This window comes from Coregonus clupeaformis, chromosome 20 (genome assembly GCF_020615455.1).
Source record: "Coregonus clupeaformis isolate EN_2021a chromosome 20, ASM2061545v1, whole genome shotgun sequence".
Classification (NCBI taxonomy): domain Eukaryota; kingdom Metazoa; phylum Chordata; class Actinopteri; order Salmoniformes; family Salmonidae; genus Coregonus; species Coregonus clupeaformis.
The window spans coordinates 7,983,782-8,105,677 of record NC_059211.1 but is presented as its reverse complement, the minus strand read 5'-3'; the positions used below and the strand labels follow the sequence as shown (position 1 = coordinate 8,105,677).

At 43.3% G+C, this 121,896-nt stretch overlaps 2 protein-coding genes across 3 annotated transcripts; one reads left to right on the top strand and one right to left on the bottom strand.

Moving 5' to 3' along the window:
* Nucleotides 1-258: 258 nt before the first annotated feature.
* On the top strand, nt 259-82,181 carry LOC121533772 (E3 ubiquitin-protein ligase RNF13). The gene is made up of 10 exons (XM_041840006.1): nt 259-442; nt 14,873-15,077; nt 15,301-15,381; nt 36,349-36,474; nt 59,015-59,102; nt 60,407-60,497; nt 61,288-61,393; nt 63,733-63,826; nt 75,877-75,957; nt 80,558-82,181. Exons 2-10 carry the CDS (start codon nt 14,964-14,966, stop codon nt 80,920-80,922), a joined length of 1,146 nt encoding a protein of 381 aa, XP_041695940.1. The 5' UTR covers nt 259-442; nt 14,873-14,963; the 3' UTR covers nt 80,923-82,181.
* Nucleotides 82,182-90,565: 8,384 nt separating this feature from the next.
* Nucleotides 90,566-95,892, bottom strand: LOC121533773 (profilin-2). 2 transcript variants are annotated; one of them, XM_041840007.2, is made up of 3 exons: nt 95,574-95,885; nt 93,113-93,305; nt 90,566-90,944 (listed from the first exon to the last, which is right to left on the bottom strand). In XM_041840007.2, exons 1-3 carry the CDS (start codon nt 95,700-95,702, stop codon nt 90,847-90,849), a joined length of 420 nt encoding a protein of 139 aa, XP_041695941.1. In that variant the 5' UTR covers nt 95,703-95,885; the 3' UTR covers nt 90,566-90,846. The 2 variants fall into 2 exon arrangements, with proteins under 2 accessions (XP_041695941.1, XP_041695942.1); XM_041840008.2 differs by lacking the exon at nt 90,566-90,944 and adding an exon at nt 90,965-91,334 and having other exon boundaries at nt 95,574-95,892.
* Nucleotides 95,893-121,896: the final 26,004 nt, after the last annotated feature.

The window sequence follows — 121,896 nt, the reverse complement described above, 5'->3', positions numbered from 1 at the left end:
GTAAGTATGTTGTAGAAAGGGAAGGATGAAGTGTAGGGTCATTGAGGTTGGGGGGTTGGTAGGGATTTTGGGAATGGAGAGGGTATATTAGAAGTTAGTATGGCTCTTTTTTATCTTCTCTGAAGTAATGAGTTAGGTAGGAGGATTTAGAAATATTGTAAACCGTCATTGACCACACACTCCAGCACAGTTGGTGGCGGCATGCACCTTTAACGTTTGTTTGCGTACCGCCATTATATCATAGAAGAAGAAGAAGAATAAGAAGAAGAAACAGAAACTAGCTAGGGATTATTGTTGACATTCTGTCGTACTGACATGTCTAACTAACGGAATTAAGTTCTTGGAAATTATTGCGATTCTATTGATAGATAGCAAATAATTGTAATGTCCATATTAGACGCATCTTTTTTCAAAGCAGATGAAACTTCGGTCTGATTTAAAGGTAAGGATCCAAGATCTAGCTAACTAACTGTTATAGCATTTGTAGCTAGCGTTGATTGCTAGCTAACGTTAGCTAGCTGTTAGCAACATAAACTATGCTGGTGGCTAGACTCAAGTCATATAATGTAGCCAGAATAGATTCCGATCCGTACTCTTGTTTACAGCTGCATTGGGGTCGGACAGATTTACTGTTTAGATTAAGACACCACGGAGCCGGCACGAGATATGGCTCGGAAAACGTACCTTGAGAAATGGCCTTCTCATCCCTGGATTAAAACTAACAGTCGTTCAATCTTCTCGGTGTAACAGTTGGGATAATTGGACAATTCTGAGTACAACGCAATTTCTCATCCCTGGATTGTGGTACGTTTTCTGAGCCATATCTCGTGCCAGCTCCGCAGTGTCTTAAACTAAACAGGAAATATGTTCGACCCCAGTGCAACTTTAAGCAAGTGTAGGGTCAGAATATTTTCCGACTTCAAGTTTGACAGTTGCCTAACTGTATTTTAGCTTGCTAATAATTGCAGCTTGCTTCATTGGGTATATTTAGAATACTTGCAATAGCTTGCGAAACAGGGTTGGACCAGATTTTCCACTTCGCAGCTGTGCTTATGTTCGCTAGATAGAGTACTTGTGACAAGCGTAACATTAGCTCGCAAGTTCTCACTTGCCAAATGAAGATCACCAAAGGCAAATGATAGCTTGGCTTACTAAATAGGTTGTCATCCAAGTAGGCCATGTGCAGTGTTGTGATTAAAGCGTTTTAGTAATAATATAACTGAGTTATTGTTCCAATTTGAGTAATAACACTGATCACATTTTTTTTGTTACTTTTATAATTCCCTTCCTATTACAGTTATTGATCCCCAAAAATATTTGTGATTATTATTCCCTCTCCGTTGGCGCAATATTAAAAAATCCCCTCGCCCCAGATTCTAATTGTTTTTGTCCTCACCAAGTTCCTGATTATGCAGGCACGCACTACTAGTGAGGGAGATGAAAAATGGCAGAAGCACCTAAAACATTTACTTTCTCAGCGTGGAAGTACTCCCATTACTTTGATTTGGTAGGACAAAGTGACAAGAAATAGCTGTAAACTGTGCCCAGGCGAGAAATAGCTCTCCACTGCTAGAAACACGACTTCCAATCTCTTGAAGCACCTGCAAAGGTAACATGCCAACACAAAACTCATAGCGAAAGACCCCAGAGACCTGACAACTGCTGCTGAAGATGACTGTAGGCCTACCACATCCAAGTCCAGTCAAGGCTTGATTTTAATCATTCAGGAGGAAAGACTGTAACCCAGGGAGAGCTGAACAAGCTTGTAACTGGGTATTTACATTTACATTTACATCATTTAGCAGACGCTCTTATCCAGAGCGACTTACAAATTATGTAGTAGAGGAAATGATGCCCTTATCCTTGGTAATTTAAGCTACTTGTGTTGGTGTATAGGCCTACGTAATGTTGACATTGTTTAAATTGAGTGAGGACACGCAACGTTTTGGGGTGTAACGCAAAAGTTATATAACGAGTAGTGTAACAAATTACTTTTTCCATGGAGTAATAAGTTAAGCAATTCATTAGTGTTGAAAGAAGTAACGAGTAAAGGTATTATAAACTGGGTGGTTCGAGCCCTGAATGCTGATTGGCTGACAGCCGTGGTATACCACGGGTATGACAAAACATTTATTTTTACTGCTCTAATTACGTTGGTAACCAGTTTATAATAGCAATAAGGCACCTCAGGGGTTTGTGATATATGGCAAATATACCATAGCTAAGGGCTGGGTCCAGGCACTCCTTGTTGCGTCGTTCATAAGAACAGCCCTTAGCCATGGTATATTGGCCATATACCACACCTCCTCAGGCCTTATTGCTTAAATATATTTAAAAAAAATTGAGTGCACATGATAGCATATTTCATGGGCATTAATTACTATTTCTTGCACGACTGCTATTTTCATGCTAGCAGTCCTGCATGTCACAGTCACACAGTAGCAACATAACTTGATAAACTACAACAAGATTAAATGAACCTGAGCATAAATATGATTAAAAAAAATAATAATAATAATTTAAGTTGATTAAAACACACAAACTACACTTATATTATGCATCTAGCCATTTACCAAGATTAGAAACAAATATACAGTTAGAAACCTCTGTACTCTCTCCAAGACGGTTGGAGTGGACAGGCAGTTGTTGATGCAGAGAGAGTAGAATAAGATCATGGTGAGGGATATCAGGGATAGAAAGACCTACAAGTGGGGACAGAAATGCAAACAAATGAGGGACAAGAAGATGACTATTGGGTGACTACTCACTTTCAGATGGGGGCATTGTCATATTGTTGTCCTTCATTCAGCCAGGTAATTCGTTTTTTTGGTCCACCACCTGTACCTTTGTAATACAACAGTAGAGAGGGAGATTTGTTGAAGTAATTAACAAAAATAGCAAATGTGAATCAGCTTTCAGATAATTCATTGAAATTGTGTGTGTTATGGTGTTTGTGCATGGCGTCTTATCCACAGAGAGCCGGTGTTGGTGCAGGTTTTTGTTCTAACCAAGCAATAACACCTGATTCAACTAATCATGTCTTGATTAAAGTCTATGATTAGTTGAATCTGGTTGGCAAGAACAAAAGCCTAGGTCCACATTGATCTATGTGGATATGATTGGACACCCCCTTGTTAAAAGTGCTACTTTCATGATGAATAGCAATGATCTGTTTATTTTAATAACTTTTAGGGGAGATTATTATAATCTAATTTTAAATAAGAAATGTCAGTTTATAAATGTTAACATTTTGGAAATTAATTTAAATGGATTATTTAAGAGGTGGACTTATTTGTAACACCCATGGGATAACAAGGAAAGACAAAGTACGAAAGGCAGGGCCTAAAGTTATTCATAAGACATCATACTAAATGTTTTCTCAAGACTCTTTTGTTGAAGATGTTAAACATTTATCTTGGTCTGATGTGTATAAGGAGGAGAATCCAGATGCATGGAGTATTTGTAAAACGATTCTTGCCAATTGTTGACAAACATGAACCTGTTAAGAAACGAATTGTGAGAACTGTTAGAGAGCCCCCTGGATTGATGAATTGAAAAATGGTATGGTTCAAAGAAACAATGCTAAAAATGTGGCAAACCAGTCAGGCTGCTCAGCTGATTGGTTGAAATACTGTCAATTGAGAAATGTTGTGAAAGAATAAATAAAACATATATATTACATTTTAGTCATTTAGCAGACGCTCTTATCCAGAGCGACTTACAGTTAGTGAGTGCATACATTATTATTATTTTTATACTGGCCCCCCGTGGGAATCGAACCCACAACCCTGGCGTTGCAAATGCCATGCTCTACCAACTGAGCTACATCCCTGCCGGCCATTCCCTCCCCTCAACTTGTACTGCACTGGCTCAGATTACTGATGATTGGCTAAAATAAATGGTTAATAAGATGATACTGGTTACTCAGAAGGGAAAGGGGAAGTCAGATGTGTGGAAGACATTTGAAATGGTTATGGAAACTACTGGGGATCAAGAAAAAGGAGGGTATAGGAGCAAGTGCTGCGTGAGTATTGTGTGCCAAACAGGTGCTGTTAGATTACAATATAACTTTTTTCGGACCATTTGGAACAGTGCAAACAACACTAAATAAATGATAAGTGTACCAGAGAGTCTGTTCTAATGAAAAAAAGTATAATATATAAATCCTTTATAACAGCAAAGACTTAAAAAAAGTTCCATGCATTTGTGAATTGCAGTTTATTTATTGTTTAGGCTAATTATCCAAAGCTCCCTTTGTTATTTCATTTTAAAACTAAAATGCTGGATTGCATTTCAAAGCATGAATGACTTGTTTGCTGTGTGATGACATGAACGAATGATTAATTGATTGATACAGTAGCCTATATATTGAAATCTAGACTTAAGTAAGTTATGGTATTAAGACTAAACAGGACACGCTCTTTGGCCTACAGCTTGATGGTGGTTATACAAGGCTACTACTATAATAGTTATATAGTTGCCATGGCCCCCTAGTAGCAGCCTAAGCACAGAGCTCCTGTAAATGTTTGTTTTTTAATCAGCTCTTTTGCTTTTGATAACATTGAGGTTTTTATTGCATTTATCTGGCGTTTTTGAGCCATGGATTTTAACCGACATGTTAACACTTTTTGGCTTGTCTAGCTAGCTTTTGTTTGAAAAATGCATCTGGACAAAGTACAATCTTTTTTTTGTTTCACTTGGCTGCCAATTCCTGATCCTTTGAGAATATCATTTGAGGAGTCGCCTGACGTGTGAGGGGAATGGGAGATGGAGGAATACAGCAATGCAGAGGCAGAAGGCTTGTAGAAAGGAAGACTGGTTACCATTCTGAACTTTGTGTGGTGAGCTTTCTGGTGCCCAGAACTGCTGAGGCATCACCCAAGTGGGTGCTACACAGAGTGGAAGAGGAGAAGTCCAGTGGCTATAAGACGGGCTGGTTCCCAGACTTGCCCTCTACAAGATCATCAGCAGACTCCATTAACGTCATCTACCATCCTATGTCCAGCTCCCTTCGCTCAAGCCATGAACTGACCCTCTCCATCTTCAGAGGATGCAGCTTTCAAAATACTTGGCCTCTTGGTTGATATATTACTTGTTTGTTTTTTTGCTCTTGAAATGCTTTGAGATTCTACGAAAAGCGCAATAGAAATGTAATTTATTATTAATATTTTAAGAAGCCTACTAATGATAACGACATTACTTATTATTATAATGATGATCATAGTAATAATTGTAATAATAACAATAAGAAGGAGATCAAGAAAAAGGAGGTTATAGGAGCGAGAGCTGCGTGCATATTGTGTGACAAACAGGTGCTGTTAGATTACAATATAATTTTTCTGCCTGTTTTGAACATTGTAAACAACACTAAATAAATTATAAGTAATACCAGTCTGTTCTAACGAAAACAAATTGTAAAGCCTTTATTACAGCAGCGCAAAGATTAAAAACAGCTGAATTTGTGAAATTGCTTTATCCAACATTTTGCGGTTGCAACAGAAGTAGGATCTGTCTTATTTCTGTAGTATATATGGATGATTCTATAAAGCTAGGCACGTTTAACAGTTAGGCTATTGATTATAGACCTAATTAAGTTGAGGTTTGCTCTCTCGTCAATTTTCTTAGACAATTAAGGCAAGGGCTGTTTTCTCTATTCCTCACTCCGCTGCTGCCTCCGCCGCATTGTTCTCAACACCAATATGCTGGTTAACTTCGCTATTATGCACATAGCAACATATAGGGAAAAGTGCAAATTCAACGGTGGAAAGTGACCGCTATCCATCGCGGGAGAAAGCACATTTGTTATAAAATACTATAATATTTACAGTGAGGGAAAAAAGTATTTGATCCCCTGCTGATTTTGTACGTTTGCCCACTGACAAAGACATGATCAGTCTATAATTTGAACGGTAGGTTTATTTGAACAGTGAGAGACAGAATAACAACAAAAAAATCCAGAAAAACGCATGTCAAAAATGTTATAAATTGATTTGCATTTTAATGAGGCGGGGGCAGTGACTTGAGGGGGAGACCGAACCAGTGGAGACAGCAACAGGCAGGTTTCAGGTAGAGGGGGGCCAGGTGCAATCGGCCCTGGCACGTCCAGGTGTATTAGTGTTGCACCATTATTCTTACATAGTATAACCATTTACAATTTCAGTAGCACTTAGTCTTAGAGCAGGGATGGGCAACTGGGGCCCGCTTTTTTAGGGACTCAGTTGGGGTCTCAACTTACTGTCGAGCTTTAGAATAATATACTGAACAAAAATATAAACGCAACATGCAACAATTTCAAAGATTTTACTGAGTTACAGTTCATATAAAGAAATCAGTCAATTTAAATACATTTTCCTCATGCAGCGTGACACATCTCCTTCGCATAGAGTTGATTGCTTCTTGATATGCCATACCTGTCAGGTGGATGGATTATCTTTGCAAATGAGAAATGCTCACTAACAGGGACGTAAACAAAATTGTGCTGAGAATTAAGCTTTTTGTGCGTATGAAAAATGTCTGGGATCTTTTATTTCAGGTCATGAAACATGGGACCAACACTTTACATGTTGCGTTTCTTTTTTTGTTCAGTGTAGAATTCACAAAATAGGGCAGTATATGTTATAAATGTCTACACTTAGATTTTGGTGGATTTAGTAATCCTTCCAATTGTTACATGACTGTTCAGAATTTGCAGAATATAAAGATCCACCAGGCTGAATTAAGAAAGGTGTCGTTAAATGATTTTCTCCATCACACAAAAGTACACACACAAACAGAATAAAGAGTGTTTTTCAAACAGTAATTAATTGATAGAAAAAGTCAAACCAACTACATTAATGTGAGACACTCTGCCAGTGCAGTATTCATGGCCAGCAGGCTCCGACAATATCCATAATGACTATAGAAAGTACGAACACTTCAAGACCCTATGGTCAGATGTCTTTTCATAAAGGCGGCATGGTAAGTAATGGCATTGACGTTTCTGGGTGTGTGGGGAGTGGAGTGGGGTGGGGTGACTTGAGGGGGAGACAGAACCAGTGGAGACAGCAACAGGCAGGTTTCAGGTAGAGGGGGGCCAGGTGCGATCGGGCCTGGCACGTCCAGGTGTCAGGCCAGGGTGTCCTCAGTCGCGGTCCTAGAGCCTCAGGCCCACCGGAAGAGGAGACACAGAATGAGAAAAGGTTAGTAAGAGTACTTCTGAGTCAGTTCAGGTAGCATTCAATGTCCTGCATTTGTGTTAACCATGGCAGCCAGCATTGCAAATGAAGAGATTCGTAGAAAATAAATCAGCCTCTGTCTGTGGATCCTTACCCCTTAATGTAATTTTCATGTCAGCCAGGCCAATCTTTTAATATAAACACAATTTATTTCAAGCTTTAGTTGAGCAAAATAAGTAGTGTTGCTCGGTTGACAAGATAATTCAAAGAATTGAGTCATGCAGAAATATCTCAATGCTTTATCCTCTAAAGTGACAACAAGTTGTTGTTTCCCTGACTGCTACCTATGGCTGCTACTCAGAAATAATATAGCCTAACAGTAAATTAATAGATGACATTCACTGCAATTATAAACCTGTCTCCAGTATAAAGCTACATACACAGACCCACTGTGGATCTTTGTCAAATAAATCTGTGTGAAAATGCGTCCCAGGACCTGTTTTGTCAATGAGCACAATTTATTCCAAACACTGGTGGTAACTAGATAATCCTAAGAATTCAGGTAATACACCACATTAGTCACTGGCTTCATCAATAAGTGCATCGATGACGTCGTCCCCACAGTGACTGTTGTACATACCCCAACCAGAGGCCATGGATTACAGGCTACATCCGCACTGAGCTAAAGGGTAGAGCTGCCGCTTTCAAGGAGCGGGACTCAAACCCGGAAGCTTATAAGAAATCCCGCTATGCCTTCCGACGAACCATCAAACAGGCAAGCGTCAATACAGGACTAAGATCTAATCTTACTACACCGGCTCCGACACTCGTTAGGTGTGGCAGGGCTTGCAAACTATTACAGACTACAAAGGGAAGCACAGCCGCGAGATACCCAGTGACACGAGCCTACCAGACGAGCTAAATTACTTCTATGCTCGCTTCGAAGCAAGTAACACTGAAACGTGCATGAGAGCATCAGCTGATCACGCTCTCCGTAGCCGATGTGAGTAAGACGGATTACCAGGATGTGTACTCCGAGCATGCGCTGACCAACTGGCAAGTGTCTTCACTGACATTTTCAACCTCTCCCAGTCTGTAATACCAACATGTTTCAAGCAGACCACCATAGTCCCTGTGCCCAAGAACACTAAGGTAACCTGCCTAAATGACTACCGACCCGTAGCACTCACGTCTGTAGCCATGAAGTGCTTTGAAAGGCTGGTCATGGCTCACATCATCACCATTATCCCAGAAATCCTAGACCTATGGCAGTCTCTATGGGGGTGCCACAGGGTTCAATTCTTGGGCCGACTCTTTTCTCTGTGTATATCAATGACGTCGCTCTTGCTGCTGGTGACTCTCAGATCCACCTCTACGCAGACGACACCATTTTGTATACATCTGGCCCTTCATTGGACACTGTGTTAACAAACCTCCAAACGAGCTTCAATGCCATACAACACTCCTTCAGTAGCCTCCAACTGCTCTTAAACACTAGTAAAACTAAATGCATGCTCTTCAACCGAACGCTGCTTGCACCCGCCCACCCGACTAGAATCACTACTCTCGACGGGTCTGACCTAGAGTATGTGGACAACTACAAATACCTAGGTGTCTGGTTAGACTGTAAACTATCCTTCCAGACTCACATTAAGCATCTCCAATCCAAAGTTAAATCTAGAATCAGCTTCCTATTTCGCAACAAAGCCTCCTTCACTCATGCTGCCAAACATGCCCTCGTAAAACTGACTATCCTACCGATCCTTGACTTCGGCGATGTCATTTACAAAATAGCCTCCAACACTCTACTCAGCAAATTGGATGTAGTCTGTCACAGTGCCATCCGTTTTGTCTTCAAAGCCCCATATACTACCCACCACTGTGACCTGTACGCTCTTGTTGGCTGGTCCTCACTACATATTCGTCGCCAAACCCACTGGCTCCAGGCCATCTATAAATCACTGCTAGGCAAATCCCCGCCTTATCTTAGCTCATTGGTCACCATAGCAACACCCACCCGTAGTATGCGCTCCAGCAGGTATATCTCACTGGTCATCCCCAAAGCCAACACCTCCTTTGGCCGCCATTCCTTCCAGTTCTCTGCTGCCAATGACTGGAACAAATTGCAAAAATCTCTGAAGCTGGAGACACTTATCTCCCTCACTAACTTTAAGCATCAGTTGTCAGAGCACCTTACCGATCACTGCACCTGTACACAGCCCATCTGAAATTAGCCCGCCCAACTACCTCATCCCTATATTGTTATTTATTTTGCTCATTTGTACCCCAGTATCTCTATTTGCACATCATCTCTTGCACATCTATCATTCCAGTGTTAATACTAATTGTAATTATTTTGCACTATAGCCTATTTATTGCCTTACCTCCATAACTTGCTACATTTGCACACACTGTAAATATATTTATTTCTGTTGTATTTTTGACTTTGTTTTGTGTTACCCCATATGTAACTCTGTGTTGTTGTTTTTATCGCACTGCTTTGCTTTATCTTGGCCAGGTCGCAGTTGAAAATGAGAACTTGTTCTCAACTGGCTTACCTGGTTAAATAAAAAATAAAATAAAAAAAATGCTGTTTAATCAGCTTCTTGATATGCCACACCTGTCAGGTGGATGGATTATCTTGGCAAAGGAGAAATGCTCACTAACAGGGATGTAAACAAATTTGTGCACAAAATTTGAGAGTGCATATGTAACATTTCGGGGATCTTTTTATTTCAGCTCATGAAACGTGGAACCAACACTTTACATGTTGCGTTTTATATTTTTGCTCAGTATAGCTCTTCTAGCCGTTGAGGAACTAGAGCAAACACACTTGTTTTGTTTGGAACAAAACCCTGCATCCAAGTCTATTGTTGTTGTTTACACTATCCAAAAACAGTCCATTTTATAAATCACAATCTGGGTCAGGTGGGCATAATTTGAAAGCCTCTTCTATTGCCAACATGACTAGCTAAGTTATAAAATACGATATTACAGTGTTAGGCTTTCACAATGCAATTCAAGGAAACAGATCATAATTTTGGTACGCATAGAAAGGAGTCATTAGTTCATTCAGGTGTGTGTGCCCATAGCGAATTTCCTTCACAAAAGTCAAACAGGCTCATTCTGTTGAGAACAACCCAGGGTATGACGTCATGTCATCTTTTAACTGTACATCAAACAGTGATCATAAACATTGACATTGACATTGTCATAAACAGCGCATTCGGAAAGTATTCAGACCCTTTCGTAAAATATTTGAAAAGTCTGGATTGGACTTGGGTACCGAATGTACCCTTTCGTTTATTAACATTTTACATTTTAGTCATTTAGCAGATCCCCATTTGCTACTGCATGTGCAACAGCTACTCTTCCTGGGGTACAAATACATGACAAAGTACAGAACAGTTATAGACAAGGACATTCAATTAAAAATATATAATAATAGTAATAAGTTATACAGTGCATTCGGAAAGTATTCAGACCCCTTGACTTTTTCCACATTTTGTTACTTCTTTGCAAATGTATTTAAAATAAAAAACTATCACATTTACATAAGTATTCAGACCCTTTACTCAGTACTTTGTTGAAGCACCTTGGCAGCGATTACAGCCTCGAGTCTTCTCATGGTCTGAGAGTCCTTTAGGTGCCTTTTGGCAAACTCCAAGTGGGCTGTCATGTGCTTTTTACTGTTTGGCCACTCTACCATAAAGGCCTGATTGGTGGAGTGCTGCAGAGATGGTTGTCCTTCTGGAAGGTTCTCCCATCTCCATAGAGGAAATCAGGAGCTCTGTCAGAATCACCATCAGGTTCTTGGTCACCTTCCTGACCAAGGCCCTTCTCCCCCGGTTGCTCATTTTGGCCGGGCGGCCTGCTCTAGGAAGAGTCTTGGTGGTTCCAAACTTCTTCCATTTAAGAATGATGGAGGCCAGTGTGTTCTTGGGAACCTTCAATGCTGCAGAATGTTTTTGGTACCCTTTCCCCAGACCTGTGCCTCGACACAATCCCGTCTCGGAGCTCTACGGTCAATTCCTTCGACCTCACGGCTTGGTTTTTGCTCTGACATGCACTGTCAACTGTGGGACCTTATATAGACAGGTGTGTGCCTTTCCAAATCATGTCCAATCAAATGCATTTACCACAGGTGGACTCCAATCAAGTTGTAGAAACATCTCAAGGATGATCACTGGAAACAGGATGCACCTGAGCTCAATTTCGAGTCTCATAGCAAAGGGTCTGAATACTTAAGTAAATAAGGTATTTCTGTATTTTTTATAAATTTGCAAACATTTCTAAAAACTTGTTTTCGCTTTGTCATTATGGGGTATTGTGTGTAGATTTATGAGGAAAACATTTTATTTAATCAATTTTATAATGCGTAACAAAATGGGGAAAAAGGGAAGGGGTCTGAATACTTTCCGAATGCACTGTATATGACATGAGTTTTAGGATATTGAAATGTGAAGTGCACATTTGGACTCACGGGTGTTTGGCTTGCTTATATGACATCAATGCGGAATTTATTATAATCTTAAACGTCTTATCTTTCAAAATACATAGTCTTCTTAATGTACAGCATTTCCCTCTCTCAGACAACAAAACAAATGCAAAAGTTGCCAATTAGCGGGAGGGATGGAGGCAACTTCTTGTTGCGCAAGGTGCTCAAGGTCAGAATGGCTGTCAATCAAAACACATACAGCGCTGTGAAGCGCAGAGCCAGAGCTCTGACATCATGTATATCATGATACTGTACAGCCACTGTATTCCAATTTAGGCGTTTATCAGTGCCCAAATCTGCCATTTTCAACCCGTATACAGGTACGAGTGTATAGGGCTACTTCTAAAAGGAAAAATTCAACTATAATGCAAGAGCGCCTGCCTCTCCCATATGGACACATTTAGTGATATACCTTGAGCAATTGGCGGCTAAAGCACTGCAGCAGGTAACTTCCATTGTCAACTAGGTTAAAGAAATTGCCTACATAAAGCAGACATATATATCCTTTATGCACATTTTCTACGCTTGGCGGGTGGTTCAGTTTCTTTCAATCACTTTCACCTCTCTTCTCCGCAGGTCTGTCTTGAGACTTTGCTAGTGAACTTGCAACATTGTTTCAACTGGGCCCTCCCAATGAGCTTGGGACAGACATAGCTGTATTTGTGCAAGGGAGAAGTGTCTAACGCCCAACTAGGGCCGTGTCTAGACTTGACAGTTCATGCAGCTTTAGTATTCTGATCATAGAGTTCTGATCATGGAATTCCGAACACATTTACATTTACATTTTAGTCATTTAGCAGACGCTCTTATCCAGAGCGACTTACAGTTAGTGAGTGCATACGTCATGCGTCTACACCGACATTCAAATGTGTCTACCGTGTCCGGATTCCCTTTCCTGCGCTATATTCAAATGCCAGTATGCATTTTACAAACGGTGGAATAGGAAAAATATGATAGCTACTGCCATCAGTTGTTGTTAACTACTGTAGCTAACTAGCAAGCTAACCTCTGTAGCTAGCCAGCAAGTAACGCTAAAGGGATTGCAAACGGGTTAGCATAACTCTAGCCAAACAAAAAATAGTTTTTCAAAATATTAGCTAGCTGGCTAGCATTTATGAGGCCAGTAAACACGTTCCTCACACGCTACGGACGTATTTCCCCCAATGTTAGAATGAAAAGGTTCCTCTCTGTCCCAAAACAGAGACTTGTGAGAGGAGTGCTGATGACATCGCCCACTGTATGCGCTTTCGGATCGGAACACAATCAGACCACAAAGCGACTTTTGTGCGTCTAGACCTGTCTTTTTAATACGATCTTCGTATTCTGATAGCAGAAGTCTCATGTAAGTGTCAAGTGTAGACACAACCTAGGAGAGGAGAGGTAGGCTATAAACCTAGGAGAGGAGAGGTAGGCTATAGGATACTGAACTTGAAGCAGCAAGAATGATGAGAGAGCGGATACTTGCACTTTCTCTTGAGTTACATTTTGCCTACCTTTTAGGAGTGGGACGATTTGCAGGCAGAGACAATATTTATTTCCAGAAAATGTAGTAGGCCTACAGTATAGCCTAATTTCCTTGGAAAGATAACTGCACTGTGCTTCTCCGCCCATCCATATATATTTAATTGAGACCACTAGGGTTGTAAAGGGAAGGAATATTACTGAAAACTTTGGAAGTTTGCCAGTACACTACCAGATTTTTTATAAAATTCCCACCAAAACATGAAAGTTATCAGATGACATCTAGTGGCCTTTTTGGGTACTTCAGATTATCACAGGTATCTGTAATTATCCCTGACCCTCTGTGTGGCCTTATCACATGTAAAATATATAAAATAATCAAATAATGACGACAAAGCTGTAAAACATCCTAAATATAAACTATCAACTTGGTGAATACCATTGGTGTTTAATATGAGGGTTTCAGCATGAGATATCCCTTTTTTTTTCACACTTTTATTTATTTTACTACATCAATTTGTCTTTTTTGTAAGCGTTTTGGGGCTAAACTGGTGGCAGTTGTGAAAAAAGTAAATAGTTGGAAGTGTTGCAGAGATCATTGAAAATGATTCCATTGTTTATTAGAAAATGTTTCATTAATTAGGCTATTTTTTCTTAAACCACATGGTCTATCCACTAGAAACGAATGGACAATATGGGCACAGATATAAAAAATGAATACTAACTTTTAAAAAAGTTATTAAAGTATAAATTACCAAAGTTACCATAGATTGACATAAATTACCTGTTAATCACAAAATGACTGAAGATTCCAGTAACTTTGGTAAATTACTGGTAGCTTTGCAACCCTAGAGACCACACATATAGGCGCAATTTTATTTCGTACGCCCAACTAGGAGAGGAGAGGTATAGGCTACTGAACTTGAAGCAGCGATTGATGAGAGTATGTGAATAGTGCGACAAAGAGGTGATTTTAATACAATAGATAGGCTAACACATACAAAACAGAAAGATGACTGTTTCCAAATAATGTGCGGGACAAAATATTTTCATCCAAAAGTCTGACCGCCCGCTCTCTAATTCAAGCTCCGTAATATCCTAGCTAGTACTCTTAGCTACTTTAATCTTGTCGAAGGTACGAGTGTGCTAGGCACGAATCAATGACAAATTCACTACTGTCTTATTCCAGAACAGAGGAGGGTCACACCAGGCTACATGTACTGTAGTGACATATACTCACCGTTTTTCCAGTGGAACTGGTGTGTGTGTGTGTGTGTGTGTGTGTGTGTAGTGCAGACCTGGGTATTTGAGTATCTGGTATTGAAAATACTTTTCCTGTGTATTTGAGTATTTTCAAATACACAGTCCAAAACTTAGTAGTACTTTTATTTGAGTATTTGAATGGTTATTTGTAAAAACCAGATAGTCTGCCTAAATGATTTGACAGTATTTTCAAATACTATTTTCAAATACCTGGGTTAATGCATGGGAGTGTATTTGAGTCAGTGTATTTGAGTATTTTCACGTACTTTCCAAATGTATTTCCAATTACATAAAAATATTCAACTACTTGTCTATTCAAATAAAATGTATCTGAATACCTACTTCGAATTAATGTGAAAGTAATTGAGGTATTTTAAATAGTATTTGAACCCAGGTGTGGTGTGTTTATGTTTTCTGTTCTGTGGGAGGCTGGGAGCAGGTGTAGGCCTACAGACAGTGACAACCCTGTGTTTGTCTGTGTGTGTGTACACTGCAGGTGTGAGAGCCGCCAGCGTTGGGACAGTCCATCCGTGTGTCTGTGTCTGCGCAGGTGTGTGTCAGTCGACTGGCACAGCTCGGAATGCAAGATGCTGTTCTCCCTGGGGATGCTGATGCTGTCCGCCACACAGATCTACACCATCTTCACTGTGCAGCTCTTCGCCTTCCTCAACCTGCTGCCCGTTGAGGCTGACATTTCTGCCGTGAGTCCCGTAGACTGAGAGACAGACGGGCGGGTGGGTGGGTGGGTGGGCAGGCATGCAGGCAGATAGACAGACAGATACACAGACAGACATGCGGTCTACAGACATTCAGACTGACTGACTGGCTTACAGAAAACCTATTTTGGCTCAGTGCTGGGAACTTCTAGTTACTAACACCACCATGTAGTTCATGATGCGATTTGTATTCTTATTTCTCTTTCAGTACACATTTGACAACAAAACGGGAAACTTTGATGACCTGCCTGCACGGTTTGGGTACCGGTTGCCCAGCGATGGACTCAAGGTGGGTACAACAATGGTCCATACGTCGACTGTTTACACACGGTGTCATTTCACTGCCATTGACACAAGTTAAAGTATAACCATCGTCAGAACATGAACGATAATGCATGGAATCCGATTTTCGATTGCATTTTTTCTTGAGAGAGAATGCCCATCTCAGAAAAACTAATGTAAAACTAAAAATGTGTAAGAGAGTGAATTGATTTTCAAAAATTATCACTAATGCATATACACTGAGTGTACAAAACATTAGGAACTCCTTCCTAATATTGAGTTTAGGGCTGACCCTAATTAGTCGACTGGTCGATTGTTTGGTTGTTAGGCTGTTTGGTCTACCGAGATTGTTTTAGTCGAGCAGTAACAAATATATACAGTACCAGTCAATAGTTTGGACACACCTACTCATTCCAGGGTTTTTCTTTATTTTTACTGTTTTCTACATTGTAGAATAATAGCGAAGACATCAAAACTATGAAATAACACATATGGAATCATGTAGTAAACAAAAAAGTGTTAAACAAATCAAAATATATTTGAGATTCTTCAAAGTAGCCACCCTTTGCCTTGATGACAGCTTTGTACACTCTTGGCATTCTCTCAACCAGCTTCATGAGGAATGCTTTTCCAACAGTCTTGAAGGAGTTCCCACATATGCTGAGCACTTGTTGGCTGCTTTTCCTTAACTCTGCTGTCCAACTCATCCCAAACCATCTCAGTTGGGTTGACGTCGGGTGATTGTGGAGGCCAGGTCATCTGACGCAGCACTACATCACTCTCCTTCTTGGTCAAATAGCCCTTACACAGCCTGGAGGTGTGTTTTGGGTCAATGTCCCGTTGAAAAACGATATGATAGTTCCACTAAGCGCAAACCAGATGGATGGCGTATCGCTGCAGAATTCTGTGGTAGCCATGCTGGTTAAGTGTTCCTTGAATTCTAAATAAATCACAGACAGTGTCACCAGCAAAGCACCATCACATCTTTTTCACCCTCTGAATGGCAGATATTCCATGTCTCAATTGTCTCAAGGCTTAAAAATCCTTCTTTAACCTGTATCATCCCTTTCATCTATGCTGATTGAAGTGAATTTAACAGGTGACATCAATAAGGGATCATAGCTTTCACCTGGATTTACCTGGTCAGTCTATGTCATGGAAAGAGCAGGTGTTCCTAATGTTTTGTACACTCAGTGACGACACATATAATAAACACATGCTACACTTACTTATTATAGGCCCTGCTTATCTATTATTTGGAAGCATTTTATCTAATTTGATTTAATCACAGTGAACTCTAAGGAGGCGTCCCAAATGGCACCCTGTTCCCTATAAAGTTCACTACTTTTGAATAGAGCCCTATGGGCCCTGGTCAAAAGTAGTGCACTATAGTGAATAGGGTGCATTTTGGTACACACACTAGTAGTGGGCCCAGCTGTGACCTAGGACCAGTGGCCAAACTGGAACTACAGTGAAGAGCACTGTGTTGCGCAGGAGCATGATCACCATGGCTGTCAAATGAGAATGAGGTCATGTGTTGACCCACACAGCTGGCAACAGGGATGATTCATGTCTGTGCTTCTGAGCTAGGCCATTGTGTTTCCCCCCAGTGAAGAGCTTGTTGTTGTCCATTGCTAGGCTTTCCATTCTCTAACTAACCTCTCTGTCTGAAATGTCCATGATCAATCATTCATTTCAGTTTTTAACCCCCCCCCCAAAAAAAATTGTTTTATTTTCAGTCTGGGAACTACCCTGTTCCTAAAGTAACTGAATAAACCTAACATAGTGGTACGCTGTATGCTCCTATCAGTCTTGGTGATGAAGGCTCTTTAGCTGAAATATTGGGAATAAACAGCGAGGAGAGATGAGTCGTGGTCAAAAGTTTTGAGAATGACACATATTAATTTTCACCAAGTCTGCTGCCTCAGCTTTTATGATGGCAATTTGCATATACTCCAGAATGTTATGAGTGATCAGATGAATTGCAATTAATTGCAAAGTCCCTCTTTGCCATGAAAATGAACTTAATCCCAAAAAAACTTTTCCACTGCATTTCAGCCCTGCCACAAAAGGACCAGCTGACATCATGTTAGTGATTCTCTCGTTAACACAGGTGAGAGTGTTGACGAGGACAAGGCTGGAGATCACTCTGTCATGCTGATTGAGTTAGAATAACAGACTGGAAGCTTTAAAAGGAGGGTGGTGCTTGAAATCATTGTTCTTCCTCTGTTAACCATGGTTACCTGCAAGGAAACACGTGCCGTCATCATTGCTTTGCACAAAAAGGGCTTCACAGGCAAGGATATTGCTGCTAGTAAGATTGTACCTAAATCAACCATTTATCGGATCATCAAGAACTTCAAGGAGAGAGGTTCAATTGTTGTGAAGAAGGCTTCAGGGCGCCCAAGAAAGTTCAGCAAGCGCCAGGACCGTCTCCTAAAGTTGATTCAGCTGCAGGATCGGGGCACCACCAGTGCAGAACTTGCTCAGGAATGACAGCAGGCAGGTGTGAGTGCATCTGCACGCACAGTGAGGCGAAGACTTTTGGAGGATGGCCTGGTGTCAAGGAGGGCAGCAAGGAAGCCACTTCTCTCCAGGAAAAACATCAGGGACAGACTGATATTCTGCAAAAGGTACAGGGATTGGACTGCTGAGGAATGGGGTAAAGTAATTTTTTCTGATGAATCCCCTTTCCAATTGTTTGGGGCATCCGGAAAAAAGCTTGTCCGGAGAAGACAAGGTGAGCGCTACCATCAGTCCTGTGTCATGCCAACAGTAAAGCATCCTGAGACCATTCATGTGTGGGGTTGCTTCTCAGCCAAGGGAGTGGGCTCACTCACAATTTTGCCTAAGAACACAGCCATGTAAGTAAAGCCAATAAAGCCAATAAAGAATGGTACCAACACATCCTCCGAGAGCAACTTCTCCCAACCATCCAAGAACAGTTTGGTGACGAACAATGCCTTTTCCAGCATGATGGAGCACCTTGCCATGAGGCAAAAGTGATAACTAAGTGGCTCGGGGAACAAAACATCGACATTTTGGGTCCATGGCCAGGAAACTCCCCAGACCTTAATCCCATTGAGAACTTGTGGTCAATCCTCAAGAGGCGGGTGGACAAACAAAAACCCACAAATTCTGACAAACTCCAAGCATTGATTATGCAAGAATGGGCTGCCATCAGTCAGGATGTGGCCCAGAAGTTAATTGACAGCATGCCAGGGTGGATTGCAGAGGTCTTATGTATGCACTCACTAACTGTAAGTCGCTCTCGATAAGAGCGTCTGCTAAATGACTAAAATGTAAATGTAAAAATGTCTTGAAAAAGAAGGGTCAACACTGCAAATATTGACTCTTTGCATAAACTTAATGTAATTGTCAATAAAAGCCTTTGACACTTATGGAATGCTTGTAATTATGCTTCAGTATACCATAGTAACATCTGACAAAAATATCTAAAAACACTGAAGCAGCAAACTTTGAAGACCAATACTTGTGTCATTCTCAAAACTTTTGACCACGACTGTACTGTATGGCTGCAATCCAAACAAGTAAAAGTCCTCTCCCCTCAGCCCTCAAATTAAGTAGACTTCTGATGACGAATCATGAAGTATGTTGAGTTGACACTTGCAGGAACAGGGGCGAGGGGAAGAATGAATTAATTTTAAATCGACCGCGCTTGCCGAGAAATGTGTCACTCATTTGTCCCACGGTTGTGTTTTCAGTCATCATGGAACCAACGGTAGCGGTTGAGTGTGCTTTATATGCGATACAGTAAATTATGATTGCATTTTATATCTTGGCTAGAAGACAACGCATCCGCAGACATCGAATGCTAGCCAACCGACGATATCAGGTAAATTGAAAATTACAGTGTATAGGTGTGATGTCAGGGAAAGTTGTATGCACTAGCTAACGTTTCCAAAAGCTAACCAAACAAAAACATTAGTACTTTTACGATATGTGTTTATTTACATTTGTTTTTACTAACACTTGTATGTTAACTTCTCCATATTGATGTTGGTTTTAAGTTTTGGCTGACTTTTCTTAGCGGATGTACAATCATCGCAAATTGAATAATGTGGCGTTTCAGGCCTCGGAGTGAACAAAATTGTACACTCGCAAACTCAATCACAAACGAGGGCTGAGGGGCTTATGTTGCCAACTTCCCTTGCTTGGCTAATTGTTTGGATGGCCGCGGGGATTCCCCCAAGGGCATAAGGCGAGGGTAAGTGGAGGAGGGTGTGTCTTTTATGTGTTTGAAATGCAGCCTCTGACTTCATTTTTCAATTGTATAGGCTTAGTTTATTCTCTGTTAGTCAGCACCTCACCCAAGGGTGTGCATTGTTTGTTTCTTTATAACTCGAAAGTAGTAATGTTATCAGTTAATAAAAGTTGTTTGAAGGGGATCAGCATTGAAACAATAACAAAGCGTCTCCCTGTGTTTCCCACTGATGTTCTGAGAACGTTACGTGATGGTCCCAAGGGAACGTTCTCTGGGGGACCTTTGTCTAGTTCTCTGTACGTTCCCAGGACATCACTGAGGACCATGTCTGGACCGTTTTCAGACATTCTCAGGACTTTCATTTTACTAGTCCTTAGGACGTTGCATGATGGTCCCAAAGAAACGTTCTCTGGGGGACCTTTTTATAGTTCCCTGTTTGTCCCAGGACGTTTTTAGGAAGTTCTTGGGACGTTGTGTCATGGTCCCCTGGAGATTTTGTCTAGTTCGCGGTTTGTCCCGAGGACGTTTTTAGGAAGTTTTTTGGATGTTGTGTCATGGTCCCCTGAACGTTCTTTGGATTTTGTGTCATGGTCCCCTGGAAATTTTTGTCACGTGATGGTCCCAGGTGTCCCAAACCATTTGTAAGTAAAGTAATGAAAAGGTATGGGGATTTTAAGGTAAGTGGTACGCTGTTCAGCTAAAATAGTGTAAAAATCTTTAATCAAAGACAATATGATTTACATTTGACATAATCACTTAAATCAAAGCCCTTAACCAACAATGCAGTTCAAGAAATAGTGTTAAGAAAATATTTACTAAATCAAGTAACACAATAAAATAACAATACAGAGGCTATATAGTCCTTTGTAGCTCAGTTGGTAGAGCATGGCGATTGCAACGCCAGGGTTGTGGGTTCGATTCCCACGGGGGACCAGTATGAAAAAAAATAAAAAAATTATGCAGTCACTAACTGTAAGTCGCTCTGGATAAGAGCGTCTGCTAAATCACTAAAATGTAAAAATGTAAATATACAGGGGGTACCGGTACTGAGTCAATGTGCTGGGGTACAGGTTAATCGAGGTAATTTGTACATGTACAGTTGAAGTCGGAAGTTTACATACACTTAGGTTGGAGTCATTAAAACTAGTTTTTCAACCACTCCACAAATTTCTTGTTAACAAACTATAGTTGTGGCAAATTACTTGTGCATGACACAAGTAATTTTTCCAACAATTGTTTACAGACAGATTATTTCACTTATAATGCACTGTATCACAATTCCAGTGGGTCAGAAGTTTACATACACTAAGTTGACTGTGCCTTTAAACAGCTTGGAAAATTCCAATAAAATTATGTCATGGCTTTAGAAGCTTCTGATAGGCTATTTGACATCATTTCAGTCAATTGGAGGTGTACCTGTGGATGTATTTCAAGGCCTACCTTCAAACTCAGTGCCTCTTTGCTTGACATCATGGGAAAATCAAAAGAAATCAGCCAAGACCTCAGAAAAAAAATTGTAGACCTCCACAAGTCTGGTTCATCCTTGGGAGCAATTTCCAAACGGCTGAAGGTACCACATTCATCTGTACAAACAATAGTACGCAAATATAAACACCATGGGACCATGCAGCCGTCATACCGCTCAGGAAGGAGACACGTTCTGTCTGCTAGAGATGAACGTACGTTGGTGCGAAAAGTGCAAATCAATCCCAGAACAACAGCAAAGGACCTTGTGAAGATGCTGGAGGAAACCGGTACGAAGTATCTATATCCACAGTAAAACTAGTCCTATATCGACATAACCTGAAAGGCCGCTCAGCAAGGAAGAAGCCACTGCTCCAAAACTGCCATAAAAAGCCAGACTACGGTTTGCAACTGCACATGGGGACAAAGATCGTACTTTTTGGAGAAATGTCCTCTGGTCTGATGAAACAAAAATAGAACTGTTTGGCCATAATGACCATCGTTATGTTTGCAAGCCGAAGAACACCATCCCAACCGTGAAGCACAGGGGTGGCAGCATCATGCGGTGGGGGTGCTTTGCTGCAGGAGGGACTGGTGCACTTCACAAAATAGATGGCATCATGAGGAAGGAAAATTATGTGGATATATTGAAACAATCTCAAGACATCAGTCAGGATGTTAAAGCTTCGTCGCAAATGGGTCTTCCAAATGGACAATGACCCCAAGCATACTTCCAAAGTTGTGGCAATATGGCTTAAGGACATCAAAGTCAAGGTATTGGAGTGGCCATCACAAAGCCCAGACCTCAATCCTATAGAAAATGTGTGGGCAGAACTGAAAAAGCGTGTGGGAGCAAGGAGGCCTACAAACCTGACTCAGTTACACCAGCTCTGTCAGGAGGAATGGGCCAAAATTCACCCAACTTTTTGTGGGAAGCTTGTGGAAGGCTACCCGAAACGTTTGACCCAAGTTCAACAATTTAAAGGCAATGCTACCAAATACTAATTGAGTGTATGTAAACTTCTGACCCACTGGGAATGTGATGAAAGAAATAAAAGCTGAAATAAATCATTCTCTCTACTATTATTCTGACATTTCACATTCTTAAAATAAAGTGGTGATCCTAACTGACCTAAGACAGGGAATTTTTACCAGGATTAAATGTCAGGAATTGTGAAAAACTGAGTTTAAATGTATTTGGCTAAGGTGTATGTAAACTTCCGACTTCAACTGTAGGTAGGGGTGAAGTGACGATGCATAGATAATAAACAGCGAGTAGCAGCAGGGTAAAAACAAAAGGGGGGGGGGGTCAGTGTAAATAGTCCGGGTGGCCATTTGATTAATTGTTCAGCAGTCTTATGGCTTGGTGGTAGAAGCTGTTAATGAGCCTTCGGCCCTAGACTTGGCGCTCTGGTACCGCTTGCCATGCGGTAGCAGAGAGAACAGTCTATGACTAGGGTGGCTGGAGTCTTTGACAATTTTTAGGGCCTTCCTCTGACACCGCCTGGTATAGAGGTCCTGGATGGCAGAAAGCTTGGCCCCAGTGATGTACTGTGCCGTACACACTACCCTCTGTAGTGCCTTGCAGTCGGAGGCCGAGCAGTTGCCATACCATGCAGTGATGCAACCAGTCAGGATGCTCTCGATGGTGCAGCTGTATAACTTTTTAAGGATCTGAGGGCTTTGTCGTGCCCTCTTCACGACTGTCTTGGTGTGTTTGGACCATGATTAATGATTAGTGAATCAAGGTCTGTATAGGATTTCACCATTGTGCATGCACCTTTCAAGTCCTCTCAGTTCAGTCGTCATGAAGGAAAGGAGGCTAGGAAAGGAAGCTAGCTTTCACACTACTGAGCCAAGTCAAGCTAAACCTAGCCAAACTATACTGGCCTGGTTACACATCCACCATAGTTGCTGGAAAAGACCATGTGAAGAGAACATATCTGAGCCAGCACAGTACAGATCTGTTCGGCACGTTAGTGCGAAAAGGGTATAATTCAAAACCATTGGAGCATGGCCTGACATGTGGTATTGCAGGTCTGCTGGCTCCATTGTGGCAATGGCCCCACCTGCTGTTGTGACAGTATTTTCCCCAGGCATCCCAGTATGGGATGGACTAGGATGGGGGATGGCAGTGCCAACTAATGAGTCAAGCCCCTCACCTCCGAGTTCTGGTAAAGAGGCAGGGGTCACGTCTGTCACTGTATGTGTGCAGCCTGCCAGGCTTCTTGCGTAAGGCATCAGATTATGAAAGCTGAGCGATGAGGGCAAAAGCAGATCATCTCTCTCTTTTTCTTACCCGCTCAGTCCTCTCCCTCTCCTCTTATTCTTTGTCTCTCTTGCGCATTCATTTTTTTTTTTTTCTGTTTGTCTCTCTCCAAGCAATCAATCCCCTTTTTCTCTCTCTCTCTCTTACTCACTCTTTCACTCTACCGCTCTTCCTCTTTCTCATTCCCCCTCTCCACCCCCCTCTGACTGGAGCTAAGCCCAGCCACTTCACCCACCCGTTTGAACTCTCTGCCAGCCTCTGTGTGGATGCACTGTGGCTTTTATGAAGGCAGGTGTGGCAACCCACACCCTAGGCCCCATCATGTTGCTTTGACATCTTGTTCCATTATTGTTCCATATTGTACTTATCGTTCCATCTTGTACAAACAATATGGTCTCTACATCTTCGGTCAGATGCCATTCGTCTTCAGCAGGTCGCCCTGCGGCGGTTGTGGTCGTAACGGTGGCAGAGTTTCAGTGTTTGGAGCATAGCCTGTCCTGCTGTGTTAACAAACTGGTTTGTGAATGTAGCGTGTCGACCATGTTGACTGTATCCCGGTCTACTGTCCAGGCCCCTGCTTACCCTGCCAGCAGAGTGCTTATCTGTGTCGTCAGGTGCACTTACCCAGAACTCTGTCTGGCTGAGTCTAACTCCAAAAAAGCTGTCCCCTTCCCTCCTCGCTAAACCTTGTCTAGTCTCCATCGCAGATCTGAGACAATTGGAGAGGTCCAAGCAGTAGCTAAACCCTGGTCGTGTTCATTAGGGCACGCAAATTAATACTTTGTGAAACGTTTTGCAACAGAAAACAAAAATGTATGTTCCTTATTGGACAAGTCCATGTGCTTAAGGAACACCACTCCCACCCCTATTTCCTTCTTATTGCCTTCACTTATCCATTCCTGGACGATCTGCAAAGGCTAGTGAACAATGGAAGAACTGAGAGAAGAATGTTCAGGAACTAACTGCAGAGGCTTCCATGTCCAAGGGATTGCAGTCCTGATAGGAGAATAACCTTCCTCCCACAAAGGAGCCTGCAGCTTGTACCAGAATCACCAGAGACTTACCAGCTTGTTTACCTCCTATGATTTCACCGTGGGCCTCAGTCTGGGCTTTCTTTGAGAGGAACCGCACCCCTCCCATGCGCCAAAATGGCACAGTGTACGACTAGGCTAAGTGTCCGTCCCAATTGGCACTATATTCCCTATATAGTGCACTACTTTTGACCAGAGCCCGTGGGCCCTGGTTAAAAGTAGTGCACTATATAGGGGATAGGGTGCCATCTGGGATGCAACCTAAAACTACTGTAATCAGAATCTGAGAGGAAGGCCAGAGCACCCTCGAAGGCACAACTGGAAACATTGAACTCTCTCACACAGACCGAAAGTGTGCCAGTTGCTTAGTTCCCTGTAAGTTCCCAGGACGTCACTGAGGACCATGTCAGGACCTTTTTAGGACGTTCTCAGGATGTTTATTTTACTGGTCCTTAGGACGTTGTGTGATGGTCCCAAGGGAACATCTCTGGGGGACCTTTTCCTAGTTCCCGGTTTTTCCCAGGGACGGCCATGAATACTTTTTTAGGACATTGTTGGGACCTGGTGTCATGGTCCCCTGAAGGTTTTGTCTAGTTCCCGGTTTGTATCGGGGATGTCCCCGAGGATGTTTTTAGGACATTCTTGGGACATTGTGTCATGGTCCCCTGAAGCTCCCTTGATTGTCCCAGGTGTCCCAAACCATTATGTAATGAAATGGTATCGGGATTTTAAAGTAAGTGGTACCCTGTTCAGCTAAAATAATGTACAAATCTTTAAACAATGACAATATTATTACATTTGACATGATCACTTAGTACTTACTGACTTTTCAATATGACCCCACCTGGGATTTGAACTCACAACCTCTGGATTTGGGGTATGCTGATCTTTCTGCTGCGCCAAAAAGTCTGTAGAATTTCTGAAGTTCCCTACACATTCATTACCTATAATACATCTCTGCACTTAACAAAAGAGTGCCATCTGCACTGCTATTTTAATTATCAGTTAATCTGACTATTCTCTCATTGATTTCTTTTACTTATTTCAACAATTTGAGTTTGGGGTTTTTAGTATACATATCTAATGTTTGTGGGGCATGTTATTCTGTTTTAATGTTACTCCTGAATCACTATGATAAATATCATAGTTTTTCTTCAGTGTTATTTTAACAGAGCTGAGTTTTACTTTGAAGTGCAAAGTGTAAGAATAGGCCTACAGGTGAAATCAGTCAGTAACCATGTTTCCATCCACAGTTTTTATGCGAGTAAAGTCATACCGTATTTTATTTTTTAAATCACGACAGCTGTGATGGAAACAGGACGTTTCGGTACAATTTTATAAATGCCGACAGATCATTTGTTTGTTCGACTTGGTGGGATCTTTTTGTCGGTAAAATGTATTATGCGAGAAATGGCGGTGGAAATGCTTTTATACGCAAATATTGATATAATAACCATCGAAGTAAACTTGGGTCACTCGATGACATGTTGTGTGGTCCTCCCACTATGACTTGGGAAACTATGCAGTTTAAACTAGGCTACAGATTAAATAAATTATGATGGACTTCACAGGGTGGTGAAAGTGCATGGTATGAGCTTGATGCTCCTTTCCAATAAATGTTGAGGGTCTTATTCTGGTGAAATGATGAAAGATGCTTGACTGCCGTTTTGACAACTAAAAACAGTCTCGACTCCAGGGGACCAAAACTGGTCAAGCCAACCAAAACCAAGCCAAGTAGAGGAAGCAAAACTGGTGTTAGATTTGGCCCTGTTTACTTTGGGGTTGCCTAATCACTGATCTAACTTGAATAGATTGCTGTAGGCTATGCATTGGAACCCCTGATTTCTCCTATCTAGTCATGTCAGATCTGTGATTAGTCCATGCTCTGGATGCAGGAAGGGGAGTGGCCTTGGAAGGTATTTGTATTTATTATGGATCCCCATTAGCTGCTGCCAAGGCAGCAGCTACTCTTCCTGGGGTCCAGCAAAATTAAGGCAGTTCATACAATTTTAAAAACATTACAATACATTCACAGATTTCACAACACAAAGTGTGCCGTCAGGCCCCTACTCCACCACTACCACATATCTACAGTACAACATTTTCCTACTTGCATCAGTTACTTGATGTGGAATAGAGTTCCATGTAGTCAAAAAATTAATAGTCATGGCTCTATGTAGTACTGTGCGCCTCCCATAGTCTGTTCTGGACTTGGGGACTGTGAAGAGACCTCTGGTGGCATGTCTTGTGGGGTATGCATGGGTGCATTCAACATGTCAATACCTCTCATAAATACAAGTAGTGATGAAGTCAATCTCTCCTCCACTTTGAGCCAGGAGAGATTGACATGCATATTATTAATATTTGCTATCTGTGTACATCCAAGGGCCAGCCGTGCTGCCCTGTTCTGAGCCAATTGCAAAGTCCTTTTTTGTGGCACCTGACCACACGACTGAACAGTAGTCCAGGTGTGACAAAACTAGGGCCTGTAGGACCTGCCTTCTTGGTAGTGCTGTTAAGAAGGTAGAGCAGCGCTTTATTATGGACATACTTCTCCCCATCTTAGCTACTGTTGTATCAATATGTTTTGACCATGACAGTTTACAATCCAGGGTTACTCCAAGCAGTTTAGTCACCCCAACATGCTCAATTTCCACATTATTTATTACAAGATTTAGTTGAGGTTTAGGGTTTAGTGAATGATTTGTCCCAAATACAATGCTTTTAGTTTTAGAAATATTTAGGACTAACTTATTCCTTGCCACCCACTCTGAAACTAACTGCAGCTCTTTGTTAAGTGTTGCAGTAATTTCAGTCGCTGTAGTAGCTGACATGTATAGTGTTGAGTCATCCACATACAGAGACACTCTGGCTTTACTCAAAGCCAGTGGCATGTCATTAGTAAAGATTGAAAAAATGTAATGGGCCTAGACAGCTGCCCTGGGGAATTCCTGATTCTACCTGGATTATGTTGGAGAGGCTTCCATTAAATAACACCCTCTGTGTTCTGTTAGACAGGTAACTCTGTATCCACAATATAGCAGGTGGAGTAAAGCCATAACACATACGTTTTTCCAGCAGCAGACTATGATAGATAATGTCAAAAGCCGCACTGAAGTCTAACAAAACAGCCCCCACAATCTTTTTATCATACATTTCTCTCAGCCAATCATCAGTCATTTGTGTTAGTGCTGTGCTTGTTGAATGTCCTTCTCTATAAGCATGCTGAAAGTTTGTTGTCAATTTGTTTACTTTAAAATAACATTGTATCTGGTCAAACACCATTTCTTCCAATAGTTTACTAGGAGTTGGTAACAGGCTAATTGGTCGGCTATTTGAGCCAGTAAATTCTTAGGTAGCGGAATGACTTTTGCTTCCCTCCATGCCTGGGGGCACACACATTCTAGTAGGCTTAAATTGAAAATATGGAAAATAGGAGTGGCAATATCGTCTGCTATTATCCTCAGTAATTTTCCATCCAAGTTTTCAGATCCTGGTGGCTTGTCATTGTTAATAGACAACAATAATTGTTTCACCTCTTCCACATTCACTTTACGGAATTCAAAATTACAATGCTTGTCTTTCATAATTTGGTCAGATATACTTGGATGTGTAGTGTCAGCAATTGTTGATGGCATGTCATGCCTAAGTTTGCTAATCTTGCCAATGAAAAAATCATTAAAGTAGTTGGCAATATCAGTTGGTTTTGTGATTAATGAGCCATCTGATTCTTTGAATGATGGAGCTGAGTTTGCCTTTTTCCCAGAATTTCATTTAAGGTGCTCCAAAGCTTTTTACTATCATTCTTTATGTCATTTATCTTTGTTTAATAGCGTAGTTTCTACTTGTTTTTATTCAGTTTAGTCACATGATTTGCCAATCGGTTGTGCAGCCAGACTTATTTGCCATTCCTTTTGCCTCATCCCTCTCAACCATACAATTGTTCAATTCCTCATCAATCTACGGGGATTTAACAGTTTTTAGTCATTTTCTTAATGGGTGCATGCTTATTAGTAACTGGAATAAGCAATTTCATAAATGTGTCAAGTGCAGTGTCTGTTTGCTCCTCATTACACACCACGGACCAACATATATTCTTTACATCAACAACACAGGAATCACTACAAAACGCCTCTTATACACAATATTAGGCCCAGCCTTTGGAACTTTGTTTTTCCTAGATATGGCTACTATATTGTGATCACTACATTCCATGGATTTGGATACTGCTTTCAAACAAATCTCTGCAGCATTAGTAAAGATATGATCAATACATGTTGATGATTTAATTCCTGTACTGTTTGTAACTACCCTGGTAGGTTGACTGATAACCTGAACCAGGTTGCAGGCACTGGTTACAGTTTGAAGCTTTCTCTTGAGTGGGCAGCCTGATGAAAGCCAGTCAATATTTAAATCACTCAGAAAGTATACCTCTCTATTGATATCACATACATTATCAAGCATTTCACACGTTATCCAGATACTGACTGTTAGCACTTCGTGGTCTATAGCAGCTTCCCACCAGAATGGGCTTTAGGTGAGGCAGATGAACCTGTAGCCATATTACTTCAACAGTATTTAACATGAGATCCTCTCTAATCTTCACAGGAATGTGGTTCTGAATATAAACAGCAACACCTCCACCATTGGCATTTCTATCTTTTCTGTAAACGTTATAACCTTGTATTGCTACCACTGTATCATCAAAGGTATTATCTCAGTGAGTTTCAGAGATGAATGTAATCTGTTACTAGCAAATTACTGATTTCATTAACCTTGTTTCTTAAGCTACATATGTTAACGTGGGCTACTTTGAGCACTTTTCTTCTGGGATGCTTACTTGATTTTATTGCTTTACTTGGAAGCTTAGCAAGCAGTAGATGTGCTCATGTTCTTTAGTGCAGGGTGAGCTGCACACAGTGGACTTCCTCCTAGGGCACACCGGCTCAGTGCTAACAGTATAAATCTGGTTCTTAGGCACATGATTACTGCATACAATAGCTGTAGGATCAGCAGAGGCATTCAGGGCAGTTAGAGGGACATAAATTAGGTTACTTATATTATGTCTCCCGACACCCCTAGTGTAATGTACATTTACGGAAGCATTATGACAACTCTGTGTCACAATGGTAGGGATTAGCTGAGCTAGGCTTGGGTCATTGGTAAGTCAGTATGAAAATGTATGCACTCACTAACTGTAAGTTGCTCTGGATAAGCGCGTCTGCTAAATGACCAAAAATGTAAAGAAATAATGTCTCAACGCAGCCTTCTAATGCTGTGAAAGGATCCAGGAACCCAAATGATTTGGGTGGATCCCATCCTCCTTATAAAACGTGTTTTGTTTCCAAAAGGTATCGAAATTGTCAACAAAAGTTACACCCATTGAGCTGCAATAATCACGTAGCCAGTTGTGAAGAGCAAGAATCCTGCTAAAGCGTTCAATGCCACGATTCAGAGAGGGCACAGGGCCATATATGATGGTTTTTTTGTTAGTGTCTAGCAGAGCGTCAATCTTTAAAATCCAGTTTAAACTGTTCAGAGCTGCCCTTCATAATGTCATTAAAACCCACATGGACTATGATAGAATCGATTTCTATGTCCTGACTTAGTACATTCAGGAGCAGCTTATTAATGTCATTTACTCGAGCTCTGGGATAGGACATTGTTTTTGCACCAGGAACGGTCACATTTCTTACCGTGGAGCTGCCCAAAATCACGGCTGGCGAGAAGGACGAGGAAATCCGCCCACTCCCACATTTCACAGGATTCTGAGAACCCTTAATGGACGGGCGAGAGGCAGGATAACTTGAGCCCGTTGCGCCTGGTGCAGGCCTCTGACAGATGGAGAAGCCCCGCTCGATCCAGAACAGGGACGGAAGGTTGTTGACTTCAAAATCGTAGTAGTAGGCACTGCGGCCGCATACACAGGCACCCCCAGGCACCTGAAGGTGGAGGGCGGTAGCTGGATTCAGCCTGCGTCTTTGGAATGGGGCTGTGGCGATGTACACGTCTTTCCCGTGCGAAACATGGAGGGAGCTGAGGATGAGGTCTTGACAAAGACTGGGAGCTAGGCCGGACCTAGACGGACTGACTGAATCTCTGTGTGTTCCCCGGACAACAGTTGTCTCCAGCAGCTGTCAAAAGTGACTGGACATACACACGCACACACACTGGTCTCTCCAGGAAGGGTGGGTGTTCCTACTCTGCTGTCATTCTATGTTAGTGGTGTGGTGTTGACCAGTGGATCTAAACTCATGCTCACTTATTCCATGTCAGAGGTTTTATAGTGTAGACAGGCTTCCCTGCAAACAATAATGAGTCGTTAGAACGTCACAAAATGGTTGTCAGGACATTGTGTCATGGTCCCCTGGAGGTTTTGTCTAGTTCCTGGTTTGTCTAGTTCCCGTCACCTGATGGTCTGAAATAAACGGCCCCTCAATTATTTATTTTTTTACAAAAATGAAATGTTCTACCTAGGGCATGTGGTCCATCAAGGCCCTGATTGGTGAACCACTGATCCATTCACAGCTCTTTGTCTTTTGGCAATGCTAGGGACACCCCCTACAGTCAGCGATGGTCTCAACAAGATGTATAAACAAAATGTTATGGGGACCTCTTTTCTCATAGTCATCCAGAACATAAAGACAGATCTCTTTAATAGTGAACTAATGCCCATTGATCCTGACTATTTTAGGTGGTCTGCTTTTCTGAAAACTCATCAAATAACTTATACACAAAGTCGTTTTGAATAATTCTGAGTTGGTTTGAGCAAGATCATGCTGACAGATTTCCTGTCCACAGATCTACCTCCAAGATCTATACAATCAATCCATGGTGAAAAGTTCTACATTCCTGTAACATTACCTGTGCTTTGGTCAGTGTGTGGGTATTTTCATCCCTGGTTGTTTTTGTCCGAGCCGGTGCTTGCGTTTGCAAAAGGAAATGTTTTGGTAGCCTACTTAGAGACTGAACCCCATGCACTCAGATTCTGGCCAGGAGCCTGACTTTCATTTCAGCACGGCCCAGTAACCGCTATCTATGCCACTGTGTTAGAGCCCTGGTGCTGGCACTCCCAGGATGCGTCCCATATGGCACCCTATTCTCTATATAGTGCACTACTTTTGACCAGGGCCCATAAGGTTCTGGTCTAAAGTAGTGCACTACATAGGAGAATAGGTTGCCATTTGGGACAGGGCCCCAGAAAAAAACACTTTATTTGTTCTGTTTTTACCCTGTATCAAATATTACAACCAAGTTTCAGTTTTGGGCTGTACAATTCTCCACTTGATTCCTAGTCTCCCGTGACATGTCCTTTTATGTAGCAGGGATTCCCCAACGAGCGCACATGCACAGTTGTTACCCATCTTCACTCTTGTGTCAGTCGGCCACATAAAATAATCGCAAATGTTTTTAGGTGGAAAAGTACACATTTCCTGACTCAAAACCGATATTAATTTTTTATTTGGTCGTACGCTTTCAATAAAACAGCGTATTGTCCACAATTTGCGGATTTCTGAAACAGCCATTTCCTCACAGCAGAACAGAGCGAGGCCTGCATCCAGATACACTATATATACAAAAGTATGTGGACACCCCTTCAAATTAGTTAATTTGGCTATTTCTGCCACACCAGTTGCTGACAGGTGTATAAAATCGAGCACACAGCCATGCAATCTCCATAGACACATTGGCAGTAGAATGGCCTTATTGAAGAGCTCAGTGACTTTCAACATGGCACCGTCATAGGATACCACCTTTCCAACAAGTCATTTTGTCAAATGTCTGCCCTGCTAGAGCTGCCCGGGTCAACTGTAAGTGCTGTTATTGTGAAGTGGAAACGTCTAGGAGCAACAACGGCTCAGCCGCCAAGTGGTAGGCCACACAAGCTCACAGAACGGCACCGCCGAGTGCTGAAGCGCGTAAAAATCATCTGTCCCCGGTTGCAACACTTACTTCAGTGTTCCAAACTGCCTCTGGAAGCAACATCAGCGCAAGAGCTGTTCATCGGGAGCTTAATGGACGAGCAAGCCTAAGATCAACATGCGCAATGCCAATTGTCGGCTGGAAAGGTGTAAAGCTCGCCACCATTGGACTCTAGAGCAGTGGAAACGCGTTCTCTGGAGTGATGAATCACTCTTCACCATCTGGCAGTCCGATGGACGAATCTGGGTTTGGCGAATGCCACGAGAACACTACCTGCCCCAATGCATAGTGCCAACTATAAAGTTTGGTGGAGGAGGAATAATGGTCTGGGGCTGTTTTTCATGTTTCGGGCTAGGCCCCTTAGTTCCAGTGAAGGGAAATCTTAATGGTACAGCATACAATGACATTCTAGGCAATTCTGTTCTTCTAACTTTGTGGCAACAGTTTGGGGAAGGCCCTTTACTGTTTCAGCATGACAATGCCCTTGTGTACAAAGCGAGGTCCATACAGAAATGGTTTGTCAAGATCGGTGTGGAAGAACTTGACTGGCCTGCACAGAGCCCTGACCTCAACCCCATTGAACACCTTCGGGATGAATTAGAACGCCGACTGCGAGCCAGACCTAATTGCCCAACACCAGTGCCCGAACTCACTAATGCTCTTGTGGCTGAAGTCCCTGCAGCAATGTTCCAACATCTAGTGGAAAGCCTTCCCAGAAGAGTGGAGGCTGTTATAGCAGCAAAGGCGGTACCAACTCCATATTAATGCCCATGATTCTGGAATGAGATGTCAACGAACAGGTGTCCGCGTACTTTTGGTGATGTAGTGTACGTCACGAGTCACATGAACCATTGTTTTCAGCTTTCTCACTTCTCCACTACAGGAAGGGAGAGCGCAAACGCCACTGAACTAGTTTCAATTTATGGTATCTGATTTGGTTCTGGGTGCCGAGACTACTTGATTTCCTAGATGAGATATGTTTTGCTCTACTAGCCTAGTTCCCATTTTTGTGCTGTCTAAAATGAACCTTACTTGTGAGATTATTGTTGTGTGTTGTGCTTAGTTGTTATGTTCTTGGTAGTTTCATTGTAACGTGACATCATGGGATTGAAGGGGCTTCGACACTTTTCAATACAGTTGAAACAGCTGAGCTGCTCCACCTGTGTGTATAGTGTATCTATGAAACCTACTCTACTATTCTGACTTTTTGAGGCAAATTAAATATTCCTGTGTTTTCCTCTGTCGTTACCAGGGCAAATCTGTGTTATACTCTGTGTTAGTGACATTTTCCTACTTGGATTAGGTACAGATCTGTGTTAAAATACTAGGCTATTTGAAATCTTAATCTGTGCTCGATTAAGCTTGCCTTGTTTAATGGAACAATAGAATAGTCCCAACATTGTAATAGTCCCAATCGTGCACTCCAGGCAGGCTAGAGCAAACACTCAACGTATTTGAAATATTTCAAATAGTATTTGAATCAAAGTCTGATTAGGTTTCACAACCACTGTGCAATCCCACAGTGCAGGAGGAAGATTACTTTATTGTCCAATGTTCATCAATGGCCAACAGATATTAGTATTCTGCTGTATCCCAAACCCTTCGAAAGACACACAGGGTTGGAGAGGTTGTAGCAGAGGGCAGCCATACTACAGTACCCCTGGAGCAGGAGGAGGAGGGGAGGATGTGTTGGTGGTGGTGGAGGAGAGGGGTAAAGGCTTAATAGGTGGCATGATCCAGTCACCCAGTCACACTCTCCTCTAGAGTGGAAAGTCACTGAGCACTGAGTCACTATGCTAAAGGAAAAGAGGAAACCCACCTACGGAATTGAAATGGTTCCTCTTCTAGGCCTATATGCTTAGGGAATGATTCACCAACATTGGCCACGGATTCAAAATCTGGAACTAACAATTTGTTGTTGAACTTGAAAATGGGCATGTGTTTTTTATTGGATTTTTCCTCAATTATACTATGCTCTGTACAGTTGTGGTTAGGGATTTCCTTGTGGGTTTCTTTGTGGGTCCATTGCCAAAAGGGGGAGCTATTGTAGCTTATTTTGAGCCAGGTGAAAATGTGGGACAGTGGTGTTGTCATAGACATTTTTTTTTAAAGTTGTATTTTTTAGTGATCTAATTTACATTTTAGTCATTTAGCAGACGCTCTTATCCAGAGCGACTTACAATTAGTGAGTGCATACATTTTTCATACTGCCCCCCGTGCGGAAGGTATCCAGGGAGATTTCTAGTCCAAATAAACAGCTTCCAGTGCCAGTTCTTCACTATCTCTTTGTATCAAATCAAGAATGTAACAACAAAAGCTTTTGGAGTTTCTATCCATCCTATTGAAAAGTGATGGTATGTTTTATACATTTGACTGTTTCATTTTCCATTCTTGTTATTTGGAGAGAATGGCAGCTTGCAAGAGGTGTGTAGCTGCCATTTAGACACACACACACACACACACACACACAGACACTGGTCTTTCTAATGTTCCTCCTCTTGAGGGACACCTACCAGTCTCAGCAGTGTGTGCGTGTGCACGTGCACTGTGTTCACACACACCCACAAAAAGGACTGACGATCCGGGAAGCACTCGGCATTGGCACTGCTCCAGAGAGCGAACTCTAGCTCCTCCACTAAAATGAACTCATCACTTTCACAGCTGACTGTAGCTGCAGAGTCACGGGCCCACCCCCACCGATTCCCACAGCAATTTACACCTCGTTTGCCTGAATGGCACCCGATTGCCTACATGGTGCACTACTTTTGACCAGGCCCCAAAGGGCTCTGGTCAAAAGTAGTGAACTATATAGGGAATATGGTGCCATTTGGGACGTAGGCCTCATCTCTATCTCTGACTAGCCTGCCACCCCCGACTACAATCTGACTACCATCTGCACCTGATAGGATATGAAAAGGCATTACACTGGATTTAATAGTACAAGGAAACGTGAAAAATATGACAAAATCAACATATTTCCACATAACACTGTTATCGTTTAATGTGGAGCTAATTAATTCTGTCAGCTCTATTTATTACATTTCTGTCTGCAATGTTATGAACGTTTCACTCACTGAAGACACCCCTGGACACCTCTCTGCATGGAAACACTTGAACAGAATTTGTCATTGGACAGCATCAGGCCATCAAATTCAGGAAGTATGCTTGTGATTGGACAGTATCTTTGTCATTCTCAGCTGGCCTGTGGGTGATTGGCTTGGGCCTTGGGCCTGCCCCTCTGGCTGTGTTCTGACAGGCCGAGTCATGCCCGAGGCGGGTCCCAGACTCCCAGAGCTGCAGGACCTGCTGGGTTTCATTAATACAGTGCTCTGTGTGGACTCCACTCTCTATGTTAGAATGCTATTTTCAACATAATATCAGTGCTAACACAAGTACTTTACGTGCCAATATGGTTAACCATCTCAAACAGAGTTTGCCATCCCTCTCTGTCTTTCCCTTTTGCTCTTTCTCTCTCTCTCTCTCGTCCTGCAGCACAGGACATCTGGGTCAACCAGAATAATTCACTGCCAAGATATGATCTCTTGTTTGGGTTTGTTTCATCTGTGGATTTTACCGTGGATTTGATCAGTCTTAGCTAAGTCCCAAATGGCTCCCTATCTCGTTCACTACTTTTGACCCTATTGGCCCTGGTCAAAAGTAATTTTGAGTAAAGTTATTGCTGTAGCTGTAGCCATTTTGAATTGTTTAGCCTATTTCTAAATTCTTATTTCTGTTCTCTTTGTTCAGTGTCTCACCAGACTGCAGACTCACCATTTCTCTCTAGATTCCAATGGATTACATTTTAGATGTTTGACCTTCCAGTGAATTTTTATTTAGATTCCAGTTTCTGTTGAGGAGAGCAAATATGAATACGCACACCACCACATTTCCTCTGTTTGTGGTGATGATTCTACTTTAATGTCAATGACAGAATTTGCTCCTACTCCCACACGTTTTGTTTTCTTGACCTTTTTTGTGGGCCTTTCGTGAAATTGACCATGTTCTATTGAGTGATAGTCACATAACTGATGCTCTAACTGTACTGTGATGTCACACCCACAGGGCTTTCTGATTGGTGCACGGCCCGAAAATGCCTGCGAGCCCATCGACCCGCCCCCTATTCGGGACAACCTCACTGGTGCCTTCATCGTGCTCATCAAGCGCTTCGACTGCAACTTTGACATCAAGGTAGGGTGCATCGCAATCACACAAACCTCCCCATGTGGTGTATAATTTGTTGCCCCGAAGTTGCTAACCACTTACACAAGATGAGATATTTTGGCATCCGTCTAATGGTTAGGGTTAGGATTGGGGGTTGGGTAATCTGATCCTAGATCTGTGGTTAAAGGTAGTTTCTACCTCAAGGCTCCCTTATGGTCGATTAATGAAGTTGCCCCTAAGCACTGATCCAAAGTCAGTTTCCTCTTTTACTTCCTGATGGATATGGTTAGGGATGGGATTGGGAAAGCTGATCCTAGATCTATACTTAGGCACAACTTCTACTTCGAGCCCTTCTTACATGCAGCACAGTACACAGGAAATGGCTGTTGCCCAGTCAGGACTTCCTGTGCTGGCACTGAACCATCTCTCCCTCTTTCCACTCCCTCCTTCCCTCCCTCTGCTCATCCCCTGCTTCTCTGGTTCGTCTACTGATGTGGTGCATTAACTTGGTGCCCTCAGCAGCGCTCTGCAGAAATGCAAACAAAAGCATTGTTGTTGTTTTAACATGGAATGGAAAAGACACCTTTACCTTGCGCTAACGTCACGACCAAAGAGAGAGAGGAAGTCATGGTTCTTTCCCTATAAGAACGGGGAAAGCATAATTTCTTATTACTGAGTTACAACTTTTTTATGCATGGCAAATCCACGAAGACTTGAGTGTAGCGGGATATTTGGCCTATTTTATTTTCTCAGCAACAAAGGAGCCATTTAGTTTTTACGGTGCGCGGCACTCTGAAACTTCTCGACTCTAATGTGTCTGTCTGCGGAAAGTGTGTGTGACGCGCCCGGAGTCGAGAGGAGTTGTGTTTTCCTAATAAATCCCAGGAGCTGTGGAGAGCACCACTCGGTCCGTCCCATTACTCAACCTTGAAGTGAGGCCATGTGCAGAGAACAGGAGTAGAGCGAGGCGTAGAGAGTGAGGGAAGAGAGGAATGGAGAAGGAAGGGGGAAGTGGAGGGATGCAAGGAGAGGTACAGTGCATTCGGAAAGTATTCAGACCCCTTGACCTTTTCCACATTTTGTTAAGTTTACAGCCTTATTCTAAAATAGATTTTTCCTCATCAATCTACACACAATATCCCATAATGACAAAGCAAAAACAGGTTTTTAGATTTTCTTTCTCCAAATGTATTAAAAATAAAAAACGGAAATATAATATTTACATAAGTATTCAGACCCTTTACTCAGTACTTTGTTGAAGCACCTTTGGCAACGAATTACAGCCTTGAGTCTTCTTGGGTAGGATGCTACAAGCTTGGCACACCTGTATTTGGGGAGTTTCTCCCATTCTTCTCTGCAGATTCTCTCAAGCTCTGTCAGGTTGGATGGGAAGCGTCGCTGCACACCTATTTTCAGGTCTCTCCAGAGATGTTTGATCGGTTTCAAGTCCGTGCTCGGCTGGGCCACTCAAGGACATTCAGAGACTTGTCCCGAAGCCACTACTGCGTTGTCTTGACTGTGTGCTTAGGGTCGTTGTCCTGTTGGAAGGTGAACCTTCGCCCCAGTCTGACGTCCTGAGCACTCTGGAACAGGTTTTCATCAAGGATCTCTCTGTACTTTGCTCCGTTCATCTTTCCCTCGATCCTGACTAGTCTCCCATCCCCACAGTATGATGCTGCCACCACCATGCTTCACCATAGGGATGGTGCCAGGTTTTCTCCAGACGTGACGCTTGGCATTCAGGCCAAATAGTTCAATCTTGGTTTCATCAGACCAGAGAATCATGTTTTTCATGGTCTGAGAGTCCTTTTAGATTGCTTTTTGGCAAACTTCAAGTGAGCTGTCATGTGTATTTTTACTGAGGAGTGGCTTCCATCTGGCCACTCTACCATAAAGGCCTGATTGGTGGAGTGCTGCAGAGATGGTTGTCCTTCTGGAAGGTTCTCCCATCTCCACAGAGGAACTCTGGAGCTCCTTCAGAGTGACCATCGGGTTCTTTGTCACCTCCCTGACCAAGGCCCTACTCCCTGATTGCTCAGTTTGGCCGGGCGGCCAGCTCTAGGAAGAGTCTTGGTGGTTCCAAACTTCTTCCATTTAAGAATGGGTCTGAATACTTATGTAAATAAGGTATTTCAGTTTTTTATTTTTAATACATTTGCAAACATTTCTAAAAACCTGTTTTCGCTTTGTCATTATGGGGTATTGTGTGTAGATTGATGGGGAAAAGATATAATTTAATCCATTTTAGAATAAGACTTTAACGTAACAAAATGTGGAAAAAGTCTAGGCTAATGATAGAAGTATAGATGGATTGATGGAGGGAAGAGAAGGAAGAGAGAAGTGGAAGTGGGGGAGGGGGTATGGGATGTAAGGAGTAAAGCAGTCTGATAGATGTCGAGAGAGAGGGAAGAGAGTGAGTCGGGGAGAATGAAAGCTAGAAGGAGATTAATTGATTTGATCATTTGAGCTGTAGCATCACAAACTGTCTGCCTCTCTGATGATACAATATAATACACGCTTAAAATGAAAAATACTGAGGATAAAGCTGAAACACTTAAAGGCAAAGCACAAGGAAGAAACTTTCCTCACAACCGAAGAAATAAAAGAAGAGGAGAGAGAACAGAGACATAGAAATTATTATTTTTAACTCTGTGTAAAATCAGAGCAGGAGTAGAGAGCGAAAAAGAGATCACACAGATAGGGTAGGAAGTGGGATGTAGGGATGTAGCTCAGTTGGTAGAGCATGGCATTTGCAACGGCAGGGTTGTGGGTTCGATTCCAGTATAAAAAAAATTATAAAAATGTATGCACTCACTAACTGTAAGTCGCTCTGGATAAGAGCGTCTGCTAAATGACAAAAATGTAAATGTAAGTGAGTGGGGTGAGAGGAAGAGATGAGACTGAATGATAGACAGAGTGAGGGGAGAGAAAGTAGAAGGAAAAGAGAGGGAGGAGAGACTAGCTCTAGAGCAGGCAGTCTGGCTGTAGTGTGTGGGGCTCTCTCCCTGGTCCCTCTCCCGCTCCATGCCTTATAAGGCCTTTCTGCATCACACACACACACACCACACAGTGAGGTGTTCCCTAGGCAGGACTGAAACCGGATGCCCCCCCCACCCTCTCCAGCTCGCCGTGCGTCAGCCAGAGACAGACACGCTAGCACACACACTAGGCCTGACCTCAGATCAGCCTGTTCCATGATACAAACTGAACCCCTCATCAGTCAGCACTTCAGACAAACTGATCTTAGAACAGCCGATACCACACTCGGCCTGACATTGGATCTCTTAAAGGGACAGTTCAGTCCCAAATCAAAGTCAGTTACTATCCCACTCTTCCCCTGGACCACAGAACATCAGATGTCAAAGGTGTACAAAGCATTAGCATAGTCTGGCTCTAAGATCTGATGTAGGATCAGGTCTTGAACTTCACATTCTGTTGGATTTTGTTATTTTGTCTGTGTTTATTAGAATAAACGATTATGTACTCATACCACGCTGCACCTTGGTCCAATCCTTTACACGACGAACGTGACACTTTCAGGTTATGTCGATATAGGACTCGTTTTACTGTGGATATAGGTACTTTTGTGCCTGTTTCCTCCAGCATCTTCACAAGGTACTTTGCTGTTGTTCTGGGATTGATTTGCACTTTTCGCACCAAAGTACGTTCATCTCTAGGAGACAGAACGCGTCTCCTTCCTGAGCGGTATGACGGCTGCATGGTCCCATGGTGTTTATACTTGCATATTATTGTTTGTACAGATGAACGTGGTACCTTTAGGCGTTTGGAAATTGGATGAACCAGACTTGTGGAGGTCTACAATTTTCTTTCTGATGTCTTGGCTGATTTCTTTTGATTTTCCCATGATGTCAAGCAAAGAGACACTGAGTTTGAAGGTAGGCCTTGAAATACATCCACAGGTACACCTCCAATAACTCAAATGATGTCAATTAGCCTATCAGAAGCTTCTAAAGCCATGACATCATTTTCTGGAATTTTCCAAGCTGTTTAAAGGCACAGTCAACTTAGTGTATGTAAACTTGTCACCCTCTGGAATTGTGATACAGTGAATTATAAGTGAAATAATCTGTCTGTAAACAATTGTTACAAACATTACTTGTGTAATTCACAAAGTAGATGTCCTAACCGACTTGCCAAAACTATAGTTTGTTAACAAGACATTTGTGGAGTGGTTGAAAAACGAGTTTTAATGGCTCCAAGCTAAGTGTATGTAGTGGTTAAGAGCGTTGTGCCAGTAACCGAAAGGTCGCTGGTTCTAATCCCTGAGCCGACTAGGTGAAACATCTGTCGATGTGCCCTTGAGCAAGGCACTTAACACTAATTGCTCCTGTAAGTCGCTCTGGATAAGAGCGTCTGCTAAATGACTAATAAATGTAAACTTACGACTTCAACTGTATGTGTTTTTTTTTTGCTTTGCACTAAACGGTACCATGTGAATGAAAACAGATTTTTTCTGAGTACCGCCAGACATAATGGGAGATACAGTAATACACGCTCTGGCACTTACAGTAACCCCTTGTTGAGTGTAGTGTCCGGGGCAGTCTGAGAGCTTGTGAGTGTTGGGTTTAATGTGCCGGGGTAGACATGCCACTCTATGGGAGTGTGTGGTGGAGTGGGATGGGGAGCAAGAGAGCAGGAAATCAAGTGAGGGGGCTTCTGGCGTTAATGGGTTGACTGGCGAGTGTACAGTGCATTCGGAAAGTATTCCGACCTCTTCCCTTTTTCCAAATTTTGACTTATTCTAAAATGGATCAAATTATTTTTTTCCCTCATCAATCTACACACAATACCCCATAATGACTAAGCGAAAACAGGTTTTTATAAATTTTTGCAAATGTATAAACAATTTTAAACAGACACCTTATTTACATAAGTATTCAGACCCTTTGCTATGAGACTCGAAATTGAGCTCAGGTGTATACTGTTTCCATTGATCATCCTTGATGTTTCTACAACTTGATTGGAATCCACTTGTGGTAAATTCAATTGATTGGACATGATTTGGAAAGGCACACACATGTCTATATAAGGTCCCACAGTTGACAGTGCATGTCAGAGCAAAAACCAAGCCATGAGGTCGAAGGAATTGACCGTAGAGCTCCGAGACAGGATTGTGTCGAGGCACAGATATGGGGAAGGGTACCAAAAACTGTCTGCAGCATTTAAGGTCTCCAAGAACACAGTGGCCTCCATCATTCTTAAATTGAAGAAGTTTGGAACCACCAAGACTCTTGCTAGAGCTGGCAGCTCGGCCTGACTGAGGAATCGGGGGAGAAGGGCCTTCGTCAGGGAGGTGACAAAGAACCCGATGGTCACTCTTACCTCCAGAGTTCCTCTGTGGAGATGGGAGAACCTTCCAGAAGGACAATAATCTCTGCAGCACTCCACCAATCAGGCCTTTATGGTATTGTGACCAGAAGAAAGCCACTTCTCAGGAAAAGGTACATAACAGCCCGCTTGGAGTTTTCGAAAAGGCACCTAAAGGACTCTGACCATGAGAAACAAGATTCCCTGGTCTGATGAAACCAAGATTGAACTCTTTGGCCGGAATGCCAAGTGTCACGTCTGGAGGAAACCTGGCACCATCCCTATGGTGAAGCATGGTGGTGGCAGCGTCATGCTGTGGGAATGTTTTTCAGCAGGAGGGACGGAGACAGAGCGATCCTTGATGAAAACCTGCTCCAAAGTGGTCAGGACCTCAGACTGGGGCAAAGGTTCACCTTCCAACAGGACAATGACCCTAAGCACACAGTCAAGACAACGCAGGAGTGGCTTAGGGACAAGTCTCTGAATGTCCTTGAGTGGCCCAGCCAGAGCCGGACTTGAACCCGATCGAACATCTCTGGAGAGACCTGAAAATAGGTGTGCAGTGACGCTCTCCATCCAACCTGACAGAGCTTGAGAGGATCTGCAGAGAAGAATGAGAGAAACTCCCCAAATACAGGTGTGCCAAGCTTGTAGCGTCATACCCAAGAAGATTCGAGGCTGTAATCGCTGCCAAAGGTGCTTCAACAAAGTACTGAGTAAAGGGTCTGAATACTTATGTTAAAGTTATTTTTTATTTATTTATTTTTTATATAAATTTGCTAACATTTCTAAAAAACAGTTTTTGCTTTGTCATTATGGCGTATTGTGTGTAGATTGATGAGAAAAAACACAATTTAATACATTTTAGAATAAGGCTGTAATGTAACAAAATGTGGAAAAAGTCAAGGGGTCTGAATACTTTCCGAATGCACTGTGTGTGTGGGAGGTGAAGGGGATTCCAGCACTGCTGCTCCTTTTAGAACGGGGGGGGCTCGCTGGTGACCCATCTGACCCCAGCTGTGGGGGAAGGAGTCTGGGAAGGAAACACGACATTACACCCCCCACCCACACACACTGCCCCCTTTCTCTGACCCTCTCACCCCTGTCCGCCTGTGTCAAGAGGCCCCCCCTACTCCCTCCAGCCGGCGAACCAACCCTTTTCTTGCCTCTCTCGACACACACAACACATCACACACTCTCAATATACATTCACGCAGGCACACAATGATTGTGTTATATAACGCACGTGCTCTCGCACGCTCTCTCTGGTTACCGTGACACACACACACACACACACACACACACACACACACACACACACACACGTGTTTGCCTTATCCACAATGGCAGAGTAGCCCTGTTGTCCCTTTGTCCCTCTCTCTCTCCCCCTCTCTCTCTCTCTCATTTCATTAAACCTGTAGAGAGAGAATGACAATGGGATTCCCCTTTAACCTACTCTACTAGCCTGACATCTATTTTGTTTTATGACAGTTTGAGACAGTTTCCCATAAACATATAAAAGTGACACGTTCCGTTTTATACAGTGAGGGAAAAAAGTATTTGATCCCCTGCTGATTTTGTACGTTTGCCCACTGACAAAGAAATGATCAGCCTATAATTTTAATGGTAGGTTTATTTGAACAGTGAGAGACAGAATAACAACAAAACAATCCAGAAAAACGCATGTCAAAAATGTTATGAATTGATTTGCATTTTAATGAGGGAAATAAGTATTTGACCCCTCTGCAAAACATGACTTAGTACTTGGTGGCAAAACCCTTGTTGGCAATCACAGAGGTCAGACGTTTCTTGTAGTTGGCCACCAGGTTTGCACACATCTCAGGAGGGATTTTGTCCCACTCCTCTTTGCAGATCTTCTCCAAGTCATTAAGGTTTCGAGGCTGACGTTTGGCAACTCGAACCTTCAGCTCCCCTCCACAGATTTTCTATGGGATTAAGGTCTGGAGACTGGCTAGGCCACTCCAGGACCTTAATGTGCTTCTTCTTGAGCCACTCCTTTGTTGCCTTGGCCATGTGTTTTGGGTCATTGTCATGCTGGAATACCCATCCACGACCCATTTTCAATGCCCTGGCTGAGGGAAGGAGGTTCTCACCCAATATTTGACGGTACATAGCCCCGTCCATCGTCCCTTTGATGCGGTGAAGTTGTCCTGTCCCCTTAGCAGAAAAACACCCCTAAAGCATAATGTTTCCACCTCCATGTTTGACGGTGGGGATGCTGTTCTTGGGGTCATAGGCAGCATTCCTCCTCCTCCAAACACGGCGAGTTGAGTTGATGCCAAAGAGCTCCATTTTGGTCTCATCTGACCACAACACTTTCACCCAGTTCTCATCTGAATCATTCAGATGTTCATTGGCAAACTTCAGACGGGCATGTATATGTGCTTTCTTGAGCAGGGGGACCTTGCGGAAGCTGCAGGATTTCAGTCCTTCACGGCGTAGTGTGTTACCAATTGTTTTCTTGGTGACAATGGTCCCAGCTGCCTTGAGATCATTGACAAGATCCTCCTGTGTAGTTCTGGTCTGATTCCTCACCGTTCTCATGATCATTGCAACTCCACAAGGTGAGATCTTGCATGGAGCCCCAGGCCGAGGGAGATTGACAGTTATTTTGTGTTTCTTCCATTTGCGAATAATCGCACCAACTGTTGTCACCTTCTCACCAAACTGCTTAGCGATGGACTTGTAGCCCATTCCAGCCTTGTGTAGGTCTACAATCTTGTCCCTGACATCCTTGGAGAGCTCTTTGGTCTTGGCCATGGTGGAGAGTTTGGAATCTGATTGATTGCTTCTGTGGACAGGTGTCTTTTATACAGGTAACAAACTGAGATTAGGAGCACTCCCTTTAAGAGTGTGCTCCTAATCTCAGCTCGTTACCTGTATAAAAGACACCTGGGAGCCAGAAATCTTTCTGATTGAGAGGGGGTCAAATACTTATTCCCCTCCATTAAAATGCAAATCAATTTATAACATTTTTGACATGCGTTTTTCTGGATTTTTTTGTTGTTATTCCGTCTCTCACTGTTCAAATAAACCTACCATTAAAATTATAGACTGATCATTGCTTTGTCAGTGGGCAAACGTACAAAATCAGCAGGGGATCAAATACTTTTTTCCCTCACTGTACTTCCTGACTGACTTACAGTAAGGTTTAGTCATTGACCTTAACTTCCAGCACTTGGCACCCCAGGTGGTGTCCCATCCAAGCACTAACCAAGCCCGACCCTGCTTAGCTTCCGTCACTGGCCTTTCCTGCCTTATGACTATGTGTATGTCTGCGTCCTAAATGGCACCCCATTCCCTACATAGCCTATGTGTATGACTAGTCTGGATCAGGGGAGCGCGATCCAGGATGTGGCTTATCTCCTGTTGTGTCCCTGTTGTTATGTCTCCGTGCTGTTGTGGTATCAACACAGTCTGCGCTGCTGCTCTGCTCCCCTGACCTTAATGACATGTGGCCTTGTGATCTCATCTCCACAGAGTGGCGGACACACTCGCACGGTTGTTTCAGTGCTGTAGTGCTGATGTGCAGTATTATCAGTTGCAAAGCCTCTTCCTGCAGTTTCAATAGCTCTTATCTAGTCAGAAGTCTGAACCTTGAAACCAAGACCCACTTTGCACCAGATTCTTCCCAAAAGCAAATGAGAAAGAGAGAGAGAGAGGGCAAGAGAGAGATGAAGAAAAGTCTAGAGAGGAATTGGCAGGGTAGGCAAAAGAGAGAGAGAGAGAGAATGGGAGAGAGAGCCGGAGGGGTGGAGAGGAAGTAGAGGAATTGGCAGGGAGGACAAGATTGTGATGCAGGGAAAGGGAGGAAGAACTAGAGAAGGAGAGGGAGAGAAAGTGAGAGACTGCAGACTGTGCAAGAGAAAGAGAGAGAGATCAAGGAGTGTGAATCTAGCCTAGTGAAGAGAGGAGAGGAACTGATGTGCAGCTGCTGTATAAACAGTAGGGGGAGGGGATGGGGACGGAGAAATCCTCAGTTGGCCAGGAGAGGAGAGGCTGACAACTCCAGTCCAGGAGACGTTGGTTGTTGTCTGCCCCTCCGTTTGAGGAGCCATGATTCAGCAGTGCTGGCTTACAACGCAGCAACACACAGTCACACACACACACTGATGCGGCAGTAATTACTGATGCTATCAGCTGTCTCTCTCACCACCAAGGCTATGGATCCCACTGTTGTGTCCACTGTCTCGCGCAAGGTCGTGTGGGGTGTGTGTTTGAATCATTAGAGCAGTACTTAAACATTCCATATTCTTCATTTAACATACTCTGAGAGTACTCTTTTTTTTAGGGGGTAGATCAGCTTTAATATTGCAGATACAGTTGAAGTCGGAAGTTTACATACACCTTAGCCAAATACATTTAAACTCAGTTTTTCACAATTCCTGACATTTAATCCTAGTAAAAATTCCCTGTTTTAGGTCAGTTAGGATCACCACTTTATTTTAAGAATGTGAAATGTCAGAATAATAGTAGAGAAAATGATTTATTTCAGCTTTTAATTCTTTCATCACATTCCCAGTGGGTCAGGAGTTTACATACACTCAATTAGTATTTGGTAGCATTGCCTTTAAATTGTTTAACTTGGGTCAAACATTTCGGGTAGCCTTCCACAAGCTTCCCACAATAAGTTGGGTGAATTTTGGCCCATTCCTCCTGACAGAGCTGGTGTAACTGAGTCAGGTTTGTAGGCCTCCTTGCTCGCACGCTCTTTTTCAGTTCTGCCCACACATTTTCTATAAGATTGAGGTCTGGGCTTTGTGATGGCCACTCCAATACCTTGACTTTGTTTTCCTTAAGGCATTTTGCCACAACTTTTTGGAAGTATGCTTGGGGTCATTGTCCATTTGGAAGACCCATTTGCGACCAAGCTTTTACTTCCTGACTGATGTCTTGAGATGTTGCTTCAATATATCCACATAATTTTCCTTCCTCATGATGCCATCTATTTTGTGAAGTGCACCAGTCCCTCCTGCAGCAAAGCACCCCCACAGCATGATGCTGCCACCCCCATGCTTCACGGTTGGGATGGTGTTCTTCGGCATGCAAGCACCCCCTTTTTCCTCCAAACATAACGATGGTCATTATGGTCAAACAGTTCTATTTTTGTTTCATCAGACCAGAGGACATTTCTCCAAAAAGTACGATCTTTGTCCCCATGTGCAGTTGCAAACTGTAGTCTGGCTTTTTTATGGCGGTTTTGGAGCAGTGGCTTCTTCCTTGCTGAGCGGCCTTTCAGGTTATGTCGATATAGGACTCGTTTTACTGTGGATATAGATACTTTTGTACCTGTTTCCTCCAGCATCTTCACAAGGTCCTTTGCTGTTGTTCTGGGATTGATTTGCACTTTTCACACCAAAGTACATTAATCTCTAGGAGACGGCACGTGTCTCCTTCCTGAGCGGTATGACGGCTGCGTGGTCCCATGGTGTTTATACTTGCATACTATTGTTTGTACAGATGAACGCGGTACCTTCAGGCATTTGGAAATTGCTCCCAAGGATGAACCAGACTTGTGGAGGTCTACTATTTTTTTCTGAGGTTCCCATGATGTCAAGCAAAGAGGCACTGAGTTTGAAGGTAGGCCTTGAAATACATCCACAGGTACACCTCCAATTGACTCAAATTATGTTAATTAGCCTATCAGAAGCTTCTAAAGCCATGACATCATTTTCTGGAATTTTCCAAGCTGTTTAAATGCACAGTCAATTTAGTGTAAGTAAACTTTTGACCCACTGGAATTTTGATACAGTGAATTATAAGTGAAATAATCTGTCTGTAAACAATTGTTGGAAAAATTACTTGTGTCATGCACAAAGTAGATGTCCTAACCGACTTGCCAAAACTATAGTTTGTTAACAAGAAATGTGTGGAGTGGTTGAAAAACGAGTTTTAATGACTACAACTTTTAAATTTTAGTCCCTAAGTGTATGTAAACTTCCGACTTCAACTGTAGATTGTGGCTTCCATCAATGTAATTGTCTGCATCATTTCCAATCCCCCTTATATTTTTTGGGTATTTAAAAAATATATGTTTTATTTTATTATTTTCCCCTCCCCTAATTGGAGTAAGCTAATGGATAACAACACTTAGGCTTCTATTTCCAGCTGATACTATATACATTTTATGGAAACGGTATATTTTACAATAGTAATATTTTGTTTGTTTTTAGTCCCATCCTTCAGCTACCCTCAACCCCTCCCATCTATCTCTGAAGACCATCCAGTTTTGATTTCTATTTGCCATATATTTTTCAACTGTGCTGTTTCACAAAAGTTCTTAACCTATATACAGTACCAGTCAAAAGTTTGGACACACCTACTCATTCCAGGGTTTTTCTTTATTTTTACTATTTTCTACATTGTAGAATAATAGTGAAGACATCAAAACTATGAAATAACACATATGGAATCATGTAGTAACCAAAAAAGTGTTAAACAAATTAAAATATATTTTATATTTGAGATTCTTCAAAGTAGCCACCCTTTGCCTTGATGACAGCTTTGCACACTCTTGGCATTTTCTCAACCAGCTTCATGAGGTAGTCACCTGGAATGCATTTCAATTAACAGGTGTGCCTTGTTAAAAGGTCATTTGTGGAATTTATTTCCTTCTTAATGCGTTTGAGCCAATCAGGTGTGTTGTGACAAGGTAGGGGTGGTATACAGAAGATAGCCCTATTTGGTAAAATACCAAGTCCATATTATGGCAAGAACAGCTCAAATAATCAAAGAGAAAAGACAGTCCATCATTACTTTAAGACATGAAGGTCAGTCAATCCGGAAAATGTCAAGACCTTTGAAAGTTTCTTCAAGTGCAGTCGCAATAACCATCAAGCGCTATGATGAAACTGGCTCTCATGAGGACCGCCACAGGAAAGGAAGACCCAGAGTTACCTCTGCTGCAGAGGATAAGTTCATTAGAGATACCAGCCTCAGAAATCGGCAATTAACTGCATCTCAGATTGCAACCCAAATAAATGATTTACAGAGTTCAAGTAACCGACACATCTCAACATCAACTGTTCAGAGGAGAATATGTGAATCAGGCCTTCATGGTCGAATTGCTACAAAGAAACCACTACTAAAGGACACCAATAAGAAGAATAGACTTGCTTGGGCCAAGAAACATGAGCAATGGACATTAGACCGGTGAAAATCTGTCCTTTGTTCTGATGAGTCCAAATTTGCGATTTTTGGTTCCAACCGCTGTGTTTTTGTGAGACGCAGAGTAGGTGAACGAATGATCTCTGCATTTGTGGTTCCCACCGTGAAGCATGGAGGAGGAGGTGTGTGGGTGCTTTGCTGGTGACACTGTCAGTAATTTATTTAGGCACACTTAACTAGCATGGCTACCGCAGCATTCTGCAGCGATACGCCATCCCATCTGGTTTGCGCTTAGTGGGACTATAATTAGTTTTTCAACAGGACAATGACCCAACACTTCCAGGCTGTGTAAGGGCTATTTGACCAAGAAGGAGAGTGATGGAGTGCTGCATCAGATGAGCTGGCCTCCACAATCACCCGACCTCAACCCAATTGAGATGGTTTGGGATGAGTTGGACCGCAGAGGGAAGGAAAAGCAGCCAACAAGTGCTCAGCATATGTGGGAACTCCTTCAAGACTGTTGGAAAAGCATTCCAGGTGAAGCTGGTTGAGAGAATGCCAAGAGTATGCAAAGCTGTCATCAAGGCAAAGGGTGGCTACTTTGAGGAATCAAAAATATAAAATATATTTTGATTTGTTAAACACTTTTTTGGTTAATACATGATTCCATATGTGTTATTTCATAGTTTTGATGTCTTCACTATTATTCTACAATGTAGAAAACAGTAATAATAAAGAAAAACCCTTGGTGTGTCCATATATTTCTGTCGTGATGTTTCACAAAAGTTCTGAACTTTTATATGCTCGTAGTTTCTACAGTAGTCTTTTTGATTTTATTATACAACTTTCTGCACTCTCTGTCCTACCCATAAACTGTGGCACTCCAAGGGTTAACCATACTGTACTAGTGAGTCATGCATCTCCAGGTGGCACAGTTTATACAGCTCCATCAATCCATGACCAATGAATGAGATGTCTGATAAGCTTCCTCTTAACTCCTCCCGCCCTACCTAGCTGCTCCTGTACTGGAAAACTACAACATGTTGTAGTCTCTCACGAATGCACACACACGCGCACACACACACACACACACACACACTACCACCACTGCAAATGCTCCAGTTACCTCCTCTCTTCAAAACTGATACGAGATCAGTTTTCCCTCCCCTATGTTATACTTCCTGGTTACAGTGTTTTTGGACTATAACATAACCAGATAAATACCTAGGATACTGTTTTGTAGCCACATGGTAATTAAGTGTCAGTAGTTAAACAGTAAATAACTACATTTGGGAATTGAATTACTAGTGTTTCCTTTTTAAATATACCATTCTGGCATTGACTCATGTTTTCTCATATGAGGGAGAACTTGGAGCACTGAGGCAGAAAAAGGAAGGCACAGTTAATGAAATTAGTGCTAATTCCAAAGTTCTGTTAATTAGGCTATCTAGTAAACCACATCTCATGATCAAATTGGCATTGAAGTTTAAAAGGGTGCACATGTACGATGTATCGCTGTTAGCATGGGTTCAAATCCGGTCCACTGCTCTTTCAGCACTCTCTCTCTCCTACATTTCAGCTCTATCGCTCTCAATCCAATACACATACAAAATACTTAAAGGGGCAGTGAAGTCAAAAACGTGATTACCACACTATGAGGTGAAAATAATGATTATGCCCTTTTAGTGGAAGAGCTTTTTTGTTTTTTGTTTTACGCCTGTAATTTCAGCCTGGAGTTTTGACATGACATCACAATCTGATCCAGGGATGTTTCTGCTACTGAAATCCTAGAGTGGGCTGTTAAGATGCTTTCAGTGTAAACTTAAACTACTAAAACAAGATATAAAATATGTAGAAAAGATAATTGACCTATATATTTTGTATAATATAATCTGAGAACTAACAATCACCACAATAAAAGCTAGAGTCAGGGAGAATAGAACATTCCCAAAACAATGAATTTAGCAGTATTGATTTTGTTATTATGTTTGAGCAAAATAATACAGCATTAGTCATGGCAAAATGCATAGAATTTCAGGAAATTAGCTTTAAAACAGCAACATTTTCTCTGTAAAATGTGTAGAATTGCAGGGAATTGTCTTAAATATATAAAAAAATGTCTCTACACCACCAAGATGGGGTCTCTTAAATGTTCTCTAAAATCCTGTGCCCATTGCCATGCCCACCACCTAAGCCCATTTTTGATCCAGAAAAAACCCTGCGATCTGATTATTCTGACCAATGACCAATCATGTTTTATTTGCATATGTATCCTACTTTAAAGGGGTAAGCGGGTTAGGCTCTAGAGTCTAGATGATCCTATCTGCCCACACGATTCAACTGAGCATTTTAATGGCAAAAGGAGACTCAGAGAAATACATTAGAAATATATTATATATATATTTTCATGAAATAAACACACACAGTGATTTAATAGTCATACAGTGATAACCAGGTGGCGAATCGCATCTCTGCATGTCTGGCAGACATATCAGTGTGGCTGTCGGATCACCACCTCAAGCTGAACCTCGGCAAGACAGAGCTGCTCTTCCTCCCGGGGAAGGACTGCCCGCTCCATGATCTCGCCATCACAGTTGACAACTCCATTGTGTCCTCCTCCCAGAGTGCAAAGAACCTTGGCGTGACCCTGGACAACACCCCTGTCGTTTCTCCGCTAACATCAAAGCGGTGACCCGATCCTGCAGGTTCATGCTCTACAACATTCGCAGAGTACGACCCTACCTTACACAGAAAGCGGCACAGGTCCTAATCCAGGGACTTGTCATCTCCCGTCTGGATTACTGCAACTCGCTGTTGGCTGGGCTCCCTGCCTGTGCCATTAAACCCCTACAACTTATCCAGAACGCTGCAGCCCGTCTGGTGTTCAACCTTCCCAAGTTCTCTCATGTCACCCTGCTCCTCCGCACACTCCACTGGCTTCCAGTTGAGGCTTGCATCTACTACAAGACCATGGTGCTTGCCTACAGAGCTGTGAGGGGAACGGCACCTCCTTACCTTCAGGCTCTGATCAGACCCTACACCCAAACGAGGGCACTACGTTCATCCACCTCTGGCCTGCTAGCTCCCCTACCTCTACGGATGCACAATTCCCGCTCAGCCCAGTCAAAGCTATTCGCTGCTCTGGCACCCCAATGGTGGAACAAGCTCCCCCACGACGCCAGGACAGCGGAGTCACTGACCACCTTCCGGAGACACTTGAAACCCTACCTCTTTAAGGAATACCTGGAATAGTATAAAGTAATCCTTCTTCCCCCACCCCCCATAAAAAATTAATTAAAAGGTGGTTGTCCCACTGGCTATCATAAGTTGAATGCACCAATTTGTAAGTCGCTCTAGATAAGAGCGTCTGCTAAATGATGTAAATGTAATTTAAAATATAATTTAAAAGACTGCATGGGAGCTTAAACAGAGATTATTATTATTATTATTATTGCTAAATTATAGAGTTTTATCTGATTGTACTGCACTGAAAGTCAAACTGGAAATGGGATAAAAAGCACAGAAGAAACTAAAAATTATTTTGTGAATTTGTCATTTATCGTCAAGTCCTCAGTGCACTTAAATGTTTGTGCATGAGAGATGGCTAACACTTTTCTTTGGTGACTGACACTGACCAGTGACCACCAATAAACATTCCTTGGTTGATCCATTCACAAACACACATGCTGATACTTAGCGGAAGCATGTGCAGATGTTTGCCTGAAAGCTCACATTGCACCCCACTGTGTCACCACCACATCAGGACGCTAGAGTCTATATCTGCTACACAGATGGTCCAGACTCTTTAATGTGTCATACACAGCTTACTAACCCTTCAAAGTCTTCACGAAGACTCTATGTCCATTCAGTATTGCAGTTATCCTTTAGCTAACCTTGGGCTTCCAACGTGCTAAAACGGGAGACTCAAACATTTTGTTTCTGCCCAAGGACCTCTGTTGAGAGGTGTAGACTTCAATAAAGACACTGTCAAGCTAACTGCAAAGGAAGCGCATCATTAAAGGAGTGTGCTTTTGATTGTGTTACTATTTTTATTTTTCTCATATTTTTTGTAACTCTGCATCGTTGGGAAGGGCTCGTGAAGCAAGTGTTTCACGGTAAAGTCTACACCCGTTGTATTCATCTCATGTGACATTAAAAAAAATAAAAAATATTTGTCTTCCGGGGATTACAGTAATTAACAAGCACAATAAGTGCTGTTAAATTGCAATCGAGGATGTTGTTGTTGCTCCGTCGCTAGTTTGCAGACATGTTGTGCCTTCAGGCTGGGATCAAGAAAATAGCGATTTGCTGTGTGTGGTTGGGTCCATCCAAGCATGCGTATGCACGCTATCGATTACTCATTGTGAGGGATCGTGTCTTGGTAGGCTCTGATTTGCACCCCCCCCATTAATCTTCTTTCTCTTTCTTTCTCTCCCTCTCTCTCTCTCGTCCTGCAGTCTGAGAGGAATGCACTGAATGTCCTTATCTCTGCCCATGCAAACATTCTGTGAGCCAGTAGAGGTTGAATTCCTCTCAGATTCCAGGCAGACCACACGCTGGCATTAGAGGAGAAGCAGCCTCGGTGTCTTCTCACGGTCTTCTCACGAGTACACTGAAAAACAAGGACACTTAAAACCCTTAAAGAACATGAAAAAATGCTTAAAGAACTTTTTAAAAAACACTTGTAAGAATACAAAAAAAATCCTCAACGGACACTTAAAATTCTTGAAAAAAAAAAAAATATTACAGAACACTTTCAAAGTCTTTAAGAACACTGAACAACCCTTGAAGAACTTGAAGAAAAACATAACCCCAAAGTCAAGCTCCTTACTTCCGCGACCATCATAGAGTTGTCAAAACACTAGCAGCATTCTTAGCTCAAGATATCATACCAAAACAGCCTTTTTGTAACTAACCTCCTACAGTCACAGTTTTGAGTACACAGATCATCTGTTTTCTCAGTTTGTATGTTTGTGACGAATCTCCTGTAGTCACAGTAAAGATAGGATTACGTAGATTCCAGTTTCTTAGCAGGGCCTCAATGGGTTGCATTTGTCTCCTCTGTGCCTGTGTGTAAGTTCTGGGGGATGACTTTCTCTCTCATAGGAGACTTTAATGCTGTGGGAATGAAGGGGATGGGGGAGAGACTGCGACAGGAATCATCTGCTGGCCCGCTAGCTCTCTGTCTCTCCTCAAAGGCAGCCTCATGCATATGGAGACAAATAAAGAAGCACACACACAGATGCACGCGCACACAGACGTTCACACACAAACGCACACACAGACGTTCACACACAAACGCACACACAGACGTTCACACACAAACGCATGCACAGACGTGCACACACTGAGGCCTGCGGTAGCTCTCAGAAGACACAAAGTATTTATGGTATTTATTCCTGTGTTGACACTCGCGGTTGCAGACACACACTTTAGTCATTGATGCACACACACAATACACCCTCACAGACAAATACTGGGCCTTACACACCTTTGCAATCAACACAAACATGTGCACACACACACACACACACACACACGTGCACGCACACACATGAAGAGAGTGCAGAAAATTACAGTGACAAACAAAAGGCAGCCCTGCGCTAATGTCTGCTAGCATCTCGATTCCCTTTCTCATCCTCTTTGTCTGAATGAACAATACATTTTGTTAGCTTAACATAGCTACAGAAAATGATACCAGAATATTATACTGGGCATAGTGTGGGGAGAGTAGCCCTAGCTTAGCCTAGCCTAACCTAACCTATAGCCTTAGGTTAACAAGCGCTAGGCTAATGCTAGTCCACTGTGGTGCGGTCAATGGCTGGGGAGTGAGTATGCCACACATCCATTATTTATCTAAACAAATGACATTCGTTGCTCCGACTCTCTGGGCTCACAGCGAGTCAGAGAGTGTGACGGAGAGGGAAACAGATTTATCACCCCTATTCTTTACATAGTATGCTCTTCCCTCTGCATCATTGTCTCACTTTCACCGCCATGGCGGGGTGTAAATTTACACCAAGAATAAGAATGTCTTTACCCAAATTATTTATTTATGAGGATATTTATTTATGAGGAAACTTCTTAAAAGGATTTTAAGTGAAGTTGATTTAGGTATATGATATGATTATAAGATCTAAGTGTAGCATCTTTTGACTTTACACTTACACACTACACTAACATCCCTCACTTACAGTGTAATTGTAAATGAAATATTTGATTTGGTCTTGATTGAATTTCAATCACAAGGATCCACTTTCATAGACAATATACCGACGGACAGACAGCGCATTGCGCAAACAAAACATTCCTCGCAATATAAACGGAATTATATGGGTCTATTACTGAACTTTTTCTTGAACAAAAATATTTGAATGGGAAGAGACTGTCACTGGCAAACATAGTTACAGACCCAACAACATATATATATATATATATATATATATAATAACACACAAAGTAAGCAAAACAATGAAATGCATAGGAGATGTACAAACTATGGCATAAGGGAATGATGAGCGGATAAGAGGCAAGCTGTAATTTCTATTAAGACATGAGCGAGCTGAGACAGACATAGCCTATATGTCTATTCATTTGTTCAGCCCTTTTGAAATGGACAGCGACAGAATTCAGAACAGGGTCGTTCTGACAGTATTCTCCCTATACACCAAGTCAGAACTGTAGGATAAATAACAGGGGCACATAAGCAGACAATGAAAGCTCTTAAAATATTCAATGATGCCATCTCTCTATAACAGGCTATAGGCTACATGTGCACCATGTAGTCAGAACAGTAGGCTATGTTCTGAGGGACCAAATTCTTAGGGTGAGACACATATGCTACTAACAGCTTACTACACAACATACACTTAGTGTTACTTTCTTAGCTACAGTATACGTATCTCCCTGGCATATTACTTATGCAGCAACATACATTACATATTTTGGACCATTGTTGTGTTGTGCTCACTTGAACAGGAAGGCGGCACGGCGAATCCTTCTTGTGGGCAAACTTCTCAATTACTTTGTCTGGTATTCTCAGGATGAAGTCATGCTGGATTGACAGCATGGCCAATACATTCAACCTTTTCTGGCTCATGGTGTTGCGTGTGAAGGTTTTTAAGGGTGGAAACGTTTCTCTCTGACTCGGCAGTTGTCATCGAAGTGGTGGTGGTGATGAGGATTTTGGGAAAAAAAGAGACCGTCTCAGACAAAGCCTTTTGCAGGTTGTTCTCATAGTGATTTCAATAAAGAAAGTGACGTCTTTCCAGTGTGCAGCTCAGGATGCCGGTAGAGAGTGGACAGCACCGTTTTCATGTCGGTAGAGAGTGGACAGCTCCGTTTCCCACGGGCTATAGCTTGGTAGAACACTGGAGTTCTGCGGTCGGAAAGGAATGTACATACTGGGGGGAAAACGTGCTGTCCCACAACTTTGCAACAATTAAGTGGTCCATTTCAGAAAACCTTTCTTGCACATGAGCAGCAATTGTGTCGCATGCCTCCTTCATCACAGGTGCAATGTTAAGGTTTCTCTGCCATGGTTCAGTGACACCAACATGTCCTCTGGCTAGTGCATCAGTTTGCTCGCAAATGTTTTTAATGTTCACCTTGAAGTTGTCTATTGCTCCGGCATTTCCTGCTTCATCAATGGTTCGTTTCTACATTATGTTGTACAAAACATCCACCTCTGACATGACCAAAGAAAATAACTTGAGCAGTTGCAGAAATGTGGGATCCTTGAGTTTCATGGACAGGCCATAGTCCTCGCTGATGGTGATCGCTGCGGATGGCCTCCATGCACTGGGCCAGTGCCTCACGGTCCTCCCACACAGCATTGACGGTTCTGCTTTAGAAGTTCCATCGTGTACCCGGTGGCCTTTGAGAGTCTTTTAGGTGAGACCGAGAAAAATGTGAAAAAGTAGGATAGGTCTGTAAAAAACACTAAGCACGCTTACTCTCCCTGCACAGAGTTGGTGAAGTGTTCGATTCTGTTGGTGTGCGTAACAGTGCACAAACTGCGTGTTTGGGTAAGTCTCCTTAAGTAGCGTTTGGACACCACGTACATTACCACTCATCACCACTGCCCCATCGTAGGTTTGTGCAACCAGCTTCTCCTTCACGTTCAGTGGCGCTAGGACTTGTTTGATGGTGTTGGAGAGGCAAACACCAGTTTTGTTTGTCCTTCACCTCTACAAACTCCAAAAACCTCTCTCACACACTGTTGTCTGATAACATGTAGCGCAGCACTATTACCATCTGTGATTTACAGGAGACGTCAGTGGTCTTATCTGCTTGTACAGATGCAAAATGAGTCTCAGACACCTCCTTAGCTATAGCATCTCTGTACACTTCATACATACAATCCAAAGGTTTGTTTTGGATCGTGCTTGATGTACCCTTAAAAAGGGGTTGGTCGTCATTAATGCCTTTGTAGCCTGTAATCTCCTTCACGCATGGTCTCATAAATACACCTGAAAATGCCTGAGTTCAAGGAGTCGGCCGACTCGTCATGGCCCCGCAGTGCTGTCTCACAATTGCCACACAATTTAAAGCATGCTATAATTCTGGCAAGCACGTACCTAATCTATTCTCCTCAGTTTGTTGGTTGTGAAGGACATGGTTTGTCTATATGCGGTGTCTAGCTGAGCCACAATGTTTGATTTCCACAGTAATCCCAGGTTAACAGCGTTGTCTACATGTGATGCACAATTCTCATATTTTGATACCCTTTCAGACAAATGTTTTAAATCCTTAAACCCAGACTTGGACCACAAACCCTCTCCACCGAATAGCAGGCAGAGGAAGCAAAATAGTGATTGCTTTGCAACACTCACAGTTAGCCACTGCTTCCTTCCAAACCTCTCATTGTTGAATTTGCGATTGTGTAACGTTTATGTCAAATGGCCGATGAGCACCGAGACGTTTTATCTCTAATTTCTCGTCATATGACAAGGCTTGAAAAGGATTTGCCAGTAGATCGTCGACGTGATTCATGATGATAACTGCTTATCTCGCTAGCTAGTTTGCTAGCTAAGATTTTGAAAGTTTGCAACAATTTTGAAAGTATGATGTTGACATGATCAGTCCAATCAAAGCTACGGGAGATATAATGTGATTTGATGTAATTTTATCTGTGGCAATGACCTTGAGCCTTCTTGAAGGGGCACTTTTACTGTAAATCTATGGCAGCACCCAAGGGGGCTTGAACTACCTATTTCTCCCGTAGATTCTGTGGTGACGTAGTGTCCCATGAGTGACAGAACCCTGAGCCAATCACGCCGCAACCAGATAAGATTAACAACGCCTATGCTCTGTGCTTTCGCTGGCTGCCCCTCCACCACAGAAAGCACTGAGCTAAGCTGAAACCACAGCATTTTGGAGCTGCCTTACTCAAGAAAGAGACCAAGTTTCTATGCTGCTTTATTAACTCAAGGATTGTTTTTTTTACATTGTTTGCTGAACTGATATGTGACACGAATTAATGGCAGAATAAAATTTAATAAAATGAAACAGGTGGGGCTCAAAACAGGTGGGCCTCTGCCCCACCTGCCCTGAATTACAGGTCGCCACTGATTACAAACCCCTCTACAAGCTACTATGTCAAATAAGTTATTTTAGCCATTGATTTCTTTCAGAATGCTATGTGTTTAGCTACATTACATGCTATGCAAATTCTAGCCTTGTTCTCCTTCATGTGGTGGTGTGTCCATATAGCATGTCATTATTATTATTATACACACATAGTATACAAATGCACGGCCATTGACAAATATTCAGTACAATATAGTTCAACCCATCCCATTAACCCAGTAGGCCTATCCCAGGTCCCACAGAGTATGGATGATGGAGTTGGAATGAGGGCTTGGCAGAGGCCTTGTGGACCGTACGGAGATAGCTGTCATAGAATGGATACAGTATGGAGATACTGTACTGTCTGATGCTGAGCCTGCATTGAATATAAGTATCACTGTCCTGTATGATGCTGTTCTGTGGTGGTTCATTTATTTAGGTGGGATGGGCTGGCTGAACACACACTGATCCATAGGAACCACACACACACACACACACACACACACACACACAATGAACATTAAGGTTTTGTCTCCCGCAGGTCCTTAACGCCCAGAAGGCCGGGTATAAGGCAGCGATGGTTCACAACGTGGACTCTGATGACTTAATCAGCATGGGATCCAATGATCGTAAGTTTCCCCCTCTTCCAAGCCTCCTCTTTTGCACTGCACACACAAACAAAAACACAAACGTGCAGCAGCACTGCACACAGTCGTCTGCTCATGTGTCTCCTCATTCGGGGACAATGCAGCTTTGATTCCCAAAACCTGGGCCTAGAGGACCTTTCGGACTTGCTGGGAGCTAGAGATGCTGCAGCCATAGCGCCAATTCCGACTCGTAATGTCATTGTGGAAGAATGTGGTGCTCTGGTTTGCAGTATGTCGCCAAACAGTTCAACCCTGTCCAAACAGCTCGATCGGCCCGGAAATTCACTGTGCCCTAGCTACCATCACATGAAGTTTTTGGGAGGAGGGATATCTGTGCAGTTTTTCACATAGTCTGCTGCTTGTCTCCCGCCTCTCGCTCTGGGGTGTATGACTACGTATCATGAATAATCAAGACAGCGCCTCATGCTGGTAACTGTCTAGAACAGATATTTTCAAACGTTGGTCAGCGAGCCATTTGTTAACTTATCAGCCATCCAACTGTGGGCCCTACCAACTAGTAATATAACCATATTACAGTCGTGCATGAGCAGAATCATAAATAAGACGGTGGCACAGGTGGGCATCAGCCTCAACACAGGGGCAGACTGGGATCATAAATCAGCCCACCAGGGGCAAATTGGCCGTTCTACTAAACTACTTTGGGCCGGTGTCTGTGAAATGGGACACCAGCCCATTAGCCAAAATGGTAATTCTGCCCCAAAAATTATAACATTTCTTAACAGGCTCATTATAAAAAATGTTTACCCGTTGGCCTAAAGATGGACCAGCCCACCAGGCATTTGCCCAAACTGCCCTATGTCAGTCCATTTCGGGCTCAAAGGGTCCCATAGACCCTGAAAATTACCCCATCTAACAGCTTTAAAGATCTGTGGTTCGCCATAGTTATGGTCTGTCTAAATAAATGATTTCAGATAAGCCAGATGTTATACTGTAGTGCCTCGACAAACATGCCCTTCTTTTTTTTTTGTATCTTTCCCCAATAGCTGACTTGTATCTTAATTTCTTCCTTCGAACATTTAGATTACATTTTAGTCACTTAGCAGACGCTCTTATCCAGAGCGACATATAGTTAGTGAGTGCATACATTTTTCATACTGGCCCCCCGTGGGAAACGAACCCACAACCCTGGCGTTGCAAGCGCCATGCTCTACCAACTGAGCTACACGTAATGTTATTTCATAATGGTCTAGTTTTTATTTTATAATGGAAATCAGTATGTGGCCACCTCGTGTATAAATAGCTTTTCTTCCTCTTTTCCCTTATAGTGGATATTTTGAAGCAGATAGACATTCCATCAGTGTTTGTGAGCGAAGAGACTGCCAACTCCCTGAAAGAGGACTACACATATGACAAGGGGTGAGTCGCAGACCAAAATCAAATTCCCATGTTTATCAACATCAAGGCTAATTCAAGCCTGATGCATTAGGGGCAGCTAAACTGGCATACTCTATCTATACTCTCCAAATAAATCTGTCAGCGTTATGTTTTGAAATAATATATTTATTTATTCTATGAATGAGGTGGAAAGACGACATAATTATATTTTTTATCTTTGTGTTACATTATTATGTCATAATGGCCTCAATTGACATGCTGGCGTAGTAAAACAGATCTGCCTCATGCTGTGTCATCACAGCGCTATGCAGAGGACAGTGGATCATCTGGGAATGTTTTTTCATCCCACCATGCTGTCAGTAATAGACCTCTTTCTTTGCTTTGATATCAATCCTACATTCGGGTTAGTACCTCTTTTGTCCTGGCAGGCAGACATACCAAAATAGTACATTGGGGTCAATCCCCAGTCAATTGCCTGGAAATATTGCAATGTTCTTCACAAAATGTTATTATAGCAACGTTAACTTAATTAGCCTATATATATTTGGGAAATAATGATGACAGTGAGTCTTACCCATTATTTCACAGTGTGAAATTACATTAGGCAGATGGAGGGCGTTTATGTGACAGGATGTCATGGGGTGTAAAATTAAAATGAGTCGCCTCTTGTGACATGCTATAGATGACGGACCATGTCGAAACGCTCCAATCGTAAGGACTCCTTGTAGGTCACTATTATTTGGAGTGTATCTAATTGTCAGTCATAAACACTTAATTAAATATCCATAATGGTGCTGTTGTTGTTTTTCAGGGGTCATGTGGTCCTCATGCCGGACTTCAGCCTGCCTCTGGAATACTACCTGATCCCCTTCCTCATCATCGTGGGAATCTGCCTCATCCTCATCGTCGTTTTCATGGTAGGCAAATGCACTGTAACTTCTCAACATGTCAATAAACTTTATTCATTCATTCATATACACTGAGAATACAAAACATTAAGACCACCTGCTCTTTCCATGACAGACTGACCATGTAAATCCAGGTGAAAGCTATGATCCCTTATTGATTTCCCTTGTTATATCCACTTCAATCAGTGTAGATAAAGGGGAGGAGAGAGATTAAAGAAAGATTTTCAAGCCTTGAGACAATTGAGACATGAATTGTGTATGAGTGCCATTCAGAGGGTGAATGGGCAAGACAAAAGATGTACAGTGCATTTGGAAAGTTTTCAGAACCCTTGACTTTTTCCACATTTTGTTACATTACAGCCTTATTCTAAAATTGATTTTTCTCATCAATCTACACACAATACCCCATAATGACAAAGCGAAAACAGGTTTGTAGAAATGTTTGCAAATGTATTACAAATAAAAAACAGAAATACCTTATTTACATAAGTATTCAGACCCTTTGCTATGAGACTAGAAATTGAGTTCAGGTACATCCTGTTTCCATTGATCATCCTTGAGATGTTTCTACAACTTGATTGGAGTCCACCTGTGGTAAATTCAATTGATTGGACATGATTTGGAAAGGCACACACCTGTCTATATAAGGTCCCACAGTTGACAGTGCATGTCAGAGCAAAAACCAAGCCATGAGGTCGAAGGAATTGTCCGTAGAGCTCCGAGACAGGATTGTGTCGAGGCACGGATCTGGGGAAGGGTACCAAAACATTTCTGCAGCATTGAAGGTCCCCAAGAACACAGTGATCTCCATCATTCTTAAATGGAAGAAGTTTGGAACCACCAAGACTCTTCCTAGAGCTGGCCATCCGGCCAAAATGAACAATCGGGGCAGAAGGGCCTTGGTCAGGGAGGTGACCAAGAACCCGATGGTCACTCTGACAGAGTTCCAGAGTTCCTCTGTGGAGATGGGAGAACCTTCCAGAAGGACAACCATCTCTGCAGCACTCCATCAATCAGGCCTTTATGGTAGAGTGGCCAGACGGAAGCCACTCCTCAGTAAAAGGCACATGACAGCCCGCTTGGAGGTTGCCAAAAAGCACCTAAAGGACTCTGACCATGAGAAACAAGATTCTCTGGTCTGATGAAACCAAGATTGAATGCTTTGGCCTGAATGCCAAGCGTCACGTCTGGCGGAAATCTGGCACCATCCCTACGGTGAAGCATGGTGTGGGGATGTTGTTCAGGGACTGGGAGACTAGTCAGGATCGAGGGAAAGATGAACGGAGCAAAGTACACAGAGTTCCTTCATGAAAACCTGCTCCAGAACACTCAGGACCTCAGACTGGGGCGAAGGTTCACCTTCCAACAGGACAACGACTCTAAGTACACAGTCAAGACAACGCAGGAGTGACTTAGGGACAAGTCTCTGAATATCCTTGAGTGGCCCGGCCAGAGCCCGGACTTGAACCTGATCGAACATCTCTGGAGAGACCTGAAAATAGGTGTGCAGCGACGCTCCCCATCCAACCTGACAGAGCTTGAGAGGATCTGCAGAGAAGAATGGGAGAAACTCTCCAAATACAGGTGTGCCAAGCTTGTAGCGTCATACCCAAGAAGACTCGAGGCTGTAATTGCTGCCAAAGGTGTTTCAACAAAGTACTGAGTAAAGGGTCTGAATACTTATGTAAATGTGATTTGCAAAAAAATTATAAAAACCTGTTTTTGATTTGTCATTATGGGGTATTGTGTGTAGATTGATGAGGATTTTTATTTATTTAATCAATTTTAGAATAAGGCTGTAACGTAACAAAATGTGGAAAAAGTCAAGGGGTCTGAATACTTTCCGAATGCACTGTATGTGCCTTTGAACTGGGTATGGTAGTAGGTGCCAGGCGCACCGGTTTGTGCCAAGAACTGCAACGCTGCTGGGTTTTTCACGCTCAACAGTTTCCTGTGTGTATCAAGATGATATCATCAAGCCTGCTACGACAAATAACAGAGCAGTTGCTCATTCGATTTTTCTGGTTAGTTAAGAAGCAGAATCAGTTACCCAAATCATTCCACTTCCCAAAGAATTTACACAAGAACATAATAAATGTAATTATTCTAAATGTCCATACAAATATTTAGAGTACTGGTTGAGGTATTTTTTAACTGCAGAGAATTATTAATTTGGAAATAACTATCAATCAAATGGTGACGTCAGACTTTTGGAAAGAGGGTGCATGGATGAAGTACAAGAGCGTTGCCCGGTTCAGAAAAACTGTTGGGGTATTAATCAGGATTTTTGGTGAAGTTAAGGGACTCATAACTGCCCAACTGACTGTTGACTTTCCCTCCTCGCTCAGATCACAAAGTTTGTCCAGGACAGACACAGGGCTCGGAGAAGCCGTCTGCGCAAGGACCAGCTGAAGAAACTCCCCATTCACAAGTACAATAAAGGTATGGAGGGATATAGCTATCAACATAGCTATCTTGACATCAACATTGATAAATGAGATGGGCCAATAGTTTTTTGTGTTTGGTTCATAAGCATTGACAACATTATCTTTTTAGATCTGTGTATTGTTGTAATAATGTCATTCAGGGAAGTATGGTATCCCCTTATGTTTTCCTCACTTTGTGTGAATGTATGGATTACTGTCAAAGCTGGTTGCTTCAACACGGGTTCAAGTAACCAACGCTGAGGGAGTATCTGTGTACATTGGAATTTGTCATTAGAGAACAGAACAAAGAGTCTATAAATAGCTTTGTGTCAGTTTGTTTGCCTGCCTATGTGTCAACAACACAAAGATTGAAACCTGGCTTTATGATCGGAAGGCACACTTACCCTTGTATGAGATTATTTAGAATGGTATTATGACTCACTCACAGATCTATCGACCTTCGTCCTCAATGAACAGTTGACCCTAAATGCTCACCCTAACCCTCGACCTCAATGAGAACACCAAACTGACCTTAGATCTCCACCGGTTCTAGCCACGCTATGCCTTGTGTCATTTACTGGGCCACGATGAGGGTGACATTACAAACGAGTTATGACACCTCAATCAATCAATTTTATTTTATATAGCCCTTCTTACATCAGCTAATATCTCGAAGTGCTGTACAGAAACCCAGCCTAAAACCCCAAACAGCTAGTAATGCAGGTGTAGGTCAATCTGCTCCAGCTCTTTGTGCCATGAGCTAATGAGATTAATACAGCTTGATTTTCTACAGAGCCTGCTCACCAGATTAAGGCTCCTCACTGCTGAGACTAGACACAGGGCTGAGGTTGTGGAATGCCGCCATCTCAGACTGAGACGTCTCTATATACAGTGGGGGGAAAAGTATTTAGTCAGCCACCAATTGTGCAAGTTATCCCACTTAAAAAGATGAGAGAGGCCTGTAATTTTCATCATAGGTACACGTCAAATATGACAGACAAAATTAGGGAAAAAAATCCAGAAAATCACATTGTATGATTTTTAATGAATTTATTTGCAAATTATGGTGGAAAATAAGTATTTGGTCACCTACAAACAAGCAAGATTTCTGTCTCTCACAGACCTGTAACTTCTTCTTTAAGAGGCTCCTCTGTCCTCCACTCGTTACCTGTATTAATGGCACCTGTTTGAACTTGTTATCAGTATAAAAGACACCTGTCCACAACCTCAAACAGTCACACTCCAAACTCCACTATGGCCAAGACCAAAGAGCTGTCAAAGGACACCAGAAACAAAATTGTAGACCTGCACCAGGCTGGGAAGACTGATTCTGCAATAGGTAAGCAGCTTGGTTTGAAGAAATCAACTATGGGAGCAATTATTAGGAAATGGAAGACATGCAAGACCACTGATAATCTCCCTCGATCTGGGGCTCCACGCAAGATCTCACCCCGTGGGGTCAAAATGATCACAAGAACGGTGAGCAAAAATCCCAGAACCACACGGGGGGACCTAGTGAATGACCTGCAGAGAGCTGGGACCAAAGTAACAAAGCCTACCATCAGTAACACACTACGCTGCCAGGGACTCAAATCCTGCAGTGCCAGACGTGTCCCCCTGCTTAAGCCAGTACATGTCCAGGCCCGTCTGAAGTTTGCTAGAGTGCATTTGGATGATCCAGAAGAGGATTGGGAGAATGTCATATGGTCAGATGAAACCAAAATAGAACTTTTTGGTAAAAACTCAACTCGATCGTGTTTGGAGGACAAAGAATGCTGAGTTGCATCCAAAGAACACCATACCTACTGTGAAGCATGGGGGGTGGAAACATCATGCTTTGGGGCTGTTTTTCTGCAAAGGGACCAGGACGACTGATCCGTGTAAAGGAAAGAATGAATGGGGCCATGTATCGTGAGATTTTGAGTGAAAACCTCCTTCCATCAGCAAGGGCATTGAAGATGAAACGTGGCTGGGTCTTTCAGCATGACAATGATCCCAAACACACCGCCCGGGCAAAGAAGGAGTGGCCTAGCCAGTCTCCAGATCTCAACCCCATAGAAAATCTTTGGAGGGAGTTGAAAGTCCGTGTTGCCCAGCGACAGCCCCAAAACATCACTGCTCTAGAGGAGATATGCATGGAGGAATGGGCCAAAATACCAGCAACAGTGTGTGAAAACATTGTGAAGACTTACAGAAAACGTTTGACCTGTGTCATTGCCAACAAACTGTGCTATGATGTTTCACATAAATTCTGAACCTTTGTAATCGTATAGTATCTACCAATTGTAAGTTAAAGATGAATATTTTTACTTAAAATATGATTATATTGTTGATTCATTTGACTAAGGCTTTCCAAATCTCCCAACAGTGCTGTTTGTAGGGTTAATTTTAGGTAAATATTGTGATTTTCTTTAGCCATTCCTGAACCTGTGACCAGAAACAAGCTACATAGGGGCGATACCAGAATAAGTGGATTGTCAGTTATATTTACATTTTAGTCATTTAGCAGACGCTCTTATCCAGAGCGACTTACAGTTAAGTTCAGAAACCAAGTGCCATGGAATCGGCACATCGAAAAATGTCTTCCCAACATTTTGGTCCTTAAATGAAATGTATGACTCTTTTTGTGTGCCAATTTTGGTCTTTAATAAAGGGTAGACAAACAAGTTCCCTACCTTCTCACCCTTCTACTTGCCTCCTCCATTTTTGCGGTAATGCTGCAATCAGCTGGTTGTAATTTTGCATAGAGCAAACATTTCCATATATTGTTGTTAGCTGCACATGTGACAACTCCACATTTCCTATTCATAATATAATTTTTTTAAAATCCATAAATAATGTGTTTTTTATCAATTAGTATATTTGAGTTTAACCATAATATTTGTTGTAATATTTGTTATATCTTTTCTGGAGGAAGAAACTGGAATTGCAACAAACTTTGTATAACTTGAATTTAGAAAGGGCGATATTTGGAAAAAGGTTCCATTTTCAATTAACTGAAAGTGATAGGTTGTAATCTGGATAAAGGGAAAAGGCATTCTTAACCAGTTCGGGTTTAAGTATAACTTTTGTATGACTGATGCTTTTAGTGAGAGGTTTAATGCTTTAATATTTAATAATTTTAGCCCCCCAAACTCATATTAATTATATAAATAAGCACATTTAATTTTGTCTGGCTTGCCCTTCCAAATAAAGTGAAATGTTTTTTGCTCATATAATTAAAAAAACAAATCGTTCTGTGTAGGCTGGGCAATAAGTAAATAGGTAAACTAAACAATTAATCAGGGTAATTTTTCCACAAATAGACAGATGTTTACCTTTCCATGGTAGCAAGATCTTATCTATTTTTGCTAACTTTCTATAGAAATGTGTTGTAGTGAGTTCATTTATTTCGTTATGGATGTGAATACCGAGTATGTCCACTTCACCTTCAGACCATTTTACTGGTAAACTACACAGTAATGTAAAAGTCCTATTTATTTGCGATCCAATACGTAATATGGTACACTTATCATAGTTTGGTTATAATCCAGAGAGGTAAGGAAAATTATCTAGATCATCTATGAGGCTGTGCACGGATCAATATTGCAGATTTAAGAGGAAACTTCAGTCGTCAGCGTACTAAGACACCTTGGTTTTTAAGCCCTGGATTTCTAGCCCCTCTATATTATTGTTGGATCTGATTTTCATAGCTAACATTCCAATGGCCATAATAAATAGATACGCCGACTATGGACAACCTTGTTTTACTCCTCTTGACATTGTTAATACTTTCTGAGAAGTAGCCATTATTTATTATTTTACACCTGGGGTTACTATATATAACTTTAACCCATTGTATAAGAGATTCTCCAAAATTAAAAAAGTCTAGACATTTATATACAATTCTAACCTTTTCAAAATCTACTATGAATACTAGACCTGGTTTCCTAGTTTTTTCATGGTGTTCTATTGTTTCAAGTACTAGTCTTATATTATCTCCAATGTATCATCCATGTAAAAAAAAAACCTGTCTGATCAGGATGAATAATATCTGACAACACCTTTTTAATTCTATGCGCAATGCATCTTGCTAGGATTTTTGCATCACAACACTGAAGTGTAAGGGGCCTCCAGTTTTTTTGTTGGACTGGATCTTTATACTTACCACCTGGGTCCTGTTTCAATAATAGTGAAATCAGACCTTCTTGCTGAGTAACTGATAGTTTACAATTTTTATAGGAGTGGTTAAAACATGCTAATAGTGGATCTTTGAGTACATCTAAAAAGGTTTGATATACAGTGCATTCGCAAAGTATTCAGACCCCTTCCCTTTTTCCACATTTTCTTACGTTACAGCCTTATTCTAAAATTGATTATATCATTTTTCCCCCTCATCAATCTATACACAATACCCCATAATGACAATACATTTTTACAAATGTATTAAATACAAAAAACAGATACCTTATTTACATAAGTATTCAGACCCTTTGCTATGAGACTCGAAAATTGAGCTCAGGTGCATCTTGTTTCCATTGATCATCCTTGAGATGTTTCTACAACTTGATTGGAGTCCACCTGTGGTAAATTCAATTGATTGGACATGATTTGGAAAGGCACACACCTGTCTATTTAAGGTCCCACAGTTGACAGTGCATGTCAGAGCAAAAACCAAGCAATGAGGTCGAAGCAATTGTCCGTAGAGCGCTGAGACAGGATTGTGTCAAGGCACCGATCTGGGGAAGGGTACCAAAAAATGTCTGCAGCATTGAAGGTCCCCAAGAACACAGTGGCCTCCATCATTCTTAAATGGAAGAAGTTTGGAACCACCAAGACTCTTCCTAGAGCTGGCCGCCCGGCCAAACTGAGCAATCGGGGCAGAAGGGCCTTGGTCAGGGAGGTGACCAAGAACCCAATGGTCACTCTGATAGAGCTCCAGAGTTTCTCTGTGGAGATGGGAGAACCTTCCAGAAGGACAACCATCTCTGCAGCACTCCACCAATCAGGCCTTTATGGTAGAGTGGAAGCCACTCCTCAGTAAAAGGCACATGACAGTCCGCTTGGAGTTTGTCAAAAGGCACCTAAAGGACTCTCAGACCATGAGAAACAAGATTCTCTGGTCTGATGAAACCAAGATTGAACTCTTTGGCTTAAATGGCAAGCGTCACGTCTGGAGGAAACCTGGCACCATCCCTACGGTGAAGCATGGTGGTGGCAGCATGCTGTGGGGATGTTTTTCAGCGGCAGGGACTGGGAAACTAGTCAGGATCAAGGGAAAGATGAACGGTGAAATTACAGAGGGATTCTTGATGAAAACCTGCTCCAGAGCGCTCAGGACCTCAGACTGGGGCGAAGGTTCACCTTCCAACAGGACGACGACTCTAAGCACACAGCCAAGACAATACTGGAGTGGCTTCGGGACAAGTCTCTGAATGTCCTTAAGTGGCCTAGCCAGAGCCCGGACTTGAACCCGATCAAACATCTCTGGAGAGACCTGAAAATAGCTGTTTGACGCTCCACATCCAACCTGACAGAGCTTGAGAGGATCTCCAGAGAAGAATGGGAGAAACTCCCCAAATACAGGTGTGCCAAGCTTGTAGCGTCATACCCAAGAAGACTCAAGGCTGTAATCGCTGCCAAAGGTGCTTAAACAAAGCACTGAGTAAAGGGTCTGAATACTTATGTAAATGTGATATCAGTTTGTTATTTGTTTTACATTTGCAAACATTTCTATAAAACTGTTTTTGCTTTGTCATTATGGGGTATTGTGTGTAGATTGATGAGGGGGAAAAACAATTTAATCCATTTTAGAATAAGGCTGTAACGTAACAAAATGTGTAAAAATTCAAGGAGTCTGAATACTTTCCAAATGCACTGTACCTCAACTGGTATGCCATCCAGCCCTGGCGTTTCCCCTGACCTAAAGGCTTTAATTGCATCAAGAAGTTCTTCCTCTGCAATTTGTCCCTCATACAAGTTTTTCTGTACAGCTGTTAATATTACACTATTATTAGGGAAAAGTTTCTCACAGTTAACTCCATCCGCTGCAGTTAGCCCGCCTCTGTGTTCCTGCTTGCTCAGTCAGAGTGTTTGGCGATACAAAGCGGAGACACCAAATCTCTACCTAATCACCATTTAAGCCCTGCACACCATATCTCTGCTTGCATTGCGTGGAATAGGCCTGTGGGGACTCCGGAAGGCCTGTACCTCGCTGTCTAATGGAGTGTGTATTAGTACTGGTAGGTAAGGGGAGGAAGTGTCGTCAATGATCTGAGTGTTTCCTTGCTGTTTGATTGGCCTGTTAGGCCTGAGGGGGAGTATGCCAAACCTTGTTAGTTGATCCAAATAGGTTGGAGCGGGTTTGCCAGCTTGGCGCCATTTCAACATGGAAGGTGAGGTACAGTGAGGGAAAAAAGTATTTGATCCCCTGCTGATTTTGTATGTTTGCCCACTGACAAAGACATGATCAGTCTATAATTTTAATGGTAGGTTTATTTGAACAGTGAGAGACAGAACAACAACAAAAAAATCCAGAAAAACACGTGTTATAAATTGATTTGCATTTTAATGAGGGAAATAATTATTTGACCCCTCTGCAAAACATGACTGAGTACTTGGTGGCAAAACCCTTGTTGGCAATCACAGAGGTCAGACGTTTCTTGTAGTTGGCCACCAGGTTTGCACACATCTCAGGAGGGATTTTGTCCCACTCCTCTTTGCAGATCTTCTCCAAATCATTAAGGTTTCGAGCCTGACATTTGGCAACTCAAAACCTTCAGCTCCCTCCACAGATTTTCTATGGGATTAAGGTCTGGAGACTGGCTAGGCCACTCCAGGACCTTAATGTGCTTCTTCTTGAGCCACTCCTTTGTTGCCTTGGCCGTGTGTTTTAGGTCATTTGTCATGCTGGAATACCCATCCACGACCCATTTTCAATGCCCTGGCTGAGGGAAGGAGGTTCTCACCCAATATTTGACGGTACATAGCCCCGTCCATCGTCCCTTTGATGCGGTGAAGTTGTCCTGTCCCCTTAGCAGAAAAACACCCCCAAAGCATAATGTTTCCACCTCCATGTTTGACGGTGGGGATGGTGTTCTTGGGGTCATAGGCAGCATTCCTCCTCCTCCAAACACCTCCTTCACCCAGTTCTCCTCTGAATCATTCAGATCTTCATTGGCAAACTTCAGACGGGCCTGTATATGTGCTTCTTGAGCAGGGGGACCTTGCGGGCGCTGCAGGATTTCAGTCCTTCACGGCGTAGTGTGTTACCAATTGTTTTCTTGGTGACTATGGTCCCAGCTGCCTTGAGATCATTGACAAGATCCTCCCATGTAGTTCTGGGCTGATTCCTCACCGTTCTCATGATTATTGCAACTCCGCGAGGTGAGATCTTGCATGGAGCCCCAGGCCGAGGGAGATTGACAGTTATGTTGTGTTTCTTCCATTTGCGAATAATCACACCAACTGTTGTCACCTTCTCACCAAGCTGTTTGGCAATGGTCTTGTAGCCCATTCCAGCCTTGTGTAGGTCTACAATCTTGTCCCTGACATCCTTGGAGAGCTCTTTGGTCTTGGCCATGGTGGAGAGTTTGGAATCTGATTGATTGATTGCTTCTGTGGACAGGTGTCTTTTATACAGGTTACAAGCTGAGATTAGGAGCACTCCCTTTAAGAGTGTGCTCCTACTCTCAGCTCGTTACCTGTATAAAAGACACCTGGGAGCCAGAAATCTTTCTGATTGAGAGGGGGTCAAATACTTATTTCCCTCATTAAAATGCAAATCAATTTATAACATTTTTGACATGTTTTTCTGGATTTTGTTGTTGTTATTCTGTCTCTCACTGTTCAAATAAACCTACCATTAAAATTATAGACTGATAATTTCTTTGTCAGTGGGCAAACGTACAAAATCAGCAGGGGATCAAATACTTTTTTCCCTCACTGTAGCTGGATAGCTAGGCTGACAGTGCTGTGTTCCAGGATGGAATGGCATCCCAGATACACACTCGTCCGTGGCCGAGCCTTGCAGACATCCCATACATCTCTCTACATGGAGCGGGCGATGATAAGCGTGAATCACGGAGCCACCTGTTAAATCACTCGTTGGACTCGTTCTGCGCTAATTGTTTACAGTGTGCCAACACGAACGGAACGCTCTTTATAGTTTTTATGTGGAACTCAGCACTCACGTTCTCCAGCCCAGGGTATTTTTAGCTGTCTCTAACACCACTGTGTGACCGCAGCAGCAAGGCACAGCTGAGTGCTTCTGTCTGCTGCTTCCATGACCTCACTCTCTTCCACTTGTCTATTCTCCTGGCGGGCTGCGTTTGGGCAGGGTGCCCGTAACCAGGGGTCAGTGTGTGTGTGGTGCGATGTGGGAATGGTGCCCTTAGCCACCCGCCTGAACCTACAGTAAGTGGATGTCTGGTCTTCACTGGCACTGTGTGTGCTTGTCTACATATGTGCATGGACAATTGAAAAAGAAGGCCTGTCACTAAGGGCTTTAGATTGGAACCAGTCTGTGCCCACTGCAAAATGTTACGCGAAGATGGGAACCATGTGCCACAATGATTTAATCGCATCATCTCCCAGAAGTGCCTACATGTCAGAGACAATTAGAAGCAACTTCTCTCTACACTGGCCTCTATGTCCTCTGGCTGTAGGTTAGATGTTTTTATCAACAGTGTTAGCGATGCTAATGCTAATCTAATGGTATCACATTGGCGTGTGAGCGCACTAGGCCTTTTAGTTGTTTTCCCTGTCATTCCAGGCGCTGTTTTGTGGCCTCGTCACAGCGCTAGGCTAATCCCAGAGGAGCGCAGTTTGTGCTGGTGCAATTATATCTCCGGTGCTGTGAATAAAGCGAGTATTAATTCCCTTAACTGAGCAATGCAGGCTTCTTTGGGCAGGAGGATGACGTGGGGGAGATGCTAGCTTATTAGCTGGCCTACCGTATTGTCTGTGCCGTTGAGGAGTGGTGCTTCTAGCCTGCAGCGCTAATGAGGAATTTGGCAGGAGAGGGGGGCGCGGGATGATGTCTGGAGATGAGACTCCACAGGCAGAATACACTGTACACAATGGGAGGGAGTCTGAATAGGCTTAGAGTAACTGTCTCAATGCAATGCACAATAGCAGCGTAATTAGCACACAATACCAGTCTGGGGAGTATTACAGTGCCTTCAGAAAGTATTCACAACCCTTGACTTTTTCCACATTTTGTTGTGCTACTGCCTGAATTTAAAATGGATACAATTTTGATTTTTTTGTCACTGACCTACACACACTACCCCATAATGTCAAAGTGGAATTTGGTTTTTGACTTTGTTGCAGCCTTGTTGCTAGCCCTTGCATCATCCATATGAAGTTGGTGCATTTGGAAAGTATTCAGACCCCTTGACTCTTTCCACATTTTGTTACTGTTTCTGCTTTGTCAATATGGGGTATTGTGTGTAGATTGATGAGGGAAGAAAAACGATGTAATCCATTTTAGAATAAGGCTGTAACGTAACAAAATGTGGAAAAGGAGAAGGGGTTTGAATACTTTCCAAATGCACTGTAAGCTTACCGTGTGACTGTGCTTTTTGGCTGGCTTTCTGGCTCTGGATAAGACTGAGGGGCCCAGCTGTGTGTGTGGTTTCGCCACCAGACAGAGAGCAGACACAGAAACCTCAAGACCAGCAGTTCCAGAGAAAGCCAGGGAGATACATTTTCCCTTGCTTCAGTTCACCCTCTAAAACCACTGAACCCAAGATGGTACCCCATCGCCCTGTTTATGAGAGGGACCGGGCTCGCCCTCTGACCCCTGCCCTCCCGTCTCGCCCCACACACACACAGTGTGAAAGCAGCTGCAGAGGCTCTGATGCTGTGTGAGCAGTGAGGCAGGAGGATTGTGATACAGTCCCTTCTCCTCACAGAACACTGCAAGTTGCCTTACCACAGCCATGCTGGCTCTAGCTGTAGGTAGCTGTGCAGATCTGTGCGCATCACACACAGGCACAGGCGTACACACACACTCTTGTCTCCTCGCTCTGATTAGTTCAGTAAGGCAGCGTGATTCCTCCTGAGATCCAGGAATGCTGGCTGGCTGACTGGAGAAAAATGGAGGACTTTCATTGACATTCTAGCTCTTTTTAAACTACTGGCCCCCAAACGCTCTTAGGGGCCACTTCAACACAATGTCAGATAAGGGTAGTGTTGAAAAGAGTCTGTCGCAATCAGCGATAATGGGATAATAACCAACCAATCAAACTGTATACAGTCTGATTAACATTATTGTCTAAAGATAGAATCTTCCAAATATGGTTAAGGGTTTGATGAAAATTCTTCATTAATTTGATTTTATGCTGCTGTGTAAGTACAGTTTTTTCCTTCTCGGACGACATGGTCATGCATGGTCTGTTCCGACATTTGTTGACATGATGTATCTGAGGTAAATAGTAATGTTATTACTAACTTTACCGAGTAGAAAGTTCCAGGAAATGGAATGAGTGAGTAATGTGCCCACACCAGCTCCTTTGATCAGCCTGAGTAGTTTAATCCCTTGCATTCATGAGAAGGGATGACCAGACCGTGAATTCTGCTCAACCAGAGAATTCTGCTGCCGTGCTTCTTTCTGACCAACAAACACAAAAAAACTTGAACTGCTTGATATGGGCATTTGACTTGAAAATGACCATATCTGATAGATCTGATAAGGCTCTCGTAGTAATGTAATTTAGAAATCAGAAAATGAAGACTGGAAAATGAATTTGAAGTGAGGTTAGTTAATAATCTCAATGGAATAGTGAAGAACACAGTCACATACACTATATATGCAAAAGCATGTGGACACCCCTTCAAATTAGTGGATTCTGCTATTTCAGCCACACCCGTTGCTGACAGGTGTATAAAATCGAGCACACAGTGATGCAATCTCTATAGACAAACATTGGCAGTAGAATGGCCTTACTGAAGAGCTCAGTGACTTTCAACGTGGCACAGTCATTGGATGACACCTTTCCAACAAGTCAGTTGAAGCGCGTAAAAATCGTCTGATTTTGGAATGAGATGTTCGACGAGCAGGTGTCCATATACTTTTGGTCATGTAGTGTATGATACATGTGTTTTTGCTTACTTGGCTATATCAGGTTGTTAAACTGATTTATGCTGGAGAACTTCTCGGTACAAGTGAGGAACAGGTCTTAATGTCCCTGTTTGTGAATGTGCCTTTGTGCTATTTCGTAAGTCTTACTTAGCAATGTATACACCCTTTGAGTTTGTGGTGTCAAAGTATTTTTCAGCTTAGTGCTCAACTTCACTCAGAATAGCCCAGTGCCACAGTTCAGCATTTCCTGAGTTTGTGCTGGAGCCATGCCCCCCAGCACTGGGTTGAAGTTCAGACAGAGAGAGGAGGAGAGAGAGGGAGAAATAGATAAAGAGAAGAAGTGACAATAACAGACAGAGAAAAAAGAAAGTTGGCGACAGAGACAGTCTGAGAAAAAGAGAGAGAGCGAGACAGAGGCAAGAGGAAAGAGAGAGGGGCAGAAAAAAAGAGGGAGAGATTGAGTCTGTGACATTACTGAAGGTGGGGGGGGACGTGACTCCCCATCCTTATACGGTCACATGCAATCCTGGCACGGTTACTGAGGAGCAGCGAAAACATGCTCATTTAAAGCTTACATAAACACCGGGCCACATATCCAGCACCCTTCACAGCACAGCACCTCGTCCTCCCCACAAGGGGAGGGGCAAGGAAGAATGCTGTGGAATTCGAAAGGGAGTGCATTCAGAGAAGGCCCAGCGTTTTTTCCTCCGGAACTCAGGACTGAAAAAGGAAATGCGCCTCAGGGAAGGTTTGGCAGCCACATACCTGGCGGGAATGTGTGTGGAGTGGAATTTCAGCCATTTTGGAAAGAGTGAGAACTTAATCCGAAACAAATGTAGGGAAATGACTTGTGAGCGGAGGTATGAGTCAGTTGACAGTAGTCTGACTCAGCTCGTCATTTAAATAAATGCAGGCTACACAATTTAGTAAATTAAAATGTCTTTATTAAGAGGAGTTTTCTGTATTTTGTTCTGCCATTGAACTGTGTCTTTTTGACCTAGGGGATGCCTACGATGTGTGTGCCATATGCCTGGATGAGTATGAGGAGGGAGACAAGCTCCGGGTCCTGCCCTGCTCTCACGGTGAGGCTTGGCCTGCTATGCCCTACACCCACCTACCCTCTCTGTTACTCCTCTTCCCCTTCCTCTGCCTCTACCCCACCCCCATCCAGCAACCTGTGCTCCTCCACTGCAGCCCTCTAGATCAGTGTTTTCCAACTCTAGTCCTCAAGTACCCCCATAATTACACATTTTTGTTGTAGCCCCAGTCAAGCACACCTAATTTTAAATTAGTCAACTAATCATTAAGCCCTCAATGAGTTGAATCAGGTGTCTTATAACAAAAATGTGTGCTGTTGGAAGTTGGGAAACATTGCTCTAGATACCATACTGAACACTGTCTATGTATGGCCTGTATATGATTATTTACACTATACATTACCAGTCAAAAGTTTGGACACACCTACTCATTCAAGGGTTTTTCTTTATTTTTACTATTTTCTACATTGTAGAATAATAGTGAAGACCTCAAAACTATGAAATAACACATATGGAATCATGTAGTAACCAATAAAGTGTTAAACAAATCAAAATATATTTTAGATTCTTCAAAGTAGCCACCATTTGCCTTGATGACAGCTTTACACACTCTCTCAACCAGCTTCATGAGGAATGCTTTTCCAACAGTCTTGATGGAGCTTCCACATATGCTGAGCACTTGTTGGCTGCTTTTCCTTCACTCTGCGGTCCAACTCATCCCAAACCATTTCAATTGGGTTGAGGTCGGGTGATTGTGGAGGACAGGTCATCTGATGCAGCACTCCATCACTCTCCTTGGTCAAATACCCCTTACACAGCCTGGAGGTGTGTTTTGGGTCAATGTCCTGTTAAAAAACAAATGATAGTCCCACTAAGCTCAAACCAGATGGGATGGCGTATCGCTGCAGAATGCTGTGGTAGCCATGCTGGTTAAGTGTGCCTTGAATTCTAAATAAATCACTGACAGTGTCACCAGTAAAGCACCCCCACACCATCACACCTCCTCCTCCATGCTTCACGGTGGGAACCACACATGTGGAGATCATCCGTTCACCTACTCTGCGTCTCACAAAGACACGGCGGCTGGAACCAAAAATCTCACATTTGGACTCACAACCAAAGGACAGATTTCCACCGGTCTAATGTCCATTGCTCGTGTTTCTTGGCCCAAGCAAGTCTCTGCTTCTTATTGGTGTCCTTTAGTAGTAGTTTCTTTGCAGCAATTCGACCATTAAGGCCTGATTCACGCATTCTCCTCTGAACAGTTGATGTTGAGATGTGTCTGTTACTTGAACTCCGAATAATTTAATTGGGCTTCAATCTGAGGTGCAGTTAACTGTAAATAACTTATCCTCTGCAGCAGGTAACTCTGGGTCTTCCTTACCTATGGCGGTCATCATAGCGCTTGATGGTTATTGCGACTGCACTTGAAGAAACCTTAAAAGTTCTTGAAATGTTCTGGATTGACTGACCTTCATGTCTTAAAGTAATGACGGACTGTCGTTTGTCTTTGCTTATTTGAGCTGTTCTTGCCATAATTTGGACTTGGTATTTTACCAAATAGGGCTATCTTCTGTATACCACCCCTCCCTTGTCACAACACAACTGATTTGGCTCAAACGCATTAAGTAGGAAAGAAATTCCACAAATGAACTTTTAACAAGGCACACCTGTTAATTGAAAAGCATTCCAGATGACTACCTCATGAAGCTGGTTGAGAGAATGCCAAGAGTGTGCAAAGCTGTCATCAAGGCAAAGGGTGGCTACTTTGAAGAATCTCAAATATAAAATATACACTGCTCAAAAAAATAAAGGGAACACTTAAACAACACAATGTAACTCCAAGTCAATCACACTTCTGTGAAATCAAACTGTCCACTTAGGAAGCAACACTGATTGACAATACATTTCACATGCTGTTGTGCAAATGGAATAGACAACAGGTGGAAATTATAGGCAATTAGCAAGACACCCCCAATAAAGGACTGGTTTTGCAGGTGGTGACCACAGACCACTTCTCAGTTCCTATGCTTCCTGCCTGATGTTTTGGTCACTTTTGAATGCTGGCGGTGTTTTCACTCTAGTGGTAGCATGAAACGGAGTCTACAACCCACACAAGTGGCTCAGGTAGTGCAGCTCATCCAGGATGGCACATCAATGCGAGCTGTGGCAAGAAGGTTTGCTGTGTCTGTCAGCGTAGTGTCCAGAGCATGGAGGCGCTACCAGGAGACAGGCCAGTACATCAGGAGATGTGGAGGAGGCCGTAGGAGGGCAACAACCCAGCAGCAGGACTGCTACCTCCGCCTTTGTGCAAGGAAGAGCAGGAGGAACACTGCCAGAGCCCTGCAAAATTACCTCCAGCAGGCCACAAATGTGCATGTGTCTGCTCAAACGGTCAGAAACAGACTCCATGAGGGTGGTATGAGGGCCCGACGTCCACAGGTGGGGGTTGTGCTTACAGCCCAACACCGTGCAGGACATTTGGCATTTGCCAGAGAACACCAAGATAGGCAAATTCGCCACTGGCGCCCTGTGCTCTTCACAGATGAAAGCAGGTTCACACTGAGCACATGTGACAGACGTGACAGAGTCTGGAGACGCCGTGGAGAACGTTCTGCTGCCTGCAACATCCTCCAGCATGACCGGTTTGGCAGCCTGAGCGCTAGCATTCTTAGAAAACCGCCCTAGCTTCTGGACGCTGTCAAACTATACTAATACTGTATACAGTACTGGTAATGTAGAAGCTAAATAGACTACAGTGAGGGAAAAAAGTATTTGATCCCCTGCTGATTTTGCCCACTGACAAAGAAATGATCAGTCTAATTTTAATGGTAGGTTTATTTGAACAGTGAGAGACAGAATAACAACAACAAAATCCAGAAAAATGCATGTCAAAAATGTTATGAATTGATTTGCATTTTAATGAGGGAAATAAGTATTTGACCCCTCTGCAAAACATGACTTAGTACTTGGTGGCAAAACCCTTGTTGGCAATCACAGAGATCAGATGTTTCTTGTAGTTGGCCACCAGGTTTGCACACATCTCAGGAGGGATTTTGTCCCACTCCTCTTTGCAGATCTTCTCCAAGTCATTAAGGTTTCGAGGCTGATGTTTGGCAACTCAAACCTTCAGCTCCCTCCACAGATTTTCTATGAGATTAAGGTCTGGAGACTGGCTACTCCAGGACCTTAATGTGCTTCTTCTTGAGCCACTCCTTTGTTGCCTTGGCCGTGTGTTTTGGGTCATTGTCATGCTGGAATACCCATCCACGACCCATTTTCAATGCCCTGGCTGAGGGAAGGAGGTTCTCACCCAAGATTTGACGGTACATGGCCCCGTCCATCGTCCCTTTGATGCGGTGAAGTTGTCCTGTCCCCTTAGCAGAAAAACACCCCCAAAGCATAATGTTTCCACCTCCATGTTTGACGGTGGGGATGGTGTTCTTGGGGTCATAGGCAGCATTCCTCCTCCTCCAGTTGAGTTGATGAGTTGAGTTGATGCCAAAGAACTCCATTTTGGATCTGACCACAACACTTTCACCCAGTTCTCCTCTGAATCATTCAGATGTTCATTGGCAAACTTCAGACGGGCCTGTATATGTGCTTTCTTGAGCAGGGGGACCTTGCGGGCGCTGCAAGATTTCAGTCCTTCACGGCGTAGTGTGTTACTAATTGTTTTCTTGGTGACTATGGTCCCAGCTGCCTTGAGATCATTGACAAGATCCTCCTGTGTTGTTCTGGGCTGATTCCTCACCGTTCTCATGATCATTGCAACTCCACGAGGTGAGATTGACAGTTCTTTTGTGTTTCTTCCATTTGCGAATAATCGCACCAACTGTTGTCACCTTCTCACCAAGCTGCTTGGCGATGGTCTTGTAGCCCATTCCAGCCTTGTGTAGGTCTACAATCTTGTCCCTGACATCCTTGGAGAGCTCTTTGGTCTTGGCCATGGTGGAGAGTTTGGAATCTGATTGATTGATTGCTTCTGTGGACAGGTGTCTTTTATACAGGTAACAAACTGAGATTAGGAGCACTCCCTTTGAGTGTGCTCCTAATCTCAGCTCGGTACCTGTATAAAAGACACCTGGGAGCCAGAAGTCTTTCTGATTGAGAGGGGGTCAAATACTTATTTCCCTCATTAAAATGCAAATCAATTTATAACATTTTTGACATGCGTTTTTCTGGATTAATTTTTTGTTATTCTGTCTCTCACTGTTCAAATAAACCTACCATTAAAATTATAGACTGATCATTTCTTTGTCAGTGGGAAAACGTACAAAATCAGCAGGGGATCAAATACTTTTTTCCCTCACTGTAAATGCCATTTTCTTGGTGAAAAGGGCTGGTTTTAAGGCATTAATTCCTGAAATGTCCACAATCCCCTATTTGTAAACATATTAAGCTTAAATCCTAGTATTGTAATACATTAAGTGTTGTAGCCAAACCTAATCAAAATTGTCCACCCTTATATAGTCATGGTACAACATGAATTCAGTAGATGACAAGTACACCCTCAGGATTACCTTGTGTGTTGTACTTTACCTTTGATTTACAACCCTAGTAATCAATATCCATGGAAAAACCCTTCATGCTGCCTATGATTGTGAGTGTAATGACCTTTTCCCTGTCCTCTCCCTCCCTGCAGCTTACCACAACAAGTGCGTGGACCCCTGGCTGACCAAGACCAAGAAGACGTGTCCCGTGTGCAAGCAGAAGGTGGTCCCCTCTGCGGGCGACTCAGACTCCGACTCGGAGGAGGGCGACAGCGAGCCCGATGAGAATGAGGTGTCAGAGAGCACCCCGCTGCTGCGCTCCCTGGCCTCCACCAGCGGCCACTCCTTTGGCACCGTGTCGGGCGCCTCGCGCTCCGAGCCCGATCAGGAGTCATCCGAGTACGAAGACGACCACCTGGACACCAGCGATGACAGCGAGATCACTGTGGAGACTGTCACCGTGGAAACGGTGGTGCAGGAGCCTGGTCCCAACGACCACGACCCGTTCCGCGCCTGATTGGTTGGCCTGAGTTGACAGACAGGTGGCCGGTTCCCCCGCCCCTCTCTCCCACTCACCCTATGGGGCTGCAGAGACTCACGCTGGAGGCGTGGTCGAGAGGATTTGTTTAATTTTTACATCTCCGTTTAATAAAAATCTATTTTATCTCCTTCCAAGTTTAGAATGCAAATCACCATAATTCTCCTTTTGTTGTATTTTTTACCTGATTACTGAAGGGTGGGACAATGTGCAGATAGTGTCTGGATGACAAGATGAGTGTCATCACGTGTTTTGGGCTAACCGGCATCGATTTCACAGGAATGTTGCTGTACAGTAGACTGTACTTTACTCTGGTTTATCAGTATGGGGTGGTTTTCTGCAGACATCCTCCGACTAGGGTTATACTCTATTCACTGTGAGAAAGGGCTCGATGCTGCCGTGTGCACGAGCATGCTTGACACCAACTGTGAAGGAATGCATTGTGTATTTATATAATGTATAGATCACCATAATTAACATCTTAAAACATTGATTATTTTGTAGCCTGTATATCTGTATGCCTCTGTATCAGAAGGTGGGGAAGCAAAACAAAAAAGTGATATTGTATATATTCCTGCTGCATATGCATATAATGATCTAAATCTAAAGTACTATGCAGCAGCCTTTTATAAAATTGATTGAACTGACCTTTTCCATGTGAATATATAAAAACGAGAGGCCATGGGAACTGGGTTTTGCCAATCGCTCTCTACCCTGAGATCCTGGAGCCAGTCGCTCATCTCAGAGTATGATTTTGATGCGACTGATCTGTTACGTTGACCTGCACAGACAAAATTAAGTCAAACCGGTTGTGCATTCAGCCAAAGGAAGAAAAGTTTGCTATGTGTTTGCCCAATGTTATGGGTAACCTCTCTGCAGTCGTGTAATACAAGCAGAGGGGGTGGGGAGAAAAATATTTGTTCAGATAGTACCCGCGTCTACACTGCTACAAGCAGCCTGCTGTAATTTGGCTGCTCTAGACATATCACACACCAATTCCCTGAAATGCATGATGCCATTGGTGGATAGACCTTGCAACATGTATTTGGTTTCACGGCATATTGTAATACTGTAAGTAGGAAGTTCTACAAGTAAAAATTGTTTTTCTAATATGACTTGTAGTGTTCTATGTTGAGTCCTGTTGCCTTTTTATTTGATGTCTTGTAAATATCTTATGCTCACACATGCCTGTATTCAATTTAATTTCACTTCAATAAAGACACTGTTTGTCAAAAGAATGCTGAGGCCTTCCATCCATAAAGAGGTTTGTGATCATGGCACAAAGCTACAGTGATTTAATGAAGTGTGTTCTTCATTATCAATGTTGTACAGAATTTTTATGATTGATCAGAACAAGTAGTGACACTGGATCAGTGAACCATAAACCAGCTATGTTACCGTGCACTGTGGCCAGGACATTGGTTTCAGAAGCCCCATCTCTTTGATCAGACTTATAGGTAACAGGTAGCACGGTAGCCTGGATCTCTCACCATTACATAATGGAGACGATTAATTATTACTTCCATTTTGGTTTGACAATCAGCGCTGTTATTGTGTCCAATTTATGCAGGTTCTAACATGAGAAAAAGCCTGAACCGTGTAATACTTGCCAAGTGTCCTAGACTACACTAATTATGCCATATGCTGTATACAGTGCATTCGGAAAGTATTCAGACCATTCACTTTTTTCACATTGTTACGTTACAGCCTTTTTCTAAAATGTATTAAATTACGATTTTTTCTAAACAATCTACACACAATACCCTGTATTGACAAAGGTTTTTAGAAATATTTGTACATTTAAAAAAAATGTAAAACATACCTTTATTACATAAGTATTCAGACCCTTTGCTATGAGACTCGAAATTGAGCTCCAGTGCATCCTGTTTCCATTGATCATCCTTGAGATGTCTCTACAACTTGGAGTCCACCTGTGGAAAATTCAATTGATTGGACATGATTTGGAAAGGCACACACCTGTCTATATAAAGGTCCCACAGTTGACAGTGCATGTCAGAGCAAAAACCAAGCCATGAGGTCGAAGGTATTGTCCGTAGAGCTCCGAGACAGGATTGTGTCGAGGCACAGATCTGGGGAAGGGTACCAAAAAATGTATGCAGCATTGAAAAATCCGAAGAACACAGTTGCCTCTAACATTCTAAAATGGAAAAGGTTTGGAACCACCAAGACTCTTCCTAGAGCTGGCCGCCCGGCCAAACAGAGCAATCAGGGGAGAAGGGCCTTGGTCAGGGAGGTGACCAAGAACCTGATTGTCACTCTGACAGAGCTCCAGAGTTCCACTGTGGAGATGGGAGAACCTTCCAGAAAGACAACCATCTCAGCAGCTCTCCACCAATCAGGCCTTTATGGTAGAGTGGCCAGACAGCCACTCCTCAGTAAAAGGCACATGACAGCCCGCTTGGAGTTTGCCAAAAGGCACCTAAAGGACTCTCAGACCATGAGAAAAAATATTATCTGGTCTGATGAAACCAAGATTGAACTCTTTGGTCTGAATGCCAAGTGTCACATCTGGAGGAAACATGGCACCATCCCTACGGTGAAGCATGGTGGTGGCAGCATGATGCTATGTGGATGTTTTCAGCGGCAGGGACTGGGAGACTAGTCAGGATCGAGGGAAAGATGAACGGAGCAAAGTATAGAAAAATCCTTGATGAAAACCTGCTCCAGAGTGCTCAGGACCTCAGACTGGGGCGAAGGTTCACCTTCCAACAGGACAACGACCCTAAGCACACAGCCAAGACAACGCAGGAGTGGCTTCGGGACAAGTCTCTGAATGTCCTTGAGTGGCCCAGCCAGAGCCCGGACTTGAACCCGATCGAACATCTCTGGAAAGACCTGAAAATAGCTGTGCAGCAACGCTCCCCATCCAACCTGACAGAGCTTGCGAGGATCTGCAGAGAAGAATGGGACAAACTCTCCAAATACAGGTGTGCCAAGCTTGTAGCGTCATACCCAAGAAGACTTGAGGCTGTAATCGCTACCAAAGGTGCTTCAACAAACTACTGAGTAAAGGGTCTGAATACGTATGTTTTTACTGTTGTTTTTTATTTTTAATACATTTGCAAAAAAATCAAAAAACCTGTTTTTGCTTTGTCATTATGGGGTATTGTGTGTAGATTGAACAATTACATCAATTTTAGAATAAGGCTGTAATGTAACAAAATGTGGATGTGGAAAAAGTCAAGGGGTCTGAATACTTTCTGAATGCACAGTATACCCTAGCTGATTTCATTAAAACACATAGGGTGTGTCTATATATGGAAAAATACACGTTTTAAAATTTGATTGGTCGAAAGAAAAGACTACTCTTGGTCAACCAATAATTTTTTTGTCAGGGACAGCCCTAGTAGAAATGCAGGAAATGAACTTCAGATGCCCCAAAAAATTGAGGGAGAACCCCCAGACCAGCCGCCAGGTGATGTCCCCCCCCTTCTAAAACCAAAGTTGCGCCCCTGGTAATGATCATGCTGTTTAATCAGCTTCTTGATATGCCACACCTGTCAGGTGGCTGGATTATCTTGGCAAGGAAAAAATGCTCACTAACAGGGATGTAAACAAATTTGTGCAAAACCTTTTAGAGAAATAAGATTGTTGTGCATATGGAACATTTCTGGGATCTTCTATTTCAGCTCATAAGCATGGGACCAACACTTCACATGTTGCGTTTTTATTTTTGTTCAGTATAATTGAAATTGATTTTAGGGAAAGCTTCCCCTAGAGTTATGGACGCACCACCTATGCTTGCACATTAAAAACATAACCTCCATTTGCTATTCGAGTGCAGGCTACGGATGACATGTTTTTTTTTGTGGGCCATTCTAAAATAATTCCACACATATATTAGTATGCTATATGTAAAAGAACAGATTCAATTAAGAATAGTCTGATGGGTGAGAATATTATCAAGTGCTTATCAAATTGTGAATGAGAGACTGATTAAGTGTGTGCAGACTCCGCAAGAAACTCATGCCTTTCATGCGACTTCTTTCAAATCATTATTAGAGTCGCATCATGCAGCCTTAGAATGTATTAAAAATCTAAACATGTAGCCTAACCTTTATATCACAACTAAAGTTGCATAAATAACTAAATTAAGCATTTAGGAGGACCTGTTTCTTTGTTAACCGCTCAACACAGAATAGCCAGTCCCTTGGACATCGTTTGGGGTAAATATCCTTTCTATTTTATTCAGCTATGTTCAATTGTAGGCCTATTTTTCATACTATAAAACAATATAAAATGCCATGGAATTCTAAGCAAATCTTGTCTGCTAAATGAACTAGTGTAGCCCACAGCCATATGGCATATCCCGCCAGCTCAGGGCCTAACATATGGACAACTCAGAATATGCTATTCTGTTCTTCTGAAATAGGCTACATTATTTTCATATAATGTTTATTTACACCTGTCTAAATAATGGATTTATTGTGATGGTGTAGACTATATTAAATGGGTTTATTAGACTTTTCAAAATATAGATGTTCCGAAGGTCCGCATCAATGACTTGTACGCTATGCTTGGAAGCCAGGAGATGCTAAATGTGTTTGTTAATTAACGGTCAATTGCAGTGAGACCAGCAGTTATTTGCATGACAATCACCAGCTGACAATTTAATGACCGCCACAGCCCTATCAGCACCTCAGGAGTAAATGTCAGTTGGCTTTTCATAGCCAAGCATTCAGAGGTCGAAACAGCAGGTGCGGTAGAGAGCGAGTGAGAGATAAAGGGTCGAAACAGCAGGTCCAGGATAACACATGGGGATAGTGTGTTGATATCCCTAATATTCAATGAACATGAGCATAAATGTTTTTTGTTCAGATTTAAATTGATTAAACACAAAAACTACAGTTACGCATATTGTGCATCTAGCCATGGTGCCTTTACCAAGATTAGAAACCTCTGTACTCTCTCCAAGACGTTTGGAGTGGACAGGTAGTCATTGATGCAGAGAGAGAGGAATAAGATCAGGGTTGAGGGGTATCAGGGATAGAAGATTTACAAGTGGTGGATAAAAATGGTAACAAATGAGGGACAAAATGACTATTGGGTGACTACTCATGCACTTTTGGGTGGGGGCATTGTCATATTGTCTTTCTTTCATCCAGGTGATCCGTTTTTTTGGTCCACCACCTGTACCTTTTTAATACACAGTAGAGAGGGAGATTTGAAACGGTCTTCAGATAAGCTATAGGAAGACAAGTTGAACTAATTAACAAGAATAGCAGTACAGCAAATGTGAATCAGCTTTCAGATAATTAATTGAAAGTTGTGTGTGTTATGGTCTTTGTTGCATGGCTTCTTATCCACAGAGGGCCAGTGTGGGTGCAGGTTTTTGTTCTAACCAAGCAATAACACACCTGATTCAACTAATCATGTCTTGACTGAAGTCTGATTAGTTGAATCAGGTGTGTACTGGATGGCAAGAACAAAAGCCTAAATCCACATTGATCTCTGTGGATACGATTGGACACCCCCCTGTTACAAGTGTTACTGAATAGCAATGATCCGTTTATTTTAACTTTAGGGGAGATTAATCTAATCAAATGTTACAAAATAAATGTCAGTTTGTAAATTTTTATAATTTGGAAATGAAAATTGATTATTTAAGAGGTGAGCTTATTTGGAACACCCATGGGCTTAAAGGATACAACAGTACCCATTAAACCCAGTCCGGACTTTTCACATTTTATCAAATTTGTCTTAACACGTAAGTAAAGTCATAAAACTTTGAGAGATTAATCTGTAATTTTATATCCACTTTTTCTAGGGCAGTATATGTTAGTTCGTTCGACGTTGTGGGATTTTTATGCGTCTGTATAATGAATTATGCAAGAAATGCCGGTGGAAACACCTATATATGCAAATATTGATACAAAAACCATCATATTGAAGTAACTTCGAATCACGCGATTATATGGTGTGTGGTCCTCCCACTATGCCTCAGGAAACCATGCATTTTATTAGTCTACAGATGAAATAAGTTATAATTTACTTCACAGGATGGTGAAAGTGCACAGTGATCTTGATGCTCCTTTCCAATAAATATCGAGGGTCTGATTCGGGTGACATGATCAATGCTTTACTGCCGTTTGACAAATACAAATATTCTCACTTATCCATAATAATCTCATGTAGCCTACCCGCACAGTATCTGTGAGCTGTTGGCTAGAGCGTACATGCCAAGACCAGAGTAGGCATATTTGCTATTCAACCCAACAGTTTGTGACAAAACTAACGGTAGATTTAAAAATGCGATGGAAACATTTAACTTGATTTTCATTCGGTACATGAAAACTTAAGCGAAAAAGTACATAGTCTGCACTACGTCATCACTCACTGATTGTTATCTGCAACAAATCAGCTTGGTGGAAACACCACTGGTGGGAAAATGTGCATATTTTCTTTAGGTAGATTTGAGAATATTCGCAGTAAAATATAAAATCGCCAATAGGATGGAAACATGGCTATAGTTGAAGACTTCATATAAGTGCTTTGAAATAGCTTAGGAACTGTGCACACTTTGGGAGGCGTGTGGCCACTTGGACAAACCAGTCAGTGCTCTCATTGAAACCCTTGTAATTTTTTTCGTCTTATGTTACTGAATGTATCCAGAGTATTTTCTACCTTCGTGGTCAACAAATGCGGCGAAAAGTACAGTAAATGTAAAATGCACAAAATCAGTGTTTGGATTCAGTCGTGTCAGTTGAATTGTTGTGTACCCACTCACCTTTGGTCTAATCATTTTCCCATTAGCTCCAAACTGTTCCCTTTCAATCGCTACCATGGTTATGCATATGCTTTTCATATTTCTTCTGTAAAACTAGAGGCCAACCGATAGGTTAGTCAGATGTATTTTTGGGGGACAAAAACGTACCGATATAGCTGCCAATATACTGTTTTAATCAGGAAATAAAAACACTTTCCCACACTGAATTCTCATAAAATTGCCATCCAAAAGAGCAATTGTCCAATAACTATACTTAAAATGTTGATTTCATACATTGTGACAATGACATGAGAATGGCAGCAAGCATTCAGATAAGCATGAGATTCCCTTCCACCCCCATCCTATTTATTGAATACCGGTGGAATTGTCAGCCAATACCGATATAGCGGTAAAAAGCCAATATCGGTTGATATCGGTCGGGCTCTACAAGAAACAGTTTAAATTTAGCCCTATCCATATAGGCCAATTCCCACAAGTGTAAAGGAACACTGAAGCAATTAAATCACTTTCCAGTTGTTGCAGTGATACTCTTAATTCCCCGAGTTCGGTTACTTCTACAGAAACCAAGACATTAACTAAATGCATTTACCATCAGGTTACGTCTTGAAATATCAAGTCTACTACAAAGAAAAACAGTGATAATATATTGGGACCCTTCTATACATGGTGAAGGGATGAAGAGGCACCTACCCTGAATTAGGCCGGGATACAATCCGACCACAGGTTGTGAAGTGTCTTAAAGAAAAATGTTCCCGCTTTCACAGTAAACGCTGCTTGTTGGCTCAATCGGAAATTTCCTTTAGAAGCTGTATTGTCGACAATTGAATCCCGGCCTGTGTCTAGTATAACACCTATGTTTAATGATTGTGAATTGTTGCTTCCCCAATTCTATGCTGATACAAAAGATTCAGACCTAAGCCAAATGTTTCAGTCCCATCTAGCCCAGTGGTTTTCAAACCTCTCCTTGGGGACCCCCAGCCAGTCCATGTGTTTGAACTATTTGAGCTAGCACACCAGATTCAACTTGTCAACTAATTACCAAGCCCTTGATTAGGTGATCAAGTTAAGGGCTACAGCAACATTTTGAAACTTTTGGGGGTCCCCGAGGAGAGGTTTGAAAGCCACTGATCTAGCCAATAAACACCCACTGTCAAGGAAATGCACATTTTAGTAGCTACATACCATCAGGCCGTGGGGGTTCCCAGGCCTAATTTTGCCACACTGACTAGGCCAACATCCTTGCACCTTTCTACAAAAGGAACATTTCCACCATGTTTACCTGCAACATACCTTTAAAGATTAACAAAGAGCATCCCAGTTGAACTATTTATCTCCAGGCCAGGATAGTAGGAGAACCTCCTGACCTATTCCAGTTTAATAAAAACTCTGGCTCAGAAACAATTTCCTACAAAGCAGAGTACATTTCAACTTGAAAAGCAAGAAAGCACACACAACCGATCTGGTTGGAATAAATTTATTTGATCGGTCTGTAAACAAGGTGATAAATCAATTTATGGCATTTCTTGGTTTATGCATATGAAATCAGATGTGTTAGAGACTATCCCAGGTGTAAGAAAGAGGTGTAGGGGAAAAAACAAAAATGAGCAAATAAGATTTTACTTAGTACACATATCCCACAAGGCCTGAACATTGGAGCAGATGCTAAAACATCCCTAAAAAGAAGTGCCAATGAAATGACCCCTTACTGAGCAGCAGTTAAAATCCAGATCTCTACATTATGGCACAGATACCCATGTTTTTTATTTTAGGTTTCCACAAGACAACCAAAGTGTTCTTATTCCAACCAATCCCATCTCCCATTAAATTGAGTGTCATTTCTACTGTAAGTTATTTTCAATTGGAGATTACATCAAGTACCGGGCTTGAACAGTTTGATACCACATCTTAGTTGATGACTAGAGAACAAGGCAATTTATTCCACAGTTTTGTTTCTTTACACAGCATGGGTTTACAAATGCAGTAATTCATTTCTTTTATTTATATAAAAAAAAAAAAAAAAAAAAAAAACACCACTACCCCCCCCCCCCCCCCCCCCACCCCCCGCAGCTTTATCTGGTGTCATGTGATAGTGTGGTTTTATAGTAGTATTGTTTTGCCTTCAGCAGAAAGATGAGGCTAGCAGTCATCCTTCACAATGATTTAGCTAGAGCAACTGTATAAAACACCCAAGCTGCAACAAAAGTTGGTCCTATGAAAAATTCTAACTGGACACACTCCAGATCGTTATGCAGGGATATCTACTGTCCAAAATGGCAGTCTTAAAAATAAAAAATATATTACAGGAGCTGGCAAACAATAGTTTAAGTGCCTGAGCCATTGCAACGATGGAATGTCCATGATGGGGTTCATGTAGTCATGAAGAGGGCGTGGGAGGAGATTCTACCTGCATCAATACTGATTTTTCCATTTGATTCAATCAATACCAAAACAGATAGGGGGCCCCCCTCCCCCTCCCTTAAAACCCCCATCTGGGAGAGGGGCTACGGAGGACTTTAAGGTGTAGTGGTTGAAGGAGTATGCCTCCTGAGTACTGATGGAGTGTCACCTCCTATGAACAAACAGGATGGGAAAGAGGGAGGGAAGGAGGAACGGACATTTGGCAGGAGTTACGGGGCACGTGAGAGACGGAACGACAGTATTTCAGTAGGCTCAAAGATATGCATGCAGTTTCCCCTCCCAGACATGCTCTAGAAAAGGAAGACAATATGAGCTTGATTACCGCTCAAGTGCTCCAAAAGGCATCAGCTGCTCAACGGTCTGAACTACCAGGCACCATCATATGAAATCTCAGTTTAATTTAGGTTTCCTTCACTTTAGAGTTTTCACTGAGAATTGGCTAGAATGGTGCAGGTCTTTATAAGTACAGATTTGTCACAATGTCCTGTTAACAACATGCTCATCTTTAACTATGGTGCAACAGTAGTGCTAGAATGGGATAGAGTACACAGTGTGAATGCATAAAGATGACTGGAAAGGACAAGAGAAAAGGGGATAAAAAAAAAAAAATGGAACAAAAAAATGGGAGGGGGCAGAGGGGGGAGGGAGAAGAAAAAAAAGCAACTACCAACTGGAAGTACTGTGAAACGCAAGAGGGTGGTAAGGGTGAGCTGCTAGGTGGCTGGGCAGAGGCTGCTTTAGTATCCAGACTTCCTCAGGTAGTCAGCCATTGTATACGCTTTCTTGTTGAGCTGCCCTCCATGGACACCTTCCTTTCCCATGACTAAAACCAATGCTGGAGTACACAAGAAAAAAAACAAGAACAGAAATGAACAGACATGGTGGGGGGGGGGGGTAAGAAACCACTTTTCCCCGCTAAACATGGGGCTACATTGTTGACGTCAGGGTCTTAACCATGTGACCCTGCAGTGCCAATAACGCTTCCAGGACTAATTGTAATTTTAAATAGGACTGCTTGAAGGGAAATCTTAAAAGCAATTTCTCTTTTCTTTTTAAAGTTTTTTTGTGTGTGTTTTTCCCTTTAGTTCTCTCCTCAACTACTACACTTAGGCCAAGTCGAGACGAAACTAGAACCCTGAATCCCTTAAGTATTTTGCCATTGAGTATGCCTTCTTATTCAATCCGCCTCCATGGACCCCTTCTTTGCCCAATACAAGAACCAAGACTGAAAGAAAAGAGACAGAAGGGAAATTGAGAAAATGTGAAGTTAGATCATTTAATGTTAAAGAAATTGTCAAATCGAAACGAGAAGGTAACAGGGCGGGTTAGTATGAAGGAAGACATAGGAAGCTCACCAGAGGCCCCACCCATGGCCAATATGCAAGCATTCATTTTCTTATTATGGCTGCTGCCCTTGGACTGGGAGAAAGCTGTCACTAAAATTATGCAATAGTGCTGATGATTCAAGAAAGCCCATTAGCCTACAGTAAAATAGGCAAACCCCCATCTATCCTACTCTTCTGAAATAAGAGGAGGAATGTCTGAATCGTCCCCTTATGTTAACAAAGCCCATAAATTGCTTTTTTACACTCTGAAGCTATGACAACCGCACCAATTGCTCCATTCTAAAATGGTGTAAAAGGTGGCAATGACAAGTTCTGTAAATCAGAAACAAAACATTGGTCTAAGCCTACCCTTTACTTTATCCACTACTTAGCTATAGGAGCCTACATGACATGCCAGCAGCAGGGAGGAATAGGAAAGTGAATGCTTCACTCACTACCACCAACACTAATGCAGTACACATGCAGAGTCGGCATGCTTGTAGTACCTCTCCTCAATACATATGAACAGCAGCAAAATCCTATCAGAGAGGAAATGCCTAAATTGGCAGGGACTACGCTTAACATGTGATGGGGAATAACCTGAAATTGACACTTAAGAGTTGCTGTGAGGGGAAAAGTGCATCAATTACAGAGGGATAGGCATGCAATTCAAGGTGGATTCGATTAGGAGGAAGACCAGAAGAGTGAACCCAGAAAAGGTTGCCCAGCTTGCCCTGTGACAGAAATCCTCCCACCTGTGTATTGCAAGTAGGAGTGTCATGGACTTAAAGCTGCTAGGGACGTAGGAGAATAGGGACCATAAAGGCAAAATGAACATTGGCACAACTCACAGGCATCTTGTCTTTCAAATGGCAGGGCATCTCCCCTTCAATTGGGTGGCCCAACAAGATTTTGGTGGATCATTTGGCTGGCTAGCAGTTGTTCAAATATTGTCCCTGAATCAGATCTGATGCAAAACGAACACCTCTTCTTTAAAACATTGGTATTGGTACTTGATTGGCTTCAACCTGAAAAATACTTGAAATTGAACTTTGAAGTCCATTATACTGAACCCTCTTTTCCCATACATAATAGTTGAGATAATAAAATCATTGAGGTTCTGTCTGTGCTTAAAAGGAAAATTACATTCAAAAAACATTTTGATACATGTTTCATTAGTCCACTGTTTGGAATGTCAGTAATCAAGTTTAGGATACAGAACTTTCAAAATACAGAGAGTGTCAATCTGCATTTTCAAAGTTCTACATCTTACACTTGATTGCTGACATGCAAAACATTTAGGACCGTATCAACAGTGGACTAATGAAACAAATACCAAAAAGGCATTTGAGTGGAATAACATAACTACATCAATCTATCAATTAGATTACAATAAACTTTTCAATTGTATTATATCCCTTTGTACTATTTTAAAACCCCCATCTAGGGACTGATGCTGCAAATTAGCATAAGCTAACGCATGACGGTGCAATGCATTTGTTGATATAATGTGTCAGATTTAATTGTATCTGTCCCTTAACAAATAAATAATATATTGAGGAAAGGTGAATACCAGTATATTGTACATGCACAGCAAACTATAATTACAACCAAACCTCTGCACTACATATAGCCTTAAATGTTTGAGTGAGCAGTGAAGAAATGGGACAGACATTACCTTTGCCGGCTTTGCCTATGGAAACGTTGTATGTGGGCTCTCCTCCTTGACTCTTTGTCCTGATGTCCATTGTCCAGTCCCCATCAGAGTGGAGGCTGTCTCTGATGACGGAGCACTTCTTTTGGCCTAGGGTCAGCCCGCCGCAGAAGAAAGCTTCTCGGTCCTTTCCTACTATGACGTCGATTTCTTCAACCTACGGATGAGATTGAGGGACAAATGTCAAGCATGTGAAGTTTGAAAGTCATTCAATTTCATATGCATAAAAATTACATTTGTCATTACACTACTTATAACATAATAGAAAATGTGACAGCTTGATTCTTCTCTCCAACACTCTCCAATGTCTAAAACAGCAAGACTCAAAGATGTATGAAAATTCAAAAAACTTCAGAGGGAGCATTATTTGGCAGTCAGAATTATTTTTAAATAAATGGGGGGAAAATGTAATCACTGTTGGGGTAACTAGGCAATTTAAGAAGTATTGCAGTTCACATTTGTCCTACCAGGCAGAAAGGAACAAACGCTGAAAAATAGTTTAGGGTACTGTGTGATATAGAGATTAAGTATAACCCATCTCGGCTTTCATAAGCCAGTGTCCACATTCAACTCTATAGACCATTGATTGCACCCTTTAAACTCATGTGTTCAGTGTACAAATTAAATATGATCCAATATTCCGTTCAATTTGGTTTTTGCAATACATAGGCATTGCTTGGCTGTCATGGTCAGGAGCTGATGCCTAGCTAGTCAGATTTCGTATAAAATAAGGTTCATGCCCATACAATTATTCAATGAAAGCAGACTGGTTTATTCTCAGGTTCCAAATTAAAATGATTGAGAACAAAAAGGCATGGCCCTCATACAGAAATTGCACAATCATACAACAGTCCCTTTCCTTTCGAAAAAAAAAGACAAATGTGGCCAGCTAGCCAGCTATGCCATAACGCCTTGGCAAAGCTAGAAGCTGGCCTCCTCGTGGAAGTCTCTAGAACGCTAACGTTAGAGGCTAGTTCAAGCCAGAGTAAGGCTGTCCATAAAGGCAATACAGCAGGACAACTGACTTCACAGCTTGCCTACAACCTGTAACATTTGACTATAAGCCTAGCAGAGTAACTGCCAATTTATTCATGTCACAGCTATGAGAATGTGCCCAGAAATTGGTAACAAACAGCTAATGGTTAGATGTTTAACCCTAGCTTAGCAAAACCAAAGTAGCTAGCTAGAATACTGACAAGGAAGCATCTGACTGAAATAACCTCCAATGTTCGCACGGCCATTATGATACTGGGATCACTATTTAATCAGATTATGAATAATATCCTGTCGCAGTCCCACACTAGAAAGATAGTTAGCTAAAACATGCGTGTTTGTTATCGCGCTAACATGTAGCCAACTACGCGCCTGATGCAAACACTATCGAATAATTGTTCTGCACGCGCATGAATTGACACGCTTTAAACTGGTTTTGACAACACAAGCAACCCTAGCTAAATAGTTGATTTCGATGCTTGCTTGCTAGCTAACAAAATGGAGGTCCCACGAATGACTAGACTGATGCAATATGTAAAATAAACCTGCAGGCCAATTGGATGGTATACTATTGTACAACCAATTTGACTCGAGCTGGTGCATCCAATTCAGGTTCACATGCGATTAAATTGCGTAGACAGGAGAGGAAAAAAAGAATAAATGCAGAGTGGAGGCGCCATCTTGGGAAATCAAAAGGTGCGGGAGCGAGGACTTGATTCACAAATGTATCTGCGAATACCGCGGAGTGTACAAAGCAAATTGTGCATGTAACATATGCATGCAGCGTAATGAGCCACCAATTTTGGTTAATGACAGGCCTGATTTATGCCATTTTTCGCTCACGTCACCCCTCCCAACGCCCGCATTGCCGGCTAGACATAACGGTAAACGCTACATGTCGGGAAACCGGTCTCCATTTAACTTTCCCATATGCGGTATCAAGTTTCTGAAAGCACGGTTTTAATGTTTCATTTGCAAGTTCTAGTTGATGCCAGATAGTTATCAACACATTAGCCAGGCTAACTAAACGTGTTAGCCAGAAGCGGACTAACTGTTACCTCCTACACTTTCATGTTGAACAGTCAATGTTTAACAAACTCAAAAGGAACGCTTTAGACGTAGCGTAACACCATGACATCTTGAACTTGAATGTAGTTGTGGTTCTGAGCCTATGCACTTACATTTCAAATAAACATGTGCTAAAGTCTATAGCTGTACCGGAGAACACCGAATACCATGTGTGCTAACTAGCTCGCTAGTTTAGCCAACACTCAATGCCTGCCTTGAGCCTAACGTTACCTTATCATTCCATTCCGTCTAGGGCTTCCCCATTAGGCAAGGCCTTATTCCCATATTAAATTAACTAACAGCCTAAAATACCGGCATTTCCCTGTGTTTGTAGATAAGACTAATTATTTGATTATGTCCTTACCGTTATGTTAACAAATGTACCACCGGGAAACGATGCCCAGACATATTTGGCGTCCGTGTACCCAACAATGGCGGAGTCCTGGCAGCTTCCATCCGCCATCAGGTTATCCACGTAGCCTTGCCAGGACATACTTGCGTATTAGTTCAAATATGGAAAATCTTTAAAAATATATATTTGACGGGTACTCTCGAGCAACACCGAGGTTTCTGTAAGCTGTATTTTCGGTAATTCTGGGATCTCCGACAATTCCCCAGTTTCGTCACGACCCCGCTTTCTTCTGGGAATGGGCAGAGAAGAGAAGCCACTGCAATCCGGCAGCGCTGGGTGTAGTCCTTAAATAAATCACTCCGCGCAGTCGTTGTTAGGTTGAACTTCATAGCAAATCGTAGGTTGTCGCGGATGAATAAAATGGGTGTTACAGATCCAAAGAATGATTTGTACAGTGACCGTGTCTATTTTACGAACTTGTCAATATGCTGCTAACTACCATCGTTTGCATCTTATGTGATATTTTGCACAAGCAGTATGTTTCCGAATCGGTTAATGTTAGATTTATTTTGTCATATGACGTGTGCATAAATAGTCCTTATTTTCCCGCCACGATGTCATTTTACCCTATGAATCAAAGCTACGAAGTATCAGTCATTGGACATTCTCTTCAATTGTGGATATCATCATCGCTCACCATCATCAGATTCAAGTGCAATAATTTGTTAGACTTCTATTTATTGAAAGCATGCAAGAGGCACATTTTATTTTTGTGTTAGATTATATTCGTTCAGTTTAGAATGTTACTTATTTTACAACAAACAAGTCTGAGATCTTAATGACAGTTAAGAGAAACAAAACTAGCATATTTAGCACCACTTTGATTTTAAATTGTCAGTTTAGGGTTAATTGTCTCTTCAAATAAGCCTCCCCCCCACACATTATTAGAAAATAGAGGTTGCCATATAAACTGACATTCGTGAGACCTATCACAAGAAACTTGGTGTACAGAATAAATACACATATTGGTTACTTATTAACTCACTCAGGGTGTAACAGGAGTCGATATCTATTCATTTTGTTAATCGCCATATGCGGGGAACAGCATGATACTTTTGATTTTCTGCCTAGTTCTCTGAGAGAAACTGTATTTAGCATGTAACAAAAAACGATCATATTGTGAGAAAGTGATTAACAGAGCAATGTCTTTCTAGCCTGGTCCCAGATCTGTTTGTGCTATCATGTCAACTGCTGGTCACTCATTGTCATGACAAGGAGTTGACGGTAGCACAAACAGATCTGGGACCAGGCTAACCTCTTTCCACATGCTCTCATCCTTCACTGGTTCTGTGTGTGATGTAGCGCTAGTCACTCACTGAGAGGTTCACAGAGAAGGATGATTGTGGTCAATTGCACTTGCCTGGCCAGGATTCTTTAATTGGACAAGCAAGCTGCAGTCTCATCTGAAGGAGACAGAGAAACATTCCAACTTGCTCTCACAAAAATAATGTCATTTGGGAGTAGTCAGCCTTTTATTGCCCCAGAGAGGCAGACTGTGACCATTGTCTCTGTTTTACCTGGGAGGATTCATTCATCCCTTGGCCCTCTCTCTCTTTTGGCCTCTCAGTAGTAGCCTACTGTAACATAATTCCCACTGTAAGAATGGCTGAGTTATTACCAAAGAGTCTCCCATAACCCCTTGTAGAATTCATCCAATCTAAGCACCCTGAGAATTTGCATGATATTGCCATGTTGGGACTATTACTTCAGAGGTGTGGTTTGCTTTCTGAGTTCATTCACTTTTCACAGATTGATACGAAGGTTGTAAGTAATATGTTCAGGCCTATTCCTCATAAAACCAGCATGTGTTCTATAAATACACACAACTTCCTCCTCTGACCTCCCAATTGAAAGAACCATAGTTATGTGACAGTCTTTGTTTTTCCATAAAGGTGCTGAGGAACATGGCAACATAGCAATATTCTCTAAGTAGATCAACTCAGGCCAGAGTACCTGGAATTTCACCTCACCTTATCTATTTGTTATCAAATAGCCAATCATAAAGAAGGTGAACTGTACAATAATTTTTTTTGTTAATCAGCTGACCACGCACATATCCGTCCCAATGTAGTTGGTTTCTAAGACAACCCTTGTTGTGTAGGGGTAGTTTGAACAACCAACTGAATGAGTCAGCCAGCCAAGGAGTCATGGACAGAAAGCTGACCCATTTTTATTTTTATTTTTACAGAGGGAACAACTCAGCAATAGTACTGCTGGCAAGGCAACCCTAATGGGTCACTCACCAATGTGTCATAGCACCGTGTATGTATAGTCCTATTGTATTGTCAAAGGCAGAAATATGCTTCTGCAGCTGCCATTACCATTACAGATTCTGGGCTCGGGAAGCTTATTCACTCTCTCTGTCATTCACTGGTGTACACTAATAACCTCAAATCAAATGTTGTTGGTCGCGTACACATATTTTGCAGATGTTATCGCGAGTGTAGCGAAATGCTTATGTTCTTAGCTCCAACAGTGTAGTAATACCTAACAATACAAAACAATACACGCAAATCCCAAAAACAAAAAGGAATTATGAAATATATAAATATTAAAACGAGTAATGTCAGAGTCCGGAATATAAATATATACAGTATGTACAGTGAGGGAAAAAAGTATTTGATCCCCTGCTGATTTTGTACGTTTGCCCACTGACAAAGAAATGATCAGTCTATAATTTTAATGGTAGGTTTATTTGAACAGTGAGAGGCAGAATAAAAACAAAAAAACCCAGAAAAACGCATGTCAAAAATGTTATAAATTGATTTGCATTTTAATGAGGGAAATAAGTATTTGACCCCCTCTCAATCAGAAAGATTTCTGGCTCCCAGGTGTCTTTTATAAAGGTAACGAGCTGAGATTAGGCGTACACTCTTAAAGGGAGTACTCCTAATCTCAGCTTGTTACCTGTATAAAAGACACCTGTCCACAGAAGCAATCAATCAATCAGATTCCAAACTCTCCACCATGGCCAAGACCAAAGAGCTCTCCAAGGATGTCAGGGACAAGATTGTAGACCTACACAAGGCTGGAATGGGCTACAAGACCATCGCCAAGCAGCTTGGTGAGAAGGTGACAACAGTTGGTGCGATTATTCGCAAATGGAAGAAACACAAAATAACTGTCAATCTCCCTCGGCCTGGGGCTCTATGCAAGATCTCACCTCGTGGAGTTGCAATGATCATGAGAACGGTGAGGGATCAGCCCAAAACTACACGGGAGGATCTTGTCAATGATCTCAAGGCAGCTGGGACCATAGTCACCAAGAAAACAATTGGTAACGCACTACGCCGTGAAGGACTGAAATCCTGCAGTGCCCGCAAGGTCCCCCTGCTCAAGAAAGCACATATACAGGGCTGTCTGAAGTTTGCCAATGAACATCTGAATGATTCAGAGGAGAACTGAGTGAAAGTGTTGTGGTCAGATGAGACCAAAATGGAGCTCTTTGGCATCAACTCAACTCGCCGTGTTTGGAGGAGGAGGAATGCTGCCTATGACCCCAAGAACACCATCTCCACCGTCAAACATGGAGGTGGAAACAGTATGCTTTGGGGGTGTTTTTCTGCTAAGGGGACAGGACAACTTCACCGCATCAAAGGAACGATGGACGGGGCCATGTACTGTCAAATCTTGTGTGAGAACCTCCTTCCCTCAGCCAGGGCATTGAAAATGGGTCGTGGATGGGTATTCCAGCATGACAATGACCCAAAACACACGGCCAAGGCAACAAAGGAGTGGCTCAAGAAGAAGCACATTAAGGTCCTGGAGTGGCCTAGCCAGTCTCCAGAACTTAATCCAATAGAAAATCTGTGGAGGTAGCTGAAGGTTCAAGTTGCCAAACGTCAGCCTCGAAACCTTAATGACTTGGAGAAGATCTGCAAAGAGGAATGGGACAAAATCCCTCCTGAGATGTGTGCAAACCTGGTGGCCAACTACAAGAAACGTCTGACCTCTGTGATTGCCAACAAGGGTTTTGCCACCAAGTACTCAGTCATGTTTTTCAGTCATGTTTTGCAGAGGGGTCAAATACTTATTTCCCTTATTAAAATGCAAATCAATTTATAACATTTTTGACATGCGTTTTTCTGGATTTTTTTGTTGTTATTCTGTCTCTCACTGTTCAAATAAACCTACCATTAAAATTATAGACTGATCATTTCTTTGTCAGTGGGCAAACGTACAAAATCAGCAGGGGATCAAATACTTTTTTCCCTCACTGTATATGATATATGGTGGTCCTCTGTAGCTCAGCTGGTAGAGCACGGCGCTTGTAACGCCAAGGTAGTGGGTTCGATCCCCGGGACCACCCATACACAAAAAAATGTATGCACGCATGACTGTAAGTCGCTTTGGATAAAAGCGTCTGCTAAATGGCATATTATTATTATTATTTATGATGGTGTGTATAGACATTATGGAGAGTATGTGAGTAGAAAAGTTGTGTACAGCAGTAGTTATATAGGATGAGCCTTGACTAGAATACAGTGTACTGGCAGGTAGCTTAGTGGTTAAGAGCGTTGTGCCAGTAACTGAAAGGTCGCTGGTTCTAATCCCCGAGCCGACTAGGTGAAAAATCTGTCGATGTGCCCTTGAGCAAGGCACTTAACCCTAATTGCTCCTGTAAGTCGCTCTGGATAAGAGCGTCTGCTAAATGACTAAAAAATACAAATGAAGTGGGTAAAACGGTATGTAAACATTATTAAAGTGCCCAATGACTATGTGCATGGGGCAGCAGTCTCTAAGGTACCGGGTGGTAGCTGGCTAGTAACAGGGACTAAAGTAGTCTCCTGAGTGGCGCAGTGGTCTAAGGCACTGCATCGCAGTGCTAACTGTGCCACTAGAGATCCTGGTTCGAATCCAGGCTCTGTCGCAGCCGGCCGCGACCGGGAGACTCATGGGCGGCGCACAATTGGCCCAGCGTCGTCCAGGGTAGGGGAGGGAATGGCCGGCAGGGATGTAGCTCACTTGATAGAGCATGGCGTTTGCAACGCCAGGGTTGTGGGTTAGTTTCCCACGGGGGGCCAGTATAAAAAAAATGTATTCACTAACTGTAAGTCGCTCTGGATAAGAGCGTCTGCTAAATGACTAAAATGTAAAAAAATGTAAATGTAAAGTTCAGGGCATGGTACTGGGTGGAGGCTGGCTAGTGGTGACTATTTAATGGCCTGGAGATAGAAGCTGTTTTTCAGTCTCTTGGTCCCAGCCTTGATGCACCTGTACAGTCTCCACCTTCTAGATGGTAGCGTGGTGAACAGGCCGTGGCTCGTTCACCCCGTGAGCATCAATCCACTACTTTGTCATGTATGGTTGGACCCACCCTGACTCTACACCACAAATCTCCTCTCTGCCAAGACAGGACCAAATATAGAGGCTGGTATGTGGGAATAGACTAGAGGAACAACAGTGGTTGGATCCCTAAAGATGACCCAGAAATTGCTAGAAATCTTAACCGTTCCAAGACCCCCTGCTATCATTGCACAATGCAGGGTCTGTCAAATCTTTGGCTAATTTGGGGAATCCCTATAATCTGGGAGGTCTTGTATTTCCCATGTGTGCTAATACAGGGGAAGACCCAGCTAGTACATAACGTTCTGAGTACCATATGTTTCTTAGAGCTTGGTGAGTGTGGTTGTACAATGGTTATTTTGCATACAACCTTCCCACAACTATTTGGAAATGGTGCAGGATAGTTGCTTGGCTTTGGAACATTCTCTGCACATTTAAGGAACTTGACCAAAAAAATGTTATTTTCCTGGTATTTAATTACTTTAACAGAACGTTTCCTAAAGGTTCAAACATGGTTACATTTAATTTCAATTTTGGTCATGTTCTAGAAACGTTCTCCAACTGGTTTGACTTTGGGAATGTTCTCAAATAGTTCAGAGTGTCACAAGTGTAGAGAGGAGTAGGCAGGAGGCAGTCGCAGGTTTAGAACTACTGAATTTATTAAAGCACCATAGCTTAAAGCGGGACGAAACCCACTGTGCAAAATATAAAGTACTCAGGAAATAGTAGGTGAGATTCCTCTCAGGAAAACAAGCGACATATACAATGACCGACAAAGACAAATGACAGAGGGAGTGTATATACAGTGATAGAGTGGGGATTGGAACCAGGTGTGTGTAATGATGATGAGACAAGTCCGGGGTTGATGGGTGAAGGTTCGGCAGTAGCTAGAAGGCTGGCGACGCCGAACGCCTGAGCTGGACAGGAGGGGGAACCAAAGCGAAGGCTGGTGTGACATAGAGAACATTAAGAAACAACATTATTCTGTGGGAATTTTAGTACTTCAGCATAATGTTTCCTACAGGTTTCCTCATGGTTCTTTTAAATTTATGTTCTCAAATTGTGCCGAGAACGTTAAAGGCCATGTTGCAAGTTAAATTTGCCAATATAAATAGAATAAACACCCCTTGTAGAAGGCTATACACCCCCAAATTATTATTATTATTTTTTCATGGGCTGCTAAAGATTTCTTTTTGTGAAGAACGTGCGCTAGTAACGCCCCCTCAAGTGCATGACACAGCCTGTGATTTTACCTGTGACGTTCGTTCAAGGGAAGACTCTGGAGCTGACTGGGGACAACATAAAAATTTCTATTTTTTACGTGTACATGATTTTTGTTGGTAAAAGGTATAAACTTGGCATTGCTAGCTGGCTTCTGACTTATTCATGCTACTTTACTAGCAACTGGCAAGCTGTATCAGGCAGCTTTCATGCAAGGGGAAAACGAATAGCTATATTTGATAATCTATTCATTTGATTGATAAAAATGCCATTAGCTAGCTAGATTGAAACTGCTGGAAGAAAGTTAGCTAACGTTACCTAACTCCCACCATCACTCTGAGTTCACCACCTTAGCTAGCTAAGTGGACTTTGCTAGGTTTTAATAAAATAACCATATATATAGTGCCTTCTGAAAGTATTCAGACCCCTTGACTTTTTCCACATTTTGTTATGTTACAGACTTATTCTAAAATGGAATAAAAAATAAAGAAATCCTCAATAATCTGCACACAATACCCCATAATGACAAAGTGAAAACAGGTTTTTATAAATTTTTGCAAATGTATAAAAAATAAAAACAGAAATACCTTATTTACGTAAGTATTCAGATCCTTTGCTATGAGACTCGAAATTGAGCTCAGGTGCATATGTTGGAAATTGTTTAGTGGACTATGAGATAAAACTGAGTTAATCATCAACATATAGTTAACATTCTTTGTGGCTAACTGAATTGGGTCATTTCACTGTGTGTGGGTAAAAGAGGGAATCTGACTTAGGGTCAAATTGCTCGCTTTTACTTAAATCCATGGCTGTCCTACCTTATCAGGGACTGAAACTAGCCTGTGGCCTTTTGTCTCTCTCCTCACACAAAGTGATAAAGAGCGGCGCCAGGGTTGAACAGAGTTTAAACTAAACATGAGTGTTTTTGAAAGATAAGGGATTGATTGAGTGTATTACTATTGATTCTGAACTGAATGAAAGTCGAATGTAGCTGCCACCATAGACAAAGGGAGTGGGCGGAGCAATAAAAGAGCGGGAAACTGAGGAGGGAGGGATTTAAAGCTAGGGTGTGTGGAGGGCACTATATAAGATGGAGGGAGAGAAGAAGAGGGGGCGCTACTCTGCAGACAGGCCTTGACTTTGTTGAAATTGTAATAAAGTCATTCTTAGTTCTACAAAAACTCTGGAAGTATTTTGATGTGTAATATAGTGATTATTTTCCACATCCTTGAGATGCTTCTGCAACTTCATTGGAATCCACATGTGGTAAATTCAAATGATTGGACATGATTTGGAAAGGAAACACACCGGTCTATATAAGGTCCCACAGTTGACAGTGCATGTCAGAGCAAAAACCAAATGATGAGGTCGAAGGAATTGTCCGTAGAGCACCGAGACAGGATTGTGTAGAGGCACAGATCTGGGGAAGGGTACCGAAAAAATTCTGCGGCATTGAAGGTCCCCAAGAACACAGTGGCCTCCGTCATTCTTAAATGGAAGAAGTTTGGAACCACCAAGACTCTTCCTAGAGCTGGCCACCCGGCCAAACTGAGCAATCGGGGGAGAAGGGCCTTGGTCACGGAGGTGACCAAGAACCCGATGGTCACTCTGACAGAGCTCCAGAGTTCCTCTGTGGAGATGGGAGAACCTTCCAGAAGGACAACCATCTCTGCAGAACTCCACCAATCAGGCCTTTATGGTAGAGAGGCCAGACGGAAGCCACTCCTCAGTAAAAGGCACATGACAGTCCGCTTGGAGTTTGCCAAAAGGCACCTAAAGACTCTCAGACCATGAGAAACAAGATTATCTGGTCTGATGAAACCAAGATTGAACTCTTTGGCCTGAATGCCAAACGTCACGTCTGGAGGAAACCTGGCACCATCCCTACAGTGAAGCATGCTGGTGGCAGAATCATGCTGTGGGGATGTTTTTCAGCGGCAGGGGCTGGGAGACTAGTCAGGATCGAGGCAAAGATGAACGCCGCAAAGTACAGAGAGATCCTTGATGATAACCTGCTCCAGAGCTCTCAGGACCTCAGACTGGGGCGAATGTTCACCTTCCAACAGGACAACGACCCTAAGCATACAGCCAAGACAACACAGGAGTGGATTCGAGACAAGTCTCTGAATGTCCTTGAGTGGCCCAGCCAGAGCCCGGACTTAAACCTGATCGAACATCTCTGGAGAGACCTGAAAATAGCTGTGCAGCAACGCTCCCCATCCAACCTGACAGAGCTTGAGAGGATCTGCAGAGAAGAATGGGAGAAACTCCCCAAATACAGGTGTGCCAAGCTTGTAGTGTCATACCCAAGAAGACTCGAGGCTGTAGTCGCTGCCAACGGTGCTTCAACAAAGTACTGAGTAAAGGGTCTGAATACTTATGCCCTCCGTAAGGCAATCAAACAGGCAAAACGTCAGTACAGTCGCAATTCAAAGTCTCAGACACGAGATGTATGTGGCAGGTACTCCAGATAATCACGCAATACAATGGGAAAACCAACCACGTCGCGGACACCGACATCTTGCTCCCGGACAAGCTAAACACCTTCTTCACCCTCTTTGAGGATATCACAGTGCCACCGACGCGGACCGCTCCCGAGGACAGTGGGCTCTCGTTCTCCATGGCCGATGTGAGTAAGACATTTAAGCGTGTTAACCCTCGCAAGGCTGCCGGCCCAGATGGCATCCCTAGCCGCGTCCTCAGAGCATGCGCAGACCAGCTGGCTGGAGTGTTTACGGACATATTTAATCTCTCCCTATCCCATTCTGCTGTCCCCACTTGCTCCAAGATGTCCACCATTGTTCCTGTACCCAAGAAAGCAAAGATAACTGAACTAAATGACTATAGCCCCGTAGCACTCAGTTTTGTCATCATGAAGTGCTTTGAGAGGCTAGTGAAGGATCATATCACCTCCACCTTACCTGACACCCTAGACCCACTTCAATTTGCTTACCACCCCAATAGATCCACAGACGATGCAATCGCCATCGCACTGCACCCTGCCCTGTCCCATCTGGACAAGAGGAATACCTATGTAAGAATGCTGTTCATTGACTACAGCTCAGCTTTCAACACAATAGTACCCACCAAGCTCATCATTAAGCTCTGGGCCCTTGGTCTGAACCCCGCCCTGTGCAACTGGGTCCTGGACTTCCCGACGGGTCGCCCCCAGGTGGTGAAGGTAGGAAACAACACCTCCACTACACTGATCCTCAACACAGGGGCCCCACAAGGGTGCGTGCTCAGCCCCCTCATGTACTCCCTGTTCACCCATGACTACATGGCCACGCATGCCTCCAACTCAATCATCAAGTTTGCAGATGACACAACAATAGTAGGCCTGATTACCAACAATGATGAGACAGCCTACAGGGAGGAGGTGAGGGCCCTGGCAGAGTGGTGCCAGGAAAATAACCTATCCCTCAACAAAATGAAGGAGCTGATTGTGGACTTCAGGAGACAGCAGTGGGAGCACGCCCCATCCACATCGACAGGACAGCAGTGGAGAAAGTGAAGTTCCTCGGCGTACACATCACTGACAATCTGAAATGGTCCACCCACACAGACAGTGTGGTGAAGAAGGCGCAACAGCGCCTCTTCAACCTCAGGAGGCTGAAGAAATTCGGCTTGGCCCCTATGACCTTCACAAACTCTTACAGATGCACCATTGAGAGCATCCTGTCAGGCTGTATCACCGCCTGGTATGGCAACTGCACCGCCCGCAACCACAGGGCTCTCCAGGCGGTGGTGCGGTCTGCCCAACGCATCACTGGGGGCACACTGCCTGCCCTCCAGGACACCTACAGCACCCGATGTCACAGGAAGGCCAAAAAGATAATCAAGGACATCAACCACCCGAGACACGGCCTGTTCACCCCGCTATCATCCAGAATGCGAGGTCAGTACAGGTGCATCGAAGCTCGGGCCGGGAGACTGAAAAACAGCTTCTATCTCAAGGCCATCAGACTGTTAAATAGCCATCACTAGCCGGCCTCCACCAAGTAACCTTCCCTGAACCTGTCACTGTTACTAGCCTGCTACCACCCGGTTACTCAACCCTGCACCTTAGAGGGTGCTGCCCTTTGTACATAGACATGGAATCACTGGTCACTTTAATAATGTTTATATACTTTTTTCCTCATTTCATATGTACATACTGTGTTCTACTGTATTCTAGTCAATGCCTCTCCGACATTGCTCGTCCTAATATTTATATATTTCTTAATTCCATTATTTTACTTTGAGAAATGTGTGTATTGTTGTGAATTGTTAAATACTACTGCACTGTTGGAGCTAGGAACACAAGCATTTCGCTACACCCACAATAACATCTGCTAAGTATGTGTATGTGACAAATAACATTTGATTTGATTTGTGAACACTTTTTGTCAAACTACTTCCCTGCCTGTTTATTGATAAACTGGTGACTGAAAAGGTTGGCAAGAAAAATGCTCCTCTTGATTTCACTGCAAATAGGCTGTGTTGTTTTGGTATAATTTGGCTGAATATGCTTTTGCACATTTACATTAGTGTTTCATTAGTTAACTAAGTTACTGACTGACTATGCTAATTCTTATTCATGTTTTTGGTGTTGTTTCAATTCAGATGAAGAGGGAGTTAGATCATAACAAAAGCAGCGTGCAGACAGACCAGGGCCCATATTAACAAAGTTTATTAGAGTAGTACTGATTTAGGATCAGTTTTGCCTTTTATATCACAATGAATGATTACATTGACAAGGGAGCTGGTCCTGTATCACTATTCCTACTCTGAAGACGCTTTGTAAATACGGGCCCCAGGAAGAATGCTGTTATCCAAAACCTTACACAGAAGTCTTTCACCACAGGACCCTAGAGGTATTACAGTCAATGCTTATGAACTGAATTATTTGTATAATATTTCCATATATAAATGACACTGACAAAAGGGTTGAATTGTTGGTGATTATAGGGCTGTTACGGTGACCGTTTTACCGCCACACCGGCAGTCAGGAGTCATGACCGCAGTCAAATTCCATGTGACCATGTCATGGTAACTAGACTTCTCCAAAACTGCGCTCTGATGCCTCTGATGGTCATTAGTAGATTACCAAACTTACTAATGGGCAGTATTATTTAATAATAATAAAATAATATGCCATTTAGCAGACGCTTTTATCCAAAGCGACTTACAGTCATGCGTGCATACATTTTTTTTTTTTGTGTATGGGTGGTCCCGGGGATCGAACCCACTACCTTGGCGTTACAAGCGCCGTGCTCTACCAGCTGAGCTACAGAGGACCACCCGTAGTATATGTAAAGACCAGTGCTTAATTTGTAAATCGGGAGGTGCCGGAACAAAAAGTGTGCTCAACAGGGGGGTGATCTGGGGAGCTCTGAGGTACAGAAATGCATGAGAAAAAAAATTACCTTTATAATAAAGCATTGCATGCATATCATCGCATTTGCGTAGTGGCATAGAGCAATAGAGTTGAGGCACTTACAGAAGTTGCACACATGGGGAACATTTCTAGTAGCCTAGGATCCCAGAAAAATGTTTTTCATGCATTTTACATGACTGGAGACTGTGTTGTGGAAATTCTACACATGGGACACTCAAAGTCAATCTTAAATGAATCATTGTTTATTAACAGTTAACTGGAGAGGTTCCAACAAACTCCCAATAGTGAACATCTGTCAGGAGCTCATCCGGGGCAGTCCCGTTAGTTCTCTTATATTCTGCAGACAAGTTATATTTGCATGATTTAGCTTATTCATCATTCATAATTAATTCATCATTAACATTTGCTTCATTCATGTGACCGACCAATACTGGTTCATGCATGTGACAGACCAATACCTCACGAGGCTTGTTCTCTCTAAACTGAGACCTTGAAACTGAGACATCTTTCGTTCTCAAAACAAGGGTCTGGGTGTATTGTCAAATTGCAGATAATGATAGTGAGGATTCGTTCAATCAGACACATGCATGAACACAGAAATTGGTTATTAGAAAAGCACAAACATAACATTCTCCATCACATTCCCTCCTCTTATCACTCAATCTGTGATAATTATCATTACATTTTAAGGTAAGCATTAGATTATAGCTTCTATCAAAAGGTTCTATACTTCTATTAAAGTAAAGGAAATCAACACATACAACCAGACACTTAATCATTTCAAACCCTTAATTCTGGGATATACAATGTAATTAGTATGGTAATACTATCATCATAATAAAGGTTATACTTCTATTAACGGGAGTGAATTTATCAAAAATACACACACATACATAGCATGTTAAATAACACAATTAGGCAAACTAAGAAAAAAAACACACGCTGCAGCCCATTTGGCAATTTGGGATACCCAGCTTCCAAACAGGGATTCCAACCAAGTTGCAGGCGTCCACTCTGGTTGTGGGGAATTATGCTTAGCAACAGTGGCAATGTGTTCAGCAAGATCAGTCATATTAGAAGAGTGATCTGGGACAAATTTGCCCCCTTGACCAGCCAAAAGATAGTCAAGAGCCTCTGTTTTGCAGAGCCAATTTACGCAAAGTCTCTAGAGATCTCCCGATTTTGGTCTAGGGGACATGCATATTGACTTTCACAGGGAAGAGAGAGAACACATGTTATAACAGTTTTACACCAACCTCGAAAAGATTGAGATTGGGGCAAGGTTAGCCCAAGCTACAATCTAGTGGCTCTCCTCACATTTGAGGGGCATAGCTCTGTTTCTAGAAGCTTCGCCTTTCCAAATCATAATTAGAACTATTGATAAATTATCCAATCCAAATTTAGAATAACAGTCCTTATTGCTTCACGTTGGTTCTCTCACTCAATTTTTAAGACCCTCAACTTAGCACACACCGATACTGGCAGAATGTACATTTACACTGACATACAGTACATTCATCTTATACTTCTAGCATTAACTTTTCTCATCACGGCCCCCATTTGTGGTAATGACAGATTGGTATCTCAATGCATTTCTAGTCTAAAGTACTATACGTTTCGCAGTGTGCAGACCTCCACAATCAACCTGATATCCCAAATAAACCATTTTGGATAAGCCTAAATTAATTACAGGCACAGTTGACCACCCCCCTTCCCTCCCGGCACTCATTCTTCTGGCGTTTCAGTTCATCCTCCAATGGCACATGTTCAAAGTGGATGGCCCTTGATAATGTCCCGATTTCTCTCACCTGAGCCGCCACTGTCCTTTACGGTCCATTATGCATTGTCCATTTTCCTACCAGTACACCAGCAGCATGAGAGAAGTTTGGACGGGATCTCTCTTCATGCTCACTCCACATGGACTCATGTCACACTCCTGAGAGAAAAGGCAGTTGATAGCTTCGACTGGATGCTGTGTACAGGTTGCTGGCTCGGACTCAGGTTTCAGGTGGTGAAGGACCATAGTGAACACCATTGTCGCCATTACTTCAGCCGGTTAGAGGGGTTGAGGTTCACACTGTTCTCGGCCGAATTATCCCTTCCATGCATCTAAATACCATCTGTGGTCACCTTCACCATAACCTCGAGAGAGGACAGACCAGAACAACAGTTTAGTTTAGGGCATTTCTGATTCAGGAAATCCAGACAAATTATTCACTGTATGAAAAATTATTACTACTACCAATATTCAAATGTCTAAGACAAATGTCAAAGAGAATAACAACACACAGTTGAAACAATATTTCCCCCCAAAATTGGCTTATGCTCCCCTATCATCTTGGCGATCTCACCGCAGAGTTACAGGGTCAGGGTGTCAGAGGGATAATCCTTAGGGAGAAATCCCAACCATCCAGCAGACCCAATCTGGTGAGATTTGTATTGAAGCAAGACAAAAACAAACAAACAACACAACAACAGAAATACACTTCAACCATTACCAACATGTATTTTTTCCTTTTACAGGCAGGCATGTGAAGAAAATAAATGTGTATATTTACCAAAGGGCCCCAGGGGACTGGTAATTCCCCCTTTGGACACATGACTCACATCGTGATTCATGCATCCAAGAAAAACAGCAACACTGCCTGTTAAATCAAAATAACAAATACAATTAGAATTACAACCCTTGATGACTCCATCTTAACTTAATTGTATCCCATAAGGTAATTCAAGGAATAGTAAAATAGACTAGAGACAGGTGTCCCTCATTCAGGGGCAGCACTCTCTCTCGTGGTCTGAATAACACATAGGACTATTGCTAAATTATAAACTTCTTCCTAATTATTAGTGTTTACATAGCCCATTTAAATCTCACCCAATGTCTCTAGTCTTTCTAGTAAGGGTGATCAGGCCTCACCAGAAAGTCAGAACAGAGGTCAGAGGTCATTCAATCCCATTTAGTGAGTGTTTCTTTCCTTGTACCTCAGAAAGTATTTCAATATATTTAAAAAATGTTGTGTATTAGATTTACATTGGGTTTTTCAATACATTTCTTATCAAGAGAACTGACATGTGTGCAACCAAAACTCTGACAATAGATACTTCAGAAAATTTCATTTGTGTGCCCTTTAAGGTGCATCCTTTCTAACCTGTGAAAAACCCACTAAAATCAAAATAAAAAGACCCCACACAATAAATCAGTATTAACACCACTAACAAATATTCAAAACAGGTAAAAGCAAACAAAATGGTTAGGCCTTACTTAATTTGGAAGTTCCCTTAACATCCGGATCCGGGTACCTTTATACTAACTCCTAAGGAACCTGCCTAAGAAAGCATTTCAAAGGGTGAGATACAGAATCGTTTATAAACATGTAAAAACAAACTTGGTAGCGGACATTTCATCAGTCCTGGAAGAAAGAAAATAAACATGTACTTCATCAGTCCTAAAAATTCTTAATCTTAATTGAGTTTACTGCATCTTGGGCAGGAAGTCTTGATAAAACCATGCGTATACAGAATTAAACTTCAGACACATCAGATGATACGGTTTCCCGTAAAGCTGAATAGGCACCTTCTAAAGTAAACCATCCCAGAGCCGCTCTCTTGTGATCTTAATATTTTTGACCTGTTGCATTGACATACAGTTCTGTACTAACTGTCCCTGGGACATAAACTAGTCAAAATATGAAACCTGTTGTTTAACAAATCTGCTAGGACCTTCAAAAAGTTGGTGCAGCTCAATATTTGGTACTAAAAACATTTACTTGAATCTACTTCAATTCTGGACACATAATGGAAAAAGATTATTGTTTTAGATTATATTACATTCTTACTTAACTCATTTGCGCTACCCAAACTATAGAATTGAGTAATAATAATTGGAACTATCTCTAAACCAAACACCAGATGGCGGCCTCTAATTTAATATCAGTCCCAATATACATTCCCTCTGTTCTTCAATGACAAGCCACCTGGGTCTGACAACTTGGATGGAAAATTACTGACGATAATAGCGGACGAAATTGCCACTCCTACAGTGGGGAGAACAAGTATTTGATACACTGCCGATTTTGCAGGTTTTCCTACTTACAAAGCATGTAGAGGTCTGTAATTTTTATCATAGGTACACTTCAGCTGTGAGAGACGGAATCACATTGTATGATTTTTAAGTAATTAATTTGCATTTTATTTCATGACGTAAGTATTTGATACATCAGAAAAGCAGAACTTAATATTTGGTACAGAAACATTTGTTTGCAATTACAGAGATCATACGTTTCCTGTAGGTCTTGACCAGGTTTGCACACACTGCAGCAGGGATTTTGGCCCACTCCTCCATACAGACCTTCTCCAGATCCTTCAGGTTTCGGGGCTGTCGCTGGGCAATACGGACTTTCAGCTCCCTCCAAAGATTTTCTATTGGGTTCAGGTCTGGAGACTGGCTAGGCCACTCCAGGACCTTGAGATGCTTCTTACGGAGCCACTCCTTAGTTGCCCTGGCTGTGTGTTTCGGGTTGTTGTCATGCTGGAAGACCCAGCCACGACCCATCTTCAATGCTCTTACTGGTTGTTGGCCAAGATCTCGCGATACATGGCCCCATCTATCCTCCCCTCAATACGGTGCAGTCGTCCTGTCCCCTTTGCAGAAAAGCATCCCCAAAGAATGATGTTTCCACCTCCATGCTTCACGGTTCTTGGGGTTGTACTCATCCTTCTTCTTCCTCCAAACACGGCGAGTGGAGTTTAGACCAAAAAGCTCTATTTTTGTCTCATCAGACTACATGACCTTCTCCCATTCCTCCTCTGGATCATCCAGATGGTCATTGGCAAACTTCAGACGGGCCTGGACATGCGCTGGCTTGAGCAGGGGGACCTTGCGTAAGCTGCAGGATTTTAATCCATGACGGCATAGTGTGTTACTAATGGTTTTCTTTGAGACTGTGGTCCCAGCTCTCTTCAGGTCATTGACCAGGTCCTGCCGTGTAGTTCTGGGCTGATCCCTCACCTTCCTCATGATCATTGATGCCCCATGAGGTGAGATCTTGCATGGAGCCCCAGACCGAGGGTGATTGACCGTCATCTTGAACTTCTTCCATTTTCTAATAATTGCGCCAACAGTTGTTGCCTTCTCACCAAGCTGCTTGCCTATTGTCCTGTAGCCCATCCCAGCCTTGTGCAGGTCTACAATTTTATCCCTGATGTCCTTACACAGCTCTCTGGTCTTGGCCATTGTGGAGAGGTTGGAGTCTGTTTGATTGAGTGTGTGGACAGGTGTCTTTTATACAGGCAACGAGTTCAAACAGGTGCAGTTAATACAGGTAATGAGTAGAGAACAGGAGGGCTTCTTAAAGAAAAACTAACAGGTCTGTGAGAGCCGGAATTCTTACTGGTTGGTAGGTGATCAAAAACTTATGTCATGCAATAAAATGCAAATGAATTACTTAAAAATCACACAATGTGATTTTCTGGATTTTTGTTTTAGATTCCGTCTCTCACAGTTGAAGTGTACCTATGATAAAAATGACAGACCTCTACATGATTTGTAAGTAGGAAAACCTGCAAAATCGGCAGTGTATCAAATACTTGTTCTCCCCATTGTATTTGCTATATCTTCAATCTAAGCTTACAAGAAAGTATGTGCCCTCAGGCCTGGAGGGAAGCAAAAGTCATTTTGCTACCCAAGAATAGTAAAGCCCCCTTCACTGGCTCAAATAGCCAACCAATCAGCCTGTTACCAACCCTTAATAAACTTTTGGAAAAAATGGTGTTTGACCAGATAAATTGTTTACTGTAAAATAGCATTGTGACAACAGACTTTCAGAACGCTTATAGGGAAGGGAATTCAACATGCACGGCACTTACACAAATGACCGATGATTGGCTGAGAGACTTGGCTCAAAATAGGGCAGCACGGCTGGCCCTTAAATGTGCACGGAGAGCTAACATGAATAGCATGCATGTTAATCTCTCATAGCTCAAAGTAGAGGAGAGATTGACTTCATCACCACTTGTTTTTGTAAGAAGTATTGACATGCTGAATGCACCGAGCTGTCTGTTTAAACTACTAGCACACAGCTCGGACACCCATGCATGCCCCACAAGACATGCCACCAGAGGTCTCTTCACAATCCCCAAGTCCAGAACAGACTATGGGAGACGCACAGTTTTTTTTTTTATTTAACCTTTATTTATACAGGTTTTTCTCATTGAGATAAAATCTATTTTTCAAGAAAGACCTGGTCCAACAGCAGCAGGGTGTCACGGTTTCGGCCGAGGCTGCTCCTCCTCCTGGTTCGGGCAGGCTTCGGCGATCGCCGTCCCCGGAGTACTAGCTGCCACCGCTCTATGTTTCGTCATTCGATTGCTTTTGTCTGTCTGTATCACCTGTGTCTATTTGTGTGTTGATTGCGTGTCTTATAAGTTCCTTGTTTTGTTCTAGTATGATTGTGTGTTGTTAATTACTGCCACAGTGTCGGAGCTACGTCTTTGCTCCCTGTTTGTTTTGTGTTTTAGTGTTTACGCGTGTGCGTAATTCTCCCTCGCCTCTTTGTGTTTTTGAGGTCGGAGGTTTTCCTATATTACTTTGGACTATTAAATACTGTTGGACTTAACCTCAGTGTCCTGCGCCTGACTCCTCCACCACATCCACATCGGTTTAGTGACAGAACAACACACACCACCATGGAGTCAGCAGGAACAGCGGCGGCACCCGAATCCCTGGAGGACCGGATCAACTACCAGGACACCATGATCCGGCAACTCGGGGCCGCCATGGAAGAGGTGTCCAACACTCTGCGCCGATTGGTGAATCGAGAGGTGCCCACGCACTCTTACAACATCCCATCACCAACGGCCAGTCCTCCTCTCTCAGCACCGGAACCCAGTGGCATTCGGCTCTCGCTCCCGAGGGCATATGACGGTTCTGCAGCCGGGTGTCAGGGATTCCTCCTGCAGGTGGAACTTTACCTTGCCACCATACACCCGGCGCCCTCGGGATACGAGAGCATCTCCGCCCTCATCTCCTGTCTATCCGGCAAGGCGTTGGAGTGGGCCAACGCCGAATGGAGGGGAATAGACGCCGCAACCATCACCTACGCGGAGTTCTCCCGCCGCGGAGAGCGTCTATTCCACCTCCGACAGGGGGAAGAGGAGCGCACAGGAGTTCGCACTGGAGTTCCGGACACTAGCGGCGGATGCGGGGTGGAATGAGAGGGCCCTCATCGACCACTACCGGTGTAGCCTACGAGAGGACGTTCGTCGTGAGCTGGCCTGCAGGGATACCAACCTGTCGTTCGACCAGTTGGTGGACATTTCCATCCGTCTAGACACCCTGCTGGCTACCCGCGGACGTCCCGAGTGGGGGTCGTCCATTCCACCCTCCAGCACCTCCGAGCCGATTCCCATGGAGCTCGGGGGTGCTGGCGCTAGAGAGAGGAGGAGAGGGAACCCGAGGGGGGCCATCCCCTGCACCACATGTGGTCGTGGAGGACACACCGCGGCCAGGTGCTGGGGAGGGTCTCCTGGGAGAGGTGACAACAGGCCACGCACTGGGGAGTCATTTCAGGTGAGTAGGCGCCCCACTTACCCAGAGCTTTCTGTTGGTCACATGAGTATTCCTGTGAGATTTCCACAGGTGGCACCTCATTCCCAGCATAAGGCGCTAGTAGATTCAGGCGCAGCTGGGAACTTTATTGATCGGGCATTTTGTGGTAGGTTAGGAATTCCCCCTTCGGCCGGTAGAAGCTCCATTTCCTGTCCACGCATTAGACAGCCGGCCGTTGGGGTCGGGTCTGATCAGGGATGTCACAGCACCACTGACGATGACGACGCAGGGGGTCATGAGGAGATCATTCAGTTTTATCTGATTGACTCTCCCATGCGTACCCGTGGTGTTGGGCCTTCCCTGGTTAAGCACCCATGATCCTACCATAGCGTGGCAACAGAGGGCTCTTATGGAGTGGTCTGCCCAGTGTGTAGGGAGATGTCTAGGTGTTTCCGTGGGGGCGACCTCGGTAGAGAGTCCGAACCAAGTGCCCGCACTGCGCATTCCCCCTGAGTATGAGGATTTAGCACTCGTGGTTTAGTAAATCGAGGGCAACACGGCTACCTCCTCATAGACAAGGGGACTGTGCGATAAATCTCCAGACAGGAGCAGCTCTTCCCGGAGTCGTGTGTATCCCCTGTCTCAAGAGGAAACAGCGGCTATGGAGACTTACATAGCCGAGTCCTTGGCACAGGGATACATACAGTCCCTCCACTTCCCCCGTCTCCTCGAGTTTCTTCTTTGTGAAGAAGAAGGACGGGGATTGCGCCCGTGTATTGATTACCGTAGTCTCAATCAGATCACAGTTAAATACAGTTACCCACTTCCACTGATTGCGACGATGACGGCGTCATTACGCGGAGCGCGGTTCTTCACAAAGTTGGATCTCAGGAGCGCGCACAATCTGGTGCGCATTAGGGAGGGGGGATGAATGGAAAACAGCATTTAGCACCACCTCGGGTCATTACGAGTATCTCGTCATGCCATACGGGTTAATGAATGCTCCTTCAGTCTTCCAATCCTTTGTTGACGAGATTTTCCGGGACATGCATGGGCAGGGTGTAGTAGTTTACATCGACGACATCCTAGTGTATTCTTCTACACGAGCCGAGCATGTAGCCCAGGTGCGCCGAATGTTGAGAAGACTGTTGGAGCATGACTTGTATGTCAAGGCAGAGAAATGCCTGTTCTTCCAGGAGTCCGTCTCCTTTTTGGGTTATCGGTTGTCCGCGTCTGGCGTGGAGATTGAGGTAGACCGGGTATCGGCCGTGCGCAATTGGCAAACTCCAACCACTGTAAAAGAGGTGCAGCAGTTCTTGGGTTTTGCTAATTACTACCGGAGGTTTATTCGGGGTTTTGGACAGGTTGCAGCTCCCATTACGTCCCTGCTAAAGGGGGGTCCGGTTCGTTTGCAGTGGTCGGCTGAGGCGGACAGGGCATTTGTCAAACTAAAGAACCTGTTCACCTCGGCTCCTGTGCTGGCGCATCCGGATCCCTCTTTACCATTCCAAGTAGAGGTAGACGCGTCCGAGACCGGTATTGGGGCAGTTCTGTCACAACGGTCCGGCACGCCACCTAAACTCCGCCCTGTGCGTTCTACTCCAAGAAGCTCAGCTCGGCGGAGCGTAACTATGATGTTGGGGACAGGGAGCTGTTAGCCGTAGTCCAGGCCCTAAAGGTGTGGGAGGCATTGGCTTGAGGGGGCTCAACACCCTTTCCTCATTCTGACTGATCACCGTAACCTGGAGTACATCCGGGCAGCTAGGAGACTGAACCCTCGTCAGGCTAGGTGGAACATGTTCCTAACCTGGTTCGTTTTTAAGATCACATACATCCCTGGGTCCCAGAATGGTAAGGCAGACGCCCTGTCCCGGCGGTATGACACAGAGGAGAGGTCCAACGAGCCTACTTCCATATTGCCAGAGTCTTGTTTGGTGGCTCCGGTGGTATGGGAGGTCGATGCGGAAATCGAGCGGGCACTGCGTACCGACCCTACTCCCCCCGAGTGTCCTGTGGGGCGGACGTACGTTCCGCTCGAGATTCGTAATCGACTGATTTATTGGGCTCATACATCACCCTCCTCTGGACATCCAGGTATTGGCCGGACCGTGCACTGTCTTAGCATGAAATACTGGTGGCCAACGTTAGCTAGGGATGTGAGGGTTTATGTCTCCTCCTGCTCGGTGTGTGCCCAGTGTAAGGCGCCTAGACATTTGCCCAGGGGTAAGCTACATCCCCCTGCCCGTTCCACAACGACCATGGTCCCACCTATCGGTGGATTTCGTAACCGATCTTCCCCCCCTCCCAGGGGAATACCACCATTTTGGTCGTTGTGGATCGGTTTTCCAAGGCCTGTCGTCTCCTTCCCATGCCGGGGTCTCCCTACTGCCCTACAAACCGCTGAGGCCCTATTTACCCATGTTTTCCGGCACTATGGGGTCCCCGAGGATATAGTGTCTGACCGAGGTCCCCAGTTCACCTCCAGAGTTTGGGGGCGTTCATGGAACGGTTGGGGGTCTCGGTAAGCCTTACTCGGGTACCACCCAGAGAGCAATGGGCAGGTGGAACGTGTCAACCAAGATGTGGGTAGGTTTTTGAGGTCCTATTGCCGGGACCGGCCGAGGAGTGGTCTAGGGTTCATCCCCTGGGCAGAGATGGCCCAGAACTCTCTCCGCCACTCCTCCACCAATTTAACACCTTTCCAGTGTGTTTTAGGTTATCAGCCGGTCCTGGCACCATGGCACGAGAGCCAGATCGAGGCCCCTGCGGTGGACGAGTGGATTCGGGCGCTCGGAGGAGACGTGGGACGCTGCCCATGTCCATCTGCAGCGTGCCATCCGTCAACAAAAAGGCGAGCGCCGACCGCCACCGCAGTGAGGGACCGGTGTACGCACCGGGAGATCGAGTCTGGCTCTCGACTCGAAACCTGCCCCTCCGCCTGCCCTGCCGGAAGCTGGGTCGGCGGTTTGTGGGGGCCCTTCAAAGTCCTGAGAAGATTGAACGAGGTGTGTTACAGGTTACAACTGCCTATAGAGTATAAAAATATTAACCCCTCGTTCCATGTGTCTCTTCTCAGGCCGGTGGTAGCTGGCCCACTCCAAGAAGATGAGATAGGAGAGACCCCTCCGCCCCCTTTGGACATCGAGGGGGCCCCCGGCGTCACAGGGTCCGGACCATCTTGGACTCGAGGCGCCGGATGAGTGGTCTCCAGTATCTCGTGGAGTGGGAGGGTACGGTCCGGAGGAACGGTGCTGGGTGCCCAGGAGGGACATACTCGATCCATCCCTCCTGACTGAGTTTCACCATGGGCATCCCACGCGCCCGGGTCCCGCCTCCTGGCCGTCCCCCGAGGCCGGGGTCGGCGCACGGCTGGAGCCGCGCGTCAAGGGGGGTACTGTCACGGTTTCGCCGAGGCTGCTCCTCCTCCTGGTTCGGGCAGGCTTCGGCGATCGCCGTCCCGAGTACTAGCTGCCACCGCTCATGTTTCGTCATTCGATTGCTTTTGTCTGTCTGTATCACCTGTGTCCATTTGTGTGTTGATTGCGTGTCTTATAAGTTCCTTGTTTTGTTCTAGTATGATTGTGTGTTGTTAATTACTGCCACAGTGTCGGAGCTACGTCTTTGCTCCCTGTTTGTTTTGTGTTTTAGTGTTTACGCGTGTGCGTAATTCTCCCTCGCCTCTTTGTGTTTTTGAGGTCGGAGGTTTTCCTATATTACTTTGGACTATTAAATACTGTTGGACTTAACCTCAGTGTCCTGCGCCTGACTCCTCCACCACATCCACATCGGTTTAGTGACACAGGGGGAACAAAGTTTCAGACAAAACAACTTACATACAATGACACAACATTGAACAAAACTATAGACACACATACAGTACAACAATGACATATTACGTAACTAAAAAAAAAACAGCTGTCCTAAAGACAATTACACTCTTCTATGATTGTAACGATCCCGGCAGTCTGAGTCGGGTCCGGTCTGTGTACTAGTTTTTCTGCTCGTGATCTCCAGTTTCCCGAGGGTTCTGGAACGCTCCCTGCCTGGTTGCCGGGCAACGTTGCTAGGCGGGAGCTCTCTTGATTTCCGCACCTGCATCCCATCAGCAATCTGCACACCTGGTCCTGATCATCACCCTTCTTAGGCTCTGGCCTAACATCCATTCCCTGCCGGATCGGTAGCCATGAACAGTAGGTTTACCAGAGTATCAGTCTCAGAGCTTCTAGCGTTAGTTTTGTTGTTTTGCACCTTGTTGGTTTGTTGTTTACTTACCTCCGTTTTGTTCCATCTGCAGTCACTCGTCCGAACCTTCATCCAACCTCTGCCTGGTGGTCGGCGGCTGCCGAGCCATGATTGGATCAACCACTGCACCCCCAACAACTAATCAACGCCTCGCCCGCTCTGTTCCCTGGATTATTCAGCATCACTCTTGAATTTGTAAATAAACACTCACCTTCGTTTCAACTTACCTTGTCCTGGTCTGCTTCTGGGTTCTGGCTTTGTAACTCGTGACAGAACGATCCGGCCAGTAATGAACCCAGCGGACCTGGACTCTGTTCGCCATGCCATTACCCATCAGGAGAAGATGTTGGGCCATCATAGCACGGAGCTACAGGAGATCGCGTTGGCAGTTCGGAACCTTTCTACCGGTCTGACGGAGGTCCAGAACCAGCGCAAGTTTCCGGTGGAGGATCCACTACCGGTTTCACCCATCTCGCCTGCCGCGTCTGGAGCTGTGTCCTTCCGTGAGCCCAAGGTTCCGACGCCGGATAAATATGAGGGGGAGCTGGGAAGATGCCGTTCTTTCCTTATGCAGTGTGGGTTAGTGTTCGATCTACAGCCCTACTCTTATGCCACAGACAAGGCTAGGATAGCCTTTGTGATTGAGTTGCTGCGTGGTCGAGCGCTGGAGTGGGCTTCAGCCGTTTGGGAACGACAAGACCCCTGCATGGCTTCATACCAGGGGTTCACGGCCGAGATGAGGAAGCTCTTCGACCATTCCGTCCGAGGGAGGGACGCAGCTAGGCGCCTGTTTTCGCTTCACCAAGGAACTTCGCAGCGTGGCCGACTTCGTGATCGAGTTCAAGACGTTGGCTGTGGAGAGTGGGTGGAATGAGGAGTCTCTGCAAGCGGCCTTTTACCAGGGTCTGTCGGAGCAGCTCAAGGATGAGTTGATCTCCTATCCGGAGCCTAGTGACCTGGACAGCTTGGTAGCCTTGTCTATTCGGGTGGATAATCGAGTCCGAGAGCGAAGGAGGGAGAAGCAATGGGGTCCGTCCAATCGATCAGCTTCTCAGGTTCCAGTCGGGTCGGGGATTGAACCAGAATACGTCGATCATCGTCCACCACACAGGATTAGTGGAGAGGTCCTGTCTCCCGATTCTGAACCAATGCAAGTAGGGCGGCACGGGTTAACCAAGGAGGAACGCCAACTCAGACGTAGGACTAACTGTTGCCTCTACTGTGGTGGTTCGGGACATTACCTCGCCACCTGTTCCCGGCGGTCGTCCAAACTGCGCGGCTCGCTAAAGTTGGGAGGACTTTTAGCGAGCCAGTTTCGACCTCTCAATACCTCTGTCAGACCCCGTTTCCCGGCTACCCTTGTGAACAGGAATCAGAGCTTAGCGATTAACGCTTTTATCGATTCAGGTGCCGATGGAAGCTTTCTTGATGCCGAGTTGGTGGAACAGCTGGGGCTTTCCAAGGAGCAATTGCCGGAAGCCATTGAAGCGACCACTCTGAACGGCAGTAGTCTGGCACGTATCACGATGAGGACTGAACCGGTTAAGATGCTGTTGTCGGGGAATCATTCGGAGATGATTTCATTCTTCATTCTGCCGTCTTCCCATGTTCCTCTGGTCCTTGGATACCCCTGGCTGAAGGAACACAATCCCACGTTCGATTGGGTGACGGGCAAGGTAACGAGTTGGAGCCTTGATTGTCATGCTAACTGTCTCAAGACTGCCTGTCCCCATTCGGTTCCCAGTCAGGTGATTGAGGCTAAACCCCCAGATTTGTCCCTGGTTCCCGAGACATATCACGATTTGGGGGAAGTGTTCAGTAAGCAGAAGGCTCTGTCACTCCCTCCCCCACCGACCATATGATTGTGCCATCAACCTGTTCCCTGGAGCTGTCTACCCCAAGGGAAGGTTATACAGTATCTCCCGCCCTGAACGTGAGGCTTTGGAGACCTACATCAAGGAGTCCCTAGCTGCTGGTCTCGTTCGTCCCTCGTCATCACCCCCTGGGGGCAGGATTCTTCTTTGTGGGTAAGAAGGATGGCTCTCTTCGACCGTGTATTGATTATCGGGGGTTGAATGACATCACGGTCAAGAACAAGTATCCCCTGCCCTTGATGAGTTCTGCCTTCGACTCCTTACAGGGTGCTACGGTGTTCACCAAGCTAGACCCTACGCAATGCGTATCACATGGTCCGGATCAGAGAGGGAGACGAGTGGTTGACGGGTTTCAATACACCGATGGGTCACTTCGAGTATCAGGTGATGCCGTTTGGACTGACCAATGCTCCAGCGGTATTCCAGAGTATGGTGAACGACGTCCTGAGAGATATGATCGGTCTCTTTGTGTTTGTTTACCTGGATGACATTCTGATCTTCTCGAAGGAACCTTCCGACCACGTCCAGCATGTCCGGCAGGTTCTGCAGCGATTGTTGGAGAATCGCCTGTTCGTGAAGGCCGAGAAGTGCGAGTTTCACGCCCACACGACATCCTTTCTCGGGTACATCATCTCCAGGGGAGAGATTAGGATGGACCAGGAGAAGGTTAGAGCGGTTCTGGAATGGGCCCAGCCCGGTACGAGATTGCAGCTCCAGAGATTCTTG

Bases quoted from the DNA above. Each gene is read 5' to 3' on its own strand.
- LOC121533772 (XM_041840006.1), top strand. From the start codon at position 14,964: ATGCTGTTCTCCCTGGGGATGCTGATGCTGTCCGCCACACAGATCTAC. The intron at 15,078-15,300 runs GTGAGTCCCGTA...TTTCTCTTTCAG, and splicing joins TTGAGGCTGACATTTCTGCC to TACACATTTGACAACAAAAC. The intron at 75,958-80,557 runs GTGAGGCTTGGC...CCCTCCCTGCAG, and splicing joins GGTCCTGCCCTGCTCTCACG to CTTACCACAACAAGTGCGTG.
- LOC121533773 (XM_041840008.2), bottom strand. From the start codon at position 95,702: ATGTCCTGGCAAGGCTACGTGGATAACCTGATGGCGGATGGAAGCTGC. The intron at 93,306-95,573 runs GTAAGGACATAA...TCTCATCCGTAG, and splicing joins GTACATTTGTTAACATAACG to GTTGAAGAAATCGACGTCAT. The intron at 91,335-93,112 runs GTAATGTCTGTC...CTTTTCTTTCAG, and splicing joins CATAGGCAAAGCCGGCAAAG to TCTTGGTTCTTGTATTGGGC.